The 142,712-nt window shown below is 33.4% G+C and overlaps 16 protein-coding genes, 2 long non-coding RNA genes and 2 other non-coding genes across 25 annotated transcripts; 13 read left to right on the top strand and 7 right to left on the bottom strand.

Annotated features, from left to right (window-relative positions):
* Nucleotides 1-7,797: 7,797 nt before the first annotated feature.
* Nucleotides 7,798-10,098, top strand: LOC25491180 (ylmG homolog protein 1-2, chloroplastic). The gene is made up of 2 exons (XM_013599049.3): nt 7,798-8,540; nt 9,838-10,098. The coding sequence occupies exon 1, from the start codon at nt 7,871-7,873 to the stop codon at nt 8,513-8,515; it is 645 nt and encodes a 214-aa protein (XP_013454503.1). The 5' UTR covers nt 7,798-7,870; the 3' UTR covers nt 8,516-8,540; nt 9,838-10,098.
* Nucleotides 10,099-15,559: 5,461 nt separating this feature from the next.
* On the top strand, nt 15,560-19,882 carry LOC25491179 (uncharacterized membrane protein At1g16860). The gene is made up of 5 exons (XM_013599048.3): nt 15,560-15,731; nt 16,342-17,323; nt 17,576-17,731; nt 19,029-19,240; nt 19,325-19,882. The coding sequence occupies exons 2-5, from the start codon at nt 16,448-16,450 to the stop codon at nt 19,515-19,517; spliced, it is 1,437 nt and encodes a 478-aa protein (XP_013454502.1). The 5' UTR covers nt 15,560-15,731; nt 16,342-16,447; the 3' UTR covers nt 19,518-19,882.
* A 1,082-nt stretch (nt 19,883-20,964) lies between these two features.
* LOC25491178 (uncharacterized) lies at nt 20,965-21,903 on the top strand. The gene is made up of 2 exons (XM_013599047.3): nt 20,965-21,258; nt 21,484-21,903. The coding sequence occupies exons 1-2, from the start codon at nt 20,984-20,986 to the stop codon at nt 21,677-21,679; spliced, it is 471 nt and encodes a 156-aa protein (XP_013454501.1). The 5' UTR covers nt 20,965-20,983; the 3' UTR covers nt 21,680-21,903.
* A 5,638-nt stretch (nt 21,904-27,541) lies between these two features.
* Nucleotides 27,542-28,288, top strand: LOC112421056 (uncharacterized). The gene is made up of 2 exons (XR_003011005.2): nt 27,542-27,814; nt 28,050-28,288. It is a non-coding gene; the product is annotated as an uncharacterized lncRNA (long non-coding RNA).
* Nucleotides 28,289-38,656: 10,368 nt separating this feature from the next.
* On the top strand, nt 38,657-63,249 carry LOC25491175 (7-dehydrocholesterol reductase). The gene is made up of 13 exons (XM_024782669.2): nt 38,657-38,767; nt 38,845-39,067; nt 58,381-58,436; nt 59,517-59,619; nt 59,712-59,777; nt 60,348-60,461; nt 60,933-61,059; nt 61,296-61,396; nt 61,532-61,657; nt 61,797-61,861; nt 62,201-62,282; nt 62,360-62,442; nt 62,991-63,249. Exons 1-13 carry the CDS (start codon nt 38,664-38,666, stop codon nt 63,055-63,057), a joined length of 1,317 nt encoding a protein of 438 aa, XP_024638437.2. The 5' UTR covers nt 38,657-38,663; the 3' UTR covers nt 63,058-63,249.
* An 892-nt stretch (nt 63,250-64,141) lies between these two features.
* LOC25491174 (protein FAM32A-like) lies at nt 64,142-67,141 on the top strand. 2 transcript variants are annotated; one of them, XM_024782670.2, is made up of 3 exons: nt 64,142-64,370; nt 65,522-65,687; nt 66,659-67,141. In XM_024782670.2, exons 2-3 carry the CDS (start codon nt 65,540-65,542, stop codon nt 66,919-66,921), a joined length of 411 nt encoding a protein of 136 aa, XP_024638438.1. In that variant the 5' UTR covers nt 64,142-64,370; nt 65,522-65,539; the 3' UTR covers nt 66,922-67,141. The 2 variants fall into 2 exon arrangements, with proteins under 2 accessions (XP_024638438.1, XP_013454497.1); XM_013599043.3 differs by having other exon boundaries at nt 64,144-64,370; nt 65,538-65,687.
* Nucleotides 67,142-72,990: 5,849 nt separating this feature from the next.
* On the bottom strand, nt 72,991-78,526 carry LOC25491171 (V-type proton ATPase catalytic subunit A). Of its 2 annotated transcripts, none has more exons than XM_013599040.2 (20): nt 78,258-78,338; nt 77,934-78,060; nt 77,757-77,812; nt 77,604-77,660; nt 77,404-77,515; nt 77,269-77,306; nt 77,065-77,166; nt 76,792-76,848; nt 76,622-76,693; nt 76,409-76,510; nt 76,243-76,305; nt 76,022-76,154; nt 75,575-75,681; nt 75,160-75,354; nt 74,856-74,942; nt 74,624-74,728; nt 74,196-74,293; nt 74,016-74,094; nt 73,648-73,736; nt 72,991-73,565 (listed from the first exon to the last, which is right to left on the bottom strand). In XM_013599040.2, exons 1-20 carry the CDS (start codon nt 78,336-78,338, stop codon nt 73,451-73,453), a joined length of 1,875 nt encoding a protein of 624 aa, XP_013454494.1. In that variant the 3' UTR covers nt 72,991-73,450. The 2 variants fall into 2 exon arrangements, with proteins under 2 accessions (XP_013454494.1, XP_039688940.1); XM_039833006.1 differs by having other exon boundaries at nt 73,143-73,565; nt 76,622-76,698; nt 76,797-76,848; nt 78,258-78,526.
* Nucleotides 78,527-81,836: 3,310 nt separating this feature from the next.
* On the bottom strand, nt 81,837-81,920 carry TRNAL-CAA (transfer RNA leucine (anticodon CAA)). The gene has a single exon. It is a non-coding gene; the product is annotated as a tRNA-Leu (tRNA).
* Nucleotides 81,921-81,971: 51 nt separating this feature from the next.
* LOC25491169 (probable plastid-lipid-associated protein 10, chloroplastic) lies at nt 81,972-86,055 on the top strand. Of its 2 annotated transcripts, none has more exons than XM_039833602.1 (8): nt 81,972-82,194; nt 82,276-82,389; nt 82,473-82,607; nt 82,736-82,813; nt 84,409-84,489; nt 85,126-85,212; nt 85,455-85,510; nt 85,594-86,055. In XM_039833602.1, exons 1-8 carry the CDS (start codon nt 82,060-82,062, stop codon nt 85,706-85,708), a joined length of 801 nt encoding a protein of 266 aa, XP_039689536.1. In that variant the 5' UTR covers nt 81,972-82,059; the 3' UTR covers nt 85,709-86,055. The 2 variants fall into 2 exon arrangements, with proteins under 2 accessions (XP_039689536.1, XP_013454493.1); XM_013599039.3 differs by having other exon boundaries at nt 82,718-82,813; nt 85,594-86,037.
* Nucleotides 86,056-88,695: 2,640 nt separating this feature from the next.
* On the top strand, nt 88,696-89,391 carry LOC120580203 (uncharacterized). Its single transcript, XM_039833687.1, has 2 exons — nt 88,696-89,063; nt 89,174-89,391. The coding sequence occupies exons 1-2, from the start codon at nt 88,825-88,827 to the stop codon at nt 89,253-89,255; spliced, it is 321 nt and encodes a 106-aa protein (XP_039689621.1). The 5' UTR covers nt 88,696-88,824; the 3' UTR covers nt 89,256-89,391.
* Nucleotides 89,392-93,374: 3,983 nt separating this feature from the next.
* On the top strand, nt 93,375-95,660 carry LOC112421414 (uncharacterized). Its single transcript, XR_003011741.2, has 3 exons — nt 93,375-93,591; nt 94,809-94,918; nt 95,078-95,660. It is a non-coding gene; the product is annotated as an uncharacterized lncRNA (long non-coding RNA).
* Nucleotides 93,376-93,459, bottom strand: TRNAL-CAA (transfer RNA leucine (anticodon CAA)). The gene has a single exon. It is a non-coding gene; the product is annotated as a tRNA-Leu (tRNA).
* A 654-nt stretch (nt 95,661-96,314) lies between the features above and the next one.
* LOC25491166 (uncharacterized) lies at nt 96,315-97,820 on the top strand. Of its 2 annotated transcripts, none has more exons than XM_013599037.3 (4): nt 96,315-96,654; nt 96,774-96,931; nt 97,257-97,393; nt 97,555-97,820. In XM_013599037.3, the coding sequence occupies exons 1-4, from the start codon at nt 96,416-96,418 to the stop codon at nt 97,720-97,722; spliced, it is 702 nt and encodes a 233-aa protein (XP_013454491.1). In that variant the 5' UTR covers nt 96,315-96,415; the 3' UTR covers nt 97,723-97,820. The 2 variants fall into 2 exon arrangements, with proteins under 2 accessions (XP_013454491.1, XP_024637536.1); XM_024781768.2 differs by having other exon boundaries at nt 97,552-97,820.
* A 4,882-nt stretch (nt 97,821-102,702) lies between these two features.
* On the top strand, nt 102,703-106,823 carry LOC25491165 (uncharacterized). 2 transcript variants are annotated; one of them, XM_024781382.2, is made up of 5 exons: nt 102,703-103,067; nt 103,830-104,339; nt 104,937-105,341; nt 105,515-105,705; nt 106,275-106,823. In XM_024781382.2, exons 2-5 carry the CDS (start codon nt 103,904-103,906, stop codon nt 106,512-106,514), a joined length of 1,272 nt encoding a protein of 423 aa, XP_024637150.1. In that variant the 5' UTR covers nt 102,703-103,067; nt 103,830-103,903; the 3' UTR covers nt 106,515-106,823. The 2 variants fall into 2 exon arrangements, with proteins under 2 accessions (XP_024637150.1, XP_013454490.1); XM_013599036.3 differs by having other exon boundaries at nt 102,706-103,067; nt 105,509-105,705.
* Nucleotides 106,824-107,973: 1,150 nt separating this feature from the next.
* LOC25491164 (reticulon-like protein B22) lies at nt 107,974-110,527 on the top strand. The gene is made up of 4 exons (XM_013599035.3): nt 107,974-108,342; nt 108,437-108,578; nt 108,656-108,725; nt 110,172-110,527. Exons 1-4 carry the CDS (start codon nt 108,131-108,133, stop codon nt 110,288-110,290), a joined length of 543 nt encoding a protein of 180 aa, XP_013454489.1. The 5' UTR covers nt 107,974-108,130; the 3' UTR covers nt 110,291-110,527.
* A 1,586-nt stretch (nt 110,528-112,113) lies between these two features.
* On the bottom strand, nt 112,114-115,875 carry LOC25491163 (probable mitochondrial adenine nucleotide transporter BTL1). Its single transcript, XM_013599033.3, has 5 exons — nt 115,595-115,875; nt 115,407-115,501; nt 114,170-114,503; nt 113,286-113,523; nt 112,114-112,684 (listed from the first exon to the last, which is right to left on the bottom strand). The coding sequence occupies exons 1-5, from the start codon at nt 115,757-115,759 to the stop codon at nt 112,431-112,433; spliced, it is 1,086 nt and encodes a 361-aa protein (XP_013454487.1). The 5' UTR covers nt 115,760-115,875; the 3' UTR covers nt 112,114-112,430.
* A 13,441-nt stretch (nt 115,876-129,316) lies between these two features.
* LOC25491162 (auxin-responsive protein SAUR72) lies at nt 129,317-130,023 on the top strand. The gene has a single exon (XM_013599031.3). The coding sequence runs from the start codon at nt 129,391-129,393 to the stop codon at nt 129,883-129,885; it is 495 nt and encodes a 164-aa protein (XP_013454485.1). The 5' UTR covers nt 129,317-129,390; the 3' UTR covers nt 129,886-130,023.
* Nucleotides 130,024-131,414: 1,391 nt separating this feature from the next.
* LOC25491161 (auxin-induced protein 15A) lies at nt 131,415-131,744 on the bottom strand. Its single transcript, XM_013599030.2, has one exon. The coding sequence runs from the start codon at nt 131,742-131,744 to the stop codon at nt 131,415-131,417; it is 330 nt and encodes a 109-aa protein (XP_013454484.2).
* Nucleotides 131,745-133,220: 1,476 nt separating this feature from the next.
* LOC25491160 (uncharacterized) lies at nt 133,221-137,324 on the bottom strand. Its single transcript, XM_039833472.1, has 12 exons — nt 137,225-137,324; nt 136,973-137,051; nt 136,718-136,903; nt 136,568-136,634; nt 136,382-136,444; nt 136,241-136,312; nt 135,814-135,915; nt 135,383-135,457; nt 135,073-135,177; nt 133,845-133,961; nt 133,446-133,502; nt 133,221-133,277 (listed from the first exon to the last, which is right to left on the bottom strand). Exons 1-12 carry the CDS (start codon nt 137,322-137,324, stop codon nt 133,221-133,223), a joined length of 1,080 nt encoding a protein of 359 aa, XP_039689406.1.
* LOC25491159 (eukaryotic translation initiation factor 5B) lies at nt 136,240-141,317 on the bottom strand. Its single transcript, XM_039833554.1, is given in 14 exon segments — nt 136,240-136,439; nt 136,568-136,634; nt 136,718-136,903; nt 136,973-137,051; nt 137,138-138,004; nt 138,007-138,364; nt 138,453-138,512; nt 139,009-139,074; nt 139,149-139,259; nt 139,361-139,451; nt 139,536-139,636; nt 139,728-139,835; nt 139,936-140,405; nt 141,159-141,317. Coding segments are annotated over 10 exon segments (1,476 nt in total). The 5' UTR covers nt 141,169-141,317; the 3' UTR covers nt 136,240-136,439; nt 136,568-136,634; nt 136,718-136,903; nt 136,973-137,051; nt 137,138-137,903.
* Nucleotides 141,318-142,712: the final 1,395 nt, after the last annotated feature.

The raw sequence follows: 142,712 nt of genomic DNA, 5'->3' as shown, positions 1-142,712 counted from the left end.
GGTCCTTGGAAATTTTGTGTAAATACATCAATTTCGTCCTTCGAAATTTTGTGTAAATCAATCAGTTTGGTCCCTGCTTGCGTGACATCTGACGTGGTAAGTTTTGTCAGAGGTTAACGTGACACGTCACCTCTGTTAACAGACCAACTTAACGGAGGGACTGGTTTGATTGACATTTTGTAAATTCAGGAACTAATTTGATATTTCGCAAAATTCAGGGACGAAATTGACCGATTTTTCAAAATTCAAGGACGAATTTGAGGTATTAGTCGAAAAATGGTATATCGGTGGCAAGATTTTCTTTTTAGTAGATAAATAAAATCACAATAGTCTAATTTACACATGTAAATATATGACTTGGTTTCAAACCCGACTCACGTCGTTTCTTAAGTTTTTTGATTTTTTGGTTCCATAGTATCTTTCATTTTTATCACTAATAAACTTCGACAAATGAAAGATTTTAGATTTTATTTCTTTAATCCTATTTCGTGTGGTTTATTTTTAAAATATCTCAACAGATATTTATCTTGTACGATAGAATTGAATGCACATGTAAAAAGGTTTTGCATTGTCATTGTATAAAAATTAATCTCAGATTTAACAATTTTGAGAGACTATGATAGCGACAAAAGTCTTAAGTTAGATGGAGTTATTTTTTATTTTTGAAGGAATATTGGAGCAATAATAAAGGTGATTATTTGAGATTCCTGCATGAGTTTCGTGTAAATTGTAAACGATGAAATTATCAAATTGTACCTTTATCGTTTTAGGTTGTGTTTGGTAACACAAATAAGCTAGCTTATAAGCTTGTTTTGATAAAATGAGACGTGTTTGGTAAAAAGCTTTTCTCATTAGCTTATAGCGTTTTTTAAGAAGCCAATCCAAGTAGCTTTTTAGTTTATAACTTGTAGCTTTTTATACTTTCTTCCCATTTTAACCTTTTCTTAATTTTATTTTATTTTATTATAATAAAAAAAAACTACCCACTATCTTCTTCAACTAACCATGTTTACCATGTATGGCTTTTTAAATTTTCTTGTCCATTTTGGGTGTGTTTGGTAACACAAAAAAGCTAGCTTATAACTTATTGGACTAGCTTATTGAAAAGCTAATTCAAGTAGCTTTTGAGCATATAACTTGTAGCTTTTTATTCTTTCATCCAATTTTAACCTTATTAATTTTTAATAAACAAAACTACCCACGTTCTAACCACGTTTGATTTCACTTTTTTTTTTTTTTCCTCAAGGATTTCACTTTCTTTTATTGGACGTTTTATAACACTTGTTTTAGGGAACTTTTTAAATGTCATCTCACACTTTTTATACTTTTGTTGCTCCATATTTTTTTTTGGTTTACAATAAATAGTAAAGCAATTTTAATTAAATAAAATTCATAAAAAAAAATTGTTCAATAAAAAATGTCAAATTGAATTCATAAAGTACTACTATATTTTAACATATTGTCGATGAAAATAATTAAAAAGAAATACATTTAGTAAAAAATATCATGTGTAATTTATGAAGAAAAAAAACAAAATAAAAACATGTCTTTTTATGTCATTTTATACTTATCAGTCACTTCAACAATTAATTTTATCAAACACATTATTTTTAATAAGTGAGTTTTTCAGCTATAAGCTATCAACTATCAGTCATCAACTATAAACTAGTTTTTCAGCTATCAACTAACTTATCAGCTATCAGCTGACTTATAGCTTCTTTTTACCAAACAGAGTCTTAATCTCCAAAAAAGATAGTCAACAAAGTTTGTCGGATTTTTGTCTTACTTCTTTAGTGGGTTGCGTTCACAAAGTCTTATAACGAAGGTTCTAACAAATAGATTGAAGACAGTTATTGAGAAGGCCGTTTTGGATACCCAATTAACATTTGTGAAGGTCGACAATTTTTTTATATTGTGAATGAAGTCATGGATGATACAGGAAGGGCTAAAGAAAAAGTTTATTCTATGCAAGATCGATTTAAAAAAGACGCATGATTTTGTTTAATGGTAGTTTTATAGATGGATTTAGATTAGGCAGAGGTTTGATACAAGGTGAGCACCTATTTTGTTTAATGGCGCAAACTGAGTTGCATAATCACATTAGACTAAGAGCAATTAATCAAGCGAGATTAACATCACATCTTCATTCAAATTTTAAAGGCATTGGATTTATGGATCATCTCACTTATATATTTGTCACTGTATTCTCTTGCATCTAATTTGAAAGTATAACTCATATAAGACATATTAACATCTTTCCCTTTAAGTGTGATACTCTCCCCTTATGTGATTTGATAACAAAGCCAAATAAAATTAGATGAAGACATATCATGGTAAAGAAAGTGGGTTAGTGGTGATTTAATGGAGGTAGGTTTATGTTCCTTTCTTTCATGAAAAGTTATGAAATAAATTAGAAAATGAGAGAAGATAAAAAAATAATTTGAACATGAGATAAATGATAAGGAAAATAAGGAGTGTGTGCTTTTCTATGAGCGTGAAAGGAATAGAGTGAATTGCCTATAATTTTACTGGTTTGATTAAGGAGTTGGAGATTTTTGAGTAAATATTTAACCAAAAAATTAGACTAACTAAAAAAAATGTCACGTTATTTTAAATTTCTAATAAGCATTTATTTTGCAAATTCAATAACACACATATGCTTTTTTCCTTTGTCAAATTTCACCAAGGAATAAAAGTGAATGAATTTGAAGTAGTTGAGGTTGAATAAAAAAATATAGCATGAAAGAGAATAGCATCCAATAACTAAATTTTAAGATAAAAAAATAAACAATTGACAACTGAAAACTAACAAAATAAATTATCATAATGTTGGCATAATGTTGGGATTTCTAGGTGATTTTTCACCGGGTTGGATGATCGTATTAGGTCAATAGCAACCATACAAATGAGATTGACACCACATATTCACATGAAACCTTAAGACATTAGGCATTTTGGTCATCTGACTTATATGTTGCTCAAAATCTACTCTTTCATCCAATGTATAACATTAACTCGCATTTGACACATTAACATATCCTAATCAATTGTGCGTCTGTCTACGTTCGTAATTATGTTACGTAATCAAATAAGGTCAAAATTAGACACAACATGTTCAAACAAGTTGATTGATGGTGATTTCATGAAGGAAGGTTTATATTCCTTTCATCTATGAGAATAGAGAAAAGAAACTAGAAAGAAAAATAAAACAAATATGAAGAAAAAAAATTAACATGAGAGAAAAATTAAGGTGAAAAATATGTAATGTGTTTTGTCCGTGAGAGTACATAAAATAGATTGAATTATCGGTAATTATGTGGTTTTGTTGAAGGAGTTGAAATTTTTTGGGTAATTATTACCAAAAAATTAGACTTAATTAAAAAAAAACGTTGTATCATTTTAAAATTTCTAATAAACATGTATTTTGTAAACTCATCATAGCGCATGTGCACTTTCCATTGTCACACCCCATCATAGACAGTATATGAAGGAGTTTGAAAAAATAGAGGTTGAATAGAAGAATAGAATGAAAGCGATTGACATCCACAAATGAAGTTTTATCGAAAAAATGGTTAATTAAGTAAATGTTTCCTATAAATATAAAGATATTTTTTTAATTTCTTGAAAAAAAAAAATTGCATTTTTTTAATCGTTGTAACTTTTTTATTTGGCATTTTTAGGGACCAAAAACACGGACTGAAAATTTTAAAGGGACTAAGAATGTTGATAAAAAAACTTGACAAAAACTAAAATTGTTGACGAATTTTTTTACAAAAACTAAAAAGTGCGATTTATTTTTGTATGGACTAAAAATGAAATTTTGGATATTTATAGGGACCATTTACTTAATTAAATTTACAAAATAAAAAATGAAATCCAAACACCAGTAAATTAGTTCGTCATAATGTTGGGACTACGGAGGAAACCTACATTGGGTCGGAACATCATATTATGGTAAGAGCAATCACACAAGTGAAATTGACACCACATCTTCACTTGAAATGTCTAATAAGCATGTATTTTGCCAACTCAACATTACACATCTACATTTTTTCATTTTCAGATGACACCAAAGACCAAAGGTGAAGTAATTTAAAATAATAAAGGTTGACTAATTTTAAAAAAAAAAAAATAAAGGTTGACTAAAAAAATTGCGTCAAACCAAATGACATTCGAAAACTAAAATTTTAACATGATAAAAAATTAAACAAATGACATCTAAAACTAACAAAACAGTTCATCGTAATGTTGTGACTTCCAAGGGGGCCTAAACTGAGTTGGATAATCACATTCGGGTAAAAACATCCATAAAAGTGAAACTAACACCACATCCTCATCCAAAATTTTAAGGCATTAGTTATTTGTGTCATCTCACTTATATTTTTTTTGACCACATACTCTTGCATCCAATATGAAACTTTAACTCAAATACGACAAATTAACTTGTCTCTCCTAAATGTGAGACTTTCTACATCTATAATTTGGTGACATAACCAAATAAAGTAATATTGAGGCACAAAATGGTAGAAAAGGTTGGTCGATGGGGTTTCACGAAGAGATGGTTATATTCATTTATTTCATGAGTATAGAGAAAATGAATCAGAAAAAGAAATAAATAAAAAAGGAATTTTAACATGAGAGAAATGATAAGAAAAAAAAATGAGTGTGTGCTTTTTCCATGAGAGTATGTGGAATAATGTGAGTTGCTGGTAATTTTGTGGGATTGTTGAAGAATTAGGAGTTTTGGGGTAATTATTTTACGATAAATTAGACTCAATTAAAGAATTGCAACATCAATTTAAATTTTTTAATAAGTATGTTTTTGTCAATTCAGTGGAACACATATGCATTTTTCCATTGTTAGATTCTACAAAAGACCTAAAGTGAAGGATTTTGAAATAAGGGAGGTTGAATAAAAAAATAGCATGGAAGCGAATGACGTTCAATAATCAAAATTTAGGATAAATTTTTTAAATAAAATGAGATATAAAAGCTAATAAAACAATTCTTCATAACTTTGGGACTTCCAATGGATCTTACACTGAGTTTTATCACCATATTAGACTAAGAGATATCATACAAGTGAGATTGATATCACATATTCACACAAAACATTAAGCCAGTGGTATGTATATGAGTCATCTCACTTATATGTTATTCAAAATCTACTCTTCTATCCACCATAGAATTTTAACTCACGCTTGACACATTAACATCTCTTATTCAAGTTTGCAACTCTCTGTGTCCATAATTACGTGACATAGTCAAATAATATCAAATGAAGACACCATATGTTTAAAAAGGTTGGTTAGTGATGGTTTCATTGAGGGATGTTTATGTTTCTTTCTCACATGAGAAGAGAGAAAGAAAATTAGAAGTAAGAAAAAAGATACGAAAAAAAGATTTGAACATGAGAAAAGATAATGAGAAAAAAAACTAATCATTGTGTGTTTTGTTTGTGAAGGTATAGAAAACAGTGTGAGTTGTATGATAAATTTATGAGTTTCTTCAAGGAGTTGGAGATTCTTTGGACAACTATTTTACCAAAAAATTAGATTCAATTAAAAAAACACCGCATATTTTTAAATATCTAATAAGCATATATTTATCAACCCAACATAACACATTGACAATTTTTCATTATCATTTGCCACACACGGTCAAAAGTAAATAAATTTGAAATAATTGAGGTTGAATGAAAAATTCACAAGAAAGAGAATGACATTCAAAATAAAATTTTAAGATTGAAAAGTTAAAGACTTAATTGCATATTTAGTACCATATTTTCAGCAACTCATGAATTGGTCCGTTCATTTTAAAATCACTCAGCTTCACTGCTAGGAAATGCAAAATTAGTGACGGAAAAAATAAAATCCCTCATAAATTCTTTGGTCGCAAAATTTAGTAACATAATTAGAGAGGGATTTCATGTTATCCCTCATTAATTTTTGTTTTTTTAGTACTGTTTTGATCCCTTTTTGCTATTTTTAGACTAGAAAACAATGATGTGACATATTTTAGATGACCTTGCATTTAGTCTGATGATGTAGAATAATCAATACCCATGTAATTACATGAAAACTCCTTTAAAGTTTTAATTTAAATATGACATATCACCCTTTTTAAGTTCAAAAATCTGAAAGAGGCACCAAGACCGTGTAATTTTGAAATGGAAGGACAATTTCCGTGAGTGAGTGAAAATAGAAGAACCAAAATTGTAATTAAGCCAAAATTAAACAAATGACATCCAAAAACTAAAAAAATAGTTCATCATATTGTCGTGAGTTTCGAGGCATCCTACATTGAGATTGATCATCGCATTAGATTAAAAGAAACCAAACAAGTAATTAGACACCACATCTTCACCCTAAAGCTTAAAGTAGTAGGTATATGAGTCATATAACTTATATGTTGTTCAACATCTACTTCAATTTAATATTAAAATTAAATAAATGACATCCAAAAACTAATAAAACAATTCATCATAATGTTCAGAGTTCAGTAACAAAAAAAAAAAGTCCAGAGTTCTAATGGAGACTACAATGAGTTGGATCATCACATTATGTTAAGGTTAATCATACAATTGACAGCACATCATCATCCAAAATCTTAGTGTATTAGGTATATCGATCATCTCACTTATATGTTTCTTAACATTTACTTTTGCATCCACAGACAGATCGAGACAGATCGAGACATTGGATACATGTGAGGCTAAAATAGTCCATCAATGTATTAAAATTTTAAATTGTCTCTGATTGCACACTTCATTAGTCAAAATAGTCCCTAACATTCAAATACTTCATTGATATTGTCATATTAGTCCTTCAATATACTTATTTATTGTCACTTCAGGGATTATTATGACTAATAAAGTACAAAATCATGTATTATTTTATAATTTTAATACACTGAGAGATTATTATGACTATTTATTACATATTCAGGGATCAAAATAACTATTACCATTTTTATAATATACATAAAAAAATAGGGAAGGGCATGTGGGGCTTTAGCCCCACATAGCCTAACATAGATCCACCCCTCATTTCATACAAAGTGAAATTTTTACTAACACTTGACACAATATCTGTGTTCCACCACCAAGAACTTCTCCCCCGCAATGTTAAACATAAATAACATACCATCGTTGAACTTTCTGGAGGAGTCAGCACCGGTCGATCGACACATTTGAGAAGGAACAACTACACAAGTGAGAATGATACTGCATCTTCATCCAAAACTTTCATGCTTAAGTATTAGTTTTTTTTTTTTCTTCTTCCGCTTATTAGTTAATAAACCTCCATTGTTTTATCCCACGTTTGAATTTAACTGACAATAAATACATCATAATATTGTATCCCTCAACTATGACGAAATTCTAACCCGTGCTTGGCACGGGTGTCCATACCAGTGATATACCTTCAATTAGTTAATTAATGGTTGATATTGTTCAATTTAATTTGTTAACTATTTTTTTAAAGGGTATACCAACTAGTGATTAAAGAAGTTAAAAAGAAAATGTTATGTTGAAAATACATTTTATAAATTTCTGATCCATTGACAACATGATTTTTCAATGTCATACTATTATATTTGATTCCTCCTTGATTGATGTTCTAGGATATTGTTTAATATTCTCTTTTTAAAATAAAAAATAAAAACTGGGATCCTAAAAATATAGTTGAATAACATTTTCAATTTTTTCCTTAAAAAAATCATTTTGATTTTGATTTTTGATTCTAGAGCTATCTAAACTTTATTTATCTATATTATATATTATTATCGATATAAAAAATTTAGGCCGAGTGAAGAGCGACAAAAACACCTAATCCCTAAACCAACAACCGGAGAAGGAGAACAAGAAGAAATGGCGTCAATGGCAGCAGCAGCAGCAACGATGGGTTTAGGTTTGGGTATGGGGGGTATGACTGTAACTTCCCATTTCTCACCTTCATCTCGTCTTCTCTCTTTCCAACCTAATAATCTAATCAACCCTCAACACAAACGCCGAACAACATGTTCTATTTCAATCAACCACAAAACCAACACCCTCATCAACAATGAAAGCAACAACGTTCTTCTCTCTGGTTCCACTCGAACAGTTACAACCCTATTCGCCACCGCGCTTTTATGTGTCAAAGCATTCGTCAACATTCTTCCACCACCAGACCTATGTGCATCAATTGCAACATCATCAGCGTCGCTTTGTTTCGCTGTCATGAAAAATACTAGGTCGGGGACGGTGAACACGCCGTTGACGGTTGTAGCGGCGGGGTTGAAGAAATGGTTGGATATTTACAGTGGTGTGTTGTTGGTTAGGGTTTTGTTGAGTTGGTTTCCGAACATTCCATGGGAAAGACAACCATTGTCTGCAATTAGGGATCTTTGTGATCCTTATCTAAGTTTGTTTAGGAATATTGTTCCACCTGTTTTTGATACTCTTGATATTAGTCCTCTTCTTGCTTTTGCTGTTTTGGGTTCTCTTGCTGGTCTCCTCACTGTTTCTGTTTAGATTCCATCCCATCCCATCCCTACAGGTATACATACATACATATATACCTCTTTGCTTTCCTTTTCATTTCTCATTTTCACTCTTTTGTATGTATTTGATTGGATAGATTGGTTATATTATATAACATTGTGTCATTGTTTGATCCATGTAGCCGACCCCCACTTACTTGGATAAGACTTGATTGTTGTTGTTGTATTTGATTGGATGGGTTGTATTGAATTTTGTCTCTTAAGTATGCATTTTACATGTTTGTGTAAACCCCAAGTTTAGTTGTCACTTATAAAGCCCTAACACTAGACTCAACACTGACACGTGGACACTAGTAACAAGTTGACATGTAAACACTGATAATAATTTTAGAATATGGAAGTAAGATATTGTAATTTGTAACCACATGTGTTGGTCTCTGTCATTCCGACACGTGTGTGAGGGACACTATTGATTATACACTAGGCTCGACATTGATATGTTGATGTCAGTAGTAATAATTTGAGAAAATGGAATTGATTTATTGTAACGTTATTTGTAGAGGATATCCTTTCGACAGTTTGTTATACACATTGACCCGAATTTTGTTATCACCTATGAAGCACATATACACATACAGACACTAGACAACGTTAATAATTTGAGAAAATGCAATCACACGTGTCGGACTCAAATATAACCAAATGTGTCGGAGGCATGTTTAACCAAATGTGTCCAACACTGACATTTGTTGGATGTTAGGCACACCTTCCATATGAAGTGTATGTAGTGCTGTGTAGGCTGTCACTCTTTCTCTTGGTTAGTCAGTCCTGCATGATTTGAAAATACTAAGTACTACTCTCTAATGTTTTATAATGGTTTCTAATGTTTTGATAAATCTTTCTTGTTAGTCCCTACTGTTATATATTGACATTTGACAAGATCTTAGGGACTAACTAATGTGATAGGGATTTAACAAAAATGTTTGTGGCTACTTATTAAATATCGGAGACTAATCATCTTATATAGTTTAGGGACTATGTAGGAGGTAGTGGTACTTGAAGTTGAAGTCTAATTGAGCGTTTACTCTTATATCTTGCTTATGTGTGCTAGCTAGCCATTGAGTCTGAAAAGTTCTGTATGCTTAATTGTTTTTTTATCATTTAATTTTGAATATTGGATCTTCTATCTATCTGTCTATGAAAGCTTTCTCCTAATTATGGTAGAATTTCACATTTTTGTGCGATTTTTTCCCCTAGATCTGTGCTGTGGCACGTGATCTTCTCTAGATAATTCTCATATCTTGTGTTGTGATTTTTAAATATTTTGGATGTTATTATTTTGTGGTTGAACAGGTGTGGGCTACTGAAGAATGTTTTCATGAACGACAAAGAATCTTCTTCCTACGTTTTGGCAGAATTTAGAAAAGTGGGTTCTTGAGAAACATAGGTTAAAGTTTGGTTTCTGTATACAATACAATGTAATTTTCAGATTGGTATATTTTGGTAGTTATGTATGTGGTTAAGAAGGCATTGGATTTTTATTTTCGAATAATATATGTTGTGTTTTGTTGTTGGGTTGGATAGTTTAGCTGTATTTTAATTGAAATTCATTCATTATGAGCTCTGGGCAGAGTTTGCAAGCTAGTAATCTTGCTCTTGCATAAATATAAAATACATGTTCAACAATGGTTATGAACTTATGATGCACAATGAATGCTTTGCCATCTGCGCCAATTTCGATTTAGATAATCCGGTTCCTTATTGAGTTCAGAGCAGAACCCCTTGTATCTCTGAGTGAGAGAATTCTGGCTATATATCTGTACATATATAATATAATTTGATTACATTCCTAAGTAGCCAGGTAAACTACAACCTCTAATACGATCCAACTAATCACTTTGATAAGCGTAGGAAAACTTAGGTTCCAGAAAATCTGGATTTATTCTCTGATTTTTGCTTGTCCAGAAAAACTTAGGTTCCAGAAAACCCGGATTTTAGAGCAGAAAAACTTAAGTTATGATATAACAGTAGAAAAACTTGTCAAGCTGGGGATAAGGCAGAGAACTCTTGTCCCTGCACTTCTGGTGTCTTGACAAAATGGTACCAGTTGACATAATACAAAATTGCTGACAAGAATATAGGTTCCAGAAAACCCGGATTTGTTCTCTGATTTTTCAAGGATCATTTACGTGAATTTAATACAGCTTATTTGATCCATGTATTGATTTATCTTATCTGTATGATCGGGTATCTGCAAGATACAGGTGTTTTGTTCAGATATTGGTATTTTACTGTCTAGACTTTAGATGTAAGAATGCATGGGCAACAAGACATGTAATTTTCTTGTCTTTAATTTACATTTGTTATGCCACTCTGATGAACTGTATCACTCACTGTGTTCTACTTGCATGATGCACAATTAAGTAGGATTCAACACAAGCTTCATGCAAAATACAATCATTGTCTATGCACTGCAATATTGATAAGATCAGTCATAATTGAGAGTAGTAAGCAATGGTCATTACTTATTCAGTTTGAGATGGATGCATCTCTTGCAAAAGAACAAAGGTTGGTTGATCCGAATATTTCCATTTGATATATTATTAATGAGAAGTTGAGAACAATGAAGCTTGAAAATATGGTTCACCTTTGAAGGCATATGACCGACTTCTTTCCAAGAATAATGTCCTTCCTTTTATTAGGTGATATAATGATAATTTATCAAAACGAAATTCACAATCTTTTAGTGGCAACTTGCAAAGCTGATTCGAGTGAAACAAGTAAAAGCACTTGCTCCAACAATCATAACAACAGAAATGATGTCTTTGGAATTACGCAACTAGTTGTCTTACTCCTCCTACATCCAGTGCTAAATAATTACAGCAACGTTCTATTGAATTGGGTCAAAGCAAATATAGTATTCTTGTTTTTTTTTTTTTTTTGAAAGAAAATCTGGAATTCATGTTGTTTTTATACTTTGGATTTTGGAAAATATTTATATGAAAAGGGGGAGGGTAAATAAAATATTTTATAAGTTGGAAAAAATTTATACGAAAACGGGGAGGATAAAGATATGGTGCAAATTACGGATGCATCTATTGTTAAGCATGGTAGTCAAATACATCTATGCGTTTTTTTAAGGAAGGCTTAATACATCGTTTGATCCCTTAATTTATTTTTTGTTCTCTAACTATAAAGTGTCTCAATTTGATCCCATAAGTCTTCCTCCATTTACTATTGTGGTCATCTCCGTTGGTTTTTTAATGTTTAAATTTTTTGATATGATTTTAACCATATGATTGCATGTCCATTGTATTGTATTTAATAGTGAACCGTCAGCACCTAATTTTTTTTACTTTCATCATCTTCTCTCTTCTCCTTCCTCATATCTTCATCTTCTTCATTCATCTTTTTCATCATCAGCTTCATCAATCTTTATACAAAACCCAAAAAATTCCAGAAATTATCAACAACAATTAATAACAAAACTATCATCATCATCTCTAGGGGTGTGCAAATTTTTTGTTCGCTTCAGTTTATATAACCACATCTTTGCTTAAGAAAAGTACCAAGGTTCAATTTCTTAACAAGGAACTTACTCACTTCATCAAAGAATCTCAACGAGGATTCAATTTAATTTTAACAATAGATTAATTGATAACCTAACCCCTCTTTTGAAAAGAACATGTAAAATCATCAAAATTACAATTCTCCTACGCCATATAAGAACCTAATTTAAGAAATTGATGAGATTGTACTAATAGGAAGCAAATCAATAGTTAAAAAGATAAAGATACAAACCCTATATTATTACTTTGGAGAATAAGCAAAAATCCTAATTCTAGAATCCATTACAAGGAAAATCGATGGAGAAATAGAACATATGCTTGCTATGTGTCATTGATTGCAAAGAAGAAGAATAAAAAGCGAACGATTAATGTTTTTGGGTGTGGGTTGAACGATTTGGACAAAGGGAACAATTTTTTTGAGCTTTGGAAAATTGGGATTTTGTTTTAGAAAGAAAAATTGAAGCTTTCAGTGTTAGTTGAAGGTGAAAATGGAATGTGTGTGTGTTTGTCAAGTTCGATTTGAGTTTAGACAGAAAAGATATCGAACATGATATTGATGATTTTCTGGGTTTATATGTATATATGATATGATGTTGAAGATGATGAAGAGAAGAAAAGGGAAGAAAATGAAGAAAAGGTAGGTATGGTTGGTTCATGGTAGGATATAATAAAGCTCCATCATCCAACTTTTCCTTTTTTTTTTTTTTAAATCAAAGGGTTAAAATTTAAAATTAATAAGGTCTATGATAGACCACATACACTATTGATCCACTATAGATATTTAAAGTTAAAAACTAATCGAGATGACCAAAATGGGTAACGGATGTATACTTAGGGGACCAAATTGAAACAGTTTAAAGTTAGGGGACCAAATTGAAATCCAAAAATAAGTTAAGGGACCAAAGTATTTATTAGCCTTTTTTTAAGAATATGCAGTAATGGTATATATATCATATATTATATTACTAAAAGTCTTTTTAACGAATGTTTTCGAAACACTCTTTAAACATTTCAAATTTAAAAAATATTATTTATAAAAATATTATTTATACAAATTTTCATAAAAATTTATTATTAAGACCTTTAAAAAATGACTCGAAAAGAACCTATTTGAGTTGGTCTAGTGGTATTGATTTGGGATCTGAGAGTGTGATCCTCTTTAAAGTCTCAGATTCGATTTTCTCTAATACAATTTAGATGAGCTAATTTAACTTCTTAAAAAAAAAAAAAGACTCGAAAACACTTATTAGCATTTATCATATATTAATCACATTACAGTTGGTACGATAAGAAGACGCATATACTAATCACATCACAGTTGGTATGCTACGAAGATGTGTCAATAATAATATTATATACTACTAATCGATTATTTTAATGTTGGAGGGCTAATTCACTTCTCACTATATTCAAAGTATCACAATTAACCTTTAACCTTTATGTTTTAAAATAGCTATTGTTCTTGCGCTTACGTTTCTTTTCCATAAATTTCCCCCATGATAATGCTGGACATATCAAATGTGTGTCAAAAATTAAATGTTGGCATCTCTTTCGACTGAAATATAATTTTAGTTTCTAATGTAATGAAAGTTTTATCCCTTTCACTATAATTAATCCATGTTGGTTGCTATTTACCTATCTAGAGAGCAAAAAAAAAAATGAAACATAAGATCTTTGTAAGCATAAATAAAAAATATTATAGTTCATTATTTAGCGTAATTACTTAAAGAAACGAGAATCATTGTCAAGAACTATTTGCCGAATCACCGTCTAATATATCAATAGCTAAAATGTTTCTTTTAAGCATACATAAAAATATGGTTGTAATTTAATTTTTATCTATACTCGCACGTAATAATTTGTAATTGCACCCGTTTAAGAATGAATTTCAACGTCATCTTACATAAGTATCGAGAGTTTGAAAAAGGTGTGATTTGAATGAAAGAATCCACACAAATTTGATAAAAATATTTGTAATTGAATTTTGTTCTCGTAAGTTTGCCATTTTTAATAATATTATACTGCACAATGAAATTTTGACCATGAAACAGAGTCCCATAATAGATTTTAAAGGAGATATTTTTCAAATCAAACTACTCGTATTCCCGTACAACCATTGTTTGTAGAATAAAGCTTTACCAAAGAGTGTAAAAATCTTCAACTTATTAAGGTCATCTTTTGAGGTTGATAAAGACAAAAATCCCAAAGGTAATAAAACCATTTTGAGCCGTAAAAAAACGTATGATAAATATCGTGGTAGATAGGAAATAAAATATATCAAGTAAATCTAAGCAAGAAAAGTTTAGTCCATCCACTTATGCAAAGTTGTATAACAAAATAAATCAGTCTTTTCATTCAAGAAAATATGTATTTGTTTGTGGAGTTAACTTAGCATGGACCCTTCATTTTGCCCTTATGCCTTTTCTGCTAGATGAGATACTTTTTTTTTACTCAAAATATTTGTTCATGGGATTAATTAAATAAATAATGCATAAATTGACTAATGGTTAATAAAATCTTACTATTATATTATAACACGTGTTAATTTTTTAGAGATAATTTTGTTACTTATTGAAGTCGTATCTAACTCAAGGATTAGTGTATCCAATTATATGCAGAGGATATCTGATTAAAAAAACTTCATTTAATAAGACAATGTTGGAACTTGAAACTTATAGCTTATATATCACAATAGATTTGTGTGGTAAAAAATTTGTTCCCAAAGGCTTATAATATGCTTTGTTAAGCTGCTTTATCTTAGTTTCTCCTAAAAAAAAAATAGCTCGAGTTTATAGATTTCGTCATTTTACTCTTTGTTATCTTAATTGGAAAAAAGTAAATATTAATTAAAAATATCTTTTATGTGATTCATATTTATTACTCATTCATTACTCTAAAGAAAATATTTATTAGTCAATGAATTTACCAAACAATATAAATTAATCCACTAACGTATTTGCTGTCAATTACTTTTCTTTGTAGCAAATTATAAATCGTTTTGGTAATTTCACATTAATAATAATTTATATTGTTTGGTACTTTTTTTATATGAGAAAAAAATTATAATTTATTTACAAAATTATCTTTAATTAATGATATCAAAAAGATAAATGAAATATAAAATGATTTTTATAATTTGAAATGGCCCGAGCATCACTCAATTGATCAAATCGTAAATTCATCTTCAATCAATTAATTAGTTATGAACTATCACTTAATGCTTTTTACCAAATAGAGCTAAAAAAGATATACGTTTAAAAACACAGAAAGAAAGGAAAACGTTGGTGGTTGTTAATATTACGAATTAAGATTAAGATTAATGAATGAATGAAAAGAAAAGGAAGGATGATTATGTGTTAATTAATAAATAAATAAATTATATGTTGCTTGGTTTGGTGGTTTTTGCTGGACTAGACAACCTACCAGTTGTTGCAGCACCTGTTTTTTTTTTTTGTTTTTAAGAGAGAGAAAGAGAGATTTTTTTAACTTTTATTATAGTAGTGGTCATTTTGCTTTGTGAGAGAGAGAGAAAGAGAAAATAAAAAAGAGGTGAAGTTTCTTTCAACTCAACTCAAGTGTGAAGAAGAGTGAGAGAAAGAGAAAGAGAAAAGACAATAATGGGATCTCAAACTCAGCAACACCATCGCTACTCTTCTTCATTCTAAATCTTCTCTTCAGGTACAATATCTATATATTCATTCTCATTTTTCTCAGATCTTCAAATTATGGCTTTTTGGGTATTTGTTTTGCACATTGTAATTAAACTAACTTGGGTTTTATTTTTAATTTTACAAGTTTCAACTCAATGTTGATTTATGAATGGATCTCACAACATGTTTACATTTTCAGGAAGATCCATTTCTCTTTCCTTTAGATCTATCTAACTAATTTTACTTAGGATGGTTAACTGTCCCTTTCTTTCTTTTACCTTTTCTTCATTCTTACTTTACCATCATTTTTAATTAAGGTTTTTTTTTTTTTTGTTTTTATGTATAACTTTCCTTTCAATTTCAATTCTATATATTTATTTGATTTTTTTGTAACTTTAAGTTTAATTTTATATTCTTCTTTGTATTTTTGTGTGTCACAATGTATTCAATCATGTACCTGAAAATCCAGCATTGTTATTATGATAATTCTAATTGCAGTTTTAATCTGGTTTCTTTAGCTGAATGTGATTCATCTTATTTATAGTCTAAGGAAAAAGAATATCACTTCTTATGATTTCTATAGTATCTGCAAATCAGAGTCTCCAGATAAGTCTAAATTCTGTTTCAATCTTTTTTAGGTGCCATTGTTTTGCAGTGTTACTTTGAGTACTGCATCAGCGAAGCCAACTAGTACGGTTTCTTATTCAGTTGCTTCTTTTGGGCTCATTTGAAAAGATATCTGTGATGGGTTCGAGGTTCCCATCTCATCAGCTAAGCAATGGCCTGTATGTATCGGGCCGTCCTGAACAGCCGAAAGAAAGGACTCCAACAATGAGCTCAGTTGCTATGCCTTATACCGGCGGTGACATCAAGAAGTCAGGAGAATTAGGGAAAATGTTTGATATCCCTATGGATGGTTCCAAATCTAGAAAATCTGGTCCATTAAATAACGCTCCTTCAAGGACTGGATCGTTTGCTGGCGCTGCTTCGCACTCTGGACCTATTATGCAAAATGCAGCAGCTCGTTCGGCGTATGTCACGTCAGGTAATCTATCTGCTGCAGGCATGTCTACTTCAGCCTCAATGAAAAGGACAAACTCAGGTCCGTTGAATAAACATGGGGAACCGGTTAAGAAGTCCTCTGGTCCTCAATCAGGTGGTGGCACACGCCAAAACTCGGGTCCAATACCTCCAGTTCTTCCAACAACTGGTTTGATTACATCTGGCCCGCTGAATTCCTCTGGGGCTCCAAGGAAGGTTTCTGGTCCATTAGAGTCCTTAGGGTCAATGAAATTAAATAGTGCTTCTGTTGTTCATAATCCAGCTGTGACTACTCTCAGTGTGGATGATGAATATTCCTTCAGGAAGAACTTCCCAAAGCCAATATTGTGGTCTGTGATTCTGATTTTTGTTATGGGATTCATTGCTGGAGGTTTTATTCTTGGAGCTGTCCACAATGCCATACTCCTTATTGTTGTAGTAATTCTTTTTGCTGCGGTAGCGGCATTATTCACTTGGAATAGTTGTCGTGGAAGGAAAGCTATTGTTGGTTTCATTTCTCAATATCCCGATGCAGAGCTGAGGACAGCCAAGAATGGACAGTTTGTGAAAGTTTCTGGGGTATGTATTTTATTTTCGACTTATACATGTGTACTACAATCAAATAAACATGTAGAAATAGCAAAAGCACAGTCCAAATACACACACATCCAACACTTGCCACACATTGTTTGACTGTATTTTTCTCATTCATCCATGGATTAGTTCATTAAGTGTTTTTTATGAAACAGATATCAATTACTTGAATAGTTTTTATTTCAAAATATGAATGATTGATGGAAATAAACCATTGATATATTGTAACTTTTGAAGGTGGTAACATGCGGCAATGTTCCATTAGAGTCCTCCTTTCAAAAAGTTCCAAGATGTGTATATACATCCACTAGCTTGTATGAATATAGAGGATGGGATTCAAAAGCAGCTAACTCTAAACATCGCCGTTTTACCTGGGGACTTCGTTCAACTGAGGTAAGCAATAATCTGTTCAACATTTTCTTTTCAGATTGCCATGTTTTATTCGAATTCGATAAAATATTGCGACTGCTTGAAATACTTTGGCCATGGATGTGAATTATATATTTTTCTTTTTGATTGAATGTAATTTGCATATGTGAATTGGTAAGAGATAATCAAAAGGGAGATGATCACTATAAAATTACATCATAGACACTGAATACATATCAATCTGATAATACTGAAACTTAATTTCCCTAATTACTTGGTATAATATAACTTATATACAATGAATTTGGGCCTTACTAATTGTATGGACAATGACTAGACACTAAACTAATGTTAGTACTTGATTGCATATTCTACATGGGCAATATTATAATATTTTCTCATTGATTTCAGGGAAGTAAATTACTTCTGATTTATAACCTTAATTAACTGCCAATTAAGGCGGAATTTCCAACCGCCCCTCATGACCAAACCCGATGGGCCGGAAGCATGGACAATGGATCTAGAATAGGATACACTCCGATACCATCATATAATTTGGTTGAGCTTGAGCCTAGCTCAATCCGGCAAAGCTGGGTTGTAAGATGAGGACTACCCAACCTTTATAAGCACTTACTTAGGCCATATCTGTAGGCAATGTGGAACTAAACCCACCCCCTTGCACCGAACAACAATGAAAGTGTTGGAGGCTGCAACGTAGGCAGGTCAAGTGTGGCGTTAGATTAGACAAAGGGAGATCCAGTTTGGGTAGTATTGTCAGTTGAGGATTGCGGATTGCGGAAATGAGTGGTTTGTTCAAGTTACGCAACGGTACAATGCTATAGTGTCGTTATAGATGCTATTTGACAAAACATTGTGCTAAATTACGTATGACAGATTAATAGCGATTTGTTCAAATCTCGCTACGACATAGCGCAGATATATAGTCGCTATTTACCAACATTGTGACATAGCAAACATCAGAATGGTTGGAGAGCTTGCAGAAGCCAGGAAACTTAAATCTGGCACCAATTATTAGCCCTAAAGAAGAAACAGTGTTAAAACCAAATTCATTGCATTGAAACTAATTGGTGGCTTTTACTTGACTTTGATCATCAAGAATAGTCCCTTATTAGGTAGTATGTCTTCATGTCTGATGTTATGGCAGTATTGTATTTGCTCCTTTATGAAAGTATTGATTGGATTCAAATCTCATTTACTGTGGAGTAGACACGCCTATATCAGAATGCAAATTGTATATTTTGGGGACTTTGGCTGGTTAATATATGAAACTTATTTTTCCTTAATTTTCTATTCAATGCAGAGGCATGTGGTTGATTTTTACATCTCTGACTTCCAATCTGGATTGAGAGCTTTGGTTAAAACAGGGTTTGGTGCAAGGGTGACTCCTTATGTTGATGATTCCGTTGTAATTGATGTTAATCCGGAGAATAAAGACATGTCCCCCGATTTCCTTCGATGGTTAGGGAAGAGAAACCTTTCTAGTGATGATCGTATCATGCAGTTAAAAGAAGGGTATATAGTACTTTCTTATCTTGTTTAACTAAAAAATACACAAAAGAAGTTCTTATGAAACTGGCGGCTATGATGTTTTTGTAGGTACATAAAAGAAGGTAGCACGGTTAGTGTAATGGGAGTTGTTCATAGAAATGACAATGTACTTATGATTGTGCCTCCGCCTGAGCCTTTGACGACCGGATGCCAATGGGCGAAATGTATTTTTCCAGCCAGCCTTGAAGGTATTGTTTTGAGATGCGAAGATACATCAAAGATTGATGTGATTCCAGTGTAGTTATCTTCTTATCCCCTGAGTGAGTGAGTCTCTCTAGGTTCTATTCTTCTTTGAGAAAACAAATTGATGGTGGTGGTTGGTGGGTGGTTGTTGTTTGTATTTTGTAAGCATATATGTGTTGTTGGTAAGTCAGTGTGATCTTGCTGCCATTTACATCCGTGAATTTCCTTTTGTTTCATACTCAACTCCTCCTTAGTTTGTTGTATAGCTAATGACAATTCTTATTCGTTTATTTTTCCTTGAGAATTTCAAACTTTTTGAATGGATATGATTTCTTATAGTGACAAGTAAGTAATGTATATTCATTTGAACTTTCTGTTTCGATCTGTTGATTAATGGAATATATCATGCACCATAATTTTGTATTTTATTTTGTGTCATCATCTGAACCAATCCTTTTTTTTTTCTTCTTGTTATCTTGTTAATTAATACATTTGTTTATTTATATTGGTGAATCCATTTAATATTTGGTTTTGCCTTTTATTTTCCTCCGTTCAAAACTGAATGTTATTAAAGAGGAATTCAATATATGGTTCCCCACTCACCATCAACTTCTAAAGGCATAATTTTCCTTAACATTCTTATCTTAAGATACACTGTTCCATCTAAACCAAACTCTCTTGTCACCATCAACTTCTAAAGGCAAAATGGGTTCATTCATCCAAGTTTTCTCTTTTCTGTTTTGGTTTGACACTGTCTTATCTCATGCACTGTTTCAACTCCAAACGCTTTCTTCATCATTATGACTCCATGTTTGGTCCAATAAACTGGTTCAATATCATTGTCTTTGCTGGTCCTCACCTCCCTTATGGGAGTGATCTGTTAGATTCATGTGAAATGAAGCACCCTATAGATAATGATTATCTGTCTTTTGCTCAATCTTAGCTAGCTATAGGAGAGTCGATGAAGGTGAAGTGGTGGTGGAATTTTTAGGATACTTGAGAAACTAAAATGCAAAATATCATGTCACTAGTTCTTAAATTAAGTACCACTTTTTCTTTTGACAAGAAATTAGGCACCACTCTTAAAGAGTGTGTTTGTTTGCTTTGGTTTTAACAAAACCTTATGATAGGATTTATTTAGAGATAAACTAATCGAATTAACATAGTTTAATTAGAGCTTTTCTTCTCATAACTAGTCTCATGTTTATCATATTGATACTGTGACATGTAGTAGGCTTCTATGACATGTGCCTTCCTTTAATAATATCTAACTTTTTTAATTAATAATAAAAAGACGGTTCCAAGCTGATTCATTTATCCGTACTTCATATTGTTACTATAATATATAAATAAAATATTGAAGGTAGATAGGGGAAGTGAAACGTGTAGAGTGAACAAGGGTGAGTAAGTAATACAAAAAAGGCCACGTGGTGCAAGTGACTAACGTGTCCACAAGCTAACAATGTTCCCTACCGTACTTAACAACATTACTAATGACTTTGTTTCGAATGAGAATAACATTTTATGCTGTACTCTATGGATAAAAAGCGTGGTGCAAGCGGTGTGGTTTTGGTGTTGTTGGTGTTAGTATTCTTGAGCTTCTCTATAGCTAATGTGAATGGAGATTCGGTTAATGATGAAGATCAGAGCAAGAAATCAGCTTTTTGGGTGTGGCAGAGACTAAGAAGTGCATATTCTATGTATTCATCAGTTTTCCCTACAAGTATTGGACAATATTGGCACATGGTTAAGGCCATTGTCAATCACACTTATACTTATTTCTTCCCTCCAAATATAGAGTAAGCTACTACTAACCTTCTCCATCTCAATATATTTATTTAGTATTCTCATATCAACCTTGTGCTTTTATTTTCATAGCATATTATTGTACCTACTATATATATTAATCATATTCTTTGTTACATACCATGCACAAGACACACAAATACTAGCTACTTCATTCATCAATAACTTGATTTGAAGTATATGGAATTTATATGAACAAACTTTTTTATTTTGATAAGTTTTAGGAGAGGAGAAGAGGGTGAAGCAGTGGTAGATAACAATGGAGCAGGGGATAAGGTGAAAGAAGCTTTAGCCAAAAGCCTAGGAACAAGTAAAGCAACGTTAGAGGATGCTGCAAAATCAGCAGCAGATAAGGTCAAGAGGAGTTTGTCTGATGATGATGATAGGGAAAAGAAACATCCGAAAGAGCTCTAATTCTAAGATGTATTTCATTTCATTTCTTTTTTCTGTTGTTTTGTTTTGCAGTTAATGAATACTACTTTATAAGAACGAAGATGTATTTGTTTAATGTTATATGCATATCTTAAGAATACATGACATGAAGCAGGATATCTTGTGTAAAGCTTCAATCATTTGTAGGCTTGAATGATCAAATGAGATCTACACACATGAATTGCAGTTTTGGATGTTAAATTTAAGTCTATCTTTGCTTTAGAATCTAAAATTTGTTTTGAGTGAATTGATTCTAACAACTTGAAGCTAAAGTAATTTAGGTTTGAATTAAGTGATTTTTTTTTTTTTTTTAAGAAGCTAAAATGAAATATATTATCCAAATCAAAGAGTTCTTTCTAGCACAAGGTGTATCAGGAAAAGAACAAAGTCACAAACATATGTACAAAGGAAAAGAATCAGACAAACAGAAATTAGAAACAGAGAAAGAAAAAAATCATTAGCCAATGCCAACATATTGAATGGACTAAGCAACCAAATATGGTAGTTGAAAGAGAGTTGAAAGAGAGATTAGGAACTTTCGCCTTCAACCATATATAAGTAAGACACTTAATCTTGTCAACAATCTGATATGTTGAACATTCTTTGCTTTTAAAATCCTGTTGTTTTTTTCCTTTCAAATTTCCCACACGGTCGCAAATCAAATCAACTGCATAATAGACAACAGTCCCTTGAGATAATTGCCACCAACAAACCAAACTGATTTAGGTAATCTGCCGGCACATTATAGATTACCGAGCAGACACCCAACCAAAGATGAATAAAGTGCCAGACCTTCCCAAAAAATTGACAATGTAAAAATAAATGAGGGGAAGTTTCCATCAAACCACAACCACCAACACACAGACTATCATTAGGATCTATAATTTCAAGACGAATCAAATTATCCTTAGTTGACAACCTGTTACGAATCAGACGCCAAGCAAAGAGAACGACCTTTCAGAGGAATATCCTTGTGCCAGAAAACTTTATAAGCACTCCGAACAGTGAAAACATTACTTGATTCCAATCTCCAAAGCCACCTGTCCTCTTTATCAACCTGCAGAGTCATATTTTGAAGTAATAAACAGAGTTCCTCCACCAGCTCCTCCTCCCACACAAACAGCCCCCGCCTCCACCTCCACCTCCACGCCTCACCTCTCTGCCCCCAACCTATCTGACACATAGCAAACACAGACACCTCTTTAAACAACGCCAAGTCAAACAATCTGCTAAACCTGTTCCTAAATGCCACTCCACCAACCCAAGCATCTGTCTAAAACATTGTTGACCGACCATCTCCCACCACACGACTGAAATTATTACTAAACCACTCCTCCCTACGTAAAGCGGCGATAACTCGCCACCATGAAGAAACATTACGCCCTCCATCTGACACACAACCTCCCTCCACTCCATATCGGGCCGACAACACCCTACACGACAAACTCTCCCTATCTGTCAACAATCTCCAACACCACTTACCTAACAACGCATTATTAATCTCCCTACTTCTCCTTACCCCCAAACTACCAACCTCCTTACTCAAACAAACTGAATTCCAGTCAATCCAAGATATTTTAACAGAACCAGACGACCACCCAAAGATAAGTGTTTAGATTTTCAACCCAACAGTCTAGAGTTAATACGAAGAACCAACGGTTTCCAAAAATCCAAACGACGTGCATTTCCACCAACGGGCAACCCCAAATACACAAAAGGTAGACAACCAACCCTACAACTCAACACCAACGCCGCCTCTGACAGCCAAGAATCAGAAACATTCACACCCACCAATTGACTTTTGGAAAAGTTCACTTTCAAGCCAGACAATGCTTCAAACAAAATAAGAACCGCACGCATCGTGTGAACATTAGCCGAAGACTTCTCACTTAAAATAAGTGTGTCATCCGCAAATTGTAAATGAGACACTACCACCGGATCACTGCTGCCCACACTATAACCTTTAAAGAGCTGATTCGCAGACATGGCCTTCATTAATACATTGAAGCCCTCTGCGGCCAAAAGAGAAAGAAAAGGTGAAAGGGGATCACCTTTTCTTTAAAATTGACTATACAATCAAAAACTTTAATTTTTAACTTCAAGTAGAATAAATTTTAGAAGTGAAATTAATTCTAATAGAAAACCGTTAAATCAAATTGTTTGGGCTCCAGTGGCAAGGAACACCTTCTAAGGACGTATCCGGGGAATACCAGATTCGATTCCCAGAGGAACAACGTTTGGCCAGTGCGCATGCCTCTACGCACGAACCAGATTAGTCGTCCACCGTTGGTGGGTTTGAAACCGGTGCGAATGAAAAAAAAACACAGTTAATTCTGCATCACTAGAATTAATTTTGGTTTATCATGAAGTGAAACCATGCACACATTAAGTTGATACATATCAAACCACAAAAACTTTTATTTTTTGGTATTTTTTTTTTTTTTTTTTGTGAAGGAAAGTAGTTTTGTGATTAAAATTCACCTTTTTTTTAAGGTGAATAAATTGAATGTTTAGGGTTCGAACCCCAATCTCTATATATAATAATGCATGTCTTGTCAACTGAGCTTTGTTCATGGGAACTCCATTGACACTCTTTTAATCCGATGAAAGTTAAGTTTGTGATACAAATTAGTTTCAAAATACAAATTAATGATTTCGAAGAGACCTAACATCTGGGAAGACTGAGATCTAAACACTCGAATTTTTTAGATTAATTTTGGTTCAAAGTGTTAATTTTTATAGATTATGATATGTCTTGCTTTGGTTTAGTTATATCAAGAGCTCTATAAGGCCAGAGGGGATATTTGAATTCTTGGAAAGATTACAAAGTTTATCTAACAGTTTATGTGTATATCATAGTATAAAATGGGCTTAAAGTTGATTACATGATTAAATTAAAATGCTGAAGCAGTATGAGAACAAAGTAAACATGTAGCTTTAAAAAAAGGAGGAAGTGGCGCTGCTATCATCAAAGACCATGAATTATCATTATTCATACCCATATCCATTAAATGAGAAATTCAAAGTGTAACCATTTACCTAAATCAACCTCCCCACGTTTATCATTTATCATTGAATTGGTGTGGGTTTGGCTTGGACATCATAACTTATTAGTTGAATAGTTGAACTCTAAGACGGTGGTGGATAGTTTCTATTTGATCATAAAAAAGATAATTGTTATTTTGATTTATTATTCATGTTTGTATTTGTTCTGTGTCTTTTTTTAATCTAAACACTTTGATTGAATTAGTTAACTAGGAGATAAGTTAATTTAGTGATTCATCACCTTCCTGAACTGATAAAAGGTATGACATCTTATTGAGACATCAAATCATATTTGTGCAAAAGGTTTAAGAAAATATTATTATGACATTATTCACATAGTCAGATCTTATTAAATATTTATCTTTTTAATAAGGGACTTATTGTGGTTATCATACATTTCAACTTTCCCTTAACATTATAAATGACTTGTTAATATGTGGTTGATTTAATCATTTCAGAGAATATCTATAGTTTATATGAATGAGCATCGAAACCATTTTTTCTTGAGGATAGATGAGATTAAAGAACATAGATCTTTCATTATTCTTAATCATGGACCACATGTAGAAGAAATTGATTTAGTTGTTATGATTAAGTTTCGGTAAGTTGACGTGCTTTATTTTTAAAATTTCTTTGTATATTGATACTGTGTATTTTTTTTTGGGAAGGATGATAATGTGTACTTGACTCTTAAAATATCGATGAAGAATGTACCAACCCATAACAAATTTGATTGTACTCTTCTTATTCTAAAATTTGAGCGAAACTTATAGTATCTTAAATAAAGAAGTTTTAAAATTTGTAAATAGACGAAACAACAATAATCATTGAAAACTCAAACACACATATAAATAGAGGAGTCAATGATTTGATCTCATTCAAGCTGCTCAATCTAACAATTTTAGCATGCATTTTTTACTACTTGAGTTAATATTTATATTTTACATCATTAACATTAATTAACCCAGTCAAAACAAAAAAAAAATAAGGCAAAGAAAATAAAGTGATAAAATAAAAACATAATAAGCGCAAAACATTGAATGATAGTATCTTGTGTATTCCGTTTGTATTTTTGTTAAAGAAAGTTAAAAATGATTTTGATATACCCAAAAATAAACAAACATTTTGTCTATCACGGCAGCGACTTATAGTTTTAAAAATCGGACCGGTCATTGACTCGGTGAGGTCACTGGGTCACTGAGTCGTTGGTCGAACCATTGGGTCACTGGTTGAACCGCATGACTGAATCGGACTAAACCGGATGACTCGGTCGTATAACTCGGTCTTTATAAAAAATTATATGTATATTAATCTAGATTAAATTGGATGACTCGGTCAATTTAAAATTCTAAAATACTCATGTAATCTATACAAATATAAAAAAAAATCATTACACAAAATTAACATAATTTCACAAACTCATTTTTCAAATATAAACCAATTTACAATAACACAAAAATATTTCCCATCTTTTTTCTATTTCTATTTAATATACTCCATATTTTAAAAATTATCATATTAAATAAAAGGCTTAATTGCACTTTTTCCCCCTATAGTTTGTCAATTGTGCGATTTTGCACCCCATAGTTTTAAACGAGCGATTTTGCCCCGTATAGTTTTCCCCCTTTCTGATTTTATGGCCCCCATGAAATTTAGTGCTGGTTTTTTTATCAATTAATGTGTGCCACATGTGTAATTCCATTTTTAAAAAAATAAAAAATGGTATTTTTCAGATTTTGAGAGAAGGAGCACGTGATTTTTCAGATTTTAAGAAGAAATATCACGTGCCTCCTTCTCTCAAAATCTGAAAAATACCATTTTTTTTATTTTTAAAAAAATGGAATTACACACGTGGCACACATTAATTAATAAAAAACAGACATATCAGCACTAAATGTCATGGGGACCATAAAATCAGAAAGGGGGAAAACTGTAGGGGGCAAAATCGCTCGTTTAAAACTATGAGATGCAAAATTGCACAATTGGCAAACTATAGGGGGGAAAAGTGCAATTAAGCCTAATTAAAAATAGAATAATTGTATAAAGTAATAATTTGCGTGTTATTGTAATATATGCAAATTGGTTTATGAATCACTACCAAAAAAAATTGGTTTTGAATTAAGTAATAATCTGCGTGTCCATAATATACTCCACATCTTTATCTTTATTATATATATTTACGCTATTTTTTTTTTAAGTACACGTGGCAGCCTTATATTAAAAGGTGCATTTAATGTTTTATTTCATATACACATCAAAATGTTTATTTTTTAATAAATATACACATCAAAATATTATTTGTATTTAATATACCAGAATGTCAACTGAAAATTTACATATGAAATTACTCTATGAGCCGAAAATTTTGGCAACCAAAGGGTAATGAGTTTCTTAAATTTGTTTTTAATAAACATTGCCTTAACTACTAAGGAAGCATTGAAAGAAAAAACAAAAAATTATTTAGTCATTTGTCCATTGTTTACAAAGTATTACTATAAGGATCGTGCTAACCGGTGCCTCCGGGGCACGGGTTAAGCATGCAAAAAAAGGAAATTTTTACCATAAAAGGAAGTTTGGTTGACTTATTTATGGATTAATTAAACAATTTTCAATGCAATAATTAACATATAATTTTTCTTTTTATTATCCTTAACCGGTGCCCCCGGGGCACCGGTTAGCATTTCCCTTACTATAATCGTGTTTTACAATCTGTCAAGTTAAATGCAATTAATAGCCATCAAGATTAATGCAATTAACTATAGTCATTTGTTTCCTTTACTTACTTAACCATCTAATGAACCAAGAGTATTTTCTGTTTCTTAGACAAAACGAAATTAACTCACATCCCATTGATTTTGGACGTCTTGCTTTCGCTATTCAAATTCTTATGATTTAATTTTTCTATATATAACTACCTCATTGGAACCCATTTGCTCAACATTTGTGCAAATACAGTCTATGACTCCTTTATGAGTGTTCCTGAGAAAATGTTAGTCAGTTTCTCTATCATGTTAGATACTGTTTTCGAGTCTCAATAGTTTCACACAAGTATTGATATTAACATGTAAAAAAGTGAGACTCATTTCTTCTCAAACCTCTGCCTCTATAATACATTCAAGTTTATATCTATTTATTTTTCTTGGCTTTTTATAATCACAATATATCTCTATTTTTTCCAAACTTTCTTGGCTTTTTATATTTAAGTTTTTTCTTTTCTTTTTCAACTGTGATATTTGTGGTTTGATCTATGACTAACGATTCTATGATTTTGGATTACTTTTGTTTATTTGTTCTATTTGATTTTCAGCTTCGCTCATTTCATTCAAAGAGAGACATGAAAAAGAACTATATCGATTAGAGCCAAAGTTTGAGAAGTTGGAAAGATTTTGATATGTAGTTCATTTGTAACCTCAAATTTACTAGAAGTCGTTCTAATATTTATGCTAATAAAGCATTAATGCATTATTTGTATATTAAATGATTTGGATCTGATGAAAATTTACAAACAAGATTGTATTTCAAATTTTATTTATAATTATTTTGTGAGCAATGGGATGTTACAGTATGGTGTGTTTGATCACTCCACGCTCAGCATAAGTTAAATTAATTTCTCTCACTCTTCATTGTTTATTATAATTTAATATATAAGTCAGAATTCATTGATACTAGATGTTAACGAATTCTTTAACACCTGATCATATCCGTTGATTTTATTTGATCCAAAGACTGATATTTGTTTACTTAAGACTATCATGTACCATATCTTAGTGTGATTTTCATTTCTTAATTTGATCTATCAGTTTCTCTCTCTAATTACTCATGATTTCAATTCCATTAAATAATTTTGTTTTGCATGTGCAGCAAACATTTCTTCTACTTCGTTTCTTCTTTCATGAAAATTCCGAAAAGTGCATCCAACAATTTAATTAGGTTATTAAAAAAAACAATTCAGGTTATTTTGTATTGGTGATATGGTGTGGTAGATAGAATCAATTCAACAATCCGTTGCAGATAAAATTATGATTTGTATTATTATGTGGCACAAAATTCTACCATTTTGATTCAATGACTTAATTTAAGTTTTATCGACAATGAGAAGAGATGATGAACAAAATATGGGTCAAAATAACGTGTGTGATTGTGGACAAAAAATTAATTTTGTAATTGAAATATGAAATTAGGTTAAATATATTTATATTATAATCTTTGATTCAATTGATCTACACCACAATGGAATAGTGGGATTTTCATTTTCATGAGCAACACATTAGATTCAATTGATCTACACCACAATGGAATAGTGGGATTTTCATTTTCATGAGCAGCACATTAGATTGGTGAAATGTTTGAGCATGTGCAAACACGGGAAGGAGATGAATTTGAAATCACGAGTAATTAGATGAAGTAGAAACGGTAATCATGAAAGAAGAAACAAAGCAGTTTGCTGCACATGCAAAACAAAGTTATTTAATGGAATTAAAATCGCAAGTAATTAGAGAGAGAAATCGGTAGAACAAATTAGGAAATGAAAATCATAATAAGAAATGGTACATAATAGTCTTAAGTAAACAAATATCAGCCTTTGGATCAAATAAAATCAACGGATGTGATGACTATATATATATATGGCTTAGAGACCCGTCCCAAAAATGAGGATGTTGTGTTTAATGTGTGATACGATTAGACGAGATAAAATTAAAAATGACAACATTGGAGAGAGTTGAGGTTGCTCCTATAGAAGAAAAGATGATAGAAATTAGACTTAGATGGTTTGAGTATGTAGGGGTAGAACTAAAAAAATTATAAGAGAAAAAACTATTAAGAAGAATCTAGAGATAAATGTCTTAGAGAATTAAATACATGATTTTTGATAGAACATTATTGTATGCTTGATTCATGCATGTAATCGATCTCACTCAGTGACATAAGACTTTGTTGTTGTTTTTTATTTATTTACAAATTTTTTTCACAAAGTCAAAGATTTTTATTTGTTCGGATAATTGTATCTTTGATTAGAATAACGATGAGATTATGGGTGCATTCTTATGAAGATGTGCGTGTCTGTGTGGCAATTGATCATATAGAAAATAGAAGCCTCAACTCACTACTCCACTATTATTTTTCAATTTGAAGTCACATAATATAAGACAATCTCCAAGATTTTTTTTTTTAATGATAAAGTAAATGTATATATTAAACGAAGAATGAGTAACGTGTCCAATCTCCGTTCCAGGGTTGTTCTTTTGTCACTATGATAATTTTTACATACACATGTGAAGGATTAATTCAGAGATCCGTGCTAATTTTTTTTTGGAATTTTAAGTTGAGTCAATTGTCAAATATGTAAAAGGGAATTCTCAATAATTTTTTGGTTATATATTAGTCAATTATCAAATATGTAAAAGGAAATCCCCAACTATTTTTTGATCATAGAAGTAAGAATAAGAAGAAATCCCTAATAGTATTTAATAAAATAAGAATGGTTGGATAGGAATTGATAAACCCAACCAACATCTCACAAAAAAAAAGTCCACCAATATTTGGAATCAATTCAATTTAAAGATGTTTTTAATATCTTATTTAAAGCTAAAATGTACCTTTTTTGTACATTTTTTTTAAAGTTGTGCAAAAAAATATAGAATGTTACAATGCAATGAATATTGACCATACTAAATTAACGGATCTAAATAAATACATTGATATGAATATTATAACACGCTATCATTTACATAGAAATTAATTATATGTGTTTGTTTTAATTCAAGTAAATGTCTCCTTCAAAAATAAATTCAAATAAATGACAAAGGTTCAGTACATAAAGAAAAGCTTAAAAAAAAGTACATAACTCACCACTCTTTTCACCCAACCACATAGTTGTTGATTCAACTTTTGTTGCCATCATGATAATCTAATGAGTGAGTGCAAATACTTTTTTAAATACTCTTTGAATCATGAGAGTGAGAGATGTCCTCTGATCCAGACGAGTCTTCGGAGTCCAACTCACATAAAAAAATTATTAAAAAAAATTTGTTTTATTTAAATTGTCAATTTTAAATTTCTATAGTAGTCATTAAATAGCCTCAATTAGTTTTTTCAAACTGAGAAGACTAAATTTAGGAAAATTCTACAAGAAAAAATATTATTGAAGAACATGAGAATATCATATAATTATACTCCCTCCGTCCTAAATTGTATGACGTTTTGCCCATTTCACACGTATTAAGAAATGTAATTAATATTGTGTGGGGAAGAGAAATTATGAGTTGTTTTACAAAATTATCCCTAATAAATGGTATGGAAAAGATAAATGAAATAATTGAAAGAAGAGAGAGTAATTAATAGTTAATGATATAATAGGAAAAGTAACAATAATATTTCATTGGTATTGTAAAGCGACATATAATTTGGGACAATTTTTTTTTCCAAAGCGACATACAATTTGGGACGGAGGGAGTATATGTAACGCCCCATTTTTATTTAATTATTTTTAGTTGATTTAAAGTCTTTTATATGATTTTTAAATGATTTACGTTGATTTTGTGGTGTGGTATATTTTATTAAATGACTATTTTATTATTTAATAGAATAAGTGAGAAATAGGATTTAATTGGAGTTTGGGGGTTATACGAGAATTAAGTAAACTTAGGGGGAGTAAAGTGAATATTGGGAGATTATATTTATTAAAGAATTAGAAAATAGAAGTGGGGGAAGCAGTTTTTACGTACAACAGAGAAAAGGGAGAAAAGTCAAGAAAAGGGAAGAGAACCAAGAAGGGCTGCGATTTCGATTATCTAAGGTAAGGGTGAGGCTAACTTACATTAATTTTAGTGTATATGATTCTGATTATGTTTTAACAAAAGTTATGAATAAATTTGGAGAATTGAGAATTAGGGTTATGATGAGAATTGATGATTAAATGATGGAATTAAGGTGAATTGATGTAGAAATGATGAACAGACCTTAAATGTTTCATATATCGATGTTTAGAATCAGTTTTAAGGTTAGAACAATGGGTTTGGGTGAATTTTTGAGAAAAACTGTAACCTGGCCGTACTGTTATTCATCGCTCGCCTCCCGAGTGATGATCCTCGCCATAGCGAGTGATGAAGATCATCGCTCGCCTTGCGAGCAGGAGTTGTTCGTCTCGCGAGTTGCATTTCGCAGCTCGCCATAGCGAGCAAGTTTACTCGCCGTGGCGAGTGTGGGCAGAGAGCTTGCAAGATTCTGTGTTTTTGAGCTATGAGTTTAACCTTAGGTGTTTGTGAGGGCCTGAACATGTACCTTAATGATTAGGCAAAGTTTTAGAATGAGTTTGAACTCGGAATAGGGTCAGAATGGATTCTAGAGTGTTTTACCCTAACTCGCCGTGGCGAGTAGAGGCTCTCGCCTCGCGAGCTAGTGCTTGACAGACTGCGTTGTTTAGGATTTCATGTGACTTCGTCGCACGAGAGGCTGTGAGTTAAACCTTGAGATAGCAATGAAAGATGTATAGGATTTAAATGATGAACTGTGAAGCGGGATAGGGTAAATTGAGGTTATTAATGTGATAAAAATTGTATAAGTAATACTTGGATTATGTGAAAATGCTAGACATCGTTGGATTGTATAAGATATTGTTATATCATGCTGTTGTATACTGTTGTGTTGCTGTTGATTGATTGTGATTGTTAATGATCGCTGGTTTATACTTAACTGCATTCAATTAGAATGTACAATGTGTTAGTTCGAGTTGTAAGTGGCGAGTTGTCGTTCTAAGTAACGGAGTCATAGGTTGTTGATGTTGATCAAGTTGGGGAGTGAGTCATAGTTATTATGCACGGTCGTTGTCGTTGCCTATGTTGTCGTTGTCGTAGTTGAGTTGTATGTTGATATACACAAGTTGAGTCCTTCATGATTAGGAATCTGTTGAGGGCTTATGCCCTGGAATGCTATGTCATTCAACTGTTGAGGGCTTATGCCCTGGAATGCTTTGTCATTCAAACTATTGAGGGCTCATGCCCTGGAATGCTTTGTCATTCAAATTGTTGGGGGCTTATGCCCCGAAATACTTAGTCATTCAACCCGTTGAAATTAGTACCACGTTGTTGTTGTTGTAGATGTTGTTGAGCGAGTTGGTGTTGTAGATGTTGTTGAGAGAGTTGTTGTGGTTGATGTTGTGAGTGTTGTTGAATGAGCTGTTGTAGTCGGTGATAAATACTGATGTGTCGTTGTTGTTGATTGGATTAGTAAGTGTTATTAAAATTGAAGAAGTATGAATATTATCATTGGGTATATGTTGTTAATTATGTTATTTAATTAAGTTGATGATTTATATATATATCTATTATTATTGTTTGTGAATCTCACCCCTTCTGCTTGGAATTGTTGCCCTTCGTATGGGTAACTTGCAGGTATTGAAGAATATTAGAAGTGGTGGCTCAAGTGTCTTAGGTCTCTGATACGTAACGGGATGGGATATCGTTGTCTTGTTTTCATTCCTTATGTATCATTATGAACCTGTTGATGTTGATTTTAATCATTAAAGATATTTTGTTGAGGCCAAGTGCCAAGGATTTATTTGAAGGATGTTTAATGTTGAAAATTATTCCCGCTGCGATGAATTGATATGTTTTAATGAACTATTATTTAATGAATAGCATTTTATCCTATTCAAGAATTTTTGAAAAGCAGTGTAACACTCCTTTGTTGATTTAACTCTGATTTTACTTATTAATATAACTGTTGGGAAGTCAGGGTGTTACAGTATAAGTTTAATATACTCAAGTTCTAACAACTTATCGCATAGATCTAATCACAAAATCTGAAGAAAAAAAAATTAAGCATATAGTGAGATAGAGGCTAAATTTTCTAATTATTGTTTTTTAAACTAAAAAGTGCTTTTATTTTTTTCTTAGCAACTTGGGTCTCAATTTTTATACAAAACTAAATTTTCTCTTCACTCAAAATTCAATTGTGTCATCATTCACTATGTCAACCTGAAAATGTGCGATATCATATTTCTAATCAAACATTTTTTAAGAAATATATAATATCAATTAATAGCTCATTATTGTATTTATATCAATAGCAATGACAATCAAACGGTTTCATCGCAAAGATGTACAAGGCAACATGTATTTCAAAGTAAATAAGGATGCAGACTTTCTTTTGTAAAAAAAAAAAAAAGAAGCGGACTTTTTTGCCTTTTAAATTTGAAACCTTGACCTTTATTTCCTTTATTTGCATCCCCCACATATTTCATCTATTGCAGATCAAAATTTGTACATTTTTTTTGTTGTGTATGTATGTAACTCATTTACTAAAGACAAAAAGTGAAGGAATTTGAAACAATATAAACATGCATATTTCAGCTCATCATAACACATTGGCGTTTTTTCATGGTTTGATCCCACTAAAGACCAGACGTTAAGGAATTTGAAATAAAATAAAAAATTGAAATAGTTTTTTATTTAATATAAAATCCAAACAAATGACGTAAAAAAAGCTAAGAAGACAAATCATCATAATGTTCAGAGTTCCGCGGAAGTATACAATAGGTTGGATCGTCACATTTGGCTAAGAGAAACCTCACAAATGAGATCGACGCCATATTTTGATCCAAAACCTTAAGACATTAGGTATCTCACTTACATGTTGTTTAAAATCTACTCTTGCATCCAACCTAGAAGTTTAACTCTCACATGACGCATTAACATCTCTTTTTAAGTGTGAGATTCTTTGTATTTGTGACTTGGTGAGATAGCCTAATAAGGTCAGAGGCACAACTTGGTAAAAAAGGTGGATTGGTGGCAGTTTCAAAGAGAGATGTTTTTTTTCTTCTTTCTTTCATGAGAAGAGAGAAATTAAATTAGAAAAAGAATAAGATGAAAAAGAAATTTGAACATAGAGAAGTAATAAGGGAAAATAATAAGTTGATATTAATATTATGAGTTTGTTGAAGAAGTTGGAGATTTATGGATAATTATACTACCAAAATATTAGAGTTATTAAAAAAATATCAATTTAAAATGTCTAATAAACATGTACTCTGTTAACTTAATATAATACATCTATGTTTTCCTTTTGTGAGATCCTCCTACAAAAGATCAAAGATGATTCTTTTAAAGGAATAAAATACAAAGGCATCAAGCGAAAGTCACGACTTATGTTGACACCTCATTATTAGCCTTCTCATTTGCCCGAACTCTAAAAAGGGTGAAGAAATTTTAAATAATAATGGCTGAATAAAAAATTTGCATGAAAACGAATTACATTCAAAGTATCAAATTTAAGATAAAATAATAAACAAATGAAACTCAAAAACTAACAAAGCAAATCATTGTAATGTTTTATAAGAAAAAAATCATTATAATGTATCATCGTATTAGACAATGAAAAATCACACATGTGAGATTAATATTATATCTTCATTCAAAATATCTAGGCGCATATATGTGTGTCATCTCACATATATGTTACTCAACATCTACTATTCCATCAATTGTAGAACTTTAACTCATATTTGACATATTAGCATTTCTCCCCCAATTGTGTGACTACCGCGTCCGTAAGTATATGACATAGTCAAATAAGGTCAAACAGAGGTTCATTTCTTTCATGAGAAGTGAGAAAGAAATTAGATTTTTTTTTGAGATTGAGATAAATGATACCGGTAAACAAAATGTGTTTTGTCCATGAGGTTATAAAGAATAAAGTGAGTCAAAGAAGTTCAAGATTTTTGAGTAATTCATTTACCCAAAAATTAGACTTAATTAAAAAAACACAATAACATTTAAAAATTTCTAATAAGCACGCATTTTTTTAATTCAACATAACACATTAGAGTTTTTCTATGGTTAAATCTCACCAAAGACAAAAGGTGAGGAAATTTAAAATAACAGGGATTGATAAAAAAAATTACATGGAAGTGAACAACAACAACAAATTTAAATTCAATATAAAAATTAAACATATAATTTTATATTGGTCATGTCATTTATAAGTTATCAACATCTACTCTTGCATCTAATGTGGAACTTTAAATTACAATCGACACAATAACATATCTCTCTTAATTGTGAGACTATGCGTCTATGATCCGGTGACATAACCAAATAAGGTCAGGCGGAGGTACTCACTCCGTCCCATAATAACTAAGTCATTTGCAAAAACAAAGTGTCCCAAAATATCTAAGCCATTTCACTTTTCAATGCAATATTAATTACTTTTTTCTCTTTAGAATGCTGATTAATACTACTTTCATCACTCCCAATTCTATATATTCCACTTTGAATTTCTAATAGTGGAGAATGCACAAATACTTAACAAGAGCACTTAAAACAATTTTTCTCTCTCCTTCATTTATACGTCATTATTAATATGTATGAAATGAGAAAATGACTCAGTTAATCCGGGACGGAGGGAGTATAACATAATTAAAATGGTGGATTGATGGTGATTTCATGGAGAGAGGTTTATAAATTATGATTCTAAATTTCATGAAAAGAGAGAAAGGAAATTGTAAAAAGAAAGAATACGAATAAGTAATTTGAAAATGAGATAAATGATTGGAAAAAACGTAGTGTGTGTTTCGTCCGTAAAAGTATTGAAAATAAAGCGAGTTATTGGTAGTTTTATGGTTTAGTTGAAGGAGTTAAAAATTTATGAGTAGTTATTTCACCAAAAAAAAAAGACTTAATTGAAAAATGTCACATAATTTTAAAATATCGTTTTGTCAATTCGGCAAAACACATGCATTTTTTCATTGTTAGATCCCCGCAAGGAGCAAAAGTGAAGGTATTTTAAATAATAGAGGTTGGATAAAAACATTTGAATGAAAGTGAATGACATCTAAAAATGTATATTTAATATCAAAAAACTTATGCAAATGAAATTCAAATACTATCAAAACAGTTCATCATGATGTTCGGAGTTCTTAGAGTGCCTACAATGATTTTGATCATCACATTTGACTAAGAGAAACCCCACACGTGGAATTCACATCACATTTAAACCTAAAACCTTAAGACATTGGATATATTAGTCATCTCACTTATATGTTTGCTTATTATCTATTCTTACATATAATGTAGAAGTTTAAATCATACATGACAAATTAACGTCTATCCCTCAGGTGTGAGACTATATGTATTTGTGATATGATGTGATAATCAAATAAGCTCAAAGGCACAACATGGTAAAAAAAAATGTGATTGGTGATAGTTTCATAGAGGGATGTCTTTGTTCTTTTCTTTCAAGAGAAAAATGAAAGTAAATTAGAAAAAGAAAGACGATAAAAAGGAATGTGTACAAGAGAGAAATAATAAGGGAAAAACTAAGGAGTGTGTGCTTTATTCGTGATAGTATAGGGAATATAATGAGTTGCTGGTAATTTTATGAATTTGTTGAAGGTGTTGAAAATTGATGGGTAATCATGCTGACAAAATAATAGATTCATTCAAAAAATGTCACATCAATTTAAAATATCTAATAAATGTATTTTGTCAACTTAGTAGAACACGTCTACATTTTCCCATTGTCAAATTGGATCAAAGACTAAAACTGAAGAAATTTAAAATAATAGAGATTGAATAAAAAAATTGCATGGAAACGAATGACATCCCAAAACTAAAATTTAAGATACACAATTTAACAAATGACACCAAACAACTAACAAAACAAATCATAATAATGTTGGGACTTTTGTGGGAACCTGTATTGGATTGTATCATAACATTAGACTAAAAGCAAGCACACAAATGAGATTGACATCACAGTTACATCCAAAATCTCAAGACATTATGAGTCATCTCACTAATATGTTGTTCAATATATATTATATGGAATTCAATGTGTTATTTTAACCCACACTTGACACATTAACATCTCTCAATTAAATACGAGACTCTTCGTGTCCGCGATCCACCACCACACAGCACTTCCGCTCCACAAAAATGTTGAAGCGTATATGATATCACCATTGGGACTTACGGGGGAGACAACACATTGCAGAAAAAACAACCACACAAGTGAGAATGATGTCGCATCTTCATCCAAAATTTTAAGGCTTTAGTATATGAGTTTTTTTTCACTTATTTGTTCTTCGACCTCCAGTATTTTATCCAATGATGAGATTTAAATGACACTTTTATTTTATGGTGTCCGAGGTTTGAACCCCGGACCTTTCATATATTATGCATTGTCCATACCAACTGCGCTAAGTTCAAGAGAACTTTAACTAACACTTGATACATCACAATATCCTCTCCATTAAATATGACGAAATTCTAGCCCGTGCTTGACACGGGTGTCCAAACTAATTTTAACCAATTTCACAAATTATCTTTTTTCAAATATGAATAGAGTAATAATTGTAAAAAATTAAAAAAAGAAAGAATTTTACTGAGTTTTAAATGGACTCTTAAATGTCAATTAAGTTGGAAACATAACCCTACTTTTGCATTTGCACTGCGCCACCTCCCTCCCTTACCCCTCATCTTCCATTCTCTCTCTGAACCAAAACCTGCAGCATTCATCTAAAAAGTAGATCTCAAATAAAAAAACACATAGCATATTTGATTTTCAATCCTCGTTCTTTCCTTCTCACATCTTCTGTACGATAATCTTTCTCACTTTCTGATTTTTTTATCAATTGAAATCAAGTTGTGTATTGACCCGCTCCGGTTCGCTAAACCGGCCGAGTCACCGATTTATTCCGAGTTTTAGCGAGTCACGCCGGTTCTGACCGATTCAACTGCACAACCGATCCAAATATCAGACCGAATCGGACACACCACCGGTTCACGATTCGACCGGCCCAACCGGCCGGTCCGAGCCGGTTTTTAAAACTATATATATCATATGATTGCGTAACAAACAATCGCATTTTATTTTATTTATAGTCGACGCTAAGTCGTAGCTAGTAAGAAGAAGAAGATCGAAAATGGTGGAATCGAAGAAGAAGACCGAAACGGTACATTCACCACTCGTCACATATGCTTCTATGATATCTCTTCTCACACTTGCTCCTCCTTTCGTCAATCTACTGTAAGTCTACTTACTTACTTAATTTCAAATTACTAATTATTTATTTAGTAGATCTAATTCATTGAATTGAATTGAAGATGGTATACAATGACGGCTATGGATGGATCAATTTTGAAGACATTTGATTATTTGAACAATAATGGTTTACAAGGTTTTGTTAATCTATGGCCTAAACCAACACTTCTCTCTTTCCAAATTATAGCTGTTTATGCTGTATTTGAAGCTACACTTCAGCTTCTTCTTCCTGGGGAAACTGTTTACGGTCCTATTTCTCCCACCGGTAATCGCCCTGTCTATAAGGTCTCTTTCTCTCTCTTTTCTTTTTTTCTGTATTTTACACCTGCATGCAATCAAATCACACGATATATCCACATACATTTATAAGATTGGTTTCTACTATCTTTAATTCAAAAACTATTTGGGACAAACTATGGGGCAAGAGAACACAGTGTGAGAGGAGTTGCTCCTCAAATTTGCCCGTGGCCTTTGGGGCATGACAACACAACTTTTATTTTCAAATTCTTACAAGTTTTCTAAAATACCAAAATAACCTTTTGTCTATCAAACATCCTATAAGACCAAAACGTTGTTTAATACAATAAAAGTTTGTCTTGTGTTGTTCTGTTTTTATTTTTACAAGATGTGCAGTTATGTTTATTATTTACCTTTTAGTAGATCAAACACAACCTATGTGTTACGATTTAATTGGAGGCATGTGTAAAATATTTTTACATTGTCGATGCGTACAAATTAAATACATACATACATTTTTTCTTATTCTTAATTTATTGTTGTTATCATGGTTTTTGGGTGCCAAGTCATTAATTGGACTTGTACCTTTCGACCGTTGATATCTCTCTTTTTTCTTGGGAAGGGAAAAATTGAGAAAAAACCCTTAGATTCTAAGTTCGGGGGTCGGTTTTACTACGGGAAGGTGTTAGGCACCCGGAGTAACTATAGTCCTCTATAGGAGCCGTTTTCCTAAGTCTATATTCACGCTTTATTTTACTTACTTTTGAAAATGGGAGGTTTATTTAGTTAAGAATGGGGGTGAGAAGAAGTAGAATTTTGATTTTATTTCGGCTTGGATGAGTTTTGACTCATTGCCTACGTACCCTTTTAAGGGATCAAAACCGTTCGTAGTTCTTGCTAAAAAACTTGTTTTTGATTTTAATTGTTTGCTTTTAAGTTTTGAAAAAAAAAAAAGTTTTGAAGAAGGAGATTGGGAGGCTTCATGAGCATTAGATTTAGCAAAAAAGTGAGGTTTGATTAGTGATTAGAAAGAAAGTCTAAATGATTAAGATGAATTGAATTTTTTCTTAAGAAAAAGAAAAGAAAAAAATGAAGTGTTGACTTCATATTTATTATGAAATTTTTTGAAGTGAAGTTCAATTGTTTTTTGGAAAAAAGATGGATTTTCTCTAAGTGTTTAAAACCTAAACGCTTATTTAACCATACAATCCTATGCATACATCTAAGGTGAGTGTGTGCGTGTCGGTGCGTCATAGTGTCCATAGTCCATATTACAAAAATTGCCTAAATACATTCTATGGCCCCTTTGCCAAGCTACAAACCAATGATAACAAATTACATCACCAAATGAATTAAGATTTGCAAAAAATAAATGCTAAGCTAAAGAAAGTGGAGAGAGTGGTGGAATGCTATGAAATGTATGGCACATGAGATGAAATGGTTAGTAGTCATAAAGCACACAATAGTAGGAAGTAATTAAGAGAAAATGCATAAAGATGGCCAAGAGAAAGCAATAAAGTGGTAATAAACCTAGAAGACATTTGATATGATACTTAAAAATGCTAGTGACCCATAATCATCACATCATGGCAATTTAGAAAGAAATTTTGTTTCAAGCCATGACATGCAATTAATGGAGGCGTATGCATGCAAAATATCATACCAAGTTCATAGAGAAATTTGCCACTTTATTCTAAAAAATAAACCATTATTTCTTGTGAAACAAGTAATCCATAAAATCATATCCAAACACAACAAAAATAAACACATTTCCAGAGGCATGTTCATCACCATATTAGGCATCATTCATCCATGTCATAATATCAAAATGCCAAGAACAAAACATAACAAAATGCATACCAAAAGTGTAGAAACTCATGGAAATTAGTTCATGCCATTTTAATATTTTTTCATGCAAGAAAACACCATAAAAATGCCAAAAATACATTGAGAAACAACTAGGATTTTTTTAGGAATTTTCTATAAAAAGGTAGGCAAGCAACAGGTGCGGATAGCAAAGACAGGCAGTGCAAATAGCAAGAAAATAACAAAAAAAAAAAAAAAAACTAAGCCCAAACCAAAGCCCAATCCTTAAAAGATCCGGATGCACAGTAACCACACGATTGATCCAGGATTCTGAAACCCTAGATCAAGCGGCCAGGAATCAAAGGGGAATGGACCGGATTGAACCGGTCCGGTTCGCTGGCTTATATAAACAAGAGAGCACCGGTTTTTTCATTTCTCTACTTCCCTTTCTCTCTCTAAGTTCTTCCCTCTTCTCTCATCTCTCATCTCTCTCTAAACCCTCACCGGATTCTGGAAAAACACGGAAGATCTTCATCTTCCCCGGTGAGTTTTGCTCCTCCGGCGTGGTGGCCGGCCGCCCAAGGGTGGTGGCGCCGCCGCCGGAGTTGAACAAACTCCACCGTTTTCAAAAAAACTTACATTTTCAGATATCCTTTTCCATCCTAAACACGAATATGCCACTGGATTTTTCATGCAAGGCGTGAATCAACGTAGATCTACGTTTTTGTGTCACGGTTTTGAAAAATTTTTTTAGGTTTTCAAAGAATTTTTAAAAGAAGCTTGTAACACCTCAAGATCTACATTGATTCCGTGTTGGCTATCTCTCTGGCACTCGTCCTTGCTTACAACTTCTGGATTTCTATGGATCTATGTTTTTGCTTACGGTTATGATTTTTTTTATGATTCTGGAAATTTTTTGGATCTTGTTTGCAGGTTTAACAGTGATTATGCTTTTTAAAAAGAGAAAACTGAGTTTTACCTGAATTTGGTTGAGATTCTTGAAGGAGAAAATCTTCGGAAAACTTGAACGTTCTTTGGTTTTCTCTGAACCGAAAATAAATCGGTTTACTGGCTTGGTTTCTTCATCTTCTCCGATTCTTTCTCTGATTATACGTTTGAACTTGCTTCTTTGATTTCTTTGCGAGAGGCTCTCTGTGATCAACGCTTGAGCTTGCTTTGATGCGAGCTCGCGTTTGGAATTGCAGAGAATCAATCAATTCAGTGATGAAGATTCATACGAATCTCTGAGAATTGATGCGAAAAACACTGAAACTTGATGAATTTGTGACTTTCTGGAAACGGTTAGGGTTTTGTGTTCTTCGTGTTCTTGATGAATCTGAGAAATTTTTCTGTTTTGATCTAACTGATTGGAGAGAGAATCTGAAAATGCGTTTGTTGAGTTGGCGTGTTGTTCTCGCTTTGACTCTGACTCACTGCTTTTATAGCTGACATGTGTACACTTGAGCCAACGAAAATGTGACACCTGGATTTGGAAAAGGGATGGCACGGCTTTGGACCTGAAAAATGAACTTTGGACCTTTCTGCAAAAAATAAAACTTCAAGGACTAAACTGCAATTTGACAAAAAGGACTGAAATGAAAATTGGAAAAAAAAAGTGGACTGAACTGCAATTTTGGAACTCTTTGAGGACAAAAATGCAAAAATAATAAAAACACTAAAAATTAAAATAAAATTGGTAATTTGACCAAACGTAAAGCGAAACACAAATAAAATTGACAAAACGGACTAAAACGAACCAATGGCCTAAATGAGGTACTTCAAAGTAACCTCCCCATGCCAAAATTTTATGTGAAATGACCAAAATGCCCCTAGGGCTAAAAATGACCTAAACAGACTCGAATTGACTTGACACTGACTCAGACGCAAGTTTGAAATGAATTTTAACAAAGTTTACTGATGAAATGTTTAAAAGTAATCTAAAAAGACTCAGAGACAGTCACAAGGATGAAAATGGGTCCCACTGCAGGAAATGACCAAAATACCCTTCTGTATGACTTTTTGCAAATTTTGAAATAAACTGTAGAAAAAGCAATGTAATGATTCAGAGACATTTTTGAATGACTTACAAGACAAGTAAAGACATTTTGAAAGGTTTTATGCAAGAAAAACATAGGTAAAATTGTGATTGAAAATACTGCGAGGCAGAGACAATTTGAACTGTGCAGTTGAAATTTGATAATCGACAAAGTTTGAAATGAAATTGGGCCCAGTATTTTTAGGTCCAAAAACAGGGTATAACAGCTGCCCCTATTTAAGTTTCTTTGTCTGGAGAATCAAGAGACGGAGTCTTTGGCTTGACAGGACGAAGATACTTAAATATTAGCATTTACACTGTGTTTGGACGTAAAAATACGCCTACCCATTTTCAAATAATATGCATGCCATGCATCATTTGGATTATGAATGCAAGACCTCATGGGGATTGGAATTAACAAAATATGTCGTATCCATTGCGGGATTGGTAGACATTGACAAAGATAGTGAATAGCAGAGTAACGGGAAACTAGAAACAAGTTGGACAGGTACAAGCTGTTCTTGGATTCAAACTAGCCACTTGACCGGGGATGAAACAAACAGACAACTGCGAGTTGTTCTTATGGATTCGAACTGGTCACTTCACAGGGGATAGAGGTTACTGGACAAACATGAGTTGTTCTTATGGATTCGAACTGGTGACTCACTTGGGGATATTGGAAAGTGCGAGTTGTTCTTATGGATTCGAACTGATAACCCGACTGGAAAAATTGACAATTACAAGTTGTTCTTACGGATTCGAACTGGTGACTCGACTGAAAGCAAGGCAAATAGACAGGTGCGAGCTTGTTCTTGGATGCGAACTGGTTACTCCACCGGACAGAAACAGATAGACAGGTACAAGCTGCTCTTGGATTGAGCTAGTCACTTGACCAAACGGAAACATATAGACAGGTACAAGCTGCTCTTGGATTGAGCTGGGCACTCGACCGATAACATTGAAAAGTAAAAGGGTACAAGTCGTTCTTGGATGCGAACTAGTAACTTGACCAAACAGAAACACATTCAATGGGGATTGGTTTGTTGACAAAATATAGATTGAGGTTGACTTGACGTCGATTTGAATTGAAAGGCAGAAATTGACCGATATTATTGGCTCACAAGGTTTTGACAGAGAACCTGACATGAGTATTGAATTGAGACTGATGTTGACATTGGAAATGCAATATGCATGGATGATATAACAATTTCATTAAATGCATGGGCACGTAATATGCATGATTATGCATGTATGAATGCTTGTAATGCATGACCGTTGGCATTTTGTAGGCACGACTTCACGGGGAAGACAAGACATTAGAGTATTGGGCACGTAGTGGCTCGTGCTATATTACACATTCTTGGAAATCCTCTTTGGGGATGACGTCGTTGGGAGACGTATCGGAACCATGGCTGAGGGCAGGTAGCTATGCATCTTGCTGGGGATAGAATCTTGGAAGACCCGACTGGGGAAAACGCCGTTGTGCTGGGCATTTCAGCGCTGGGTATGTTGTAGACATTGCATCTGTGGTCCATGCTTTTGCATGTTATATTCTCATTTTCATTCATCATTTTTTGCATCCCATTTTTGCCTGGATCGCCCTTTCGGGTTTTCGGTCCACCGGGGAAATAAATTCTTTTCAATGCCCCATTTTTGCCTGAACTGCCCTTTCGGGTTGTCAATCCAGCGGGGTGCTCATTTTTGCCTAAGCCGCCCTTTCGGGTTTTCAACTTAGCGAGCTCATTAATTTTCATGCATTTTCATTCTGTTTTTTCATTCTTGCCATTGACCACAGATTATCTTGGAGGAGAACCTGCTGGTAACATATATTGAAATAGACACCAACATACTCTCGCTCATGCATGTTTCATTTGAATGTACCCTGTTGCTCAGGTTTGCTTTTCAAAATAAACAAAAAGTTTTCAGTTTTCAAAAACGTTTGTTTCAAGCATTGCCATTATCAAAATAGAAAGAAAATGTTTTGTATATAGCTTTGAAAGTAGAAGAAAATAGAATTTTAAACAAAAGCACAGGCTCAATTTGATGTATAAGAGTGGTAGTCAGCCGAAGGCGTGACTCCACGGATTTACAAAGCTTGGAAAATGGTAATTTTATTGGTTGGTGATACATTGAACACAGTAATCATGACATTTCCTGGAAACTTTGAATTCGCAAGCATAGGAGCTTTTGATGAAGATGGTCATTAACAGCTGCAGATGCCCCAAGGGGACGGTGGTTAGCCAGATATAGTTACTTGCCTTTTGCTTCAATCTCATTTTTGCATGAACCGCCCTTCCGGGTTTTCGGCTCATCGAGACGCTCATTCTTGCCTGATTTGCGTACAATCTCAGCGAGCTTTTCATATTTGTTTCTTTTTTGTCCCTTATTTTTGCCTGGACCGCCCTTTCGGGTTTTCGATCCACCGGGAAGCGCATTTTTGCCTAGGCCGCCCTTTCGGGTTTTCGACCTACCACGCTGTTCTTTTCATATTTCTAGGCAAAGTATTTCTTGACTATATCGGCATTCACTGGATTTGGAAGTTCTATACCATCCATGTGTGTAAGGATTAAAGCACCACCGGAGAAGGCCTTCTTGACAACATAAGGACCTTCATAGTTAGGCGTCCACTTGCCCCTTGGGTCGGGTTGCTGGCCTATCCTCCTTTTCAATACAAGTTCCCCTACCTTGAATTCTCGAGGATGGACTTTCTTGTCAAAGGCAGTCTTCATTCTTGCTTGATATGACTGTCCACGAGCCATGGCATCCATACGTTTTTCCTCAATCAAATTCAACTGATCATACCGGCTTTGGCACCATTCAGCCTCGGATAACTTTGCTTCCATGATCACACGGAGAGATGGGATCTCCACTTCCAAAGGAAGAACTGCTTCCATACCATATACAAGAGAGAAAGGAGTTGCCCCGGTTGAACTGCGCACGGTAGTGCGGTAGCCATGCAGAGCATAGGGTAACATCTCATGCCAGTCCTTGTAAGTAGTTACCATCTTCTGGACGATTCTCTTGATATTCTTGTTGGCGGCCTCAACTGCACCATTCATCTGAGGTCTATAAGGAGAAGAGTTATGATGCTCAATTTTGAATTCTTCACAAAGAGCTTGCACCACATTGTTGTTCAGGTTGGTACCGTTGTCGGTAATAATCTTGCTGGGAACACCATATCGACAGATGAGGTTGTTCTTGATAAACTTAGCTACCACTTGCTTGGTCACATTGGTATAAGATGCTGCTTCGACCCACTTGGTGAAGTAGTCAATTGCTACTAAGATGAAACGATGACCATTTGAAGCCTTCGGTTCAATCCTTCCGATCATATCGATGCCCCACATTGAGAACGGCCATGGGGATGACATAACATTGAGAGCGTGCGGAGGCACATGAATCTTATCAGCATAGATTTGACATTTGTGACATTTTCTGGCGTACTGGTAGCAATCATGCTCCATAGTCATCCAGTAGTAACCTGCCCGTAGCAACTTTCTTGACATAGTATGCCCTGTAGCATGGGTCCCGAAGGTACCGTCATGTACATCATGCATTAACTGCTCTGCTTCATGTTCATCAACACATCTTAACAATACCATGTCGTAGTTTCTCTTGTACAGAATATCTCCATCTAACAGGAATCTACTGGCCAATCTTCTCAAGGTCTTCTTGTCTTGTTTGGAAGCACCTGGCGGATACTCACGGCTCAGCAAGAACTGCTTGATGTCATAGTACCAGGGTCTATAGTCAACCACATTCTCACCAGCCTGATCGATCACATCCCCAATAGCAAACACATGCGAAGGTCTTTCAAGGCGTTGCACTTTGATTATTGGCACATCATTCCAATGGTTCACTCGAAACATGGAAGATAGAGTAGCAAGAGCATCAGCCATTTGGTTCTCATCACGAGGAATATGGTGCAGTTCAACCTTTGTAAAATATGTCAGCAAACGTCTCGCATAATCACGATAAGGAATCAAATTAGCATGGTGGGTCTCCCATTCACCCTTTATCTGATTGATGACGAGCGCAGAATCTCCATAGATGTCGAGGTGTTTGATTCTCATGTCAATTGCTTCCTCGATCCCGAAGATACATGCTTCATACTCAGCCATATTGTTGGTACATTCGAACAAGATTCTGGCGGTAAAAGGAATGTGATGCCCCTGCGGGGATACAATGACTGCCCCAATTCCCTTACCATAAGCATTGACAGCACCGTCAAAGACTAAACCCCACTTGCTATTGGGATCTGGACCTTCATCAATCAACGGTTCTTCGCAGTCTTTGGATTTCAAATACATGATCTCTTCATCAGGGAAATCGAATTCAATTGGTTGATAATCATCGAGAGGCTGGTAAGCCAGGTGATCGGCAAGAATGCTGCCTTTGATTGCCTTTTGAGTTTTGAACACAATATCATATTCAGACAAAAGCATCTGCCAGCGTGCGATCCTCCCAGTAACGGCCGCTTTCTCAAAGATATACTTTATTGGATCCATTCTGGATATCAACCAAGTTGTATGATTCACCAAATAATGACGCAGGCGTTTAGCGGCCCAGGCCAAAGCACAACAAGTCTTCTCAAGCATTGTATACCGAGTTTCACAATCGGTGAACTTCTTGCTTAGATAGTAGATAGCATGCTCTTTCTTTCCAGTTTCATCTTGTTGACCAAGCACGCATCCCATGGATTCATCAAATACTGCCAAATACATGATCAACGGCCTTCCTTCCACGGGTGGGACCAGGATAGGTGGTTCCAGCAGGTAATTCTTGATGCTATCAAAAGCTTCTTGGCATTCATCATTCCATACAACAGGCTGGTTCTTTCGAAGTAGCTTGAAGATCGGCCCGCAGGTTGCAGTCATATGAGATATGAATCGGGAGATGTAATTCAAACGCCCGAGGAAACCTCTGACTTGCTTCTCTGTCTGTGGAGCTGGCATTTCTCGGATGGCCCGGACTTTATCAGGATCGACTTCAATGCCCTTTTGGCTGACAATGAAGCCTAATAATTTCCCGGATCTGACACCGAATGTACATTTGTTGGGATTCAATCGCAGCTTGTATTTTCTCAACCTTTCAAACATCTTTGTTAAATATTCAACATGCTGCTCCTCATCCGTTGACTTCACAATCATGTCGTCCACATATACCTCGACTTCTTTGTGAATCATGTCATGAAACAGAGTGGTCATTCCCCTTTGGTAGGTAGCACCAGCATTGATTAGGCCGAACGGCATCACTTTGTAGCAGAAAGTACCCCATGGAGTGATAAAAGATGTCTTTTCTCTATCTTCAGGAGACATTTTGATTTGATTATAACCGGAGAAACCGTCCATGAAGGAGAACACCTTAGACTGAGCAGTATTATCAACAAGCACATCGATATGAGGTAACGGAAAGTTGTCTTTTGGACTGGCTTTGTTCAAGTCCCTGAAGTCAACACACATCCGAACTTTACCATCCTTCTTTGGCACAGGCACAATATTAGCAACCCATTCGGGATACTCAACTGTCATGAGGAAACCCGCATCAATCTGCTTTTGAACTTCATTCTTGATCTTGAGAGCCATATCAGGATGAGTCCTTCTCAATTTCTGCCTGACGGGAGGACATTCCGGCTTGGTAGGGATCCGATGCTCCACGATCATAGGGTCTAAACCTGGCATATCTTCATAGGACCATGCAAAAATATCCGGATATTCCCGGAGGAGTTGGATGATCTTCTGTTTAACCCCTTCCTCTAGAGTAGCACCAATCTTGATTTCTCGTTTGTTTTCCTCGGTACCTATGTTGATAAGCTCAATTTCTTCCTGGTGAGGCTGAATGGCTTTCTTTTCTTGCTCAAGTAACCGAGTGATATCATATGGTACGTCATCACCTTCCTCATCTTCGGCTTCATACACAGGGAATTCAAAATTCGGAGGAACCGCAGGATTACTGTGTTCAACGGGTTTATTATGGTTCAACCTGCATATAATGATTGGATGATTTTAGAAAGAGTTTTTTTTTTTTCATGCAGATTTTTGAAATTAATAAGAAAATACAGACGTTTTGGTTTTTTCTGGCATTACCATTGTTTCCAAGGGAAAAAGCACTAAAAAAAGTAGTCGTGGAAGAAACGACAAAATTTTATTAATCAACGGCAATGCCGAAACAAACATGCCCTTACAGAAAACATCACTCTCGCTTTGGGCAGAGCGAGAGGATTGTTATTTTGAAAACAAAGCATTAAAGCAACAAGACACATTACTCAGAAACATGCATGATTGAAGGAATGTCAATGGCATCCCAATTTGTCGCAATGCCTCCTGGTGTAACAAATGCAGGCCTGAGACCAGATCCAGTGGCTTCTTCAGAGATAGCATTAACAAACCCTGCACTGTGGAAGACTCCCGAGGAAACCCTTGATGACGGGGAGAACCCGAGACCTTCTTTACGCTTGTTCTCACAGAGCTGTATCACCTTGCCCCAGCCGGCAGTCTGACCTTCTCGAATGGCTCTCTGAGCATCCTTCAATGAAGCCATAGCGGCCCCAGCTTCCTTAGACTCTGCACCTTCAATGGTCAAACCTTGGAACGCAGTCCCTTCAGCAGACCCTGCTTCAATACAAGAAAAAGAAGACAATTGGCTGACTAAGTATGCTTCTTCACCATGGATTGTAACGAGTTTTCCATTCTTCACAAATTTCAACTTCTGATGTAAGGTGGAAGTAACCGCACCTGCATCGTGTATCCACGGTCTTCCCAGCAGGCAACTGTAGGATGCGTTAATGTCCATCACCTGGAAAGTAACCAAGAAATTCTCAGGGCCAATGGTTATCGGCAAGTCTATCTCTCCCAGCACATTCTTTCGAGATCCATCAAAAGCTTTGACCAAGAAAGTACTTCTCCTCAACGGGGTCCTACGGTAGCTCAACTGATCTAGAGTTGTCTTGGGCATTACATTGAGGGAGGAACCGGTATCCACCAACACATTTGATATCATGTCTGATTTACAATTTACCGAGATGTGCAAAGCCAGATTGTGACTCTTTCCCGCTTCCGGCAACTCTTCTTCACTGAACCAGAGGTTGTTATAAGCAGTAATATTTCCCACTATGCCACCAAACCGATCTACCGTAACTTCGTGGTCAACATAAGCCTGCTCCAGCACTTTTAACAAGGTATTCCTGTGAGCCTCAGAGCTCAAGAGTAATGACAATACAGATATCTTCGAAGGAGTCTGCAGCAACTGATCAACGATCTTGTAGTCGCTCCTCTTTATTATTCTCAGAATCTCATCTAAATTCGAATCCTCAATAGACTTGCCTGACTGGTTCACATCTGTAGCAATGGGTGAAACAACGGTTGGAGTTGCTTCTTCAACTGGTGGAATGGTCGGCGTAGCTACTTTCTTCTGAAATAACGGCGGACGGACCTTCCCGCTTCTTAGCGCTGCAGAAGTCCCTTCGGCAATATTGCTTACTGTGGCAAAGGAGGCTAGAGGCACCTCTACTCCATTTTCTATCATAGTAGCATTGTACTTGTATGGCACTGCCTTGTCCGAAACATAAGGAATTGGTCCTGGCAACCTTATCACCAAAGGCTCAGCATTCTTCTTCAAAGGTACACTCTTGACAGGCGGATCGTGAAAAACTGGCACGACCACGCAAACATCACTGACAGTCAGAAGATTATCATCCATCAAGCTTTGGATGTCGTTTTGAACAGTATAGCAACCCAAAGGATCACGGAGACATCCCAGACACTTGGCATGATCATGATTAAACAGAGAAGCTTTGCACAGCTTGATGTGTAGAGGTACCAGAGGAGTTGCGACGTTGCGGACATCAAGTCTCGGAGCTTCTTCACACACTTCGATCATATTCACAGCGGCATGATTTGGTAGCGGATTGTCAAGGACATGTGGAACATTATTCTCAAAAGTCAGCTTCCCTTGATCGATGAGCTTCTTCACGATATATTTCAAAGCATAACACCCCTCGACATCATGACCTAGGGCACCTTGATGAAAGTCGCATTTGAGATCAGACCTGAACCTTGGAGGCAACGGATCAGGTGGGGGCTTACCCTGTCTAGTTGTACAATGCCCTCTCTGGAGTAAAGTTGGAAGCAACTCAGCATATAACATCGGTATCGGAGGGAAAGTAGGCCTAGCTTGCTGATTTTGTTGTTGTTGTTGAACCGGCATCTGTTGTTTCATCTGTTGAGCAATTGCATTGACGGGCACTTGAGGTTGACCCGGTGGCAGAGGGTACTGATGATAAAATGGCGGGAAGAAAGGATGCTGAGAATACGGCATATATGGGTATGGCGGAGGCATTTGAGCTGCATTGATGGGAGCAACAGTAGCCATTGATTGACCGGCTCCAGCTGATACCATCCCCACTTCCGTTTCTTTCTTCTTGTGGTGTCCATTACCGTACCTTTTCGATGCACTCGTAGAAGATTCAGCTTTCTCAAACACAATGATTCCATCCCTGACGGCTTCCTCAAGACGGGTTCCCATGGTGACCATCTCCGAAAAGTTGTTCGGGGCAGCGATGATCATCCTCTCAACATAATCTTTCTTCAACGTCTTTAAGAACGTCTGGGTCATTTCTTCCTCATCTAAAGCAGGAGTGATACGGGCAGCCGCCCCTCTCCACCTTTGCGCATATTCACGGAAGCTTTCCTCCTTCTTCTGAGATAGGGACCTGAGAAACTCCCTATTTGGCCTCAGTCGAGTGTTAAACCCATAATGGCTCTTGAAAGCGGTGGCTAACTCATCAAAGGTATGGATGTCATTCTTACTCAAACTAGTATACCACTCTGCGGCATCCTCCATCAGACTATCCTGAAAACAGTGGATCATAAGGGAATCATTGTCTTTGTAATTGCCCATCTTTCGGACGTATTTGATGATGTGATTTTGAGGGCAAGTTAGCCCGTTGTACCGGTCGAAGTCCGGAATCTTGAACTTTTTAGGGACATCCACTTTTGACACTAAGCAAAGGTCTTGAGTTTTGACAGAGTCTGTATTCCCTCGATTGGCCTGGATCTCGTGACGGAGTTCTTTAGCAAGTTCCTCCATCATCTCTTCCATAGTCTTGGTTACGGGGATGCTTCTGTGCTGTGTGTTGATGTTAATACCTTGAGGCAGAGTGTGTACCAGAGGCTCAGTGACAGCTGCTGTTGTTTGTGGCAAAGTAGCAATGATGGAGGCGGCATTTGTTGCAGGGATCAGAACATTGTTAGCAGTGCCCGAGGTGCTTGCTGTAGCAACGGGAGTGAAGAACGGTGGAAGCCCATACGGAAACCCCACTGGCATAGTAAAGCGGTTGTCTGCAGAAGTGGTAGGGAGCACGCTTGTAGTTACTGGTGCAGCTGTGGTTGTAGGGATAGCTGTAGCTGATTGCTCTTGAGCAGCTAGTAGAGCAGTCATGACGTCATTAGCTTTAGCCAATTCCTCCTTTAGAGAGGCTAACTCGGTGCGAAGCTGAGCGTTCTCTTCTTCCATAGCCCTTTTCTTTCTTCTGTATTCTCTGGTTCGATCAATTCTATCTGGTTCGTAAACTCTCTGAGCACGAGCCACTTTTCACACTGCGGCAGAGGAACCAGGAGATAGTGAGCACTTGGAAGCCTTTGTGACCAATGCATGATGCATATGATGCATGATATGCAAATGCGAATGCAAAAGACTTATTTTTTTCATCGAAGGAATTTTAAACAAATTAGAAATCTTTGCAAATAATCAAAACTACATAGTATTTTTTAACAGGAATACTTTGAAATTTCAACAAGATAAACACATGGAGTCCTCAAGCATAGGAAGTAGTCGGAGGATCATCGGACTCGGAATCTGAATCACAGTATCTGGCAAAGAAGTCTCGTCGTCCTCGGGCTCTCTTGGAATCCCTCATAAGCAGCTCGTCTTTCTCTTCTAGTTCCCTCCGGGCCTTAGCTAGCTCTTTCTTCAACATCAGATTCTCATGAGTCTTCTGCTCATCTCTACCATCCAAAGTCATGATTAGATTCTCGGCTTGATTGTACCGAGCTTTCCACACTTGCTTCTCACGACTCTCCATAGCTAGATGCTCCTGATACATATCCTGAGTCGCGGGGAGTAGAGGTAGAGGCATAGATGGAGTAGACGAAGACACGTATCTCATAGCTGGATAAGGCATACCAATCTCCTCAGCTCGATCTATCACCCACTGGGTATAGGCCTCATGAGCGACACCGGATCTCACACCTAGATGCTTCACACTCTTCCTTCGAACCTTGGACCAAGCATCCACGAAAGCTTTCCTTTGTCCGGTAGGAGCATTCGTGTAGAAGAAGAACTCTGGAGATGTGGCAAGATTGATGGGCTTCGACTTCATAGGAAAACCAAACTGTCTCATAGCAAGCTCGGGATTGTAGTTGATTCCTCCACGGGTACCAAGAAGAGGTACATTGAGAAAGTCTCCGCAACCCATGATGATTTCCTTTACCTGAGCGGCCGGAGTGAGCCAGACGACCTCATTAGGAGTGAGAGCCATAATCCGCTGAGAGTAGGACCAATTTTCCGAGTTATCATGGAAGGAACTCGGAAGGTGCGAAATAAACCACCTATACAAAAGAGATGTGCAGCAAAGAATATACCCACGGCCCTTGAGAGTCCTGTCATGGATGGCGTGGTAGGTATCCGCTAGCAAAGTAGGAACCGGGTTCTTGGAATGAAAGATCTCGATAGCATTCATGTCCACGAAGTTGTCGAGGTTCGGGAAGAGAATGAGCCCGTAGATAAGCAAAGCAAGAATAGCCTCGAGTGTATCCTGACGAGTAGTACCGAGATTAGCCTGATCAAGAAGATACTTCGAAGTGAACCCCCGGATGTGAGATTTGGTAATAAGATGGTTGGAGACGTCGGAAGTCTTGAGGTAGAGATCCTTAGCAATAACCAGAGGAGTAAGAGGAGCCCCGGGACCGGTGAAAGGTGTCTTCTCGGCTATAGGTAAACCCACTAGATCGGAGTAAGCCTCGAGAGTAGGAACTAACTGGAAGTCCGGAAAAGTGAAACAACGGAAGCTTGGATCATAAAACTGCACTAGAGTGTGCACTAGCTTCTCTTCCACATCGGTTCGGAGCAAAGTAAGCAATCCCCCATATCGGAGTCGGAACCCTGTTTGACTCTTGACCTTGAGTGCCAACTCTCTCAAACTAACCAAATCCACTTCCTTGAACTTGTAGCACTTAGTCTTCTTCATACCTGTGATTATTTACAAAAATTTCCATTTGTTTAAACCCTTCGATGAATGCATGAAAAATATTTATGCATGAATGCATGTATGCATGATTGTGTTGTTTAGTTACAATGTGGGTTGAGATTCAAAGTAACAGGGCCACGGATGGACACGGCGTCCGGTGAACTAAGGCTTTGGACAGTAGTAACCAAGGTTCTAACACAGTTCCCAAACTGCAACCTCTCTCACATATATCATGGTAGTACAGGACGACACCCGTTCCCTGATTATTTGTGAGAAGGTCTAGTTTGAGTGTAGTATCGCGTGACGACTAAAGTTTGAGACAACACTCAATTTAGCCACCGCACTACGTCCTAAAAAAAGCTAGGATGGGTTTGGTAACTACGGTTCATAGCTTCGTCGAACAATTGAAAGTGAAGTGCCTAAGCATGACAACACACGCCGACAATATCACCTTCAAAATGCCTCAGCTATGTGAGATTGATCGCATAATCCAATACACGAGGCAACCCCCGGATCGAATTGTCGATTATATCTCTACCTAAACATAAGTTCACTCAGCCCGGGTTAGGACTTTTGATATTCTCACCCCACACGTTGAATGAAAGTAAACAAATATTCACATATGTAAGCAATAAAACAAACGTAAATATAAACTAAAGAAAACTAGGCGCGACCCGCTAAAAAGAGTCCCCAGTGAAGTCGCCATTTCTGTTATCATGGTTTTTGGGTGCCAAGTCATTAATTGGACTTGTACCTTTCGACCGTTGATATCTCTCTTTTTTCTTGGGAAGGGAAAAATTGAGAAAAAACCCTTAGATTCTAAGTTCGGGGGTCGGTTTTACTACGGGAAGGTGTTAGGCACCCGGAGTAACTATAGTCCTCTATAGGAGCCGTTTTCCTAAGTCTATATTCACGCTTTATTTTACTTACTTTTGAAAATGGGAGGTTTATTTAGTTAAGAATGGGGGTGAGAAGAAGTAGAATTTTGATTTTATTTCGGCTTGGATGAGTTTTGACTCATTGCCTACGTACCCTTTTAAGGGATCAAAACCGTTCGTAGTTCTTGCTAAAAAACTTGTTTTTGATTTTAATTGTTTGCTTTTAAGTTTTGAAAAAAAAAAAAGTTTTGAAGAAGGAGATTGGGAGGCTTCATGAGCATTAGATTTAGCAAAAAAGTGAGGTTTGATTAGTGATTAGAAAGAAAGTCTAAATGATTAAGATGAATTGAATTTTTTCTTAAGAAAAAGAAAAGAAAAAAATGAAGTGTTGACTTCATATTTATTATGAAATTTTTTGAAGTGAAGTTCAATTGTTTTTTGGAAAAAAGATGGATTTTCTCTAAGTGTTTAAAACCTAAACGCTTATTTAACCATACAATCCTATGCATACATCTAAGGTGAGTGTGTGCGTGTCGGTGCGTCATAGTGTCCATAGTCCATATTACAAAAATTGCCTAAATACATTCTATGGCCCCTTTGCCAAGCTACAAACCAATGATAACAAATTACATCACCAAATGAATTAAGATTTGCAAAAAATAAATGCTAAGCTAAAGAAAGTGGAGAGAGTGGTGGAATGCTATGAAATGTATGGCACATGAGATGAAATGGTTAGTAGTCATAAAGCACACAATAGTAGGAAGTAATTAAGAGAAAATGCATAAAGATGGCCAAGAGAAAGCAATAAAGTGGTAATAAACCTAGAAGACATTTGATATGATACTTAAAAATGCTAGTGACCCATAATCATCACATCATGGCAATTTATAAAGAAATTTTGTTTCAAGCCATGACATGCAATTAATGGAGGCGTATGCATGCAAAATATCATACCAAGTTCATAGAGAAATTTGCCACTTTATTCTAAAAAATAAACCATTATTTCTTGTGAAACAAGTAATCCATAAAATCATATCCAAACACAACAAAAATAAACACATTTCCAGAGGCATGTTCATCACCATATTAGGCATCATTCATCCATGTCATAATATCAAAATGCCAAGAACAAAACATAACAAAATGCATACCAAAAGTGTAGAAACTCATGGAAATTAGTTCATGCCATTTTAATATTTTTTCATGCAAGAAAACACCATAAAAATGCCAAAAATACATTGAGAAACAACTAGGATTTTTTTAGGAATTTTCTATAAAAAGGTAGGCAAGCAACAGGTGCGGATAGCAAAGACAGGCAGTGCAAATAGCAAGAAAATAACAAAAAAAAAAAAAAAACTAAGCCCAAACCAAAGCCCAATCCTTAAAAGATCCGGATGCACAGTAACCACACGATTGATCCAGGATTCTGAAACCCTAGATCAAGCGGCCAGGAATCAAAGGGGAATGGACCGGATTGAACCGGTCCGGTTCGCTGGCTTATATAAACAAGAGAGCACCGGTTTTTTCATTTCTCTACTTCCCTTTCTCTCTCTAAGTTCTTCCCTCTTCTCTCATCTCTCATCTCTCTCTAAACCCTCACCGGATTCTGGAAAAACACGGAAGATCTTCATCTTCCCCGGTGAGTTTTGCTCCTCCGGCGTGGTGGCCGGCCGCCCAAGGGTGGTGGCGCCGCCGCCGGAGTTGAACAAACTCCACCGTTTTCAAAAAAACTTACATTTTCAGATATCCTTTTCCATCCTAAACACGAATATGCCACTGGATTTTTCATGCAAGGCGTGAATCAACGTAGATCTACGTTTTTGTGTCACGGTTTTGAAAAAATTTTTTAGGTTTTCAAAGAATTTTTAAAAGAAGCTTGTAACACCTCAAGATCTACATTGATTCCGTGTTGGCTATCTCTCTGGCACTCGTCCTTGCTTACAACTTCTGGATTTCTATGGATCTATGTTTTTGCTTACGGTTATGATTTTTTTTATGATTCTGGAAATTTTTTGGATCTTGTTTGCAGGTTTAACAGTGATTATGCTTTTTAAAGAGAGAAAACTGAGTTTTACCTGAATTTGGTTGAGATTCTTGAAGGAGAAAATCTTCGGAAAACTTGAACGTTCTTTGGTTTTCTCTGAACCGAAAATAAATCGGTTTACTGGCTTGGTTTCTTCATCTTCTCCGATTCTTTCTCTGATTATACGTTTGAACTTGCTTCTTTGATTTCTTTGCGAGAGGCTCTCTGTGATCAACGCTTGAGCTTGCTTTGATGCGAGCTCGCGTTTGGAATTGCAGAGAATCAATCAATTCAGTGATGAAGATTCATACGAATCTCTGAGAATTGATGCGAAAAACACTGAAACTTGATGAATTTGTGACTTTCTGGAAACGGTTAGGGTTTTGTGTTCTTCGTGTTCTTGATGAATCTGAGAAATTTTTCTGTTTTGATCTAACTGATTGGAGAGAGAATCTGAAAATGCGTTTGTTGAGTTGGCGTGTTGTTCTCGCTTTGACTCTGACTCACTGCTTTTATAGCTGACATGTGTACACTTGAGCCAACGAAAATGTGACACCTGGATTTGGAAAAGGGATGGCACGGCTTTGGACCTGAAAAATGAACTTTGGACCTTTCTGCAAAAAATAAAACTTCAAGGACTAAACTGCAATTTGACAAAAAGGACTGAAATGAAAATTGGAAAAAAAAAGTGGACTGAACTGCAATTTTGGAACTCTTTGAGGACAAAAATGCAAAAATAATAAAAACACTAAAAATTAAAATAAAATTGGTAATTTGACCAAACGTAAAGCGAAACACAAATAAAATTGACAAAACGGACTAAAACGAACCAATGGCCTAAATGAGGTACTTCAAAGTAACCTCCCCATGCCAAAATTTTATGTGAAATGACCAAAATGCCCCTAGGGCTAAAAATGACCTAAACAGACTCGAATTGACTTGACACTGACTCAGACGCAAGTTTGAAATGAATTTTAACAAAGTTTACTGATGAAATGTTTAAAAGTAATCTAAAAAGACTCAGAGACAGTCACAAGGATGAAAATGGGTCCCACTGCAGGAAATGACCAAAATACCCTTCTGTATGACTTTTTGCAAATTTTGAAATAAACTGTAGAAAAAGCAATGTAATGATTCAGAGACATTTTTGAATGACTTACAAGACAAGTAAAGACATTTTGAAAGGTTTTATGCAAGAAAAACATAGGTAAAATTGTGATTGAAAATACTGCGAGGCAGAGACAATTTGAACTGTGCAGTTGAAATTTGATAATCGACAAAGTTTGAAATGAAATTGGGCCCAGTATTTTTAGGTCCAAAAACAGGGTATAACAATTGTAATAACAAGTTGCGTCGTTGTTTGTATTTCTTCAGGCAAATGGTGTTGCTGCATATTTAGTTACTTTGGTTACTTACATTGCACTTTGGCGGTGAGTTCTTATGGTTCTGCGCTTATTAATTGAAAGGAGAAAAGTAACAAAGAACATAGGACTTCATTCGCTATGAAACATTGACACTTATACTAACACTTGGACATCTGCAATAATTTGAGAAAATAAACTAATTGAATGTATTGACATCTGTCGGAGACACGTGTGGGACACTGGACACGCATTCATTCAATAAGTTTCAGTGCTAGGATTCATTCATTCATTCATTATTGCCAATTAAATTGATTTTTCTTTTCATCTTGGATGTTCTGTGTTGTTTTTGAAAATTCAAGTAGTAATAAATGCATTGTTTGAACAAAAATCAGCCAATATATTCGTCCCACAAAGAAAAGAAAATTGGCATAGGAGATTTGAAGACATAATATTGCTTTCTTCTAGGAATAAGACTTCGTATGATCTTAGGTTGTCATATATGGCTGATGTACATATATGTGATAGAACAAGAAGAAAAAAACATTAGTCATTGCTAGTCTTCTCAATTAGTTATCCTTTTGAATTTCACTTTGGATGTTCTGTGTTGTTTATGAAAATTGGCATAGGAGATCTCACTACATAATATTGAGTTGAGGTTCTCTCAGAATTAAACTTGATATGATGTCCTCCTATGTAGCACTGACACTTCAAATTGAAGGCGTGTTTGACACATGTCGTGTATGACAACGACACTGGTAACTACAAACAGATATGATCACTTCTATTTGATCAAAATTTTCCCAGTGTGGCAGTGTCTATGTGTTGGTGTCGGTATCGTATCCGTGTCTGTGTCAATGCTTCATAGATAATGTATGATGGATGGATATATTTGGTAAATAAAAAAAATATCATTATTCATTGCTAGTCTCCTCAATTGGTTATCCTTTTGAATTTCAAGGCTTTATAAAGATAGGTTTATAGGCTAAAAGCCTAAAACATACTCTAAGAAACTAAGTCCAAATTATTATGTGTTTTATCTACAAGAAAGTTGTGTCACATAATAGCTTTTCTTTACAAAGCAAGATGGTTTGCTTCTTTTACTTTTTCAGAAACAGATAACATGTAATTTTTGCATGTATGTTTCAGGTTTGGGATATTCAACCCAACAATCGTTTATGATCATTTGGGGGAGATATATTCCACACTCAGCTTTGGGAGCTTTATCTTTTGTATTTTCTTATACATAAAAGTGAGACTGTTGTGAAATTGAAGAAATGATAAGTTATTTGTTTCCTGTGCAATTCACATTGAATTTTCTGACTCAAGTGTTATATTTGATAGGGTCATTTGGCACCATCTTCTACTGATTCTGGTTCAAGTGGGAACATAATCATCGATTTTTACTGGGTAAACTAATCTCTGCTACTTAAAATGATTAAACTGCTCACCAAATTTTGTCTTATCCATTTATTTGCATTGGAAATTGACATTGATTTAAGAAAGAGAATGTGAACGATGGAGAAAATTAAAATAAAACTGAGTGATAGCATGAAAAATCTCTCTTGTCTGATTACTGGCGTCGTGCCTTTAGAGGATCATGGCGTCGTGCCTTTAGAGGATCATTGATGCAACAGACCTTTCTTTAAAATTACCGCCTCTCATTCTAAACCAAGTAGGCACCGATAATGCATGGAAAATTCTTTTAGAATTACCCATCCTTTTGTTTAAACTGGTTTGACTGAAATTCCGTTCATAATGCCACTATGTGAACTTTGAAATTCTTATTGTAGAAATGTTTCAACGTTTTATGGCTGTAATTTTCATTTTCACCATATTAGAAGAAATTGTTTGATAAACTAAAACTCATCCCTTGAGAGGTTTTTTTTTTTTTATATGAATAACAGGCCTTGACATGTGGAGTTTAATTCCACCTTTTTTCCATAAATGACGGCCTTCTATCTTTCTGCCATTCTGCAGGGTATGGAGCTCTATCCACGCATTGGAAAATATTTTGACATAAAAGTTTTCACAAACTGCAGATTTGGAATGATGTCGTGGGCTGTTCTGGCACTTACTTACTGCATAAAGCAGGTTGAGTCTGCGAGGTTTTATTCTTTGTATAAATACTGAAGTCAAGCATAATGATTGTGCTATCCAGCATTTAGTTGGAAAACACAGATGAATAATCCTTTAAATACCTATTTGTAGTTTGCTGATACTTCCTTGTAGAAACAGTTTGAACCTGGGGACCTTGGTGATTAGGTGGCCAATCAAGCTCCATAGAAGCTGAGGCCATCTACTTTTGATTTGGCCATCTACTTTTGATTTTTTTTTGTCTTCTGCTGAGATCTAATTTATGATAGGGATATAAATCATATTTATATGTGGTTGGACTTCCTTAGTTGCTTTGGATATAGTGGCCAGTTGGTACTGACTTATTACCTCCATGAACATGATCTTACTAGTATATGAATCAGGAACATAAATTTATTTTGTAATTTTGTTTTGTGAAATTTCCATCCTTTGGTTAACTCTCTATTGTTCGTATTCTTGTCTTAATAGTATGAAGAAAATGGGAAGGTAGCTGACTCAATGCTTGTAAATACTACATTAATGCTGGTGTATGTTACCAAGTTTTTCTGGTGGGAAGCTGGATACTGGAACACAATGGATATTGCACACGATCGAGGTCTACACATGCTTTATCTTTGTTTTTGTTGACATACTTGCTCTTTCCTATCGTTCTGCTGATATGTTCTTTTGGCGTCATTAGTTTTCATAGTTTATTAAGTTTAAGATCAAGATCATATCTTCCATAACAACTGGATTTCATTTATCATGTTTGGATTAGTTTTCATATATTATTGATAAGTTCATTGCATACATTGTATTTAAACCTCTTTATCGTGTCCCTAAATCTTGCAGCTGGATTTTATATTTGCTGGGGCTGTTTGGTTTGGGTTCCATCAGTGTATACATCTCCTGGAATGTACCTTGTCAACCATCCAGTGAATCTTGGCACCCAGGTACCATCCCTTTCCTGTTTGAGCTGTTGTTTTGTGGTAGTTATTTATACCGCAGAGTTTTCCTTATTTCTAATATACTTTTCAAATTTCAATGTTTTCCACTTTTATTTGAAAATTAGCTTCCTTGTCTTTCAGCTAGCACTCTTTATTTTAGTGGCTGGCATTATGTGCATATACATCAATTATGATTGTGACAGGCAAAGACAAGAGTTTCGTAGGACAAATGGAAAAAGCTTGGTCTGGGGAAAAGCTCCATCTAAGGTAAAGATGCATAGAATATACTGGGTTACTATTTTTCATTTGGAATGTACTTTCTATTTTCTATATAATGCAAGTCAGATTGGGAATCTTATTGTCGTAAGACTTGCATAAGCTATTCATAATGAAAATGTACTTGCAGATAGAAGCCTCATATACCACTGCTTCCGGGGAAACAAAAAGAAGCCTTCTTTTAACCTCTGGATGGTATGTATCCCTTAAAAACATTCTATTTTTGAAGCATATGTATACATACTTAAACACTAAGTTGTTGTAATGATTGAGAGAGCTTAAGCTCGCTATTTTTTGGGGTGGATTCCAGACATTTGACTTAAAATGTGTTACAATCTGATATTTATTGTTTGCCTCCATATAGAAATATTATTGCTAACTATAGGTTATACATCCTTTTAAAAAAGAAAACAATAGTTTATGCATTTAATCTCATAATATATATTTTGATTTTTCTAGTTAGCCTAACATTTTCTTAGAGAACATGTCTTATTTCTCAAAATAACCAGTTCACTTTTTCTGTGCTACCTGCAGGTGGGGATTAGCTCGTCATTTTCATTATGTACCTGAAATACTAGCTGCATTCTTCTGGACAGTCCCAGCTCTTTTCAATCACGTAAGAAGAGTGTTTATTTCTCTGTACAGTTGAAAGTTGTAGAGAATGTTAACCTTAACAACTTTTTTCCTGTGCAGTTCTTGCCTTACTTCTACGTGATATTTCTTATTATCCTTCTTTTTGATCGAGCAAAAAGGGATGATGATCGATGCAGATCCAAGTAAGCATTATTTTCTATCTATTAGTGTTGCTTATAGTTCTTGGACATTTTATTTTCAATGTGCAAAGACAACCACTGATGCTCTTTTTGTCATCATTCTATTCTTACAAACAATTTGCTTTATGAGTCTTTGCGGTGCATGTTTGGATCGGTTGTGAGTTTGACAAAATCAAGTTAGCACCATGATTTTGTTGAAGCTTTAAAGTGTAGTTTTTGCTAAAATCACAGTGGCACACTGATTTTGGCAAACTCATCATCAATTCAACAGTTCATAATGCCAACAGCCTAAATTGTAATATATACGCTTTATTTTTCATATCTATAGGAAACCAACGGCCTACTGTTTCAACCAGATTTTTCTCTCTCTGAAATATACAATTCATAATAATGCCACTGCAATGCAATAAATAATTGAATGGATAGATTATTGAATACCAAATTTATTTATCATTGCATCAACTGAACTTTTTATTACTAATGGATTAGGAAATTTGATGGTTCTGGGTCATTACAATGTACATGTAGTTAAAAATTTCCACTGCATGCAGGTATGGAAAGTACTGGAAACTCTATTGCGACAGGGTACCTTACAGAATCATTCCAGGAATATATTGATGATGACGTGTCTGGAATTCTATCCTTCACTTGGTGCCATGTTTACCTATTTTTGTTTACTGCCTCTGCCACTTAAGATGCAATGGTAAACTTTAGCTGTAAGAAATAATTCAGTAATTATTGAACCTTATTTTGTAAGCGAATGTTATGATTTAAAATGGTTCTCGAGCTGTTTATCAATTATGCTTTAAAGAAATAGTTTTGTTTTGCTGCCCATAAATAGAAATCTCCCTCATTTTTCTTGACATAATTCTCGGCCATGGAGTCCTTGTATATATGAGCTAGAAATTCAGTTGGTTCTGCATTAATCCAATCGGGAATTAAGAACAATTATTGAGTTAACATGCTTCTTTTTTGGATCAATATAGTATAGCAGTAACAATGTTCCGTTTTGGATATAGTATAACACTTATGGTACTCTTTTTGAGATATATTGTGTATGTAATTGACTAATTATCACTCTCTTAATCGTCACTATTATTTATATTTAAGTTGATTTGCTACGAGTCTATGGTTTATTTTGTTTGTTAATATATTTGTATATTAAAAAATGGTTATAATTATATTGTACATTAAATTTTATATTAACGTATTTCAGCCGTATCGTATCTTGATTTTTGAAATTTTTCCGTATCGACGTATCGGTGCAGTATCGTATCTCGTATCCGGGCTTCACAACATTGGCCAAATCATTAGTGTTTGATTTAGGCCACATTGCAAAGAGTCCAAAAATTAAAATTCACATAAAAATATCTCATTCTTAGAGCATCCATATTAGTAGGGTCTATACCATTTAAGATCCGATATCTAATAGATACCCCCAATATGAAAAAAAAATTAAGGGTCTCGCTTAAGACCCTCAATCTTAAGTGGATCCCACAAAATTTTTCAATAAAATAATTATTATTTGAGTTACTTTTGTTGCTTTTCGTTAATAAATAGTTATTAGGGGGACCGATTTAGACCTTTTGATAGAGGATCTCCATTGAAGTGGTTGAGTACCTATTATGTGCTATTATTATAATAACCAGTGATTCTGTGAAATTACTATAATACCCTTGAGTTAATTTTAATATTACAAAACATGTCACTCAGTCCTCTTTTCTCCAGAACTAGAAAGAAGCGCTTTTTTCTCCTTTTCTCCCTCGCAAGTTCAGTTCCTCATCTCTCACTCTCACCCACCCGCAATCAGGCCGCGACCGGTGAAATCTCCGTCGTACTCAAAGCCTCCATATCCTCTCTCTGTATCAATCTCTGACTCTGATTTTTCATGTTTCAATCTCTCCACAAACCCTAAAACTGTTAAAAAAATTGTAAGTGTATCTCTGATTGCTTCATCTGTTTAGTAACAACACTGCTTCGATTTTCTTTTGTTTGTTAATGAATTTGATTTTTGATTTGGTTTTCAATTTCAATTTTTCCATAACCCTAAAATATATTGAAGACTTGAAAACATTGTGGCAGCATGTATTCAAAGGATGTCAGAGCTATGTGTTCATTTCATAATTTTTAGGAATGGAAATTTGTCTTCATTTGTTCTAAATATTATGTTCTTGTAGCAAGCATGCCATCAGGATAATGATTCCTTTCGATTTCCTTTTATTTATGGAAAGTTTAGTATGTACTTTTTTTAATTATATCATAGCAGTAACGAAAAAGGATCAGGATTCCATTGATGTGTATCAAAATTGTTGATGTTGATAGATGTTTATGACAATTTTTTTTACGTATTTTATGGTTTACTGTTGTACTTATATTTGGATGTGTATGTTGCTGGTGTTTTGTTTCTCATTAGACATTAACAGGAGCATTATCAACTGTAGAATTGTTTCATTATGAGTCTTAACACTATTCTCACATCATTTTGATAAATTTGTTTATTTGCAATAGAAAAGTAAAGGTGAAGAGTCGAGAAATCGATTCATTTTTCAAGAGGAAGGGAAATGATATTAAAAGAGATGAAGAAGTTTTAATTTCTTCATTCGAACCTAAACAAGTTTGTAAAACTCTAAGAATTGGAGAAAATGAGTGTCGTCCTTCAAAGGTTAATAGAGTTAACCCGGATGACATTGAGAATTATTTAGAATGTGATCCTGGAACTATTCGATATTTAATGAATGGCCATCCCAAAAATTTTTCGCTGGCTCCCCCACTGTTCTTCTTGCGTTCGTTTCATATATCTAATTTAACTAATCGTCTCTTTCATTCTCTTAAACCTAATTTTCAGATCCTTGTTTTTTTATGCTCATTCTCATGTTAGTGTTTATGTTTGTTTGATTTGAGCTTATCTTCTCACCGTTTTGGTGAATTTATTAAAATAGCTTATCACAATTTTCTTAAATTCAACAAAAAACAATTTAACATTATATTATCTTTTGGTATAAAAATAGCTGAAGCAAGCTTATATATAATAAGTGCTTATCGCTTTATCGAAACAGACAGATTGAAATTAATATTTGACTAGCATGATTGTTTGACAGATATGTCGGACTATGAGAATGTTGTTGGTGGTAAACTGAAGCTGAAGGGAAAAGCATTGGATGTTGCTGGTGGAATCAAGAAAAAGAAAAAGAAGAACAAAAGAAATCAACAACAGTTTTTGCAAGCAACCGAAGATGAAATCTCAGCAGGTTAGTATCTCTGCATGTGTGCATGCTCGTAGCTACATAACCTATTAACCTAGCCAAGTAAAGCATATTATGGTGTTGGATTTTTCAGCATGCTAAAACTTTTGCCTTGATTCTTGTTACATCATACAATCATAGTATTATGTTTTAAAATGGTCAATGGTTCTATTTGATGTGCTGCATATTTTGCTGCAATGGTTTAATGAACATGTTACTGCTACTCTAGTTATTTGTTATGTAAGATGTTTTGCCTTTTGACCCAAAAAAATTACGATGAGAATATGTATGAATTTTGCAAGAACATGCCATTGCGGTCTAGTTCATTTGATTATAGTAAATTAGTAGTAGGGCCGGTGAACTCAATAATATTATGAATTTTGAATTAGTGCACTTTTCACCTTACTTAAACTTACTTTTTTTATTGAAAATTATAAGGGACAATTGACATTCTTGTATGACAATAGTCAACAATAAATATCATTTTCGGCAATGGGTTTCAGTAAACAGGGACCTGTTATGCAACGTAGTTGATTTTTTGAACTGCTTATGTAGTCAGTGTTCTTTTTGGTTTATAATTTCCTAAGGCACCATTTGGAAGGGAGGGAATGGGATGGCTTTGTGGGGGAGGGAAACGGATTTGAGAGAACGATTTTGTAGAGTGATAAGAGAATGCTCGTGTTTAATATATTTTAATTTTAGAGTATTATAACAATATGCAATGGCTTTGAAGAATTTATCCTCCAATACATTTTTTGAGTCCTTCCAAATTAGGGGATTTTGTATTATGAAGAAAAATAAACTCATGAAAGCCTCCCCTCCCAAAGTCCTCTATTCCCTCCACTTACTCCTTCCTTTTTTTTTCAAAATCCTCCCTTCCCCTCCAAACTCCGAAACAGATCCTCAATTTGGTTTTAGTTCACCACAAATTGTGCAGTATATTTACTTATAGTTTGTGCTATTTGTATTTAATGTAGGTGGAAGTACAGAACAAGCTAAAGATCCTAATGATCAAGAAGTAAATGATGAGAGTGAATTGAGCAGGGAAGAGAAGCCTGCTCATTATGATGATCATCTTACACCAGCAGAGAGGCGGTACATAGAACAGAGGGAGCAGCTTGATGTTCATAGATTGGCCAAGATTTCTAATAAATCTCACCGTGATAGAATCCAAGATTTCAACCAATATCTCGCAAACATGAGCGAGCATTATGATATTCCTAAAGTTGGTCCTGGATGATTCAAGGAGTTGTTCAACTATGAAGAAGGCAAACCCCTGTCATTTCTATTTCTTTGTTTAGTATTGACACCATATGCTTGCACAATAGCTGTTTTCACTACATATCTTTATTTTGTTGTGTACTATGCTATACTTCTGATGATAAAATTTGACTTATTTTCTGTGGATGGGGAAAGTGATGTTATTATTGCCTTCAATGAAATTTTCATATTTGCAGTTATTCTTTTAGTTTATTATGGTAAATTAGTAATAATGTTATCTTGTATTCCTTACTTCTAATTCAGTTATTCTTTGGGTTTATGTCTTACTGGTATATTAGTATGAAAAAATTCTTTATTTTCAAAGAAGCGTGTTTTGAGCAAGACCTGAGAGTTATGGTTCTTACAAAAGCATGGTTTGATTTTGGAGTCTTACCTTGCTGGTACTGGCTTTCTCTCAAGTCTGGACCAGTAAAATATAGAAAACCAGCAGTAATAGGAGATGCAAATGGAAGAACATAAAAAAAATTGTTTTCTACCATACATAACTAAGTATTTCATTCATATTTAAGTTGGAAGGTGGATAAAGTAGTCCTTTTAAAGATGTGACTAACATCAAACCTTGGCAATGCAATGAGCCTCAAAACTAAGTCTCAAAAAAGACTGAAGCTACCAAAAAAAAAAAGAGTCTACTAAGTCAAGATGCAATTAAATGATAAGCCTTTTCAAAACAAAATAAAAAAAAAATTAAATGATAAGATATTTACTTAGCAAGATTCAATGTGTTTTCCTGAAGGATTCATTCTGAACAAATGAAACCAAAAGAACAGTATCAAATCACTACAGATACACAGAAAAAACAGATTTACGTGCAAACCAGAAACATGTATAATAAAAATTGAAGCAGTGCAGTAGTAGCAACTATAATGCATAAACAAAATGAACACTGATTGCAGATATCACAACGGTGCTATAAAATAATGCACATTAATTAATATGACAGAAAACTGTTATTCTGTAGCAAACAGAAAACACAAACCATATTTGCATAATCATCATTTTGACAGATTATGCAGACCCGAAAATACAAAAACAAGATAAGACAGTAAAATGGAGCAGCAAAAATAACAAAGAAAACCGAGACGAGGTTCAGTCAACGTGATCTACGTTTTTTGATGAGAGCAGCTCAATCAAAGAAATATGGTTATTCTATAAAGCAAACAAACAATACAATACAAAGTACAAACGATACATTAATGCATAAGAAAGAAAAAATCCTAACATCTTATCCTCTTTCTCTGTTCTGTTTCAACAATCCTTATTCAGAATTGGACAGGTATCAATATGATTTCTATAGTAAATAAATATAAGTCAACTCATTTTATTTCTAATGAAACACTATCACCAGTTTCACCACAACTCCATTGGACATTATTTTATTTAAATTTAATAAAATATCTCTTCAAAGTTCCAATACATATATCATCACAAAGAAGTAAACATAAATAACAACCAAGTGAAAATTGAATACACTATTTTGGTAATATAGCACACTCATTAGTTACTAGTGCCACTACCACCATAAAATTGTGAATTTTTGTCCTCTATGGAACCTTGAAATTTTTGTCTAGGAGTTGCCGATAACTTACGCTCCATTGTTTCAAAAATATAAGGGAACCAATGAAAATTCCAAGCCCAAAAACAAATCCAAGTTCCATACTTAAAAAATTCCAATCAATTGAACAAGATATATAGCCCTCTACATGCTGGTTGTGAATGCAATCTCTGCTCTTTATCATCTGACTTTTTGCTCAATGGAGGCCCATATAATCCTAGTTTCCTTCAAGGGAAGAAGCTTGAAATGCTGAAGTTGAGTACCTGTGGGAATCTCCCCCACCAAATGATTGAAGGAGAGGTTCTAATAAATAAGAAAGAAGGGACAAGCTTCCAAGTTTCACAGGAATTTTGCTAACTAAAGAGTTATTTGAGAGGTCTAAGGACTCTAATTGTTTCAAGTTCCCTATAGAAGACGGGATTTCGCCTGAGACCATTGTTTGAAAAGTTGAGAGCATAAAGTTCTTTGAAGTCCATTAGCATCTCTGGTATCGGTCCACCTGTTGACCTTTATTGGAAACTGTCACGCTATCCTGATAATATACAGAATCCTCCGTGTAGATAAATTTTGGTATAGCGTGATCTTCGTCATCGTGCATCATTTTTTTTCCCAAGTTCTGAAAAACAATTTCAAATAGGCAGCATGTTTAGAAAATACAGGTATTGACCCTACCAATTGGCTGTCATGCAGATCAAGTATTATCAAGTTGGATGTAAGATTTTGCAAAGGTCCTTACAAATTAGTGAGAAAATTGTGAGAGATATTAAGGCTTCCAAGATTTTGTAGTTTCCAAACCCAGTTGGGAACTATTCCTTGAATCTCGTTATGTGAAAGATCTAGAAGGTTCGATGTGGTTTTGTTTCTCAAGAAACCACGGAAAGTGTTCAAATTGCACGATGCCAAATTTAGATAGCTAATGATAGGAAAGTAAGAAGGGTCGGCTGTTGTAATTTTAGAACCGAATGATAAGTTGTTGCATGAAAGGTCTAGGGAAGTTAAATTAATTAGCTTGATAAGCTTATCTAGCTGCAATGACCCATCAAACTTGTTATTTGAAAGATCGAGCACAAAGAGTGAACTGAGTTGGAAGAAAGACGTTGGTAAAGACTCTGATAGATAGTTGTTGCTTAAATTAATGATATTCAACACATAGGACACATTTGTACTACATTCATCTATTTTGCTAAACTGGTTGAACGAAAGTTGAATCTCCTGCGGTGACGGAAGGGTAAAAGAGACGAAGGAATGCTCCATGGATTGAACTATTATTCAAGTCAATGCTCAAATGATTTTGCAATCCTTCAAAGTGAGAAGAGGGTGGAATTGCACCACTTAAACCATTTTGAAAAAGGTGTAGGTGGGTGAGTTTTTTGGCCATGCCAAATGATGGCAACGGACCAGTGAAATTGTTAAATGAAAAATCTAGGTGATTGAGTTTTGTGAGGTTTGACAATGAATTGGGAAGTGTACCATTAAATTGACAGTGAGAAAGGTCTAATTCAGATAAGTGCCTCAAGTTGCCAATAGAGCGAGACCGGTAACTACAATGCTCAAGAGAGATCCACCTAGGAAGTTTGGGAAAAAAAACCAAAGAGATTTTCATTGAGCGATAAGTCAATAACTGACAACTTTCTAATTCAGAAGATTTTATCCGGAAATCTTCCTGTTAACATGAAAGACTGAAGGCCGAGGGTGGTAAGGTTTTTAAATTGATAGATTCCCAAGTTTAGACAGAGATGAATCGTGATAGATCGATCACAGTTAGACATGCTCAACTCTTGCAGATCACACAGCGGCAACAAAGCATTGCCCCATTCATGCCCTTGCTTTGTAGATTTGAGGTCTCAAGTTTCAGCTCTCGTCCCAGTGAGTAAGAATTAATAGAGATATCAAGAGTTACCACATTTTGAGTCGAGAAATCTCTATTGAAATTGTTAGCAGCCAAATTCAGTTTTTGGAGATGTTGGAGACAGAAAAGACTACTTGAATTGTCAAATTCATCGGTAATTGATTCTTCAGCAAGTGCAGCAAACATTGCTTTGATTCCACAGCTTCAGTTTGGTGGAACTTTGAGGCTTGAATGTGAGATTGTTTTTTAATTGGAGAGGCAATGATTGTTGATCAAAAAGACATTTTCTGGAGGTAAATGAAATTTGAATACTGATATGCAGTAATAACATCAATTAAAGGAAAGAAATGAAGCCAATGTAATTCTCATTGTTGTTTGTTTACTCTGACACAACAAATAGTTTTATAAAGTTGCATACACATTGCATCATCTCAAAGTAAACTTTATTATAAGTCATTGTTTGACCATAAACTTATCTCTATTATGACTCACAAATATGAATGTGAGATTGTTTTCTATCATAAGTCATTGTTTGGATGAATCACTCAATGTCAAAACACTCACCCTACAACATTAACAATCTTCTATTCGGTGTATGTGAACCATTGTTATTTGTAATTATTCGAGTAAAACTCAACACATTTTGTTTCCTCATTCCCACCATTGGGGTAACTATTAATTCTCTTGGTTTTGTGTTATAAAGTTGCAGAAACATGCAGACATTGTTGAACATATCCAATGAAGTTTTTTTTTTAATGAAAAATGTTAGTGGTTAGTTGTTATATTAGTTTTCTCTCATTGGTAGGTCCTGGTTTAAACCTAGGACATCCAACTATTTATTTATCTCTGAGCTAAAACCAGTTTAGCCATCAAACCCCCTATTATCCAATGAGGTTATAGTCATTCAACGACAACAAAGCATTGCATTAGTTTCAAACTAAAACTTATCATATATAAGTCATAGCTTGACCAATAAACCTTATCTTTGTTAGCAAAGTTTTCTTTGCCAACGTTGGACCTCTCAAAGTCAAAACAGGGACTCTACTCTACATACAATGGGTCATGCATAGGTGTATGCCAACCATTGAGAAAATACTTTGTTATAATCATAGGTGTAAAAATGAACACATTTAATTTTCTTGTTCTCATTGGGGGTACCCTTTTAGTCTCTTTACAAATTTCTTTTTTCAAGTTTGATTGGAGTATAACTTGATTTTGCAAACCAAGAATTCATTTCTGACGGGGTAATTTACTGGTCCTATGATGTAACTATTCATTGACTTCATTTCAATGCGTGCATTTAGTGATAAATGATACTAATAAACAGATGGAATTTTCGCCCTTGATAATGATAGAAATAGTTAAAACCAGTTGATACAAACTCTGTTTTCGACGAAAACTACTAATAATCATGCCTCAAGGATAATCAGTTATTAACATGAATTCTTCCGAGAATTAAAGGTTGAACCCTCAAGAATACCTTATGATTTATCTGTATTTTTTAACCCGGTTATGCTTTAGTTGAACGTTGTTAATGGTACAATAAAAGGCTGTGCATACTGATACCTTTGCAAGAAATATTGATATCTTTCGCAGAATTCCGATTTTAGAATAAATGGTGTGCAAGCAAACTGATCTTAGCCAAGAGAGCACCTAAAGTGCAATGCTTTAATGAATAAATAATACAGATAGACTTTTAGAAAATTTAGAATAAACTCACAATAAGACATTAAATCAAATGGCTACTGTTTGGTTAGGTTAACTAATATAACTAACATCTTTAGTTACAATGTCAACCTCATGAAAAGTCAAAACAAATTCACTCATAACAGTAGCATATGTTGTTTTTCCTAAACTTTTGACTAAACTCTGCAATCCTCATCATTCACATGAAGCATTTTTCTTCCTCTTTCATTGCACAGGTCAAGTAACTAATAATAACTAACATCTTACATGCATAACTAATTTGCGAAAAAGTCAAGTTAATATTGTTTTGCCTGCATTTCACATAAAAATTCACAACACCAATCATGGAAAACAAATTTTATTTAAACTCATTACTTGCTAATTAGCTGCTCACGATGACTCTCTCAAGGATCTTAATCCACTTTTAAGGTCCTAATTCTCTCCAAACAACTGCAACAAATGAAATCACACACAACCGCCTAACAGTGAAGGTGCATTGAAACACTCACATTGCACTAGCAAAGAAGCAGGTCAAGGACAGGGGTTATCGGAAACAGGCATAAGTTGTGAGGTCAGCCCCAGATATGTGGAGTACAGGTGCAGAAGAACATGGGTTATCAGAAAGAGGCAAAAGTGGCTGGGGCAGAGCCAGATAACTGCACCAGAGTGGAAGGTATACGCAGTAATAGGCAACATCAGAGTTCAGACATGCCTATACTTGCTTGGCAAACAATAACTTGAGGCTGTCTGATGCAATTCAATCACTTTACTGATTATTTCTAATCTCAGTCGTTAACTATGACCCCAATAGTTGTTACTGATAGTTAATATTTCTTAGAATAAACAAGAGTTTTCTAACTCAATATGCTCTTAATAAAATAAAATGAAACTGTTATTTCAAAATATAACTTCTATCATCATACATGAATGGAAAGGGGAAGTAAATAGAATATGCCCATTTAAATATCAAGGCTTCTAAAATTTATTGCTCAGGGAATTTTGACATGTAAGATCTTTCAAATTCAAATACACATTGCTGCATGGTTCAGTCTATTCATGTCCCCACAATTTCCATCAATGAATCCAGAACCCAGAATCCACATGCCCGCAGGCACTTCATGTTGTAAACAAATTTATTTGCATAAATACATATTTTGAAAGATGTTTCGTCTATTATTCTCTAGGGACAAAAGCCAAGGTGACTGAATGACAAGACTATAGCTACACATACAACTATATCAAAAAGCCAAACCAGTGCCAAGAAAGAAAATAAATGTGATATGAATGAATCGAACAGCCAAATAAATACGAGAGAACACTCGGGACATAGCTACCACTGGATACCAGATTGCCTCTTACTATAGGAATAAGACAATAATTGAGCAAACGTGCAATCTACAATTATCGGGCTTCATCCTCAAGGTTGCGGAAACCGTTAGTCAAGTCCTCATGTAACTGAGTAAATTTGGCAACCAAAGCGGCTTCCCCTTCAGCTGGATCCTCGAATTTCTGAGACCTGCAATAACAACAGACCAACATAATAAGACCTACTTTACATGTCAAAATAAGTCATCCAGAGTAGCAGTAAAATTACTCACACTAAACGATAGAAGAGATCTCCCAAACGATGCTTGATGAGGGTGTAAGTTATCTTCTGACCATCAGTACCAGCTCCCCTCTCTACTGCCTGCAAATGTAGCCAGTTTCACGTTAAAGATCGACAATTTGAATACAACTTAGCCATCTTACTGAAATCTCTTCTTAGGCTGATGTAATACTAATTACTAATAACACCCTTTGGCTGAGCTATGACAAAGAATGCAAAACATAAAGCAAAAAAAATCATAGAATATGTGAGTGAAGGATAAAAGAGATACAACACTGCTAACTTGAACCTACATGCCTACATTTAGATGGATTTTTCATTACTCTAATGTACAATTGTTTGATTCCTTACACACCATACCTGATTTGCCAAATTGTAGAAATGAATAATGTTGCGCATCATCCAGACAGACTTGTAAAAGGGACAGAACTTGTCATATCTATTACAAACACAAAAGAAAACAATATAAGAGAGACAACAAGTAAAAACACTAGCATGAGTCATGATATATCGAAGTTAACAATTTAAAAGGGCACTTACGGCGTAAAAGCATTTTGAGCAAGGTAATCCTCTCTCAAAAGTTTTGCAGTTTCTAAGGTGATCTTGTCTCCTTCAGCTAAAGCATCCTTTCCCACAAGCTGGAACAAACAGGGATGGTGAATGATCTAGTATAGTTTACTATTTTACTACTTAAAGATTAAGTGCGTAGACATCCTGACAAACTTTGTCCAAACAACAAAACAATACTAATATGTTAAAGATCCACTTATCAGACTATCCATTGCATGGACTATATTATGCAAACCAGGTTTAGACTGGACATTACTTGATAGTCTGTCATCAATAATTTATGATACCACCTCTATTTCAAAAAGAAGCTGAATAATTTTCAACCCATACCAGGAAAGATCATAGGAAGATTTCTTTAAACAACACAACCAAGATGATTAATGTGCGAAGGAACACACCTGGACAATTTCATTCAGATCGTCTTCTCTTTGCAGAACTTCACGGGCCTTTGTCCTAATGTTTATAAAATCTGGATCAAATTGCTCGTAAAAGGATTCAAGTGCCTGATGATAATATAGAAAATATTAAAAATCATGATAATTTTTAAGAGCCCAAGCACAAGCTATATCCATTACAAATGATAGCTTAAGAGAAAACACGAGTTACAGAGACAACAACTCTAGGACATACCGTTGAATACTTTGAATAAGATATAAGCCAGTTCACAGAAGGAAAGTGCTTCCTCTGTGCAAGCTTTTTGTCCAATCCCCAGAAAACCTGCCAAGTAGCAAAAGATCAACTTACATGACGAATGAAAGTTCTGAAAGAATAGGCAAGAATAGGTAGAAGAAATATAACCAAGGCGATCATAGTGACGAGGGACAACAAGGGTTTAAGTAATTTATGGGCATCAGAAAGACGACCAAATGCAAAATTTATTTGCAGGAAGTTGCCCTATATTTTGACAAACATATATTTGATAGTAGAGTATTACCTGAACTATGCTGAGGGTTGCAGATGTCACAGGATCAGAGAAATCTCCTCCAGGTGGAGAAACAGCACCGACAATTGTTACACTACCTGTCCGTTCAGGACCTCCAAGACATTTTACTTTCCCAGCACGTTCGTAGAAAGAGGCTAAACGTGCAGCAAGGTAAGCAGGATAACCACTATCAGCAGGCATTTCCGCCTGTGGAAAATACCAACCCCATCAATTTACAATGATCGATGTCCATGTTTCTCCATGTATCATTAGTCATTATTTATATGATTATCTATTCTACATTAGTGGAGAAAGAAACTCCAACATCAGAAACTAAAGCTCAAAAAATAATATATCATTCAGAAGAAACAAATTCTTTCTAAAAGAAACTGGTAAATAACTGTCATTGCATAATTGAAATTCTCACCAGTCGCCCTGAGATTTCACGCAATGCTTCTGCCCACCTAGATGTGGAATCTGCCATCATACTGACATTGTAACCCATATCTCTAAAATACTCGGCTAAAGTGATTCCTGAGACTCGAAAACAAAATATTATCAGAATCTAGAAGATAAAAAAAAAGGGGTATTAAAGCTCACAGCAGTTAATATAACAAGGTTTCATCTCAGGTAAGAAATACGGGAATATAAAATGGCATATCAATATGCATAATTTGGGTCCTCAATTTTTACACTAAGCACAAATTAACTACAAAATCTACTGCCCAGAAATAACAGGTCCTGAGAAACACTACTCGTTGCAATACTATATATACTTTTTCACATTCCAAATATTGACAGTAGAAGAGAACTGGTAAAAGATTAATAATTATGAACAAAAAAAAGTTTTAGAATTGAGGAGGTAAGAAATCACCTGTATAAATTGAAGCTTCACGAGCAGCCACGGGCATGTTTGAAGTGTTAGCCACAAGTGTTGTACGCTTCATGACAGATTCTTCACGACCATCAGGTAATGTCATTGTAAGTTGTGGAAAGTCCATCAGAACCTGAACAAACATTAAAATGGTTTACCAGCTGCATAACAGCAAGAGCAAGCACAAATATTTGTTATACATAACGTAGAAGGAAGCATACCTCTGCCATTTCATTTCCACGTTCCCCACAACCAACATAAATAACAGCATCAGAATTTGAATACTGTCAAAGAGGGAAAAAGGAAAAATTAAGAGGTCTGCCAAATTATTAAAAGCGGTTTATAGTTACATCATCGTTGTTCCTTGACATGGTGTGTTAGGATCACCTTAGAAAGAGCTTGACTAATGACTGTTTTACCACAACCGAAAGCTCCAGGTATGGCACAAGTTCCACCAAGTACTGAGGGGAAAAGGGCATCAAGAACGCGCTACACAAAACAGAAGTCATCAGGTACAAAACTATCAGAATTTGATCATACACAAGGCACAAAATAAAGAATTTGATCATACACAAGGCACAAAATAAAAATTAAGCTTACCTGACCAGTAAGAAGAGGAGTATCAGCTGCAAGTTTTGATGCAACAGGCCTCGGTGTACGTACAGGCCAACTCTGAAAATTGGTACAGTATGTATATTAAGTTCTAATAAAGGATAAGGAAGACCAATACTTCAATCAAGCAACTAAAAAAAAAAGAGATGGCCACAAACCTGAAGCATGGTGAACTTCTTTTTGACACCTTGAAACTCAAGTTCCAACACAGTGTCCTGCAAATAATAGAAATAATGTAACCAAATATTGCAAAAGATATAGAGAAGCTCGAGAGTACAGGAAAAAATATGTATAAATGCATTTAAACTTGGAAGAGCTGCCATAATACACATAAACACATCACTCTAAACATAAAAATGAAATAATGGACTTGAGAATGATCTTCTAACAGAAATAGAGCTAAATAAACAACAGAAGTTTAACCGACAAACCTTCAAGGAATATTGGCCAGCTGGTGCTACATAGGTAACCTTTCCCATGGCATCAGGAGGAAGTGCGACACGGTGTTCCATTAAACTGTTCTCGAAAACAGTCTGCAATGGTAAATAATCAACAAAAAGATTCAGGAAAAAAATCTACAAATAGAACATATATATAACAACGCATAGGCTAATCTAATTGGCTAGAAAACATACAGCATATAAGTCTCCACCAGTTAATAGATCTCCTTCACCTGTCAGCAGTAATAAAATAGAACAGAATATCAGAACAAATGGGATGTGTATATGTTTTCTTTATAGAACTTGACCATAAAATGGAACAATATGTACCAATTTTCTTAGGCTGAAATTCCCAAAGTGTATCTTTGTCAAGTGCAGGAACAGACACACCACGAGGAATATAGACGTCAGCAGATATTTTTGCAATAGTTTTCAATGGCCTCTGTTAAGATAGAAAAGATTCAAATTTTGAAAAGCCGGCAATTGAAATCAGATATTTATAACCAAATATTGATAGTTAAAAGAAAAACCTGAATTCCATCAAAAATATTTCCCAATATTCCAGGTCCCAACTCCACGGACAAAGGCTGTTAAAGTTAAAAGAAATGAAATAGTACTTATCAACCAAAGTACGCAAAAGAGAAAACAAAGAAAAATAAAAAGAAATAGATATAGAATCAAACCTTGTGAGTACGTAACACAGGATCATTAACCATTAACCCAGCGGTTTCCTCATAAACTGAAATTGCAGATTTATTTTATAAATTAAAAAACAAACAAAGGGAACAGAAAATAATGTATTCTATCTAAATTGAAATATACTGTAGTGATAGTATAGAAGAATCTAGAAGAAGAGGTACCTTGGATAGTGGCAGAATCCCCTTCCAAACGAATAATTTCACCGATGAGATTATCATTACCAACACGGACGAGTTCATACATAGCAGCACCATTCATGCCATCAGCAATGACGACAGGTCCAGAAACCTGTTATGAGATTCAAATTATGGATGAAATCAATAAATAGTGATATAAGACAGCAAAAGAAATTGAATAGCAGATAGATCGTGCGTGCGTGCGTATAAGTATGATGAATGAAGAAGAAATCAAAGATCAAATGAATTAAAATTGTGAATCGTGCAGTAAAGTAGTAATAAATAATGAATTCGATGGAACTGACTGACCTTGCGAACATAACCGTATTCACTCTCCTTCTCAGAATCTTCGAAGGTGGTCATACGAGCTCCTCCATACACGGCAGGCATTTTGTTACTTACAGATCAGAGATGATGATGATGATGAATGAAATTGAAGAAGAAGAAGAAGAAGAAGAAGATCTGGATCAAAAACCCAGGGGGTGGAGACAGAGAGAGAGAGAGATAGAGATATAGATCGGGAACTTCTTCTGTTTCTTTGTTATATATGATTGATTGATTGATATTTGATGATCAGATTAGTAGTGCCTTTGTGTTTGTGTTTGTGTTGTGGTGTTTATTTTTTTTTATTTTTTATTTTTATAACAAAACAAAACAAATAATGACCCGGGTGCGGACACATGTTATGTATGTATGTGGATCACGCTCTTTCCTCTTTTTTTAACTGTCTCTCTCTCTCTATTTCTTGCTCATATTTTACTACTGCTGCTTTCTTTCTTTTTTTTTTTATCATCCAATCCAAACATGTACTACCACTCCTTCCCACGTCGTCATTTTCACTCTTTCAATTCATTCTTCTTCTTCAACGTCCTCCATTTTCACTCAATAATTAATTACTTAATAATATATTCATTTACCTTCCAGATTTAACTTGTTTTCTCTCTTTACTTTATGAAAATTGTTGTTGACACATATGCAAAGGCCGAGAAACACGAGTAATTTATCTAAATATCTCTCAGCAGTTAACTGTCGAGGATCTTCTGTTACAAATCTGGCAGAAGCTCTCTCACTCATTATTCATCGCATCTTCCAAAATTATTTTCCAAATCTCTCTCAAAAATCTCTCTACAAAACTCAACCAAATTTATTCAACAAAATCACAATTAAGTAATTATAATGCTATTAACTTACATTTTAGTTGTTATAAATGTTTTTATTTTTTAGTTTTTGAGTAGATTATTATATTTTAGTTTTGGAATAGATTTACATAGTATAATTCATTTTTAGAGTAAATGTTAGTTGCTTAATTTAGTTAAAATGTTTGTATGATGTTTATGTTATAGTTTAAAATTTTAGGGTTATATTTTAATTTGATGTTTTATATTTATTTTTTTATTTTAGTAAGAGTATATGATTTATTTTAAGAGTAAATATAAGTTAGAATAATTTTTTTATATTTTACGTTATAACAAAAAAAATTATGTTACTAATTTGAAGGTTATTTTTATGATTTTTAGTGTCTATGTATAATTTGCACATCAAGTGTTTGATGAAATGTTTGAATGAGTTTTTTATTGATTGTTTTTAATTTCTTACTGTGTAGATTGGAAACAATGGTCAGGTGGATCGACGTTCATGCACAATTCAACGGCGGAGAACCTCAGAGGTTGAAGGTTCGGTGCCTTGGTGTAACGTTAAGAGGTCTCAAGGATGAACTGACTGAATTCAACCAAGGAGTCAACCCCAGAGACACAAGGAGGGTGGAACACGTTCGGTATAAACGTCCAACACTCGACGAGGGGAGAGCATCATTCACTTAGGTGGAGTTAAAGAACGATGAAAACGTGACGAGCATGTTTTGGGAGCACATCATGTTCCAGTGGATCGATATGCGGGTAACGTTGCTGAGATCAACTGAAGATATCATCAACAGCTTGATTCCGCCAGAAGATCGTCATTAGTTAAAGTAAGGTGCATTCCAACTATAACAATTGTCTTACCTCTGAAATAGGGTAATTCAAACTTGCCAAACGGGCAGGACTCAAGCATTTCGCTCGAAAAGATTAAATTCTTGTTAGGCTGGTTTAGATGAAGGTATTAAGTGTCAAGGAATGAACCTCATTTCGTTGGCACTTGGATACCATCATCTAAAACAAGTCTAACAAAAATTTATTCTTTTCAAAGAAAAACATAAATGTCGGACAAAATGCTTGAGTCATGTTGTTTGGCAAGTTTGAAATTACCCCTTCAAAGGTAACACAATTGTTGTAGTTCGGAGGTACAAACGTTCAACTGCAACAACTGTCTTCCTTTGAATTGGGTAATTCAAACTTGTTAAACGGCAGAAATCCAGCATTCGATGAGCATTTTGAAAGATGATATTCAAGTGTCAAAGAATGCACCTCATTCTTTTGACATTTGAATACCATCATTTAAAATGTTCATCGCATGCTGGAGTCCTGCGGTTTAGCAAGTTTGAATTTGCCACATTCAAGGGTAAGATAATTATTGCAGTTGAAAGGTACATTCATAAAATCATAAACTATTCTAACATAAACTATCCTAACATATCATAAAATCAATAAAACTTATAAATCACTGGTTGAACCGCATATATAATATGGATGACTCGGTTGTTTCCTTTAGTTTCTATAATAAAGTGTATTAAATCAGATTGAATTTGGGACTCATTAGACCATTTTATATAATAAAAAAAAAAAAAAAAATGTTTCAAGAACAACGTGAGAAAATCCACCCACTCCAAGTATTTCTCAACCCCTTAAACCTGCTTCCAATATGCCTTGCAAAAAGAGTAATTTGTGGAACTTGTCAAAATACTAATAATTTACTGAAATATTTTTTAGCAAATTTTCATTTAATTTTAGTATTCATTGTTTTTTATATTTATATGTATATAAAAAGAATGTCCTCGTAAGCTTAGCTCGGTTGGTATGAACAATGCATAAAATATGCAAGGTCCGGGGATTAAACCTCAACCACCACAAAAAAAAAAATATAAAAAGAATAAAGTAAAATTTTAAAATTTAAATGATTATAAGTCACATACATTCATATCCATGACTTTAAAAATAATTATAAGTTAAATGTTTTCAATGATATGATAATAGGTTAGATTAAGACTTAACATTCTCTAGCGACAAATTTGATTGTGGATACCACTCTTCATGTAAAGGATGCGATGACTTATTATGGTAATTGGGATCAAAATTTCCTTTTTAACAACATAACTAAGAAGGTGTTAGCTCTCGCAGCTCCTTCTAGTGGTGATGGTCCTGATATTATTGGTTGTGGGAGGCATGAACACGCGACAATGCTGAATCAAAAGCACTTATAATTACATGTAAGATGATAATCATGCTAACACCGAAGCGAATGGAAAATTTTTGAGAAATTGGAAGGTCTTCGTCATATTTAAACATTCATTTGGTTGTTGCTCATGATCGCATTTTAACTAATTATCATTCAAGGGTGTTCGGGCATCCTCAAATTGTATTTGTTGTAAGACTAAGGATGATACTATTTTTTTTTTGTATTTAGTGGCTAGAATTCATTTTTTTCAAGGTGAATAAATGAGGTGTTTAGAGTTTGAACCCTGACTTCTACATATAACAATGCAACTCAGTATAAATGAGATTTTTTTTTTTTCTTTTCGGTCAAGGTATAAATGAGATTTTTATTAGTTAATGTTGCACGTTTCTTACTCTTATTTAGAGGAATTTTATTTCAATAAATATCATTATACTTTATTTTGTAACACATGCTTATTGTATAAGTTACTTTTGTTAAAAAAAAAAAAAAAAAAAAAGATTAGTATAATAACATAACGAGTTAGACAACAAAAATAAAAAAGAGAGAAAAAGAATTAAATGTCAGAAGTGGGATTTGAACCCACGCCCTCTTTCGAAGACCAGAACTTGAGTCTGGCGCCTTAGACCACTCGGCCATCCTGACGAATTGATGTTGATGATGAGTTCGGTAATAATATCTTATTGATTATCATATAATAATAAAAAGGAATTGTGTGATGGCAAGAACACGAGCGTAACTGATTAAGGAAGGAGAAGCTTAGCTTGGCAGTTGAGTTGGGAAAATGAATTTGGCTTTCAATTTGAATTTGAGTTCATCACTATGTATTCATAGGAGAAGGAGAAGCCACACACTCAACAATGTTAATAGGAGGAAATCAAAATCCATTTCCATGGCTATGGCATCTTCTGTTACTCAGGTAAGGTTTCCATTCTAATTATAGATAGATAGATTGGGTTAATCACTTTTAATTAATTAATTAATTCATTTGATTTTGAAGGCATATGATTCTGAACTAGAAAACAATAAGCATGAGCTTTTAACATCTGTCCAAGACACACAAAGAGGACTCTTAACAACTCCTCATCAACGTTCTTCTATTGAGGAAGCTCTTGTTAGTTACTAATACTAGTACTACTCTATTTTCATTCAATTTCGAGCATTCTTTCTTTCTTTATAATCAATCATCAATGTCAGGTGAATGTGGAAGGAAGTAACATGGGTGACCCAATTGATTTTAACAAGTTGGATGGAACTTGGCGCTTGCAGTATACTTCCGCTCCTGATGTTCTCATTCTCTTCCAAGCTGCTGCTACTCTTCCTTTCTTTCAAGTACTATCTATTTCTTCCTTCCTTCCTTCCTTCCTTACCATCATTTTCCCTGTTTTCTTACCTTTTTTTTTTTTTTTTTTACTTCCTTTGCTTCTGTCATGAGATAATAGGTCGGACAAATATTTCAGAAATTTGAATGCCGTCATATCTCTAATGGAGGTATTATTCGCAATGTTGTCCGCTGGAGTATTCCTAATTTCCTTGAGGTATTTCCCTTTACTTTTTTACTTTCTTACTTGCCTTCTTGCAATCAACTTCCTAAAGTTCAGACTATGGAATTGTGACTTCCCCATATAACTGTCATCATTCTTAAAGTTGTCTATTGTTTCATTCATTCATTCCCCCTCAATTTCTGCAATATCATGCACAGTTTAGCTACTCCTCAATTCATACTTGATTATTCTTTCTTAGAGTTCAATGTGCCAAAATAAATGTCATTTTTATTCCTGTTACCAGTGATTGCTTTTATATTATTGAAACTGCATATGCATTGCTAGAATTTGGTTTTTTAGGCTTTTCAGAGAGTATGACAATATAACTATACCTCATCCTGGATGAAGAACTAATAATGTATCTTGAACATGACACATGCTTTAACAGTTTAGCCTTCATCGCAGTAGACATGTTGTGTAAATTAAAGACCAGGGATTCCATGCTAGCTAAAAATTTCACAGTTTTTATCTTGAAGGGTGTGTTAAAATATGCGAGAAAGTGAAATAATATCACTACTCAAAAGTCAAAACCTAGTTCCTTTGATTCTAGGAGTCGCACATACTGCTATCTTGCTAACACCTAGCCTAACCTTAGATGGTTGCAAAAAACTAAATTGGATGAAATACTTATTCTTGAGGTCTGTTGCTCTCACCTTTGAGAAGTGGAATATTATTAAGCACTAGAGGGTTGGATTTGGACTTGGATACAAATGCATCCAGTATAAGTTACGAGCAAAGAAAACAGGGCAGTATGCCCGAGCTGAGCAAAGAAGTGGTCACACTTATTTGATTCTCAAAGAGCATGGCAGAAAATAACTGTCCAGTTTGGAAGGTGCATTAGCTCATTAATATCTTCCAGGAGAATTTGGAGAGCAAGATATATGCTGAATGACATTTCTTGACCATATTGAAAACAACTGTCTAGAAGTCCTAGCTCAACTGTCAAATGCCGAAATTGCAAGGCTGGACGCCATGACCTGGGTTCGAACCCGGGACCTCACAGTTGTGTGTGAGTTTATTTTCAGTGGATTACCACTTCATCGAAGACCCAAAAAAAAAAAACAACTAGGGAGTCAACTTCAACGATTATTTTAATAATAGAGAGAGGGGGAGGAAGGGAGGGAGAGAGAGAGAGAGAGAGAGAGAGAGAGAGAGAGATTAATTCCACTTAAAAAGAGGTCATATCTCAGCAAATATAGCATTACTAGAATTGATATTGCTTTAGAAGCCGTTGATGAAGCGGCCATTGTGATTTCTCAAAATTCCTCCACAAGAGGAAGTGTCGCTCCTAGTAGAATGAGATCCATCCACATCCATCTTGAGAACGTTTAGATATGTTGTTATCTGTTCACATTAATATTAGTTTTTATAATAACATGTAATAAAATGGAATAATTTGCTATCAAGTTAGCCTCAACGGTTCATCTTTAAATCCCTTTCTGATTTCTAAAAGTTGTAGCATCTTTCACTTTCAGCTTTGAAGAAATATTGACAATATATCTTTGATTTTCCCCTGAACTAATTAAGCTTAAGTGTCCTTCCTTCGTCAGCTTGAACATGTTTACTTTGGTTGAGATACAATGGTGCAGGAACAAGAAGGTGCTACATTGGTTGTATCTGCCAAGTTCACTCTTGTATCGGTCCGAAATATTTACCTTCAGTTTCAAGAGGTAATCATTTTAATATGCATGAACATGTTTATTACTTTGGTTGAGATACAATATACTTACACAGATGCCGATATTTTGCAACATATAATTTCTCTTTTCTTGTTATTAATTAAAAGGTTGGTTCTAATGGTTGGAGAGATCTTCCACGTTCAATTTGCTTTTGATATTCATTACAAGGTGATAACTAGGGTACCCATGGAAGAATGGTGGGTAATTTACCCCAACCAATACACATTAGCCACATAAGCACATTTTTAAGTGTTATCCATGAACTATCTTGACCCCACCAACAAATTGCTCATTTTCATTGGTTGGTGGGTAAATTACCCACCATTCTTTAAAGGTAATCTAGAAAAAACCTCATTACAATTAATGACATTTTTTCCATGCCCCATTTCCATATTTTATTATATGGTTTACTATTACTCCTCAAGAAATGTTGGAGTATAAAACATATATGCTAGGCAATATAATCTGATTTGTTATTATGATGGTGATCCCTGAAATTTCACTTCCACATCATTAAGATTAAGAAAAGGATCATCATACATGATTTATATTCTGGTATGAATACGACATTGCCTTCTTTGGTTGGTATGATGATTACATAACAAATGAGCAATTTATACCTGGCAGATCTCAGTTCAAGATATAAATATTAGTGAACAGCTGCAAGCTCTAATATCTCCAGCAATACTACCACGATCTTTTATAAGTTTGCAGGTAAATCAACCTTAGTATAATCTGTTGCATTTTTCATTTGTGTGCACTGTCGTACTGGCATTCGATACGTGATACCATTGACACTGATAACTTATGTCATAAAACTGTTTCTGCATCAAATCAAAACTTCGGTGATATATTTGTGAATGGCCTAATGGTAGTATATCTGCATGAGGATCAATGCAGACAAGATATGCATACGACATAATTGTTAACTTATACAGTGTGTTTTTCTCTTGCAGATATTGCAATATCTCCGTGCTTTCAAAGCTCAATTTCCCGTGAGGAATCCGGGAAGGTATATATATGATGGGTCACTTTGTTTAATTAATTAGTGTCTTTATTGGAAAATTATGAGTATAATGCTCTTTTGGATTGTAGGGAATCAGTAGGAGGATTATATTATCTGAGTTATTTGGATGATAATATGCTTTTGGGCCGTGCTGTTGGTGGAGGAGGAGTATTTGTGTTTACGAGAGCCCAATCACTTTACTGACGAGCATTGATCAGTAGTTTAAGACTTTTACTGTTTGACAGCAATAACAGTAACACTCGATAAGCCATCGTTGAGGAATTGGCCATATGGAGAGGAAGAAATAGATTGGAGGCCTGTAGTCCACAAGGAATTCTCATCATTGTATAAGGCAATAATGTGCTATTGTTGTTAAGTAAAATAGTGTTCATAACACATGCAACGGAATAAAGTTTGGATCTATTTTGCGCTTAAATTATAAAATTATAAATTAGATACTAAAAGTGTACCTTTGTATCAATTCTTGAAGCATGAAAAATTCTTCAATGATATGAAGACTCTACGTGTATCCACACCGAGACCAATTCTTACCCTGAGAGTAGTGGAACTAGAAAACTAGAGCATATTTCTATTTTGTATTCTTGTTGTTGTGTTGTGTGTTTTGATCAAATCACTTAAAGTCTATTTATAAGTCACACACACTACTATCAAATAGAAGGTTGACTCATCTTAATGACCTTTTTAATTTTATATGGTCAATTATTGTAAAGAGCAATTAACAAAGGTTAATGCTAATTACTTAAAAGAAAGAAAATGGACGTTGTTAACTACATAAGACATTGACCATTTTAATTTCATATAATTGTGTATAATATACATAAAACCATATGACTATATGAATCAATTAAAATGTTCAACATTTTTTATATAAAATCAAAGACGTTTCTTCAACGTACAATTTATTTAATTTAATAAATAATTATAATATGCTGAATTTAATTATATATTCTTTGTATTCTTTGTACTAGCAAAAAATACAATAATATTCCACTTAAAAAATTTATATTTTGATTAATTAAATTCTTCAATTTAATCATCAAATAATAAAGTAATTCTTTAGTAAGAATTAGAACACTCGTTTGTGTGTGACCCTGTAGGTTCAATACTAAACTGGTAATAGATTAATCAAATTAATATATTAATCAAGGTAGGCGTCTAGTAACACTCCTTAACGTCCAGGTGGTATGAAGTATTATTTTACTTTCAAGAACCAAATAAAATGACATAATATTTTTCTTCTGTCGTTACAACTCTTGTTAACTCTAGAGCATGGTAAAATTGTCAAACTCTAATAAGTTAACATATATGACTTAAGAAACTCATTTCTTCTTTCATTTAGTTTCCATGGCCAGGGTTTTGATTTTATCATAGAGTTCAAACTCATTACCAAGAATTGACGGATCCCATCTTGATTAGTCATTAATTATACAAGCATTTAATCGTATCCAATATCCTTTCAACTAGCACCCTAAGGTATTAGGTGTTCAGAATCAAAATACAATAAATAACATGTTAATTACTATGACAATCTCAAGTCAAAGAAAATTATTATATTCTTTCTTGAGAACTTTTCTATTGACAATTTAAGGTAATGTCGACCATTAGAAATTCTCAATTGAGTCAGTTTAATGATCACATCTCTATATGCATCATCTATATATGTAATTTAATAAATGAGACTTATTAATCTTTATCCAATAAAGACTATCACATATATATATTGATCTATCCGAATTATTGATGTCCTATTCACAACAATCATACGATCAAGAACAATTTAGATTAAAAAATAATAAAAGACTTGTTTCTCATTATCATAATCTCTATCATGATAACAAGTCTATAGTTTTAATCAATGACATTATCAAATTAACTATTTCACTAAACAGTAAACAAGATAATGAATATTTATTAATTCTAAAATTGGCTACATAATTGATTGGATCTTGGGCATCTCCAACAGTTGTGATATTATTTGAACTTGCTACTTTTTGGTTGAAGGGGAGGGTGTTGTAGATTTGTTTTGTATCTATTGATTTCTTTTCATTATTGTATATTAATATAGTTTGTGTTCAATGTAACTTAAGTGCAGTTCAGTCCAGTAATTAAAGAACACATTATTTGAGCTGTGAATTGTGGTTAAATTCTACTTGACTATCATTCTAATTCATTTTATTTGAAGCTTGGATATTAGAACATTAAATCGTGGGTACACCGGTGTGCAACACTTTATCCAAATCACCATAGATTTCAACAAGTCTTGCATTTATTCATTTTGAGTTCAGCTAAAGGTTTTAATAAATATTTTTTTCCATGAAGTTTTTAAAATTGATTGATTTTTACAAACACCTATGACTTCTAGAATGTAAGGATTGACTTGACTTGAAGTACCATTATTGCTGAACTGTGGATTATAGCTTTGTTAGAGGCACAACATAACCTCTCATTACACTGGTGTGGTTCTGAATTCCAACAATTTTTTGCCTGATATTTTAATTTTTAAATATTCCAGAGGTGCGTTCTTGATATTGGGTAATGCCCAGGCTGAGATTGAGCAAGGAAAGTCTTCGAATATATCTGATTTCATGTTTAGGCTGAGACTGTGCTGCAAAATTTAATCACAAGTCTTCGAAGTCCTGTGCGGCTTACTGCACAGGGGCGCACCCTAAGTTGATCCCCATCGTTGAAGCCCTTGATAATGGTTTTCTCAAATGACGTCGCATTTCACATAGACGGTTATCAATCTCCTTGCCTATATAATCGTGACCCATGCTTGAGCGTTGGAGTGTTAACATTCACTTCCTCTATAGAAGCTCGCTTTCTTCCACACCATGCACCACCGCGACAGAAGCCATTTCTACGGCAGAACCACCCTCTGCATCTCTTTGCTCTGTATGGGGCATATCATAAATGAAGAAGTTGATGTGACGGTGACATGGTAATAATATGGGGCCGGCAGCCATAATACGAGGACCCATTCATTAATGTAACCTATATGGACCGGCAAGTACACAATTTATTTTTGCTTTTCTAGTTTTGGCTAAAAATTAATATCATATCTTTTTTTCGGTTACATAATAACAACAGGAATCTGCAAGAGCAACAACATACCAAAAATAGTATTAGTTATATTAATAAAAAAATAAATAATATTCAATTGTTAACCAACCAACCAATGTCCTTCGTATCACATAAATCATAATAATGACCACATGGAACTCCATTCTCATATTTTCATCCAACCTCCAATTTCCCTTCATCCTATCTATATATGAACAAAAGAGATAGAAGAAATCTCTATGGAGAGTAAAAATTCAAAAGAGATAATTGATATAGAGAAACTTCCAGATCATGTGATGATAGAGATATTCATAAGAACAGAAGTGAGTGATTGGACACAAATATCATGTGTGAAGAAGCAGTGGGCATCTCTTTTTCGAACTGAATGTTTTTGGCAAGCTGCTCTTTCTCACATCTATCCATTCACCAATCCTTCTCAAACTTGGCCTAGACCTATTCCTCCAGGTTTAGTCAGAAAGTAAGTAAAACTTGATTAAGATTGTTACTATCAGGATTTGAGTTCTGATTCTATGTAGTTTATAGTATATTAGTGTTTCACAAATTGATATTGTATGTTAATAATTTCAGGATATTCATGACCATACATATAAATCAACAATTATTTGAAAGAGCAGCTTCATTTTTCTATTATACCTTTGGAAGCTCATAGTGGAATACTTCACGGAACCATGATTGGTGTGTGTGGGATGCCCCACCTTCTTTATTTTAGGCTTAATTGCACTTTTGGACCCCTATCTTTTCAAAAGTTGCGGTTATGGACCCCTAACTAATTTAAATACAAAACAGCCCCTATGTTTTGATTCTTTGACAGTTTTGGACCCCCAGTCCATTGTTGACTCGGTCAACGCTGACGTGGCACCCTAAGTGAGGTGCCACGTGTCAAATTTTATTTTTTTTTGCCTTGGGGGTCCAAAACTGTCAAAGAATCAAAACATAGGGGACTGTTTTATATTTAAATTAGTTAGGGGTCCAAAAGTGCAATTAAGCCTTACTTTTATTGTTACACTTATGTCTTTTTGGTATATATCTTTATGATTTTAAGTTGGTTACTATGCCAAAAAAGAGCTTAGATAGCATTTTTTTTTTGCTATAAATAGCGTTTTTACTTTAAAGTGTTATCTAAGGACGGCTTTAGATAGCATTTTAACTTTTAAGAGCCGTCTAAGATTGGTTTTACACAACGCTCTAACCTATAAGTGTTATAACAAAGTGGTTTAAGATAGTGTTTTTTTATCGTTTAAGCACTATTATAGGGATGGCTTAAGGCAGCGTTTTCTCTTATAAATGCTATCAAAAGTTTGTGATAATATAACCCATTGAATGCTATCTCTTGTTGATGTACCGCCATATATCAATGACTTATTATTTAATAAATAGTATAAATTTCTTTCTCTAAAAAAAATATATTACCATTGCAACGAAAAAAATATTTTTTGGCATGTAATAATTTGAGTGTTATTTATGCAATAAAACTTTATTATTATATCATAAAATATGTATATATGCAAATGTTATGTGTGCATAACCACTTAGAAGTTACAAATAATTGATTACATCTAAGCTACAACTTAGTTAGTAGAAAGCATCAAAATCTTTTTTGATAGCATGCCATTTTGGTGGGGTTTAGTATGGGAAAGGGAAGTTGTTTCCCACCATGGGAAAGTAAATTTTAACCATTAGATAAATGAGGAACATTGATCTTATCATAGTCTCTCCACACTAAATTTTTTATTTTTTTTTGTCCCTTTATCTTCAACCTTTACAATTCATCTTCCTCATTGTCCACCACCAGCAAACTACGACATCCACACTGTTCATCTTCAACAACGTGTATCCTCTCATTTTCATTCAAGAATTTGGGATATCCTTTATGTTTTGCTTCCATCTCTTTCTTTTGTTTAACAACGTGTTGCACAATTTTAATTGAATATTGGGTTTCAAATTGATTCATTTAATTCAACCATTTTCATAATGAAAACCATTTTCAAATTGAAAACCAATTGAAAAGAGGCTTCAGCGAAAGAGAAGCCCAAAATGTGTTAATGGAAGAGTTGCATGGCTTTGATTCCTGTATTGCTTGAATTGAATGTTAAGTTTGTTTTTTGTGATGGAGGCAATAAAGTTTTTTCTGGTTTCATGTATGTTGAAGATTGAGAAAAAATTAAAAAATATAGTGTAGAGTGGCTATAATAAGATCAATGTTCCTCATTTATCTAATGGATAAAATTACTTTCCCATGGTAGAAAACAACTTCCCTTTCCCATACTAAACCCCACCTGCAATTTTCCTTTGTCTTCTTGGTCATCTCAACCTTTTTTCCCATAACAAGCAGATAGATCATGAACTTGAATATAAAAAAACAAGATATTGGTAATACAAAATCAATAAATACACACCAAATCAAAAGGAGACACAAGCTAGAAAGCCTCTAATATACCAAACAAAGAACATTGCATCACGTGGAAATAGAGGCTTAAAGCTAGAAGAACATTGTCATGTTTGGTTGACCCTTGGATCAGATAAGGCAGCTTACAACTACTTTATTCATCGAGTGAATTCCCATATGCCCTATAGTTGGGTTTCTTTTTGCCTATGTAATATTTAAGACTTGTGACTTGTTAATGCCCCATAATTGAGTTACTTTTGCCTATATATTTCAGACTTGAGACTTATGACTTTTGCCTATGTAATATTTAAGGATCAAGTTGTGTCTTCTGAATTTTTTATATTGTTTTGCACATATATGCTTCGAGGATCAAATTGATATCTGATTAAATAATTCAATGACTTATTTGATGGGTTTTTAATATAATGTAATGATTGATTTGATAGTTAGTCAAATAATTAGGGTTTGAAATTTTTTGAATTAGGAAGAACGTTACCACTAATTATTGGAAGAAATTTTGGGGACTTTGGAGTGTAGATTACAGATTGTAAAATTAGGATGCCAATTTTATATATTTGGAGAAGAAATAGCCGTTGGAAATTTTATATAATTGGGGAAGAAAAAGCAAAGCATTTTCAGCAAATCAGCCAAATTAGTCCTTGGAAATTATGGTCACTATCAGCCAAATTAATCCCTGCTTGTGTGGCATCTGACATGGAGACCCATGTGAGAGGTTAACGGCCACGTCAGCACCGTTAACACCCAAATTGAACAGAGGGACTAAATTGATCGACATATGCCAAATTCAGAGACTAATTTGATATTTCGCATAATTGAGGGACGATTTTGGCCGATCCTTACAAACTCAAGGATAAAGTTGATGATTCACTCTCTTTAAACAATGTATCAAAATATGTCGAGTCATCCAAAGCTACACTTCCTAGATACACATGTTGATTCTCGAAAATGTATAAACTCTTTAGAAAAATCACTACCACCAAACATTTGTCCTACATCGATTTAAACATGTTGACGTTGTCATACATAAATTTATCACATTTTATATTTCACAATATAAATTAATCTTCTCTGAAAAAAATATAAATTAATCTATTCACCCATTAATTTGCTATTCTATTTATGAAAATCTACACCAATTATAGTGGCATTGTCTTTGAAAAAAAATAAGACCATCTCCAACATAGCACTCCATTTTGGATGTTTAAGTGAATCATGCATGTAAACATCATTTTTTTTTTTTAATTTTCAATGATATTACTTAATAAACACCTAATATCTCCAACCCAGCACCTCAAAATAAAGTTAATAAATAGATCCTATTAATAACTCAATGTCATTGTATTTCAACAAAGTTTATTGATTTGTGTACATTTTATTACATATGGCCCACTAAAATTAAAGAGAGAGAGGGTGCTTATATAACCACCCTTCTCTATAAGCACCAAACACATTCTCTCCACAAGGAGGGTGCTTATTAATTTCGGTACTAAATAGGTGAAGCACCCACCATTGTGGATGCTCTAAGGAAGTAGACTTTTAAATACACTTTCATGGCATTTAATAGATAAACAAGTAAAACTCAAACCTATTATATATTTAAGGTTTAATTACACTTTTGGTCTTCGCATTTTGACCAGCTCACGAAAATGGTCTTGCCTCTTTCAAATCAAACAAAATCGTCCTTAAACTATCATGTTTTTGCAGTTTTAATCCTACCTCCTTATTTTCAACTCCAGAAACGCACAGAAGTGACAATTTTAGTACAACCACCTATGCTCAACCATGAAATAAATAAGGAATAAAGCATGTGGATACAAGGAATCTACTTTATTCAGCAGACTAACCTAATTACTAAGTCATGTTACATACATGAAACATGTCTTAGAAATTTGGGTTTTATTTTTAGTGTGCTGAATAAAGTAGATTCTTTGTACTCACATGTTTTATTCCTTATTTATTTCATGGTTGAGCATAGGTGGTTGGACTAAAACTGTCACTTTTGTGCGTTTATGGAGTTGAAAATAAGGGAGTAGAACTAAAACTGCAAAAACATGATAGTTTAAGGACGATTTTGTTCAATTTGAAAGAGGCAAGACCATTTTCGCGAGCTGGTCAAAATACGAGGACCAAAAGTGTAATTAAACCTATATTTAATTACAAATTTTATTGCTTCCACTAAAAAAAAATACAATTCTACTTAAATGTGCAACAGTCCTTTTTTTTTTTAGAGAAAAATGAAGTAACAAGTTAGATTTTTAATAAAAATAAAAGGAGTTATTATTAATTAGGAAAAAGAAATAAAAAAGTATAATAACATAACGAGTTAGACAACAAAAATAAAAAAGAGAGAAAAAGAATTGAATGTCAGAAGTGGGATTTGAACCCACGCCCTCTTTCGAAGACCAGAACTTGAGTCTGGCGCCTTAGACCACTCGGCCATCCTGTTATAAAAAAGAGTTATCACTACAATAATAAAAAGGAATTAACAAAAATTTGTTTGATGGCAAGCAAGAATGTGAGCGTAATCCGAGAAAGAGAAGCTTTGGCTTTGGCACTCTGAAAATAGTTGAGGATCAAGGTATGGATTTGGCTTTCAATTTCAATTTCAATTCATGATTTAGTATTCTTGTGTTATCTTTTCTAGAATGAATAGGAAACTTGAACAAAACATTAACCATATGCAATTCATGTAACAAACTCAAAACTGAGAAATGTAACATCTTTGCCTCAAAGCAAATGTCTCTCTCTGTGTTGTTTCTCTCCTTGGATCCATTAAATCGGTACCTATTACATTTCCCAACAGTCACAGCTGGAAATGTGACATCAATTTGATACTTACTTGATTATTCTTTCTTAGAGTTCAATGTGCCAAAAAAATGTCATTTTTATTCCTGTTACCTGTGATTGCTTTTATATTATTGAAACTGCATATGCATTGCTAGGTTTTGGTTTTTTAGGCTTTTCAGAGAGTATGTATGCCAATATAACTATACTTCATCCTTGATGAAGAACTAATTATGTATCTTGAACATGACACATGCTTTAACAGTTTAGCTTTCATCGCAGTAGACATGTTGTGTAAATTAAAGACCCGGGATTCCATGCTAGCTAAGAATTTCACAGTTTTTATCTTAAAGGGTGTGTTAAAATATGCGAGAAAGTGAAATAGTATCATTACTCAAAACCTAGTTCTTTTGATTCTAAGAGTTGCACATATTGTTCTCTTCCCAACACCTAGCCTAACCACATATTGAAATACATATGCTTAAGGTTTGTAGCTTTCATGCACCTTTTGGCAACTATTAAAGAAATCTTGCCCTACATGATGTAGGAACAAGAAGGAACTACATTGGTTGTATCTGCCAAGTTTACTCTTGTCAGTCCGTAATATCTATCTTCAATTTCAAGAGGTTGTCGTTTTTACTTGCATGAACATGTTTTTTACTATAGTTAAAAACTTGAGATACAATATGTTTAAACTGATGCAGGGACTTTTAGTACAAGATGCATACGTTTTCTTCTCTTGTTAGTAAAAAGTTTTTTTTTTTTTTTTTTTTTTAAGGTTGGAGTGATCATCGACTTCAGTTTTGTTTTTGATATTTGTTAGTAAATTGTTTTGTTAAAAAATTAATATAATCTGATTTTTTTTATGATGGTGAGGTGATCCCTCAAATTTCACTTCTATATTAGTAAGATTGAGAAAAATACTATCATATATAACTGGTATGAATATAACATATCCTTCTTTAGTTGGTATGATGCTGTTATAACAAATGTGAAATTTTTACCTGCCAGATCACAGTTCAAGATATAAATTGTGTGAACAGCTGCAGGCTCTAATTTCTCCAGCAATACTACCATTGTCTGTTGCACTTGCACTTTAATTTGAATTCACTATCTTACAGGTAGTCGATACCTAGATACCATTTCTGCTTCTAATCAAAACTTCGGTGATATATTTTATGTGAATGGCCTGATGATAGTGTGTTTGCATGAGGACCATTGCAGACCAGATATGTATTAGACATAATGGTTAACTTATACAGTGTGTTTTTCCCCTGCAGATCTTACAACAATATCTCTGTGCTTTCAAAGCTCAGATTCCTGTGAGGGATCCAGGAAGGTATACATATATATGCGATGGGCCACTCTGTTTAAATAGTTAGTCTCTTCGTTGGAAATTTTGGCACATGGCGCTCTTTTGTATTGTAGGGAATCAGTTGGAGCACTATATTTCCAGTGTTATTTGGATGATAATATGCTTTTAGGTCGTGCTGTTGGTGGAGGAGGAGGCGTATTTGTGTTTACAAGAGCCCAATAACTTTACTAATGAGCATTGATAAGTAGTTTATGACTTGAACTGCCTGTCTGCAATATAACAGTAACATTCACTGAGCCGGCGTTTTTGAATTGGCCATAAGGAGAGGAAAAATTAGATTGGAGGCCTATAGCCCACAAGGAATCTTCTCATTGAACAGGGAAATAATATGTAATTGTTGTGATATTATTTGAACTTGCTACTTTTTGGGGGATGGGGCGTTGTAAATTTGTTTTGTTTCTATTGATTTCATTTTCATCATTGTATATTAATATAGTTTGTGTTCAATGTAACTTCTGATATCAGATGTCAAGCTGATAGTTCTTAAATTGCGCATTTAAATAAGTATCATTTGAACAAATTGTAAACAAAGGCTAAAAACATAGACATAGATTATATGTTATACTCTGAAGTCTTGGTAAAAAGCTTCCAACCCTGTCATTAAGATTGTATTTGCCAAATAGTTCATCATACTTGATGGTAAATGTATGTTTAGTAACATGGTGGGTTTATCAAAATCACGATGAGCCACGACAACTCGCTGCTATCTTGCCAAACCACAGTGATATTAAACCTGCACTAAATGAAACTTCGAACAATCCATAAAAAAAAGTGTTCAGATCTATTGAAAATGAATGGAACTTGATGGTGGCAGTGACATGGTGATATACTGATATAAGATCCAAGGGTGATGAAATGAAGATAGAAGAATGTGATTCTGATTCTGGATAATGAGGAAGGTGATGGGGCTGGCAGCCAAAATATGGGAACCCATCCATTACTGCAACCTATGGACCAGCAAGTACACTATGGATGGTAAAATTAAAATAGATTGTAGTATTGCTTTTCTAGTTTTGGCTAAAATTAAAATCATTGGTGGTTAGGTGGTAAAAAAGCAACATCATCTCCAAATATTAATAATAAATAATATATAAATATTAACATCATATCATATCATATAACATCATAATAATGAAGACGCGTTTGGAACTCCATTTTCATATTTTCATCCAACCTCCAATTTCTCTTCATTCTATCTATATATGAACAGAAGAGATAGAAGAAACTAATAGAAGAAATCTCTATGGAGAGTAAAAATTCAAAAGAGATGATTGATATAGAAAAACTTCCAGATCATGTGATGATAGAGATATTCATAAGAACAGAAGTGAGTGATTGGACACAAATATCATGTGTGAAGAAGCAGTGGGCATCTCTTTTCCGAACTGAATGTTTTTGGCAAGCTGCTCTTTCTCACATCTATCCATTCACCAATCCTTCTCAAACTTGGCCTGGACCTATTCCTCCAGGTTTAGCCAGAAGGTAAGTAAAACTTGATCAAAGATTGTTACAATCAGGATTCTAGTTCGGATTGTATATAGTTTATAGTTTATAATTATATTAATGTTTCACAAATTGATGTTGTATGCTAATGATTTCAGGAGATTCATGGCCTTACATATAAGTCAACAAATATTTGCTTCTGATCCTGATATACAAGTGGATGAAATTGTTGGGCACAGTTATCTGTTTTTGAAAGAGCAGCTTCAACTTTCGATTATGCCTCCTCATGGTGGAATACTTCACGGAACCATGATTGGTATGGCATGCCCCACCTTCTTTACTTTTATTGTTACACTTATATCTTTATGTCCTTTTGGTTTATCTCGTAACAACTCTTATGTCGCGTTTTTTATGAGAGAGGTTAATATGGTTTCCCATAATCTAGTAAAGGCGGCCATATACAATGCCACTTCTCAGCTTTATTTTGACATATCAAACTGAATTGATCCTATGATTCTCATTGAAATGAATTAGTTCTCTAAGTTGGTTTATCTTGCTCATGTTGGATTATATTATTATTGTTATTATTTATATCAATAGTTATTAGAACTTTGATCATTCATTTTGTTTTTATTTAGCAGATCAGTTTATTGCTTGCGGCAAGTCAAGAGACGTAGCCCATGAACTTGTATCTCGAATCTGGCTGGCTGTTCTTGACAATTTGGAAGAAAATCAGCATACCTTTTGCTTACTTAAACGCCTTGCACATGAAGGGGATGTAAGTTTAGTTAGTATTTTGCTTGCTTCTTAAGACACTTACAATTTTATACCTATATATTCTTTATCATTATTTCATAGATTTGTGCAAAAGGATGAGATCTTTGTAATTATTTTTGTCTCTTTGATCATGTAATGATTTTTTGCAATAACTTTCAGCAGGTTTTTCTTCCATATCCTTACACTAGATCAGTCAAAGTTCAATGGAGGGTGTTTGAGAAGCTTTTTACAGATTTCCGTGATTGCTTCAACCATGTAGATTATTATGATATGTTGGCATGTGCCAAAAGTAGGTTTCAGCCAATACCATCTGCTTGGTTAGGTTATTAGCAAACTGAAGATTTTCAAAGCATATTAAATGTACAAGACAAATTATGTTGAAAAATATAGACCTTTATATATGATGACTACATTTCATTGGAGTAAAAGGGACTACACTGTGGTTAATTATATATATTTATACAATGAACAAAATCCCCTATTAACATGATGTCAATAGTACAAAATAATCAGATGATTTGAACAAGTATTGCTGAGGAGCACTATCACTTCACTGAGTTCACTCCATGCACAAATTCCTTTCCTTGTAAGCAAAAACACTGCTGCATTAGTACTACATACATATCTAAAGCCATATCTCTATCTCCATAAAACAAAACATCCTAAAAATCCTTGTCAAGGTCCATGATCCGAAACTATTTCAGTGTCTTTGTCATCAAGGTTAACTAATTCTTGATAACACATGCAGAAAATAATTGCATCAATTAGTTTCTTAAATGCTAAATTTTGAATGCGTGCGCATTTACATAAACACTAAAACATTGTTGCTGCATAAGTTAAACACAAGTATACAACCACCGATTCACAACATTAAACCTTGTTTTTTTTTTTAAAAAAAAAAAAAAAAAACCTATGTGAGACGGAAAAATAGGATTTTAGGGACAAACCGATAAATTCAAGTCTAAGTGTTGAGATTTTAAAAATTTAGAATAGAATCCGATACAAAGGAGAAGTTATGCAAATATAGTATTGAACAAGAGTTTTAGAGAGAAGAAGATAATTCTTGAAATGTTGATTGATTACCAAATGAGAGGTCGGAGCCGTACTAATGCACTCCATAATCCACTTGTCCAACAAGGTTGGGAAATCCATTTTCTTCATGACATCTGCAAGATAACTCCAATCTATTGAATCAAATGTTTTCTCAAAATCAACTTTAAAAAAAGAAGCATATCCTTGTTCGAGCACCTAGCATCTTCTACCAACTCATTTGCAATCAAAATTCGATGTAGAATTTATCTACCATGAATAAAAGCTGATTGGTTTCCGAAATTACATTACCCATAACACATTACAATCTATTGGCGAGCACCTAAAAAAAAATGTTATATAAACTTCCAACCGTAGATGGATCGGAAATCATTTCAACGTCGGAGACTCTCAATTTTAAGAATTAAAGCTAAAAGTGCTATTAATACCTACTATACATCATGTTTATTTATTGATTGTCACAAAAAGTCTTCCATTGAAGATGAAAGTGGACAAAAGCTTTTCATTGCCTACAAATATGCGCTCTTTATATGCATGTGATGGGAGAACAATGCATCAACATAAAACATGTGACTTGTCAAAAAAAAAACATAAAACATGTGATATATATATATATATATTTTTTTAAAGAAGAAAACATGTGACATATATTGGTAAAGTTAAAAAGTTGAGGTAGTTGACATTTTTGTCCGTGAATGTGTAACGAGTAACAACAACAATCCTTCGATGTATTGAAATTTCAAAAAACTTTAATGTGCATTGTATTAGTCAAAATAGTCTCTCTTATTATTGTCATATATGTCCTAATAAATACTTAGTCACATCTGTCTTTATATAAAAATAGTTGATATCAACATTGAAAGATTATTTTAATATCAAAGACTATTTGGATTAATGAATTACATAGTCATGTATATTATTTTGAAATTTCAATACACTAAATAACTATTCTTAAACTAACTAGACATTAAGGATTCAAAATGACTATTATTCCTATAAAATTTGTAGATGCAAAGGCTTTATACAAGTTTAACTATAAATTTCATCTACATATTTAAACATAAATTGTGATCAATGAATACCATATATATTTCAACATAAAGTTATGATTAATGAATAACATATATCTGAACCAATCCAATGAAAAATTGGTTGGTTCGGTTGGACTCAGTTGAATCAATATATATGCACTTCATCTAAAAATTAGAAGATACTATATATCTTCTAGCAAACTACACTTTTTAGTTAGAGAAAAAACCCACTTTTTCCTTTTGAAAACATTGTAAAGTTATAGCTGATTGTGTAATTTGAAAAATTTATGTTTATTTTCTAAATATTTTTTCTTTCTATTTGCTTCTCTCTCTACCTCTATTAATCCTGTTCTGGCTTTCTAGGAAAGAATTGTAGAAGTTGGTGCTTCGTTCTTATAGCATCATACAATCATTTTTAGAATTTTTCCTACATAACTGAGATTACATATTATTTTCTCTATACACTTGTTTTCAAATCTGTTAAAAATTAGATTATATAGAAGTTTAACAAAAGAAGAAAAAGAAATAGGAAGTAGTACATTAGAAATAGGAAGTCAGAAAATCTCTATACACTTGTTTTCAAATCTGTATTTTTTTTTCAAACACTCTAGATTTTTATGCTATTGAATGAAAAATATATAATACATAATGATTAAAAATAAAGGAATGCATTTCTTTTATAAAAAAAAACTTTACTGATATAGTGTAAAATAATGGTTGAGTTTGGATTTCATGTAATCAATTTTTAATGCAGAAAAAAATATATCCAAGCCAATAAAAGTCAAGTATCTTTACCAACGATGAATTTGTTGAAGTAATAAGAAATTTAGACTTCTTAAACACGTGGTTAGGGGTTCTATACATAACTTATGTATATAACAAAAAATATGATTGGGATGTGAGAACTTATCTTATATACCCCATATGTTTCATGGCGGAGATTAGTCATTGTTAAACAGTGAATGTTCTTTTGATATTAGGTGTGTTTGATTTGAATCCAAAATTGAATAAAAACTATCTAATTTAGTTACACTGTGTTTCCTTTAACGATGAAAAGGCAAAAAAAAAAAACACGTTCATCAAGAAGCTCCAAATAACTGCTTCGCAATTTTCACAATTTCGTTGTTTTGAAACACAATATTTCAACTAGGGATGTCAATGGTACCCATGGATGCGAATAGTATGATACCCGTCCCCGCCCTGTTGGATAAATATGGTACCCGTGTCCACCCCGTACGCTCATGGGTACCCACTATGCGGGTACCCGTGGGTATTGAGGGATCCATGGGTACCCATGGATTTTTGAATTTATTTATTTTTTTGTACAAATAAAAACTTTTTTTAATTACCAAAAGACTTCAACTTTTAAACATCCATACAAAATTTCATAAATCACATAATCCATAGATTATGTTTTATGACGTGAATGAAGTGGAAACGATAAACTTAATAAGATAAATTAAAAAAACAAAAAATAAAAATAGGTTATTAGTGAGGAATTTTAGATGGGCACTAAAATTTCCTTCAATAAGGTAATTACAACCACAAGTAATAATATAAGATATATAAGGATATTTTAGTAATTTACTTAATTTATTATAGGGTATGTGTACCCATGGGTATGGATACAATCAAATCCGTGTCCGTATCCATATAATAATGGGTAGTCAAATACCCGTGGATACTCGTTTAGCTACCCACCCTGTGCCCATAATGGATTTTACCCACGGACACCCGTGGACATGAGTATTTTTGTCACCCCTAATTTCAACGTGATGCAATTTAAATCCAAACAGACACTTAGTCTATATTTGCTATCACGATGAATATGACTAATCGTGATTTTTCAAAAACTTCACTTTATATCATTTGCAAAATTAAAACATGTCACCATGATTCTGACATGCCTATAGTAATATTAAACGAGTAAATAGGCAATTTCCCACTGAAATTGTAAATTTTGTCAATTTCCTCTCTGAAATTGCATAACATTAATCAATTTATCCAATCCGTCAAATTTTTTTGTTAGTAGCATTTGACTGTTTACGATTATGATCAAATACCCTCCTCCCCCTGAAATTTTGCACTTATGTGCAAAATGTCCCTTGAACTTGAAAAATTATATATTTTTTTCTTATCATTGACTTAAAAGATATTAAAGGCAAACAATTAACAATTATTGATCATATAAATCTTTATGGAATGTATGTTTATGCAGCTATTGGTCATATAAATCTTTATGGAAGGTATGTTAGTCTCATGTGTTTTAAATATATACATATGTTCTGTCGAAAAAAATATATATACATTTTTTTTACACAAGTTGGTAATTATGTTAGACTATGCAGTCATAAGAGTACACAAGTCTTTGATAATTATGTGTTCATAAAGAAAATTCATAAGTTAATATCTGCAGAAGGAAGAAGAAACAAGACTTAGGTTTGTGAATTTGCAACTTAATTAATGATATAAATTTTATAATGTAAGAAATGTCATATCTATTAGCTGCAACATATTAAATAGATTGTGTCACAGATCTTCTGCATGAAGCCGGTAGATCACATCGTCCTGCAAACTTTATGTGATAGATATCAATTTTCTGCTGCTATGACATTCTTGTCTTGGTTTATTTCAACAGCTTGATATCTTTTTAATGTTTGATTTTTAGTTTTACCTTCTTTGTAAAAAATTATCTTGCTCCTTGTTGATATATATGAAATATGAATGAAAAGGCTCCACAAGACAAAATCATTATTTCTTTGGCATATATTCATTCATGTTCTTGTGAATAAAATTTTGATGACAATAGGTACAATATACTACTTGAAGAAGTGAATGTATGATTTTTGATAAGGAAAAAACATATAAATTTTCAAATTTAGGGGACGTTTTACACATAAATGCAAAATTTCAAGGAAGTATTTGATCATAATCGTAAATAGTCAAATGTCACTAACAGAAAAATTTGACGGATGAAGTAAATTGATTAACGTTATGCAATTTCAAAAAAGTAATTGAAATTTTGTTAATTTTAAAAGGGTAATTAACGAAAATTACAGGAAAATTGACTATTTACTTAAACATACACTTATATGTGTTAGTCTAAAATATAAAATTTAGAGGTATGTTGTTAAAATATCTGTTAAGAATATTGAAATTAAATAAGTTTAAGAGGTGGAAAAGAGATTAGGCTTTACTAGTAGTAAGATTGAATTTAGAAAGAGAAAATCAAAACAAGTTTTAAGCGCGGCATTCTGACAATATTCCTTCCTCTGACGTACGACGACACTGTCTTCTCTACTCTTTCTGTTCACTCTCTCTCTCTCTCTCTTCATAGGCTTTCGTGTTCCTTTTCCATCCCATTAATTACATTAATGCTAATAAACGCATTTACTACCATTTTTTTTATGTTTTAACTTTTCTTTTTCTTTCTTTCTTTCTTTCATTGGGAAATGATATTTCAAACAAATCACATAGACTCTCTCTCTAACATTTATCACTCTCCTTGCTAAAGCTCAACTCAGCTAAGTTAAGCTAGGGTTTTCTTTTCCTCATACATTGATTGATCTTCATCTTTGCTCTGTCTTATTTAAGGTATGTTTCTCATTTTATTCATCCTTTTGCATTTTCTCTTTAAATTGATTTACTTTTGTACAACTTCAATGCATGCAACCCGCCTTTGATCTCTCTAAATGTTCATTGTTTTCCATGTTTTACGCCAAAGGTAGACAAAAACAAACTAAATAATCAATTATCTTTTCTTTTTGGAACTGTGAATCTACTTTCTTTTCAGCACCTTTCTTTTAAGTTGTTTTTGAAATGTCATTCATGTGTGATCTATGTAACTTGAAAAGGATGTATTTCCATGATGGTATTATCAAAGCCTATCTATCGGGCCACCCTCTATTTATGTACACGCAACAATCCCAATAGTGGTCTGTGTGACAGAGTGTAATGGGAAAAACCCAACTCCCACATAGAAAAAAGATAGGACTCTCGACTCTTGATAAGAGTTTATAAAGGGTCACAACCTTCGCCTTACAAATCGGATTTGTAAGTATGAGTTAAGCCCAATAGGTATGTATGTGATAACTTCACCATTAGATCACACTAACCATCACTAAATTAGATCGCATTAATGTCTTGTAATGGAAGTTGCTTTATTTTTGGCTTTTAGGCCTTTGATCAAGTTAAAAGGTTGTTTTCTTCGTTTCAATTTCTTGTTTTTTAGCTCATTTTTGTTAAGCAAAAACTCACTGTTGATTGGGTTGGTGCTACACTATTGTCTATTATTATTACTTTGGTCTGTTAGTTATCAATAGTACTCATTCTCTTTCTGTTTTGATGTGATTGTAGGTTTTAATCTAAATTCTTTGTAGTATTGGGCTGTGGCCTGGTTAGTTTGTTTTTGAAAGGTAAGGTGGTAAAGCATGGATTTTTTGAAGATAAAAAAATTTAGAAAATCTCAGAAAGCAGGTGTGGTAAAAGATTTGGTAGACAAGGCAGTGTCTGAGCCTGAGGAACCAAAGCCTAGCACTGGTGATCCTGATCAGTGTAAATCAGAAAATGCAGATTCTTGTGCTGATGCTGAGGACGATGATGATTTTATTACCAATGAGGTAAAGAGGAGGCTCAAGGAATTGAGAAGAAACAGTTTTATGGTGTTGATTCCTGAAGAAGATTCGTGTCTGGAGGAAGGGGAGGATGAAGAGGAAGAGGGAGAGACGGTACCAAATGAATGGAGGGATGTGGAGGCAGAAGGCCAGCAATGGTGGCGAGGCTTTGATGCTGTTTTTGAGAAGTACTGTGAAAGAATGTTATTCTTTGATCGGATGAATGTGCAGCATCTTGGTGAAATTGGAAAAGGTAGTTTTTTAGCTCTTGCTTCTTTTTTAGATGAAAGGGGAGGGTAATGAAAAAAGTAAAAAATTACAATAGAAGAAAAAATCCAGGATTTATTTTATGTTGGTAATGATAAAATCATTTTTAACCTACCCCATATTTAGATCTTTAAAGTGTCATTATATCCACTTTTTTTAATAACTTAATAAGTATCATGATATCCTATCAATCAGAAATTGATTTTCACAAGAGTTTTAATTATTATTCCTGCTACATGAGTTGCATGATGCTTAAACGGGTGCTGGCATTTTGAAACTTGGATGCTGCCTGGATTCTTTTCAGTTCATTAATAACTTCGAGGATAGGAGAGTTGTGCTTCATCATCCCAACACCAACATAATCCTGATTTTAATTGGAGTTTAGGGAGTTATGTTCCACAGTTTGAACATGCCTAATCTGAATATAATGTCAGTTTATCAAATGTGTTATAGTCGAAGATAGTTATCAACATTTTATCTTTTAACACATAAAAAATCCAGTTGCTAACAAAATGTACTATTTCTGTTATTTCCTGTCCACATTTATCAAATCTCATAATACGAAACATATTCTCTGTGTCAGGTTCACAGAACACTTCAACTCCATCTCCAAGATCTACATCAAAGAAGTTGGCATCTCCCCTTCGGTGTCTTTCCTTGAAAAAATTTGAAGGACCTGATGATGAGACTGAACATCTTCAAGAGCCTGAAAATATTCCCTACTTGGATATTGAAACGGCATATGTAGGTCAAATATGCTTGACTTGGGAGGCTCTTCATTGTCAATACTCTCATATGAGTTATAAGATATCATGGCAACATGAGAATCCTACCTGTTACAGCCGTAGCGCTCAGGAGTTTCAACAATTTCAGGTTCTATTGCAAAGGTTTATTGAAAATGAACCTTTTGAGCAGGGCCCTCGACCCGAAATTTATGCTCGCTCAAGGAACACTTTGCCTAAACTACTTCAGGTTCCAAATATACGAGGTGAATTTTCTGTAAATCATCTAAACTCATATGTGGCCTGCCCCATGGATGTTCCTGAAGTTATTAGTATAAAAGAAATATTGGTCATTTTGTAATGTAATTCTGCATTTATGTTTCTGATGTTTATGTTTGTATGATTAAGTGTTCCAGCTAATGAATGGATTCAGGTTCAGATCATGAAATAACAGATGAGTCAGACATCAGAGTTCTTGCTCCAGATCTTATCAGGATAATTGAAAACTCTATCCTTACCTTTCGTCTATTCCTGAAAAGGGACAAGAAAAAGTCAAGTGTTATCAACCTGTTTGGAAATCAGAATCAGCTCGCCACTCCTCTACAACAGGTTCAGTCTACTCTTGAGAAGGTAAATTCTGATTCTTTACCTTGTGATCCAACTTTGGAATTTTATATTATATATTCGTCAACATTTAAGCACACAGATATCTATTTAGCTTTTAGAATGTTACACTGCACTCCGTATTATTAATTCTAGTTATCTACATAAATTGCTATATGATTAACTTTTAAGGTTTGATCCAAATGGTTCTTCTTTAATATGCTTGTTCTAATGGTTAAATGCTAATCAGGCTTATTATCAGCAAATATATGTTAACTATTGGTTATACTTTGAGGATCTGAGAACCTTTTCTGCTTTTAATCCAAGTGCAGGACAGCTTATTTGGAGGGGGTTTCTTGTTTTGATGAAATAGAATTTGGTTTTATAGGTCTATCAATATTTAGTTCCTACTGCCCATGATCTAAAGTTTTATGCACTGCCATCTTTAGCAAATTCTGTTGTCCAGAATTTACTTTTCTATTGTTAAAGATGAAGTTGGAAGTTTAGCTATTTATTTTGATTTAGTGCTTGTCTTCATGGATAATCAGTTATTATTTGGTTAAGATATTGGGAACATTATTTTCATTTAAATGCAGAAAGTGGTGAAACTGAAGGAGCTAAGGAAGAAGGGTTGGAGAAAAAATTCTTGGCCCCAGAAGCATGAAGATGTTCAACTATTGCTTGGCCTTATTGACGCGAAAATCTTATCAAGGGTTCTAAGAATGACTAGGATGACTAGAGAACAGCTGTTTTGGTGTGAAGAAAAGATGAAAAAACTTGATTTATCAAATAATAGGTTAGAGAGGGATCCATGCCCCATTCTATTCCCTTGCTAATCGCAGTCTTTAGTTCTTTACGCTATGAATGATAAATGTTGCTGAAGCTGCTTGTTTAGGATGTCTAGGGAAGGTTTGTGGATTATGTGAGTATGACAGGGCATAGCAAGGCTTTTCTGCTATATCAAATGTATTATTGTTCTGTAATATTTGTGAGTTTCTAGGCTGTCTTTTTGTATAATTCTTAGTGTAACGTACATCATTATGGATTACTCTTGTTGGTTCTTAGACTTGTGATTTAGCTATGTTTGGAAAGTTAAAGAAACACGTTTGCGGCTATTTGCAGCTGCAGTTGTTAGTGTTGATAAAGACGCGTTAGAATTGCCTTTGGAATGTGAGAGATTAACTGTGTTTGGATACACATTTGAAAAATGGCAAGTATTAGCAGAAATGCTGTGCTTTGGCAGAGTGTTAACAGTCAAATTTGATTTAAAAACCATATTATCCAAGGGTTGTTTAAAGTTACAGGAGTCGCTTTCCCGTGTGATTTGTTGCAAGATTGGCTACACAGTTTGATTTATCATCATCCCTCTCTATAGTTTCTAAGCTAACTTGCTGCAAAATTTATGTAGTAACGTAATTTTGTAAGCAGAATGAGATTATTCTTAACACATAGTGGTTCACAAGCTATCACTGCTGGTGTCTTAATTAATACTATACCTACTTCTGTTGGATGATTTTCTTGAATGCATTGAATGATCATTAAGGGTCATACTAATTAGTGTTTGGAAATAAAAGACAACCTTTATGTGGAAAAGAACTCTTCACATTTTAACTATAGTACAATTGATTATATACTTTGCATAGTATATGAAAATTACACATGAGTGAAATACAAACAGGGTCAAATCAATCCTTGTAAACATAATAACATTATGGATGACAAAATTGAATATACAACTTTCATGGTAATATTTTCTGTTTTTTTTATTTTTATTTATCTTAGAACAATTGTTAGTATTTCATTTTGAATATACAACCTAACCAAGTCAAATAGATTAGAAGGTTAGGTTGCTCTCATTTTGAACAACTTGGTGGTCAAGATGAGACAACTAGATTTTTTCAATTCCCAATTCATAAGGCAAAGTTATCCATGCGAATCTACTACTTTTCCTCTTAAATTGTTAGATTAATATTTTACTCCTTTGGGCTTTGCCTTCTTTTGTACCATGACCTCCAACTCATTTATCGTAGTTCAAATCGGTTGAACTACTCAAACCCCCTTATATAAAAACAACTTATAACTAACTTATCGATATTTTATCTTTTGCAATAAAAAATAATGTTTATGGAAGCTGCTTATGAAGACAAATAATGTGTCTTTTTGGTGAATACAAGTATTGTGTTTTTATCTAAAACGTATCACATGATCACTTAAAAAAAAATGAAATTAAAAATATGATGAAGAAATAAAGTGTAAAATGTTGAAAAGAAGGGATTAAAATTGGAATTAAAATATTTGGTGTTCCTTTGACTAAGAAGAAAACAAAATTAGAAGAACCACGGCTTTTCGAAGAAGAAGAAGAAGAAGAAGAACGCTGGCGCTGGCGCTGTAGAGAGAATTGTTGTTGTAAACTTAGAAATAAGAAATTGTTGTTGTTGCAAAGTAGAAAGATATGATGAATAGTAACAGTAGCGAGGTAGTTGTTGTTGAAAGAAAAAGAATTGAAATTGGGAAAGCGATTATTGCGTTGGTATGCGGCACACTTGTTTACTATCATTGCGCTTTCAAGAATTCTGCTATTGTTTCTCTTTTCTCTGATGTCTTCATTGTTCTTCTTTGTTCTCTTGCCATTCTTGGTCTTCTCTTCCGTCAAATGACAATCCAGTATGTTTCTTCAATTCAATTCAATTCAATTCAATTCAATTCAATTATTAGGGTTTCATTCATTTCAATATTTCTTTAATTTCTACAATTTCAGAGTTCCTGTTGATCCTCTTGAGTGGCAAATTTCTCAAGATACAGCTAATACTATTGTTGCTTCTTTCGCCAATACTGTCGGTGCCGCTGAATCTGTTTTGAGGGTTGCTGCTACTGGTCATGACAAGAGACTCTTTTTTAAGGTTTCTATATCTATATCTATTATCTATATCTATTTCTAACTTCAAACTCATCTACCAATCATTACATTACATTACAGGTCATTCTTTGCCTTTATGCATTATCTGCTCTTGGAAGACTGGCTTTGGGTATTACTATCGCCTATGCTGGTTTGTACCTTTCTACTTTTTTATTTCATTCTTTTATCTAATCTTCTAGTAGAATTCTTGTTAGTTAGTTAGTTAGAACAACTTTGAAGTTTGCAGATTCAATAAAGCCTATTTTTTAGGGGGAGGGGGAGTTTGGTATTTCCAGGGATCAAACACTGGAGACTGGAATCATACTCCTTCAGGGTCAATAGAGCACCATTTTACCATTTTTTGTGTTTTTGTTTGTTTATGTTTACTTGAAACAAGACCTGCAATGTGGGTTTAATTTGGCTACAGTTTTGTTTACTAAGCTTAAAACTGAATGTAAAAACGTAATTTATATCTAATTATCTTTAGTATATGAAAATCCAGAGTTTACTTAAATATTTGAAAGTAATAATTCAAATAGACAAGCTTCTGATCAATAGGACTGGAGGTCAGAGCCCTTGTGTTTCCTTTCTAAGTTAGAATGACAAGGCTGCTTTGGCTTTCTAGTTTCGGTAAGAACATAATATTGGACATTACGAAAAGTTAAAGTACTCACCTAGTAAAATTAAAGGCCTGTTTGGATTGAGCTTATGCAAAACAACTTATGCAAATAAATAAGTTTTATTTATTATTCATAAGCTTGTTAAGGTAGTTTATGAAAAAACAACTTATGAAGATATATAAAATTCTATTTATTTTCATAAGCTCAATCCAAACAGGGCCTAATTCCATCCTATAATAGATAGGGGAAAGGTTTTAGAACAACAATCAATCGAATTTTAATTCTTTATGTTGAATAGAAATATTTGCATGTATGTTAGTCAATCTGCTTTTCCTTTTTCTTAAAAAACATAAATAGTTAGATGCTGGATCACTTTCATAGCATCTCTAGTGTTCACAAGTTTATTGTGGTGAATATTTATGATGTCTTGTATTGAGATTTAATTCCCCTAAAGTTAACAACTTACTTTAGAGTGAGCATTAACAACCATTTAAGAATAAATCAACAGATATTACACGCATATGTATAACTAATCATGAGTGTGATTGTGATGTATATCAAACCTTGATTTTTTTTTCTTTTCACTTCACTAACTATTTACTTTTGGAATGTCTAAACCATGTAATTGATGAGTTTTGAATGATGTTGAGGTCGCCGTTGATGTCATCAATTTTTATGAATCTCGCTTAGTGGTAGCTGTGATGAATAACAGTACATAACACAACGTTACCTGTATTGTTTGGAACAGTCTCTAAGAACTGTAAACATCCCACATTAATTAAAAAAAAAAGAATGAACTGAGTAAAATGGATCTTTCATGTTTATGACTTGATTTAAGTGGGTACAACGAAAAACATGTCCTTTTATCATCTATCAATAGGCCGGGAGCTTTACTATTTTCATTGTTTCCATGTTCAGCTGTCTGGGTTCAATGCTCATAATGGTTGTAGAGTATTACTAACATTTTGTTAATACAGGATTGTGCTTGTTTTGTCTTTACATGTTCGCGGAATGTTCTCAATCAATCAGCTCGTGTCTAGCTTGGTTCTTGGGAAGAAGGAATGATACTGGTGAAGAACAAGACACAATCATGTAACCTGTTCATTTTGTACATTTTTTTCTCTCATGGTTAGGGTGATTCTGTTGTTATATTAAAATAAAGCTTGTGAATAATATTGTGAATATAGCATTCCAAAAGAAACTATTAGGAGTAAACTTCCATTTTAATATCAAGGTTTTCAGAGAATGAATTGGTGGTCATCAAAAGATTGTTACATTTTATATAGTCAATTGAGTCTTACTATTTCAAAAGATACAATTTATTACAACCAAATCGATGTCGTGCAATGTTCAAATTTTTTTATCAATGGATTATTTTGATGTCATTAGTATATCAATGGACTACTTTGATGTTCTCTTAACAATTGAAGCAAAATAAATGGAGCAAAGCTGAACCCCTAAAAGATAATTCCCATTATTTGCAGTTTAAATGGACGAGAAGTTGAGAACCAATTACATCATATAAGAATAATGTTTTTCGCTTAAAATATCAATATTTTTGGACACAACATTGGTTGCATCACTGCCCCATGCTATTATCACACCAAAAGCAGAAAAGTTCACACAGATGGGGTTGTTATTACTGCAACAAAGAGAATGATGGAGCAGGAGGAATCTGGTGGTTTGAGTGCTCTTTGAGGAGGTTGAGTGAGTGTCTCGCTCTGTTTGAGAGGTATGCTTTCTTGGATATGTCATTGCTTAATCATACCGTCTGCTGCTGCAAGCAGTAGTGGAGGAGATCAATCGCAAGAAACCTTGTGGCATAATGAGATGGTGGCGCGGCTAAGATGAGCATTCATATAGTGTGGCGGCAGTGGCTTGCACACCACCGTGGAGCTAAGGGAGCGGGGAACCATCTTGTGCAGTAGTGACTCCACCGTGATGTGATCTTACTTAATCAAATGCTTTTTCTACTTTTTTGGAATGATAATCCAACACTTGAGATAAGTTATGTACAACACATTTTCTGGGTCAAAAGATTCAAGATTGGAAGAGAGCAACATCCAAGTCATACCACATCTACACAGAATCAGGGCAATGTCTCATGAGAAATACAAAATTACGAACCTCGATATGTGCTATTGCAAAAACTTGGTAGAGGGACTAATTTGACTACTTTAAAAAGTTTGTTTTAAATTATTGCAATGCAAATATAGGCATTTGGTATGCTTTAGGTGATAATCAATTTTTTTTTTCTTCTCACGTTCTTTTGTAAATGAAAACAGTCGTAGTCGTAAAATTTTGGTTGATTTCCGATGCTCAAAGACAACAACTATTGCCACAACAGGATGCATAATCTATTAGACAGGGTATGGTTCTAAAACTAAATCATGCATTGGTGCTGTAACTCAAAACATACATTCGCTTTGTAGTGAAAAAAAAAAAAAAAAAAAACAGAAAAAACAACGTACAGATTAGAATCGAATTAGATGCAACAGTATTAGTTATACATCTTACGAGTTATGCAGAATATATTCTCTCCATTGCAATTCTCTAGTGACAACATCTAAATCAAACATGAGAGAACAGATACAATTATAACGAAAAAAGAGAAAATTGAGTTCTATGGTTGAAACACTACAATTGAGAAAAAAATGGAGAATTCTAATGGAGAAAATCTATCCCTAGAGTAATGACGAGCGACAATAATTTATAATTAAAAATCAACTCATAGCTGAATTAAGAATCAACATGGCTAAATGATCATCATAAATACGTATTGAAGAATATGCTGATGCATTATACACAACATAACCTCTATTATTACTTTTTTTTTTGTTTCTTTATAATAACCTCTATTACTACTTAGATCTTCTGATTGTGTGCATTTATTTATATTCCCTAATTTTAACAAAATCATTGGACCATATATATATTTTTACTCAAGAGAGTCGGAAACATTATATGGTGAGAACCGATACAATTAGATTGCATATTGGAGTTATGAGGGAAAGAAACAGAAGTACATAAAACTCCTCCCTACTCATCCTTTCTCTTTTGATGAGGTCATCGCAAATCAAAATCGAAACCTCAAAATTACAAGCTCGGCTAACTACCTGGTTAGTAGGAGTGACCATTGTCATTGTGAAATAGTCATCCAATTTTTGAAACCCGGTATGAAGTTACAGTATTTCTTAATTTCAAAAAGATGAAAAACCCAGTCATCCTTATTAAGACTATAAGGAAATACCCTTCTGGACAACCAGTATGTCTTTCCATGCTTCATAAAACATCCAGGTGATTCCAGAGGATGGCATTACCTTTAAACAGCTTGCACCCCAACCTCTGTATAGACCCTTCAGACCTTCTTCTCGAATAACTTCCGACAATGCTGCTGCCATGTTTGGTGGGCACTTACCTTGTAATGCTCCGACCATCAGACGCTTTCTAGCTACCTCCAATGGAAAGCTAATTGTACTGGCAGTAAAACCTGGGTGTGCAAAAAAAATTCCATTAGCCTGAATCAATTTGTATCGCTGTGTACAAAAGTTTAGTTCACGTGTCGTATTGTATAGATATAAAGCTTAAAAAGGACACAAATGGCAAAGAAAAATATGCATAAAGAGAAACTTTGGAAAAATACATTGCCAAGTACACGTGTCGTATTGCATAGATATGAAGCTTAAAAAGGACACACATAAATGGCAAAGAAAAATATGCATAAAGAGAAACTTTGGAAAAATACATTGCCAAGTACATGGTATCACTATCCTGTCTCCATTCATCAGATATACGATTAAAACCAGTGCACCTTGACAATTTTTTTTAATCGGCAAATTTTATTAAGAGCAAAGCCTGCACAAGACGCGCAAAAGCTAGAAACAAACACCTTGACAAACTATGTCTCTGCCTTTGGGTTATAAAAACAGTCAGTAGGAGACGAGACAAAGCAAACAGCTGCTAGCAAAAAATTTCATAAATATAAATATTTCATGCCATCATATGGTTCCTACAATATGATTGGTTGATCGTGTACGGGACAGAGCAAACCAAAGAGCTGTAAACAAAGAGAAACATAGAGAATGTCTCACCTGATAGAGCTCCAATTATAAGCATCTCCGGACGATTTAAAGACTTCTTATTTTTGGTCAGGCAGTAAGATTTCTTTATTGTGTCATACATGAAATAATAACAGGTACTGTATGGAAGCATGCCAACAAGAGTAGGTGATAAACCAGCATAAAAAGCGCCGATACCACCATCTTTATAAATATTTCTAATTGCAGCACCCAAATTAGGGTATATTTCAGGACTTATAGTTAACCGATCCTGGAATAACAAATCCAAAGAGAATTAGGATTAAAAACGAGAGCAAAATAGAAGAAAGCCAAGTTCAATATCTTCGTGTCTTGGTCATTATTTTGTTTTTGGTATGATGTTTTGGTCATTATTAACTCAACGATACATAAGAGTACTCCCTCCGTTCCGTTCCTTAATAAATGTCGTTTGAAGTATTTATGTGGTTACTTTTTACCCTTGTCTCTCATTAATCATTTCTACCCTTACCTCTCATTAATTATTTGAGAAGTTTAAAGAGAAACTTATTATCGTACATCCACTCCTCAAAAGCTTATTTTATTGCCAAAGTAAAATTAATGACATATGTTGATACCTAATTGTTTCACTATAGAATAAATTAGTGTAGCATATTTTGTTGTTAACGTTCCTTTTTCTTTAGGACCTTAATGAGGAGAGAGATTAAATGGATGAAGCGGGAAAAGTGGAAGATGAGGGTAATAGGAACAATATTATTAGAAAATCTCATCCTTGATAACCGGTGAAAAATAATAAAAACGGCATACGTTAAGGAACGGAGGGAGTATATGATATCGATTGACGTCCAAAGACAATTTATACAATTTATTTATTTTGCATTTCTAATTCGTTATCTTAAACATTCAAATAAGATAGATACCTTCAAAACTTCTAGGGGATGGCATGCAAGTGTGCTAGCAATTCCTGCAGCTGCCCCAGCCACGGCAGTTGGTGAAATCCAAGATAAAGACAAGCTCAGATTGATGCAACCTATCTGCAACTTAGGAGATTCATTCTGTTCCCATTTCTCTTGCAGTGATGCCATCCCCCGTTTTGTCCACTCAAATGTACCAAACTCAATGGCTTGTGTGGGAACTATACGAATCATATTGATCATGTTTCCAGCCCACAATCCTTGCCATCCCTGCTGTTCTACAACCTGAACGAAACTACCTGCGATATTTCTCGACCCAACACCAACTACCATTCTTGTCCTGCATGTTGAAATAATAATGTAAAACATTCCACGAACGCATACAGCTAGTTGGCAACTTTGTTTGAATGTAAAATTGAAGCCTTACTTAGATTTTACATTATTTGTATCTTTATCCAATTACATAATTACATTCAGTTGTCAACCGTAGATAGCGGAAAATAAAACTTTGTTCAAGTTATCCTACGTTATAGTGGTACAGCGTAGAAAGAGATCCAAAAACATGCTCATGAATACCATCAATACTGGAGGGGTAGCAATGAAAGTGATAATAAATACAAAAGTTGTGGTCAATAAGGAAGGGATCAGTGTTGTTAATTGTGGATAGCGAAAAATTGCTGTTTGTTCAAACTCCGATGTGCTACAGAGTTACAGTACCGTGAAATAGCCACTATTTGACAATACTTTGTACTAAATAGCATATCGCGGAACAATGGCTAGCTACTGGTTCAAATTCTGCTATGTAATAGTGATATAGCTAGAGCATAGTTTCTATGAGACAACACTGGTAGGAGTTATCAAGACAAGTTGCAATAGTCACTATTTGAGAATACTTTGTACCAAATCACATACGGCTACTCTATAGGGCGGCTATTTGAAAAGATTGGATGGTTTATGTATAAATGTATATGATTAATACATTTGTAAAGGAACATAAACTATAAAACACAATATATAGTCCAGAAGACTGTCATGTACTACTCACTTGGACACTTCATAATTTAAATGGCCAAGGTTGATATTGTTAGTAATTGTTAGCATGATAAACCATGTTAATATATCTCTTCTCGGGTTGGAATCCAACCCTGACATGCAAAAACAGTGCTACAGTTCTACCAAAAAAAGTAATTGTTAGCATTAAGGTGGGAGTGGGAATCAAATTATGGAGCATGCAATAGAATACCTGATGGTTTCAAGAGGAGCAAGAATGGCTTTAGTCATAGCACCAGCTAGGGCGCCGCTCATAAACTCACGAACTTCTCTCTTATCTAAAAAATCCTGCACAACACAAAATAATAATAATTCAATTATTATTATGAATTAAGAAGAACAGAAATTGATGAAAATGAAAGTAGAGTATATATCATCGACCTGTGCTTGGTGAGGAAGTTGAAATCGAAAAGCGTTGGGAAGAATATCAACGTCTTTCAGGATGGCGTAAACATCACCAAACACACCATTGCTCTTTTGCTCGTGAGAGAGTGAAGAAGACGAAGAAGATGAAGAAAGGGTATTGGTTTTTGTGTTTGACGACATTCTTCTTCTTCTTCTTCTTTGTGTTTGTGTTTGGTTCGTTTTAGTTTCGAACAACAAAAGTAAAGTAAAGTAAAGTACAGAACAGAACAGAACAGAACAGGGTTTGGTCAATGTGAAACCCTAGAAGCCGTTTGATTCATCTCATCTCATCTCAATTGCATGTACTTACTTTTTCACTACCTTCCCCACGTGTATACAATGCACTAAACTAAATGTGCACGTGTATACAATGCAGTAAAACTCAATAACTAAACTAAGTGGTCCACTCTAAATAAATCACAAAAATATCCAATATCAACCAATTTGATGGTATAATGAACCTCATAATATTTTATATTATTTCATATTTTTCAATTATTTAAACAATTCAACTATATTTCTTTTAAATATCTATAACACTTAGCTAAAACTCTTAAATAGACCACAGTCTGTAACACTCGTCTAAAACTCTTAATGATAATGTTTATTGTTATGAATGAGAGAAAAAAACGAAACATAAGAATCAATCAAGGTCCACTGATTTTAACTCTTTATCCATCCTGATTTTCGTCAAAGACAAAGATCGTAATTTTAAATTTTTTAGATCAGTTCACGTGCACATTCTTGCCTTTCGTTTCAAAATTTCTTCGTATAATTTAGAAGTATTTAACTCTTAAATGGATCCCAAAATCTTCCAATATATTTCACATTTATAGTTTAAGATCATATTCTAATCTTAAGTTATTTTTTACACCCAAAAAAGTAGAAAAGAAACGTTTTCGTACATAGCCACAATGCTAGGTTCGACTACTATGCTTATAAGTGAAATAGTGGTAACACTGCAACATAGTGGTGTAGTTATTTGTAAAGACACTCTGAAAAACAACCGATATTGATACCCTCAGTACACAATTTTCACAATAACTTTTTTTAGGGGGATTTAAAAGAAAGTATTTTATGCTTTTCGACTACAATTTATTTTTTTACTTTTTGTGCAATTTCTAAAAAAAATATAGTTTTTCAAAATATCAAACAAAAGAAAGTAAAAATATTAATATATTTTTCTTGACAAATTTAAATTCCAAAACTTGAGAAACTCAAACTAATTTTTTTTTTTAGAATAAAATTTATTCTATAAAATTTAGAATTTGAGTTTTTTAAAAGTAATCACATCTCATCACATAAATATAAATATTTGAAAATTGTTAAGGGTAAAATCACGATTTCATATGTTTTATGGAGGGTAGGACGTCTAATTGTGGAGGCTGCATGGAAGATTTTTCATAGGTAGAGACTTAAAAGTCCAATTCATTAATTCAATAAGGCCCGTATTTGAGCTTCACCTGCACAAAAGACCATTCAATAATCTCCTCTGAAAATTGCTTTTTTCACAATGAATATTTCCTATTGACACAAATAAAATAGAGTAAATAGTCAGTTTTCCCCCTGAAATTGTAGGTTTCGTCAATTACCCCCCTGAAATTAACAAAACTTCAATTACCCCATTGAAATTGCATAACGTTTTTCCGTTAACTGTTTACGGTTATGATCAAATACCCCCCTAAAATTTTGCACTTATGTGCAAAATGTCCCTTAAACTTGAAAAATTTATATTTTTTTTTATCTTTGACTCAAGATATTAAAGGCAAACAAATTAACAACTATTGATCATATAAATATGTATGGAATGTATGTTTATGCAGCTATTGGTCATATAAATCTTGGATAATGATAAATAGTACGGGACGGTGAGCACGAAAATTAACGAAAGTAGTTATTGCTTGCCATTCAGCCATGTATTCCGTAAATTGGTTGTTTCAATACTTCTCATGTTATAATTGACAAGCTTTTTATTAGCCATTACCCATGATTTCCGTCAAAGCATACTATATCAGTTTTTAATTTCATAAAAATTGGACAAGTTGAACATTCGTCTATTTCCGTACGTGCATTTTTTCGTACCATATAGCATTGCTGATAAATCTTTATGGAAGGTATGTTACTCTCATGTGTTTTATATATATATATATATATATATATATATATATATATATATATATATATATTGAAGACTTTTTTTTACACAAGTTGGTAATTATGTTAGAGTATGCAGTCATAAAGTACACAAGTCTTTGATAATTGTGTGTCCATAAAGAAAATTCATAGGTTAATATCTACATAAGGAAGAAGAAACAAGGGTTGTTGATAAATATGAAATATGAATGAAAAGGCTGCACATGACAAAACCGTGATTTCTTTGGCATATATTCATTCATTTTCTTGTGAATAAAAATTTTATGACAATAGGTACAATATACTACTTGAAGAACTAAATGTATGATTTTTGGTAAGAAAAAAAAATCTAAATTTTTAAGTTTAGGGGGCATTTTGCACATAAGTGCAAAAATTCAGGGGGGCTATTTGATCATAACCGTAAACAGTTAACAAAAAAATCTGACAGAGGGGTAAATTGATTAACGTTATGCAATTTCAGGGGGGTAATTGAAGTTTTGTTAATTTCGGGGGGGGGGGGGGGGGGGGGGGGGGGGTAAGTAATTGACGAAACTTACAATTTCAGGAGAAAATTGACTATTTACTCAATAAAATACGTAAATGCCCCTAGCGGTAGTTAACTACCGTTCTGCAAACCGGTGGCAGTTAACAGCCGCTAGCACTGAGCGGTAGTTAACTACCGCTGAATACTTTTCTTCAATTTTTTAAGTACAAAGAACCAACCCAATCTTCAATTTCCTTGCATTTAATTTTTCTTCAATTTCCCTGTAACATTCACATATTCACATTCATATTCTTTCCTCTACCTTCTCTTTCTAACCATTCTCTTTCTAATATGCTACAAAAATCATCTTCTTCATCCATACCTTATTATTCTCACTCCACCCATTGTTTGTACTTGTTCTTGTTATTGCTGTTTTTGAACATACTCATAACTTCAATTTTAAAAAAAAAATCCATTTTGTTGAATTGGTATTTTTTATTGTTGTTTATGAAACTACCTATTATAATTTTGAAAAAAAAAAAAAGATTTTTTTGAATTGGGTAATTTTTTTTGTATCCATGGATGCACAAGCAGATTTATCAAGCTACTATGCCACCTCCAACAAATTCATCAAATGGGTCACTCACTGATAACTCTTTTTCATTCCATTTGAATTCAAAATCAAACCCTTCTCTTTCATGGCATTTACTTCATGAAAAACCAATAAAAATGTTCATGTTAATCTCATAAAACAAGAACAAGATGAAGTTGTTGATGGTGATGGTGAAGAAGAAGATTAAACAATTGATTTCATGGGTAGGCATATTTGTTTCAAGAGGAGATTAGAGGAAGAAACACAAAGGAATTGAGAAGGAATTGAATTGAATGCTTCTGAAAATTTTGTTTGTATTGTTGTGACCTGTGATGGAAGCACTTTGTAGTCATTTGACTAACAAGTATTCAGCGGAGGCATTTACGTATTTTACTTGTGTCAATAAGAAGTATTCATTGTCAAAAAAACGATTTTCATCTCCTCCAACCTCAGAAAACCTAAAGGCATGTTCAAAGTGTTTTTTTTTTTTTTTAATTATTTTATTTGATATTTAGAAGTTTAAAAAGATTAAATTTAGTTTTAGTTTTGAGTCAAAATTCTAAACCGAATATCAATTTTTTCTGAGTTAAATTACCTTCTTTACCTTGGGTGTGTTTGGTAAAAAAAAAGCTATAAGCTAGCTGATAGTTGAAAAGCTAGTTTATAGCTGAAAAGTTAGCTGATTAAAATTAAAAGTGTTTGGTAAAATTAACTGTTGAAGTGACTATAAATATAAAATGACATAAAAGGACATGCTTGTTTAATTTTTTTTAATATCATATATATAATTTTTATTACTTAACACATTTATTTTTAAATATTTAAATATATTTCAAATTATTTTCATCTCCAAAATAATAAATGTATTTATGAATTCAATCGAATTTTTTTATTTAACAATTTTTATTTTATTTTTATGAATTTTATTTAACTAAACTTGCTTCACTATTATAAATTTTATATAAAATTATATATTATATGAATTATGAGCAAAGTAGAAAAAAACAAAAAAGTGGACAAGAAAATTTAAAAAGCCATACATGGTAAACATGGTTAGTTGAAGAAGATAGTGGGTAGTTTTTTTTTATTTTTTTTATAATAAAATTAAGAAAAGGTTAAAATGGGAAGAAAGTATAAAAAGCTACAAGCTATAAGCTAAAAAGCTACTTGGATTAGCTTCTTAAAAAACGCTATAAGCTAGTGAGAAAAGCTTTTTACCAAACACGTCTTATTTTATCAAAGCAAGCTTATAAGCTAATCCAACAAGCTATAAGCTAGCTTTTTTGTGTTACCAAACACAGCCTTACCTCGTTACGAGTTCGCCAAATATAAAAATAATATTGAAAATTAAAATAAAAATTTATTTTGTATACTCTGTCAATCGACCATAATCATTTTTCCCTCTGGTAACAAAAAAAAATCGACTATATTCCTCTTGTTAAATACACAGAATTTAAACATTGAAGTTAGAAGAGATAAAATGTTTAATGGTGTAGATTCTCACACTTTAAAAGATCAAAGAGATATCCACTGAAGAAAATTCATTCCAATATATAGACTATGAAATGTAGGAGAGAAATTTGGCCGTAGTGGACCAATTTCATAAGAAGAGATTCTGAATATAAAATGGATGATGCATCTCTTGCTAATAACTTAATTGGTTATATTGAAGAAAAAATATTGTTAGTATGTTTAGTACAACATTAATTATAGAAGAATTTGACTCTTGAAAAAATCATTAAGCCCAACATTCTTATATAGTTATATAAATAAAAATTAATATGAAGTTTTTTATTATTAGTGTATTAATTTTTAATATTATATTTCATTATTACTGGTTGCGGGGAGATCGAGTTGAATGTTCATTTATTCTTATCCTGCAGTATTTTTGGTCAGGTGTGCCAGCTTGTTGGGCATTGGTTAGGTGTTTAGTCAGCTGACCCCTTAATCATTGCTGATCACTATCTTCAGTTTGGTACGTCCTTAGGTCTTGCAAGATCAAGGTGTTCTTTTATGTATCCGATATGGTATGCAAGCTCTTGGGTCATTTGGAAGAAAAAGAATGCGAGAATTTTCCGTTCTCAGGATACCACACTTTATCAACTTTTGAAAAATATCAAGCTTATTTCTTTTTGGTGGTACAAATCACAATTTGTCGTTTATAATTATAAGTTTTACGAATGGTGTTAGAACCCATTTTTATGTTTGGGTGTTGGCTGATGTTTTTATTTTCTGTCTGAAACTCTAATGTAATTATTGACTATCCTCTTTGACACACCCTATGTTAGAGGAATAGTATGTTGGTATCATATATCTCATTTTGATTTCTTAAAAAAAGAAACATATTATATTTCATTTTTTCCTTTATATTTGACCCCTTGTAAAATCAATGTTACCTTCGTTGCTGATTGAAATTGTACCGTTTCCCTTGTCTGGTAGGTTTTTAGGTTGTTTGTTTGTATGATAGGGATTTAGAAAAGGCGATGAATAGATTCCCTTTAAAAAAAATTCCACGAAACTTGGTTTTCAAAAAGTGTTTTCTAAGTTGTTTTTTTTTTTTTTTTTTTACATGTTTTCTAAGTTATTTTAACTATTGGATCTTAGCTTTTGTAAAAAAAAAAAAAAAAAAAAAAATATTGGATTTGTGACAATTGCACCAAATGATTACCAAAATTAATCTTGAATAAGACTTTCACCATTGAATTAATGTCTTACCATCAAAATTAATACACTAAATTGCAAATCTAATTCAATCACAAATCAAAGCTATTCTTTCAACAATAAATCACTAACAAAGAATAAACAAGGATTTGATTTATGATTATATGATGAACAAGCTAGTTGCACTTCTATTATGTGATTGATTAACACTTGTAAACAAAGACTAGATCATGAAAATTAGGTTTTAACAAATTCAATCACAATCAAGATTATTAAATATAAATCAAATCAAATATGCAAGAAGTAAAATGGTCAACCAAATTGAAGACACATGATTTTATATTAGTTTCCCCGATTGTCCTTGCTATGGGGTACATATACTCTTAGCGAATGAATTCACCGTATTTCATTATGATTGTTGAATGCACAAAGTGCTACAGGGTTTTTGTTACAAGCAATTTACCAATTATGCCAACTTTTGCCGCCAAAGATGACAAAACTTAGATCTACTATGACAATATCACATCAAACTTGAACCAAATTCAAATCATTTGTACTCAAAATCTAAACCCTTTAATTCAATACAATCCTTGATCAATCTTCAACAAGATCCCTTCATTGACATAAGCTCCATTGAATTCCTCCGGTGTTGATATACTAGAAAAGTCCCTCAAGATGTTGGAGGAGAAAATAAACCGTTATTATATCCTTTGGAATCTTCAGCACCTCAAACTTTTTGAAAGAATCAAACCATTACACAACCTAACAATTATCCCCCTAATCTATGAATCAATCTCAAAAAGTTCTTGAAGGAAGTGTTTTCACTAGGTTTTTGAGAGAGAGAGAGAGAGAGAGAGAGAGAGAGAGAGAGAGAGAGAGAGAGAGAGAGAGAGAGAGAGAGAGAGAGAGAGAGAGAGAGAGAGAGGAGAGAGAGAGAGAGAGAGAGAGAGAGAGAGAGAGAGAGAGAGAGAGAGAGAGAGAGAGAGAGAGAGAGAGAGAGAGAGAGAGAGAGAGAGAGAGGAGAGAGAGAGAGAGAGAGAGAGAGAGAGAGAGAGAGAGAGAGAGAGAGAGAGAGAGAGAACTATTTTTTTTTTGTGAAAAAACACTATCTAAATTGATTCAGAGTAAGTGTGAATAGACTTGGGGACTAAAATACATTCTGGGTTCGTTTGAAGAATGATTTAATTCAGGATGAAAATTGAATCGATTCAAATCATCTCGATGAAGATTGAATTGATTCAAAAGGTCTTATACATGATTTGAATAGATTCAAAAGTGCTCCAAACCTTTATGTTTGCACTAAATTGATTCAAGATGTCCTTTATGACATTTCAATCAATTCACAAGTGTAGAAGTGCATAAAAATAATTGAAAAATACACTAAGACCATATACGTTTTAAAATATAGTTTTCACTTCAAAGTACGTTCAAAACGTGAATTTAGCAAATTTTTTATGCATGCAAAATATGTTTATGCAAATGAGAATTAATCCTAGACTAGAGGAACACATTACAATGTAAAATTATCCTAGAAAAATTAGATATCACTCAAACTAAGATAGAGACAAGGAACTACATGGGCCAGAACTCTTCCCCATACAATCTCATTTCCAAAATCACTTCTCGCACAATATACACTTACCATATCAAGGTGGCATTTAACATAGGAAGGTGAATCATTTTCCATCATGGAAAAGTTTTTTTTAAGCATTAGATTGATGGTGGCATTTCACATGGGAAAGGTTAATCCTTTCCCACCATGGGAAAGTTGGATTCAATGATTAGATTAAGTGAAGAACATATTCTTAACATGCTCTGATTACAGAATTTAAAGAAAAAATTATCTGATTTTTTTTCGATTTTTTTAATTTTTGAAAATTAATTTTCAGAATTTTTAAATTATTGGAAGATAGTGTGAAGAAAAATCTAGTGTTGAGAGAGCATGTTAAGAATATGTTCTTCACTTAATCTAATCATTGAATCCAACTTTCCCATGGTGGGAAAGGATTAACCTTTCCCATGTGAACACACACCTAGATGGATAGGGAACATTGATTTTACTATAAGCTATCCACACTATATCTTTCTTCTCACTTTCTTCAACCTCACCAATGGAACCACCACCACCTCCTCCGAGCCACCCCCTAAACCATTGATTTGAGCCTATATCTTATATGCTCATCACTTAACAGCACCGCTGCACATTTTCTTACCCTCATTTATCGTTCTTCTTTCTTCTAGCTTGTGCATCCCACATTACTCTAAAGTCTAAATCTTACTCTACTTCTATTTCACTTCTTCAATTATGTGTTTGTTGTCTGATCTAAAAAAAAATAAAAAATAACAATTATCCCCTTTAGAGGCTATTTCCGGCAACCTTTAAATTGCTGAAGGAAAACAAACACGGGATATGTCATCCTCATCACAAGTTCTCTCTATTGAATCACTTCTTCTTTCATTCTAGACACATCGCCGGTGAGTTTTCGGTCGTCTTCTACGGCTTATGTTTTCTTCAATTGATTTTTTCAGAAAGCTTGAAACCAAACAACTAGAAAAGAAAATAAAAACATTAAATTTGCATTTTTACTTATTCATATAGATCTGATTCCACAATTCATTTCTCTTCTTTTTTAACTATAATTTTGTTTGTATGTGTTCTTTTGATTTCTGCAGTAAATGTTGAAGATATGATCTTATCCTTGAGACAAACAGTAATAATAATAATAAGTCTGTGAATGATATTGAGAGGTTGATGCTAGTGAGAAAAAATATACAGTGTAGACAACCTATAATAAGATCAGTATTCCCTTTTAATCTAATGGTTAGAAAAAACTTTCTCATGGTGGAAAAAGATTCACCTTTTCCATGTTAAATGCCACCTCCATCCATACACATAAAGATGTTTCCTAACTAGCAATCTTTATTTTTTGTCTTACTGCATGGATTTGAATTTTGTTTTTGAAATTTAAATTTTCGATTTTAAATCTAGAACTTTTGAAATTTTCAACTCACCCTAAAAAAATCATTTCATTCACAAATAAGCAAATTACGTGGGAGGAACTTTCAAAATATAAATTTAAATATTTGTTGATATAATGTGTCACATAATGCAAAATATAATTTTCAACTCACCTTCTTAAAAAAAAAAAATCAACTCACTTTGTATTGTTGGGATTGATATTGGCTGCGTAGTCGCAACTTCAACCCATTTATTATGCATTTTAGAGTATTTTTTACTACTTAAATGGATCGGAAAATAAAAATGAAATAAAATGGTGATGGTTGATTTTGAACTTTTTTTTTTTTGAGGGAGGTTGATTTTGAACTTATTGATATCTAAGTCATTTATTTTTATTATTTTAAATTTTATTGTGCATTAACCATCATCTTCACACAATATAAGGTCTCAAAATTCAATTTTAAATCTCTTTCTCTCCATTGTTTCGTATCCTAGTAAGTAGTAATAACATGCCCAAGCTCTCATAAGTGAATTTTCTAGTTTTTATATTTTTCGAGATTGAGATGGTCTAGGTATTCTTTTGAAAAAGTGAATAAATATATTAACCAAACAAATCTTTCCCGCACAAGAAGTGTCAGAGGAAGACTTAATTTTTTTACAATGTTATATTGCAGAACAAAACACTAACAAAGCAACAAAGGAAAACAACTATGAAACAACTATTAAACACTGAAGGGGGTTAAGTCACCGGTAGTAATGGTAACAAAAATACGAAAGTAGCATATTTAACTTTCAACCATCAATATGACTGAAGTTTAACTTTTTCACAAAATAATTCAAATGATCCTCCTCATGCTGAAAAACACGCTTATTTCTTTCTTTCCAAATGACTTATGCACAACTAAGCCAAATAATCTTCAAAGTTAAACATGCCTACTTTAAGAAACCACCTAAACAACAAAAATAATCAAAACGATCCACAATAACTCCCCAATTCACGGTAACAAAATGACCCACAATAAGCACTGCTTACAATGAAGGAGCTTGACAGATGTAATTGTCAAACCCACCTATTCTCCAAAGTCCAAATCTTCCTACAAAACAATAGAAGATAACAGATTCGTACACTCCCTCACGTGTTCTTCCTCCCAAGCCAACAACATCCTCCTCCACTTCCAAGCATATTCACTACACCCCAACACCCAGCCTAACAAAAACATGTCCGCCAAAGTCGTCAATTTTTTCTCAGATAACGGTTTAGGTGGACAACCTGGCAAATAGACATCTATACAACATTCTAAATCTAATTAATTCTTACAATTGACATGTAAGATAAGTAGTGCCACATCTTTATAAATCATTTTAGACGTTATCTTTATTCTATGTGGAACTTTAATTTTTCTAACATACCTCATACGCCTAACACTATTGAACTTGATCCTTTGGAAAATGATAGTCAAAATTACGAAACAAATTCAGTTTGATTGTTTTCTTTCTTAAAAGTAAAAAATAAAAGTCAAATAAACATACTTTTTAAGAACTTGAAAATGACAATCTGTTTATAATACAAAATAAAAACATAAAATAATTTTGCAAACCAAACATGCCTAAGATGTAGGTAGGAGTGAAGAGAGAACATGGTCAAGGCAGAGTACAATATTCTTTTAATGGAAATGAATGCTGCAAATAGAAATCTTAGTACGGTATACGATGATTAATCATTTAGGGGTGAGTCAACCAAATATATAATATAAAGAATTAAAAGATAATATATGATTTTATTGATAAGATCACCATTTCAATCTGCTGGCTTAGAGTTTTAATATTAGTTTGTTGGATAAATCAATGGGCAATTCACATGGAAATAACAGAGCACCACCTTCTGAGATCTTGTAAGCATCCAATAAAGCAAATATGAAATAATATATTCAAGTTGCAAATAAATAATCATCTACATACACATAACTGACCAAATAAAAATAAGAAAGTTGAATTAGTAATCAGTATCTTTCCTACACCGGACAATATTTAAAGTAAAATATCAATAAATTCTGCACATAGATGATGATATATGAAATAAATGATTGAATATTGATAATTGATTGATACATTATTATGATATGTTTTTGTGAATTTGATATGATATGATGGAGAAACAAAGAACCACGGACGGCTCATCGCTTGGCACGTATATGTTCCTTTGGAAAAAGAAGTTTCTTCTATATTTTAAAATTTATAAGAAAAAAAAAAAATTTAAAAAAAAGTCTGATGATATGACACGGTTTTTTTTCACTAACATGCAGCAGTTAAAACTTTTAGTGTGAGTTGCCGCCAACTCAAATGATTAATATCCACAAATTGCACATAAAGGATACCCAACTTACGTAAAAAGAAAAATTATAAAAAAAGATGTTTTTTTCCAAGATCATTTTTCTTTTGTAACTAATAGTATAAGTCTAAATAAATGTAAACAAGTAACAACATTAAATTCTCTAAAAAGTTAACTTACTAGGTAGTTTGAAGTTTGATTGGGGTACCTTTGGGCAAAATTTATTCAAAATTTTAATGTATTTTAAAATAAATTAATATAAAAATATGCTATAATATTTGAATGATTAGATATAGATACAAACTCAACTAGACATCAAAGGTACCAGAACTTTCACATAAAATTAAAGGAAAAGTGAAAACTCCAATAGCTCAAGCAAGTCTAATATGCTAATCATCATCCATTCCATAATTTTTTTAGAGGAACATCCATGCAATATTTATTTTTGTAGATATATTCTTTTGTTCACATTTTTTTACCAAACATATATGACACTTATTCAAATCCTAAAACATAATTGTGCATAAGAGTAAATGAGAGAACTTTAGTACACAAGATTAAATGAAAGAATTCTAAAATACACTTTATTCAATAAATTATTATTGATCAATACGCTTTACATAATCGTGCAAATCATTTGAAGAATTCTAAAACATCCTAAAAGAGATTTGTCAGTATACTTATTTACACCCGGTTTTCATAAATCATAAACTAAGTAAGATGCTATATAGCCTCACAAGAAAAAAAAAACCTGAGTCATTGATTGATTTTCAAGGGAGAAAGGCATGATGGACATGTTCTTGAAAAAGAAAAACAAAATGATCCTAATTAATGAGATGCGCCTTTGAAGTTTGTGATTTGTTTTTAAAGTTCAAGTAGCAAAACTGTTTAACATGGTCTAAACATCTGGATTAAACAAATATGCATGCATAAGATATACTCTTTCGAGAATGAAATATAAACAAAACAAAAAAGTTATTGAAAAGTTGATGTATATAGATTAAATTTTTGGTAAGGATATTTACATATTATATTATATGCAGGGGTTGGGGTTCGAACCCCGGACACTCCACTTGTCCACAATTTAATTGTGTGAGTTCTAGCCACTATACTACTTGACAAAAAAAAAAAAATATATAGTACAATATGTTTATTTTATGCATAAATGTACCAAAAATAATATTTTATATCCAATCTTAATTAAATGAATATAGATCATATAAATCATTGATTCAATGAGTCTAGAAAGTAAAAAATTGTTTAATTAAGATTGGAAGATCATATAAATCATTAATTCAATGAGTTTAGAAAGTAAAAAATTGTTTAATTAAGATTGGAAGAAGTATATAGTTAACTTGAATTTTCATATTCCAAGAAAGTCCATAATATTTTTTTTTGACAAGAGGAAAGTCCAGAATATAAATATTTAAACATTTTATGGATACAAAGTTGATATCTGACGAATCAAAGTTAAAACTTTAAAAAAAATACACTTCAAAATCTCAAGTCTTCATCAGACACATGGATTGGAGTATATACTTTTAATTTATGATACATTTGATATGCCTTTAACGGTTTACACCGGTATGAGTTTGACTTTTATACACCATCGGTTAATTCATACTCCTATAAGTTTTTTTTTGGTTCTGAAATCTATAAGTTATATATGCATGTGACTTTTAAAGTAATATATGATTAATCCAGCAATTTAAATGATTTGATAATTTTTTTTGTGAGCAGTAATCTGATAACTATGATTCGATAACAATTTTTTATTTTTTATACTAACTCTACTCTCTACATCCAATTTAAATCCAACTAATTCACGGACTCACCAGTAATTTATCACTTTCATGATGCATGTAGGAATAAAATAAAGGATATAATAAATACAGGAAGGTTGTGTAACCAAAAAAAATAATACAGGAAGGTTGTAAAAAATAAAAATACAAACATAAAGGTTCAATCCCAATTAGGAAATGTATGTACCTTTAGTGTGTGAAATGTCTCAAGTATGATTATAATTAAAGTAGTGTTATTTGAACATCTATTTGCTTGACAACCAAATAGACAATCATGTTTTTACAAAGAAAAATATGTATTGACACGAAAATCAAAGTAATAGAGAGAGAAAATAAAAATACAGTGTGAGTATGAGGGAGAAAATTGTCACAAAAGTTGTACAAAATGATTGTGCAAATATCATTTCTCTTATAATTAATAGAGAGACCCATATGTGGGAAACTAGAAAAAATAAAAAATAAAATTGTGAATTTTTCTCACATTCACACAATTGACACATCAATGATCATTATATTAAAATTGAATGGTTCAGATTTTAAATTTTATAATTTAATTTTATAAAGGTTAATATTTGCATTAAAATTTCAATTGTCTGATCTTGATTTAACGACTATAATGTGCTGACTGCGTGTGAATGCGAGGATTCCCTATGGCAGGAAATACGTATTCAAAAAGCAAGTTGTGCAACTTCAGCTTATAAATGATTACGCTATCACTCACAATCACATGAGAATCATAGTACTCCACACACTCAAATCTGTCTACATAAAATATAAGGTAAGAACAGAAACAATATAACCATATTGCATTGATGGATTCAAAGAAGTCTAACAAGATAACAGATATTGTTAGGCTTCAACAAATCCTGAAGAAATGGAAAAAGGTTGCTGCAAATGCTTCCAACAACTCATCAAGTAGTAGCAGCAGTGGCAATAAAGGAATCAAGTTTTTGAAAAGAACTTTGTCATTCACAGATGTTTCTATTTCCATTTCCAATTCCAATTCCAATGTGGACATAGTTCCAAAAGGTTTTCTAGCTGTTTGTGTTGGGAAAGAGCTCAAGAGATTCATTATTCCAATGGATTACCTTAAACATCAAGCATTTGAGGTGTTGCTACAAGAAGCTGAAGAGGAGTTTGGTTTCCAACAAGAGGGTGTGCTCAAAATTCCATGTCAAGTATCAATGTTTGAGAAAATATTGAAGGTTGTGGAAGATAAAAAAGAAGCCTTAAACTTGCATGAGTTTGGATTTGGTGGAGAGAATTGTGATGTTACTCCCACTCATCATGCTCAAGTTTGTAGATGATATTAATTAATTCTTATTTATGTATGCTTTTCTAGTTTTTCTTTTGATATGTGAAAGGCAATGTTGATTGATTAAAAAGAAGTGACAATTGTTAATCCATTATGTTTCATAATAATGCTATATATTTTTGTTTTTTAAGCAGAGCTATGTATATTAGATAATTAAGGTTCTCTTTGAATGGAATTGTTGGACAAGCTAGCTATGTACCATATATATTGATCGAGTATATATAGATATTAATTATAGGCAAAATAATCTCATATATTGCAATTTAGTAAAAGAAAAAAAAAAAAGAAGCCTATTGCAATATATATAGTTTACACAAAATAGAAAATTTGTATTACACCAGTAAAAAAATACGCATATTCTTAAAATTTCGGGTTGAATTTAATTCAAACGTTACAAAATCGGTTTATAAAGCAAAATGTGTAACCATTTATAAACACATATTTAGATCATATTTCATCATATACTTTGATATGAAAAGCTGAATCAACTATGGAAAAAGATGTAGTAATACACATTAAATACCCCTTTCAACAAATTAAAGATGTTTGAGTCAAAAAAAATAATAGACATAGAATGAGGTTGATTCCCAGGTGGATTCACATAAACTAAGGTTGTGCCACTCTTGATCCGATATTTTCGGTCTGTACCCTTCCTTCCACTGATTAATGAATCCAACTTGCTTTAATATATACATGTGATGTATATATCTTGATCTTGTGCTTTAATCCAACTTGTATTTATAGTATTATATAAGGATATATGGAGCACCCAACGGTAAGTACCATCTTTATTTTAAACCTTCAATATTTATCACAAAAGTTATATATATATATATATATATGTCATTAAGTTCTTTTTGTGGACTCAAAACCAGGCCACGTAGGATTTATAAACCTTTTCCCTCGTCTTTTTAGTCCATTGCATAGAACACTTTTATGTTCTTAATTTGCTTTAAGTGGATCCCGCATTATATCTATAATTACTAATTTTGTTCTAAAACAAGTGATCTAATTTGAATATGTGCATTATTTATACTTTGAATATAATTTTCTACTAATATATAAAAGACAAATGATAACATATAAGAAATTTTTGGATTGATCACTATGAATATTTTCAAAATATCAACTTTTTATAGTTTTAACTAATAGATGAAACAATCAACTAGATTACTCATTTTGGGACGAAGAGAATAATAACATGCTCTTATAAATGAATTGTTATGATGTTCTCCATAGTAGGTAGTAGTTGTCATATCATGCTCTTAATGCTACACAAATTTAAATTCATTCAAACAATTTTAGGCACTGTATCGAATTTGGACACAAAAATATTCAAACAATTTTTTATATTGAATTTGGATACTATTCACACAATTTGATCTGTACACATTCTATTTACAAAAGCATGTTTCTGTCATATCATATACATTATTTGAGAATTGAATATGATTCTAATAATAAATAAATTAAGACTCCCCATTATATGATTTTTTCTTTTTAGGGGATTATATGAATTAATTAATGACTGTAAATCAAGGCATTCTTATTACCAAGTTTGATCTTATGATTCTTAGAAGATACCCTGCCTTGTGTTGCAAAACAATTAATCAAAACATTGCGAAAATAATCTTCATCACATGGAATATGAAGAGCACCATCAGCGTGATAATCACAACCAAACTCCTCAGCTATATCATCCATCAACTCCTTCACCTCAGCCATGCTCAAGAACCTTATTGGAATCACAAACCTTCTAAACTCCGGTCCAACATAAACGGCAACGTATCCTTTCGGAACCTTGCTCATCTTCCGGTTTCCGATGCCATCCGAAGATTCTCTGGCTTCCATTAATAAATGTTTTTTTGGCGTCGTCGTCGTCATCTTTGATCGGCGAAATGAATAATATGACGCAGTTTTGCTATTGAGATTGATAGGCATTGCCAGCTTTGAAGTGGATATGGAAATCCCACCAACTTTCATTTTCAAATTTATTTATTGATTTGTAAATCTAAATATTTTAGTGACATAGAAGAGGAAAAGTAAACCTTTTCCTCCCCTTCCTTCAATGGAACTTAACCAATATATACAATAACTGATAATTTTATTAGAGAGAGAAATATGGTTGAAAATTTGAATGCTCGACTACATGTTAGTTTATTTATTTATAATAAGGAATTGGTTGCATGTAGTTTTGAGGAAGGGGAACCATTAATTAATTGGTTCATCATTGTGAGCCTATGTTTCTCAACCCCTTATCTACCTCACGATCTTATAGCTCAATCATTGGTTAACAATGGAGATATCATTCTTCTAGTAACGACTTCTCATGCTGTTTTTTAATTTATTTATCTATACCGAATAAGTCTTTTGAAATATATCTTTTAAAGGTTTTTTAAATAGGATTTTTCACTCTCATAACATGCACGTCGTTATCATTTCTTTATACATGCATGTTACATTTGTGACTTAACAACATGCAAGGCACCAATGCTTTTAAAATTATAACGAAAGAAAATTAACTTAATAAATTTCGAGAAGACGCTTTAGTCATTAGGATATTTATATGCTAATAGAAAACATATCATAATATAAGTGTCTTTTAGGGACCTAAATGACGGTAAGTTATAATAACATTACTATGCCAAATCAGTGTCTATTATGGCAAAAAATACGACAACACAACATAATTAAAGGAGAAAAATCAGTGTCTTTTATGGCAAAAAATACGACAACACAACATAATTAAAGGAGAAATACGTCAAATTACACCATAATGTTCTATTAGAAATCATATTACAATCGAACTCATTAATCTCTAAATGTTTCTCTACATGTCCAAACCACCTAAGCCTAGTAAGAGTCAAAGAGATTTAAATAATTTATGTTCTTTTAGAGACTAAATTGAGTGTTTACTTGTTTAGAAAAACTTCTCATCACATACTTATTGAAAAAGAAATATTAGAAGAATTTTACAATAACTACAAAAATTTAAAATATAATTTTTGTATAAATATTTCTAGTATAATTTTGAAATTAATTTGTGGAAAAACATATCTTTAAACCTATAACGATTTTTTGAAGTGAAGAACTATATACTTATTTTAATTGGAAGTTCGTGGGCCTAATTACATATAGAATAGCTAACCACAATTTTGTAACACTCTATCTAATGACCATAGCTTCTACTTAATGGGGAAATATTGGATTTATACTTTCTGTGAAACTGCAGTATGGAAAAGAGGTTCGTTTTTGTATTATCTGTTTAAAGACATATTGTTTCTATTATACAAAGCATACCATCATAATCAATGTCAAGATAAGCTATTATCTTGAATAACGGTCCACGAGTGCTTTAGCTTTATCTGGTGCAAAGAACCTAGCCTGCACAGAAAGGTTACAACTGCAATCAGAATTTTTTTAAACAAGAAAAATCAATTTTCCAGTCATCAATCTCGCTTATAAGCAGATAAATGCAAATTTACGCTATATATGTTATTTTAACATTATTCCATATATTCTCGGTCGTGCAAGTTCAATTCATAAACTTACTTGAATGAACATCCTCTCAGCATCTCCAATGTTTTTGTTTTCTTTGAGGATGATTCCCTGCAAAAGCAAAATATTAATATCATGTATTTAAAAGATGCTAGCATAATGTTTTAGAATGTCAACATGCTTTAGTGTTTTTGAAAATATTTTCACATCAATCTTGAGAAATCAGTGTTACTTACAGTCCATGGTCAAAGCGAAAGGAATGAATTTAATTATACACCAACCACAAAATGAAAAGGAACGACATGCTTAAACTATGTTCAGTAAAAACTTCTGACTACACATTTGCAATAATATACATCTTCATTGATAACTATATCCTTTTCTTCAATTTGATTCACAATGAAAAGAAACGATAACTCCATGGTTAGTGATTAAATGAGAGAAAATATAGACCTTGGCCAAATATCCACGAAAATCATCAGGGTGAGTTGATATGAGCTGATCATAAATAGCTATGGCATCACCGACATGGCCCCAATCTGAATAGGCTTTCCCTAGAAGTAATTCAACCTGAGTATCACAATAATAAAAAGAAAATATATTAAAGAAAGCAATGCAAAATATACAGACAAAATGTTTTCTATGAAAGGAAGACCTTGTATGTATGTACATTGAGATCGTGAAATCAACGAAAATCCCCGAAAGCAAGACAAAAGATTCAAACTAAACTTTTCAATAATGTATAAAGATAAGGTTATAAGTTTTATTTTTTGCGATTTTTACTGAAGCGTTAGTATAAATATGATTGCTAGGTTACCTTATTGTTACATCAACCGATCATAAAAGAGTAGTAGTTTATGAATACTTATTGTTTCCAGGGTTTCAAATTGCGGACCACATCATGTGATGTGGCCACAATATTGAGGTTGCAGCAATGTCCACAACCGCAACGTAGTGGGTGTAACGGCTGGATCGCAACGGACTATGTAGTGATTACACAAATTGTTTTATATGTTTCTTTTCCTTCATATCATAGATTTAGCGTGTATTTTATAATGGTTAGAGATATTTTAAATTGATGGAGAGTTGATAATTGGATAACTATGACATTTTACAGAAAAAATAGGAGACATGAGTTATAAGTAATAAATTATGAAATTTGATGCTAATAAAAAATAAATTCATGCCGCAACAACCGCAATGCACATCACAACAGATGCAATCCCCGCAATCGCAGTGGTCACAACTGCATCAGCGACCGCAAATTAAAACCTAGATAGTTTCCTTCTTCGGTAACCCTATAAATCTAACATGGTACCGATGAAACGGCAATAATGAAAACACAAGGGGGGGTTGAATTGTGTTTTCTTATTTACTAGAAATGATGAAATTCGATAAAATAACAGCAGGACAGTATAAATAATTAAGACCTAACTGATACGTTTATTGATAAAATACTGGTCCCAACCAAAAATAAATAAAAGAAATGATATCAGTTTTAGTCATGGTGCTGATATAAAGGAGTTGTGTAGTTGTATTTGCGAAAAAAATATTTTCAGGTTTATGTACTAAAACAATATTTTGTTTTAAATTATTTGATCTTTAAATATTTTAGACCTATAGCAAGACCTTACAAAAGAGAATAATATCTTGTTCACTTTCTAAATAGTGAGGAATTTACTTGAATTGGATCCAGCTTCTGCGAGTCTGTTGGGCTGCTATCAGTTTTTTTGCTTAAATCTTCTGAACTCAGACGCTCACGACAGGCCAAAAGTAATTGAACAGCCTGTTGAAGAAAGAATTGAAAAATATAATGTTAATTCAACTTCCATTAGACCCACTGTATTTAGATAAAATATGAGCATTGAGAACAGAATGACCATTTGCGAAATCTGATGATTGTTATACACTAAAGACTAAGATAAGCAACCAATTAGAAGTTTATTTGTGCAGCACATTCATCTGAAGAATAGATTATCAAGATGACAAACCTCGTCTGGCTTCTTGGCAGCAAGTAATGAATTGGTAAGGCCACGTAGAACTTCAAATTTGATATCTTCAGATACCTATTAGGATCAACCAAATATTTATGGATAACACTACGTGAAACAACTAAGCCTAAAACAATTAATCCCTAAGATTTAGTAACCATAGTCTCTTGTTGTGCACTACAGTTTTAACCTCTGGGTCACATGAATGTACTCATTTATAGAATGGCTAGTCCAAAAGCAGGTAAAGAACTTAAAAATCTTAACAAGTAAAAAAAAAAGCTAAAAAATTAGATCATTAAATCCCAATCTAAATTGCAGAATGAACAGAATTCTAGGCATCTTTACAAGAAGTAAGCTGTAACCATTTAGTTTTGACAGTCGTTTAGGACATCCACCCATAAAAAGTGTTTGAAGTCGCTCAAAAGACTGACCTTTGCTGAACTTTTATATGCAGCAATACTCCCTTCATAATCTTTGAGTTCATACTTTACTTCTCCAAGCAAACGAAAAGCATCAGCATCATTTGGTTTTTCCTTGGAACACAAAAAAAAAATCAGTTCAACAAATGATTAAAAAGCATGAGCGCTAAATATTTTTGAAAAAGGATTTTAGTCAGAATAGCATGAGGAAATCCTCAGAAGATTAAATGTATAACGTGATTACATTACAATCTCTAATTAAAATAAATCAGAAAATATACTGATCATGTTTCATCTAATTAAAAAGTAAATAAATACAAATGACGTCCAAATTATTAGCAGTAAATTACAGGTCCTACATAAGAAATAGTTCCCGAGAATGAAGATAGTTTTCAACAAATAATAGGCAATTTTGACAAAATATCCATATAATACTAACCTTTGTCAAATCATCAAGTAGAGAAGCAGCTCTTGCATACTCTCCTAGTTCTGCCAAAGTTACTGCAGCTCCCTGAAAACCCTTTCAAATATATCTAGAGACACAGAAATTAGCAGAACATAACTAGCATCCACTACTTACTTCGAGAGCAGTTGGATCTCTTGGGGAGTTGCTTAATGTTGCTTCAAATTCCTTAAGCCTACTCTGCCAGATTTGAGGAAATATATATTGTCAATGATTCTGTAGTTTTGATTGAGTGTAATGCTTAAATTTGAAGGATTAGAAGAGACATATTGAAATATATTTCTTTCAATAAAGACACTATACCTGAAGAGCAGTTTTATCCATGTCTGACAATTTATCATTGACCAAAGCAATGTTGTCTTCGTTGGGACTAAAAAGGAAAAGATAGATATTCAATTTCAGTTTAAACCATACACAAAAAGGAAAATTAGAAGTTAAAAGATTGAATGAAACCTTCCTGATGGGAGAAAATCTCCAAGAGCAAAAACGAGAGCAAAGACTGGAACAGCTACACCTATTCCAACCTTGGTAGCAAAGGAAATTGTTTTATTGTCTGACTCAGAAATAGAAATAGGTGAATCATAGTCAATTGCTCCAAATTGTTTTTTATCTTGTGCTTTCTTTTGTTCAAGTGCTGACCTAGAAAGAATAATTTAATTATTTATTTTGATAAATTGAAAAGCAAAAGTGTTGAGTTTGATATGATACCTTTTAATAGCGTTGAGGCGTTGTTGAAAGTCAATGTCTTGGGAATTGACTTGTGAAGTTAAACGCGGTGCAGCTTGCTCTACAAAATACAAATAGAATTGATTGATTATATTATATATTGAATTGAAAGTAGTTGGAGATGAATATGAATTGATAGATACTTACTAGGAATTGAATTGTTGTTGTTCTTCTTCTTCTTATCATCAGCAGCAGCAGCAGCAGCAGCAGCTTTATTGTTATTGTTATCTGCACCTCCTCCTCCTCCGAAGCCACCACTATTTTTTATTCGAAAAGGGAATAAACCACCGTTCCAATTGCAATTGCAATTGCAGTTGATGCTTCTCATAGACATCATGGACAACATCACACAGACCAGTATCAGCAAACAACGATAAGGTGAGGTGGTGGGTGACACTTCATTTCTCTATTAAATACAACATTTATTTTAACCAATACTTACCATTATTTTTTTTTAAACTTAATTATCATAGTTACATTGGAATAACATAATTGAAAGCAATATTCAAATAACAATAATAATTGAAAGCTGGTAGATTAACAGTTAAGTATGCGAGCCAAAGTAATTTTTTACTAAAACCATACACACTTACACTTCATTTCTACATTATGTCCCAGTATTCCCATGGCCTGATAAAAGTTATGTGCCAAGAGACTTAGACTTCATTTGGTAAACAAAATTCTTAAATCTCAAATATATGCATATAAAAATAGCATAAGACAAAAGAAAACCTTCAATCACACTTGAAATTATACTTTTGTAATTAATTAAAACACTAACACTCACATAACAACAACATAACACTTAAAATACTTATGTAATTAAAACGTTAAATCGTTGTTTCAAAGATCGTAGACTTTGCATCTACTCATAAACCGAGGGAAACTTTGCAAGATCATAAGATTTTACGATTCAATTTCGAATTTTAACTACCATGCATGAGAAGTCGGCCTCATCAGCAGATTCTTTCCCTTTCTCTTCCTTAATGTTGTGGGTGTAAACCTTAAACTGTCACTTGCAAGTTCCCTATATTCAGGGGTGACTTTGACATCAAACGTAGTCAATATAGTAGAATTCTCCTGGACGTTCTTTTCAAGCATTGCTCTTGCACTGGCCTTCTTCACATCTTTCTTATGTACATGATCTATAGCACTGACAGGAATATTAACTTCTGGAGTTTTCTTAAAATTCATTACTCCTCTTTTCAATAATGAGCCAGGTATTGTAGCCTGAACATAAATGCTCTCGCCACTCCTCTCAAACCTGCTCAAGACCGACTCCACGTCTTCCAAGGCCGCTTTTTTAAAATATTCTAAATCATCATCAGGCTTCACCACATATAAACTAGAGCCAGCAATAGCATGTTCAAGTCCCTACAATAACAGGAAATCTTATCAAATCTCTGATTCTCTACACATTCATAAACATAGAACCGAAGAAAAACATAATTCAATAAAGTACCTGGGCAGTAATCTTGATTCCCATCACAGCTTTGATTTCTTTGTCGTGTATATACGATCCCTGAAATTAGACAACCATTACTTAGCTGGAAACACACTAAATAATAGAATACAGCTCCTCTGTCGAAGACCCCTCAAGCTCAGACTAAACGGGAGTTTCCCATCCCTTCCAAATTCCAATGACAGTAAAAATGAAGACTTCTCCATCATAGTAATATGAACTATGATCAACTATACTTGTTATAATTCGGTTCCTTCGTGTTAAGCATAATGTTAAGAATCTCACAGTCATGTCCTATGTTTCCAACACTTATTATTTGCGCTCGTTCAAATTTCTTAAAGCCATTTTCCTACCCAAACCATACTTTAGTACCAAATCAATAAAATTCTAAAAGCCATTTTCCTACCCAAAACATACTTTAGTACCAAGACCAAAAGAGTCTCTGGTCCACATGCACACTAGATAGTTATGGACCAATTAGGTTATATTGTTTTCCTATCAAGCAACAAATTTGATGGTAAAATAAATTAATCATATGCAAAAGAAATAGCAGTACCTTAACAAGAAGTTCCTTCACTGGATGAGGTCTTAATAAAGCTTGGATTGTGGTAACAATTGAACCCTATATTATAAACTTTATTAGTCAGAGGCAGAAAGCAAGTATGAACAGATGTAGTTAGAACCTGAGATGCTTGCCTTCATTCCAGATACAACTATTTGATCTCCTTCATGAAGAACACCATTAACTAAAACAACATTAATAGTAGTTCCATAGCCTTCAATAACCTTGACTTCCAAAACAGTACACTGGTAACCACAGTCAAATACAGATAAGACGCTATTGTTAAACAATCAAGAAGCATTCAAGAGTTCAAACCACTTAAATAATATGTGAAAATACGGCTAACCTGCACATCTTCACTGTATGTAAATTTCTCAATTTGGGTCTTTTGGGTCCACTGAAACAATAGAAATAACATGTCTGGGATTCCTTCACCATTGAAATATCAAATACTAAAACATGAACAAACAGAGTGGCAGTGAAAGAGTGTTGTGGCTACAAGAAAGACAATACACAGTTACCTTATTGCACTTGTCGGCACAATGTTGAATGTTTCTCCCATTGTTTTGTTTTCATAATACAATTGAGTATTTACACCGAGCATCCTGAACTGAGAAATAATCTAGAAGTAAAAGGAAAAAAATTAGCATGGCAAACATGAACAAAAACAATCTGCCACAACTTAGAAAGGAAAAAAAAACGTCTTTTACTACCTTAATGACCCTCCTACGAAACTCGTATTTAGCACTCCCATACTGTTGCATCAATGCTTCACGAATTGGAGCATTACGACATGTTTGCCAGGCACAAATCCTGTCCACCTGCAATGTTGCAAGAACCATGTGACAAAACTGAATAACCTGAAAGAACAAATATTGGAATTTGAAAGCAGCGGGTCATAAAAGTGGAATAGTGACTCACCTTATTCAATGCAACAATGAATTGTGTGTTCCTCGTTTTTAGTAGACGGAATGACTCTACAGTTTCTGGGTCTAAGCCATGCATAATATCTACAACCAAAATTGCAATATCACATAGACTTGAACCCCAAGAAATTGAGTTATTGAATGATTGGTGGCCTGGGGTATCAATAACCAGTAGACGCCTACTTCCATGGACAGGAAAGTATGTTGTGCCACTCTGTTGGTCGATACCGCCTTCTTGAAAATTGTTACCTCGAATACCACCCAGAAGCTTGGTTTTTCCAGTGTTGACATCACCTATGATGCAGCAAATAGGCGACCGTAGGTTCCCATCACCCGGCTTACAAGGCACAGCAGAGTGTTGTGAATCATGGTTTTTCTTTTTGTCCTCAACCACAACTTTGGCCTGCTTTCTATCTTGAGTTTCTTCACCCATGGGGTTGGAAATAGTTCCATTTGTATCACTTGCTGTGGAGGAAAATCAAAATAAAATGAGCAGAAAAGTAGTTCAAAAATTAAAAGAATAAATTTTACAAGGTAAAGAGAAGTATATGCCAAACATGGCTCCTTATCCCGCTAGGCGAGGGGGTTGGCTGCTACGAATGTAAACCAAACATCATTAGGTCAAAACATAGAAGTAGCATCAATTTATATTTGACCAAACCACCAAATTAGTGTCTGACTTTGTAACACACTCTCAAACATGTCTCTGAGATTGTGAATATTTCAAAAAGGTTCTCGACTTTATTAACTGTCAAGTTGATTCCTAAATTTAACCCCTCACTATCAAGTAGATCCCTATATTTTAACAACTTACTATCAATTTGATTCCTATATTTAATCACTTTCTATCAATTTAGGCCCTAATATGTTTTCAAAAGGACTAATATGAGTAAAATTGACTTTTTGAAATATTCATAATCTCAAGATCTATTTGAGAGTATTTTGCAAAGTCAGAGACTAATTTGATGGTTCACCGGTTTATACTCGGTAGCGCTAAAGTAGGTTGATATATATTAATATATTTCTTATGCTAGTTAGTCAGGTAAGAAAAAAGCAAGAAGCAATTAGAGTTTTAGCATCAAAAGAAAATAGGAGTCAACACAAGAGTGCTATGATATCAAGAATAAGCATGCATGTTTTTTTAAGCATAATCCAGTGCTAGTGAACAAGTAAAAACAGCCGTAAACACAGATTAAGGCACATCATCACCATCATTACCTTTCTTCATGACAGGAGGAGGAGGACCACGACGATTCACTGAGAAACCAAAATTAGAATTTCAGTGGTGATTGAATGAATGTACAGAGACGAGGCAAAGAAAGAAGCAGAAACTTATAATGCACGTTACAAAAGATTAAACTAATCTATAACAATATATAAAAGTATAAGGGTTTGCTCAAAACAAAAAAAATTATAAGAGATTAAACTAATTAGATAGATATATTGGAATAATATATAAAAGGATAATATAAGATTTTTTATAGCCCCCTCAAAAAAAAGAAAAAGATTTTTTAGTTAGATTTTTATTTATTTCAATTATATTCTTAAACAAATATTTTTTTGAAAATGTTATTTGGTTGGTGTTATTGAAAAAGATAAACATAGTTTGTTAGTAACAAACTTTTCCCAAAAAAAACCCATAGTTTGTTACTATTTAAAAGTCACAAATATATATAGGGCCCGTTTGTTTTAAATTTTTTGAAAAAATATTTTTCTTTGTAATTTTAAAAATGGATTTTTTTAAAATTTACTCAAAAAGAGTAGAAGTTATATCAAACTCATTTGATATTGTCCATGTGAGCTTAGCTCAGTTGGTGAGGACAATGTATAGTATACCCAAGGTTTGGGGTTCAAATCCCGGCCACCACAGAAAAAAAAAGCATAGTTGATATTAGTTATAAAAGAGATTTTGACGTAGGAAAAATCACATATTTTTTCAAAATGACATTTTTAAAAATGAAAACCTATTTGAAATAGCTTTTTTTTAGAGATTTTTTTTTAAAATTTTAGAATAAAAACAATTATACCAAAATGATGAAATACTTAGAACGATATTTTAAGATAAGGTACTCAAACGAATTTTTCATTTGAAGTTTTCCTTAAAATTTTCTTTGTTTAAAAAATTATACCAAAAATATATTACACTACTAAACTCTTAAAAAAAAAAAGTTATAACAAACCGGCCCATAATTCTAATCAAAATTTCTTAAAATAAATATTTATAACTAGCATTCAGACGGACATAGAATGAACGTCTATCTGCTCTTCTTATTGAGATAATGCAAGATTTATTCAATGGTGGAATTTATAGATCCAATAGTGTAAATCAACGTATGTATGATGCAAGACTTATCTCACTTGTGTATCATGCAATTAGCCTTCTTTTAGAATGTGTTTGGATGAAGGGTAATGTAATTTTAGAGGGTGGTTTAAATTGTTCAATATATAGTTTATTGTTTGGATGATAAATTTGGAGAATTTTCAAAATAAAAGGTTTTTGTGAAGTATTTTGTCAATTTTGGAGATTTCAAATACCAAGTTAAGAATCTGGAATTCATTACTTATTTTATACGTGTGAATCACAAAATAAGTTCTTATAATTCTTTCATACATGCAATTTCATCCCTATATTTTTCAAATTTTAAATTGGCCCCTATAAATTTTAAAAAATTTGTAAATTGGTCACGAAAATCTTCAAAAAATCTTCAAAATTTACAAATTGATCCCTATTTTCATTTTGAAATTGCTCTATCCTAACAAAAAAAATTAAAA

This window comes from Medicago truncatula, chromosome 4 (genome assembly GCF_003473485.1).
Source record: "Medicago truncatula cultivar Jemalong A17 chromosome 4, MtrunA17r5.0-ANR, whole genome shotgun sequence".
In the NCBI taxonomy this organism is placed as follows: domain Eukaryota; kingdom Viridiplantae; phylum Streptophyta; class Magnoliopsida; order Fabales; family Fabaceae; genus Medicago; species Medicago truncatula.
This window is presented reverse-complemented; position numbering and strand designations above follow the sequence as displayed.

Coding starts and splice junctions, on each gene's coding strand:
- LOC25491166 (XM_024781768.2), top strand. CDS start 96,416: ATGGAGAGTAAAAATTCAAAAGAGATGATTGATATAGAAAAACTTCCA. Junction 96,655..96,773: donor CCTCCAGGTTTAGCCAGAAG/GTAAGTAAAACT, acceptor TAATGATTTCAG/GAGATTCATGGCCTTACATA. Junction 96,932..97,256: donor ACTTCACGGAACCATGATTG/GTATGGCATGCC, acceptor TTTATTTAGCAG/ATCAGTTTATTGCTTGCGGC.
- LOC25491163 (XM_013599033.3), bottom strand. CDS start 115,759: ATGTCGTCAAACACAAAAACCAATACCCTTTCTTCATCTTCTTCGTCT. Junction 114,504..115,406: donor GCTCCTCTTGAAACCATCAG/GTATTCTATTGC, acceptor TTCAACATGCAG/GACAAGAATGGTAGTTGGTG. Junction 112,685..113,285: donor TATAATTGGAGCTCTATCAG/GTGAGACATTCT, acceptor TTGCACACCCAG/GTTTTACTGCCAGTACAATT.
- LOC25491169 (XM_013599039.3), top strand. CDS start 82,060: ATGAATTTGGCTTTCAATTTGAATTTGAGTTCATCACTATGTATTCAT. Junction 82,195..82,275: donor TGGCATCTTCTGTTACTCAG/GTAAGGTTTCCA, acceptor TTGATTTTGAAG/GCATATGATTCTGAACTAGA. Junction 82,390..82,472: donor CTTCTATTGAGGAAGCTCTT/GTTAGTTACTAA, acceptor CATCAATGTCAG/GTGAATGTGGAAGGAAGTAA.
- LOC25491161 (XM_013599030.2), bottom strand. CDS start 131,744: ATGGAAGCCAGAGAATCTTCGGATGGCATCGGAAACCGGAAGATGAGC.
- LOC120580203 (XM_039833687.1), top strand. CDS start 88,825: ATGGAGAGTAAAAATTCAAAAGAGATAATTGATATAGAGAAACTTCCA. Junction 89,064..89,173: donor CCTCCAGGTTTAGTCAGAAA/GTAAGTAAAACT, acceptor TAATAATTTCAG/GATATTCATGACCATACATA.
- LOC25491179 (XM_013599048.3), top strand. CDS start 16,448: ATGGGTTCGAGGTTCCCATCTCATCAGCTAAGCAATGGCCTGTATGTA. Junction 17,324..17,575: donor AGTTTGTGAAAGTTTCTGGG/GTATGTATTTTA, acceptor TAACTTTTGAAG/GTGGTAACATGCGGCAATGT. Junction 17,732..19,028: donor GGGGACTTCGTTCAACTGAG/GTAAGCAATAAT, acceptor TATTCAATGCAG/AGGCATGTGGTTGATTTTTA.
- LOC25491178 (XM_013599047.3), top strand. CDS start 20,984: ATGCTGTACTCTATGGATAAAAAGCGTGGTGCAAGCGGTGTGGTTTTG. Junction 21,259..21,483: donor TTCTTCCCTCCAAATATAGA/GTAAGCTACTAC, acceptor TATTTTGATAAG/TTTTAGGAGAGGAGAAGAGG.
- LOC25491164 (XM_013599035.3), top strand. CDS start 108,131: ATGATGAATAGTAACAGTAGCGAGGTAGTTGTTGTTGAAAGAAAAAGA. Junction 108,579..108,655: donor ACAAGAGACTCTTTTTTAAG/GTTTCTATATCT, acceptor ATTACATTACAG/GTCATTCTTTGCCTTTATGC. Junction 108,726..110,171: donor TATTACTATCGCCTATGCTG/GTTTGTACCTTT, acceptor TTGTTAATACAG/GATTGTGCTTGTTTTGTCTT.
- LOC25491165 (XM_013599036.3), top strand. CDS start 103,904: ATGGATTTTTTGAAGATAAAAAAATTTAGAAAATCTCAGAAAGCAGGT. Junction 104,340..104,936: donor TCTTGGTGAAATTGGAAAAG/GTAGTTTTTTAG, acceptor TCTCTGTGTCAG/GTTCACAGAACACTTCAACT. Junction 105,342..105,508: donor TCAGGTTCCAAATATACGAG/GTGAATTTTCTG, acceptor GAATGGATTCAG/GTTCAGATCATGAAATAACA.
- LOC25491171 (XM_039833006.1), bottom strand. CDS start 78,338: ATGCCTGCCGTGTATGGAGGAGCTCGTATGACCACCTTCGAAGATTCT. Junction 76,306..76,408: donor TTAGTCAAGCTCTTTCTAAG/GTGATCCTAACA, acceptor CCTCTTTGACAG/TATTCAAATTCTGATGCTGT. Junction 73,566..73,647: donor GATCTCTTCTATCGTTTAGT/GTGAGTAATTTT, acceptor TTGTTATTGCAG/GTCTCAGAAATTCGAGGATC.
- LOC25491162 (XM_013599031.3), top strand. CDS start 129,391: ATGGATTCAAAGAAGTCTAACAAGATAACAGATATTGTTAGGCTTCAA.
- LOC25491174 (XM_024782670.2), top strand. CDS start 65,540: ATGTCGGACTATGAGAATGTTGTTGGTGGTAAACTGAAGCTGAAGGGA. Junction 65,688..66,658: donor CGAAGATGAAATCTCAGCAG/GTTAGTATCTCT, acceptor TATTTAATGTAG/GTGGAAGTACAGAACAAGCT.
- LOC25491175 (XM_024782669.2), top strand. CDS start 38,664: ATGGTGGAATCGAAGAAGAAGACCGAAACGGTACATTCACCACTCGTC. Junction 59,778..60,347: donor TAATCATCGATTTTTACTGG/GTAAACTAATCT, acceptor GCCATTCTGCAG/GGTATGGAGCTCTATCCACG. Junction 61,658..61,796: donor GGGGAAAAGCTCCATCTAAG/GTAAAGATGCAT, acceptor ATGTACTTGCAG/ATAGAAGCCTCATATACCAC.
- LOC25491160 (XM_039833472.1), bottom strand. CDS start 137,324: ATGTCTATGAGAAGCATCAACTGCAATTGCAATTGCAATTGGAACGGT. Junction 135,458..135,813: donor CATATAAAAGTTCAGCAAAG/GTCAGTCTTTTG, acceptor TGATCCTAATAG/GTATCTGAAGATATCAAATT. Junction 133,278..133,445: donor CTGAGAGGATGTTCATTCAA/GTAAGTTTATGA, acceptor CTTTCTGTGCAG/GCTAGGTTCTTTGCACCAGA.
- LOC25491180 (XM_013599049.3), top strand. CDS start 7,871: ATGGCGTCAATGGCAGCAGCAGCAGCAACGATGGGTTTAGGTTTGGGT.